The sequence below is a fragment of the Mercenaria mercenaria genome, chromosome 7 (assembly GCF_021730395.1).
Source record: "Mercenaria mercenaria strain notata chromosome 7, MADL_Memer_1, whole genome shotgun sequence".
NCBI lineage: Eukaryota > Metazoa > Mollusca > Bivalvia > Venerida > Veneridae > Mercenaria > Mercenaria mercenaria.
This window is the reverse complement of record NC_069367.1, coordinates 52,636,456-52,758,351: the sequence shown is the minus strand read 5'-3', so window position 1 is coordinate 52,758,351 and position 121,896 is coordinate 52,636,456. Positions and strand designations below refer to the sequence as shown.

The following is a 121,896-nucleotide window of genomic DNA, read 5'->3' as shown; positions in this document are numbered from 1 at the left end:
TATTAATCAATTAATTAATAAACAAAATGTTGCCACATCGCTGTCGTAATTGAATCAAGTCAGATTATTAATAATCTCCAGCTATAGAGTAAATTTAGAGTTTTCTTGTCCGTTTTCATCCTTCTACTTAGTTTAGGCTCGTGAAGTTGGACAAAAGTTAGCCGTACATCGGAATAACTCGTAAGGTAGACACGGTCGTTGAAATCTTGTTTTAAGTTAAATCATTGTAAAACAAATGTATCAAAATATTTCTTACATAGCAGTTTGTTGCAGGATCGTTTAATCTACGTGCAAGATAAAAGATTTAACAGGGAAGGAACGGGATGAAAGCCGAAGTTTCAAGACATGATATCGTGTCTCGTCTGATATATGAATTTGCTTCACAGCGTATATCCTGTATCATGTCACCAACAAGCAGTGTAACTAATATTGCCAGGCAGGTAAACAAATAACCCAGTTTTTTATCCAGTGATGTCCGCAGCAGTCGATTCTCTTCTCTCAAGCTGTACGATTAAACTACATTTTCAACAGTGTTTCCTAGTACATGCTAAAAGCACACTACGCTTGCCATGAATAAAAATAAATCCAGTGTTTGTTACCGTAATGTCAAAACATGTCTTTCCTTACTACGCCACTCGTAAGCTCACTCGACGTAACTAGAGATTAACTTACCTCGACGTGGACTGCGGACAGCGGACTGCGATCTTACAGTAAGTGTTTTCTCAAAATATTTATAGGTTCGCAAGAAGGAAAACATACTTATGGTGTATATGTTTCTTTTACCTATATGTGTTAAGTTACTTTTGCCTTCACTATAGAGATTAGTGTATTGTGATATAATTATCTGCTAATACAAAACATACATTTGTAAATATATAGATAGTGAACAGGCTACATTTAACACACGGAATCGCAATTTTCAGTTGCCATATTCTATAAGTTTTTAGTTCATGACATAGTTTAACGATTCGGCTCGAAAAATGTCTGCATGTAGGATGCCTCTAGATTCAGCTAAATACTCTGTCGCATTTTACTTGCCTTTAGCAGGTTCTTCGAATACCCATATGCTTTAACATTTTGTTTTGATGGCGTTACTAAATCTCCACGCGACTCGAACGACATGTGAAGCTTCGAACCCACTGTGCTACGATAATACTTTTAAATTACCTTAATATGTTCATGCATTTAAAAAATACAACTTGAAAGATGGATGTTAAGATAAGGCGATGCCTGGTTTTAATTTGTGTCCATAAAATAGAAGTTTTCATGAAATGTCTTGAATGATTTAGTTCAACAATTTTTAAAACATACAGGAAGTTCTCATACATGTATCTTTCATCCCCGTCGAAACGAGATCCGACACATTACCATAATTTAGCGAAAACATCCTGAATTATTTATGTATCAGCATGTTTGAAAATATAAAAGGAAATAGAAACTTCGAATTATCATAATATGATAGCAGAATTGCATGTTTGAATTTAGGTTTTAAATTCATGACTATTTTCAAGTGATTATTAAGTATGGATTATCAGTCGTAACTGGAATTGAATCTTTAAGTACCATTAAAACTAGCCCGAAAATTGTTTTGTGAACATGAGGCCTGGGAAGCGCCCAAGGTCGAGATTCTGATCATATCCCAAAAATGTTTTATGGCCGGTACATGCATAGAATTGCCAACGAAATTATATTTTTGACTTAGCCAACTCCATTGACACCATTTAAGCAATTATGTGTGGTCATTTGATACAACCAGCTTAGTAGTCGAGACTAGACATTTATCATTATTGACAAAGCCTTTTTAGTTGAGTACTTTTCGAACACATGCATATATGGTGTGTGTTTATTATAGGCTTCATTGAACTTGGACAAAGATTTAAACTCATGAAAACTCAAGGTCTATATTAGTTTAAAAATACATAATGTAGCCATCATGTATGTCATGATAAGTTGACCAGGAAAACTGAAGGAATTCAATACCGTGTAAAACTGAAAATGGTTTAGAATATATATGTATAATACCACGTGTGACATTTTTACCGCGGTGCATTAAAATGTCACGCATTGTATCGTGCAAACTGTATATCTTACAATAGTATTTCAGCGTCGCGAGTGCAATAGTACAAAACTACATGTTTCCAAAATCACTATATACATTCTTGGATACCAAATATTCAATTAAGTAATAACTTGTAACATATGTTGTTGTGATTCCTTATGCATAGGTGTCGCCTGATCTAAAATAGGTGAGTGAACCTTTTGCGGCGCAGGGGAAGAGTGTCTGTCTCCTCGCCTGGCTTATAGGGTATGTTGATAGTTGAATCAACAGTCGTTTTTACTGCTAGCGAATTCTGGCTACAACCTAAAGAAATTAACAGCAAGCATATAAAAAGTTGCGATACAAATATTCTCGCTTCCTGTTCAAAGATATTCTCCGGATAACCTATTAATAATGCAACAAGCCGTTCAATAAAGGCTGCAAATAAATCCTACAAACAGACAAATTAAATGTGAACTTGGTTGAAAAAACGCGGGGAACAGACGTAATGTTTTAAATGCGCTTTAACTTCCCAGTTTTTATATCATCATTGCGTGAAAATGAACTCGGTAGTCAAGAAATTTTATAATCTTATTTTGTTCAAAAACATTCAGGAACATTTTCAGAAAATTAAAAAAAAGTCTCTAAAACACGCTTAAAATGAAATTTATGTTGTTATAAACACTTTTGTGATTAACTTTTTCCCCCTAAAATACAAAGAGTTCTTTGTGAAATTTTGATCCACAAATTCTGCGCTTGAAAATGGGGGTCGGGGAAAGTTTAAGACAATTCAGTGAAAACGAAGTCGCTCATTTTATGTAAAATAAATGTATATGGTAACTTTAGTGTGTTTTTTTTAATCTATGGGACAGGTTTTACACACTACTTAGTCATTCCGCTCGAAAACAGTAATTTCGTAGAACGATTTTGGCATGATTTTTGCATAAAGTAAGTTTTCCCTCGGCGAACAGACGGATAACATATTTGAAAATTACATCAACGTATAAGTTTCAATGAGCTTGTTATAAAAGTAATTTTCAAATTATCCAAAGCTAACTTAATCCCCGCAAAAACGGCAAAATCGAAACTATTTAGGGCAAGGCTTAAACGCGACTTTTCGACGCCTTTTTCGTAAAAAGTGTGTATTTTACCTTTTCAATAATGATAAATCGGGTGAAGATCAGCTTTTGCTATTACTAAAACATGATTAAACATGAAGGATGCAACTTGCTTTTTAAATTTCCGCTCACTACTTTATGTAAAATTTAAGCTTTCTGAATGTTTAAATGAACGAGAAATCGGTCATAAATGAGCGTCGATGGTATACTATGCCCCCAACGATAACTCGATGTTTACAAACATGACAATAAATAGATTAAAATGGAACAAACATTTTCTTACAGGTTAAAATCTTAATATTTCTAGTTTTAGTACCAATTACAAATAAGCTCACAGGTAAAGCATACTGTCCATAAGAAACAGATCTTTGAAACCCTGTGACAACACGACAGAGAAATATCTAAAGCCGGTATGTCAGACGAGAAATGTTTAGCATTATATTAAAGATGATATTAGTTAGATACATTCACTTAAGCGGATAATGGACAAATATTATTTTATACAAAGACATATAATGAAAAAAAACAACGAAGAAAGGAACGAAAATATGGGAACAAAAATGAAAACGAATAGGAAAAACAAAATAAATCCGTAAAAACATCCTCACGATTTGCTTATCCACTGAGCTTTGTTGCAGTAAACTAACTGGATAGTTACTTTTAAGATGAAACAGATACTAATATTTACTGTCAAGTAATGTGCAAGCATTATGAATTGTTATTTATCAGTTATCTTAAAATGGACTCGTCCTCGCGTTTCGACGGGAATCACGTTATCATTGGGAATTAATACTGTGTATTGAATTTTCAAAACAATATTTGAGCTGTGTATTGCATGTTTATGTACTGAGTAATGATATTGAATATCACGCATATTTTCAGTATTTGATGGTCATTAAAGAACGTGAAATAAAACGCTACAATTTGAACAATGAAATTACAACTTACAATTACAGCGGTATGCCAATAGTCACTCCGAGAAACTAAAGACAGATATATGCCAAGTACAGGCACAGCCACAAGTAAACCCCTGAAATTAAATAATCATATAACAAAAGATGTTATGACGATAGGTGTGGGAAAGGTTTCCTCTTATAAGAAGCATATATTGGAAATATTGAAATATACATGAAATATGTAGTCCCGTGCCTTTAAACTTCGTAGAAATATAAGCCTTGGTCAATAGATTAACCCTATAGATTATGGTTTCAGTAGTTCCAAGGTCAAGGTCGCACTGGCTTAGAACTTTTAAAATGGTTTCTCCTCATTAACCTTAGACACATTCAAACTTCATAGACCGTCTAGTTCTCAAAACCTGAATTCAATATCTTGTGCAATATATTAGAAAGGTATATTTATTTGCAAAAAGAAAAATAAGTAAAAGTTATTTTTATTGCTATTTTTATTTGAAATAGCAATACCCGGTGTACGCAGCATCACCGTGATGACATTACCTCAAACAGCAAGTTTGCATTCATTCAGTTATCCTATTGTTCTTAGTCATAATTAATAATGAAATTAAACTTTTTTGATTTAACATTTTCAAAACATATAAACTGATGTGATAGTGTGTGTATGAAAGACAACTGAAATATATGATGGATGGGTTTTCAAAGTAAGGCCCAATTGAAAAAGAGAAAATAGTCTAGTCTCTTAGCCAATATATGGCTTTGTACTTGGTGACTAGTTATTTTATCATTAAGGTGTTTTGATGAAAGGTATTTCTGTGCAAGGTCGTTTAGCAAAATGAATAGGCACAAAGTGGATCTGTCACTCCGGCATCAAATAGGTTAGAGGAATATTAAGATGAACTGTGTTCTTTGTTTGTTAGTTTAATTGTAAATTTAGCTAGATTATGTTATCTGACTTTAATAATACTTTACAAGAATAAAAACATAGTTCGTTGACAGGTGCTTATTAATGGTAGCTGTATTAATACATGTAAGATACCTATAATCAGAATTTCGGACAAGGAACTTACATGAATATTTGCCACGATTGTAGAACATATCTATTCACTGACATGTTTGTCAGTATCCTACTCCAAAATATTTTTAAAACTGTAGACAATAAGTTATAGGTGATGACAAGCTATATGAATATACGCTATCACCTCAGCACTTTCACATTGTTAGAAATACGGATTGTGAAAGCATTACAGATATTTCCGGATTAAAGGCTTGCATAAATATTTTAGGATAGGAACGGCCAATACGGATACGAAACACCGGTCATAACATTATGACAATAGTGACTATTCTAAACCATTTGAAGCTTTGCATTCCCACAGAATGCTTATGTTTAATTCTATACGTTAATAAAATATCATTTTTCATGCCGCAGAATTTATTATTTTATTGTCATTTAATTTTTTATTTTAATTATCGATATTCATCTGCTCTAAGCAACTTGACATAACAACTAGAAAATTGTTGCCTCCAATTCATTGAAGAGCTGTGATCTGAATAAATGCTTATATCAAACGAATCCTAGTTTAAGTTTATCAGAAATAACAAATTTAAAAAAAAATGATAAAAATGAGGAACAAGTTTTACCCTTTACTGCTTTTTGAGATGTCATATGCACTGATATATGTGAGTATTGAAAATTTTGATATAAGTTACTCAGTTACTTTTGAAAATACGTGCCATTCAGAGGATGATAGATTTCAATTTATGCTGGGAACCTCTGTCACACAATGTGTGAAAGAATGTGGTGCTCGTCCACATTGTCAAGCTTTGAATTTTAGGAGCAGAATCAACATGTGTGAGCTGTTTTCAACCACAAAAGAGGATCATCTAAATGGAGGAGATTGTCTCTATATAGAAACAAAGGACATCGCCGTATATAAGGTATGTTTCTAAAAAGTATATTTTCAGTTACAGTTTCTTTTTATTGCAGGCCTGCTGTGCGATGCATGACTCTACGGCTGTGTTTTTGGTGTTCTGTGCTTCCGAGAAATCTACTCGTACCTTTTATTGTTTCTATTATAAATATTCTAACATTTCGGCCTTGGACTATTGTGTGGCATGTTTCCATTTTATAGAATACTACGTAGTTATTTTTTTCGTGAAAACATGTCATATTTTGTATGCCAGAGGTATGTCTGAGAGGAAAATAGAAAGGTTTGAAATACACAGATAATAGACATATGTGGAAGCAGAACAATCAGTTCATCTGTAAACATGGAATTTCGATAAAAAAGAGCCTATCTGATCCACTTAATCCGTTACAGGGATTTATTTTTTTGGGATTGCGCTCTTCTTCTTGTGGATTCAGTTCCTTTATTACACTTCTGGTGTCAAATATGATTTAACAATGAAAAACTCCCATAAAAATGGTTATGACGATAAATGCAAAACTGATCAAGATATTTTGAAAATTGAAGGAGTTCCTATTACCACTTTTAGAGCGCCTTAGAATGTTATATAACATCGAAAGTTTTGTCTTACATATATTCATATAATTTAAAAGAGAAATCAGAGATAATAAATGTGTTAAGAAATATGTGGTTGGAACTGTATATACAAGTTACATCTGCGCATTTTATAAGTGTTTCTTGCACATCGGACTGGCGTTTCCGGTTATTGTGTCCATGCGGCAAAACTCATATGGCACCTCCATGCAAGATGACTCTCGCGTTGTTAATGAAAACTAGCGATTCATTCATTGATTTATATTGTTTATGCAAAATACGAAAAATCGGGTACCTTGATAGTTTCTCTCCGTTCATTATAGACAAAGTATATTTCTCGATTCAACAACGTTATTTTACGGTAAGAACATTACGTTACACTTCACACGATAAAACTAAAGTCGAACTTTGTTATTGTGTGTCACTGCAACGTCATGACGTCACTTCTGCTTAAGGACGTTAATTTTTCGCGCTTTGTGTACATATTCTACTATCAGAAAGAGTGCTACAAAGAATGCATTTCTTGTTGCTTTATCTATTCTATCATTTTTAAAATATGGTATGCAAGACAATCTGTCACAATAAAAGCTTATATGTATACGATATGCAAGAAAAATATCAGTCATGTGTTTACGAATCGGATAGAAATATCCGTCCTGAGGGTACCTGCGCATTGGGCGGTAAGGAGGCTTGCGCATGTGCCCTCGGGGCGGATATTTCTATCCGATTCGTAAACATATGACAGATATTTAATAAATTTATTAGTATCCTGTGCCTTGCATGATCCAACGTCACTGTGTTATAACGTGAACGAGTTTATTAGAAATTTTCATTGTAGAGTCCTTGCCGGCCCGACTGCAAGTACGGCGAAGTGTGCGAAAACACCGATCAAAGAAGAGGAAAATGCAACATCAAAGGTAGAGGCATTGTCCCGATAGTTACGATTCAAATTTTGATTCTGTATAGATGTATTGACCGTAAAACATAGGGTAAATAGTGATAAAAATAAGAAAAAAATGATACTATTTGTTATAAGTAACAATGCCTGAAATCGAATCTGGACACTCATTTATCGTGAAATGTGTTTTTAAAACAAGGTAACACAATCTGGTAATTTGTAACTTGATTATATTCTGGTCACGCATTTCTTTTTGAAATTAAGACTCTTGTATATATAAGTCGTACCTTTTAAAGTGTATGGCATTTACGTGCATTTAACCTTTAGCCTACTGGTCAGCCTGCACGGATCATGGTCTGCACTGTTTGCTATTTAGTCAGTAAATTTTCACCCCTTCAAATAATAAATGGTATTGCCCAAATTGAATGATGGTCCATTTTAGAAATTAAGCAGGCTGAGAGTTAACTAATACAATCAATAAGAAGAGAAATGATTTAGTTAAAACTATATATACAATAACATTTTCGATCGCAAATAGAAATGAATATAGTGTTGCAATTTCAAAGAGTGCATAATTCAATGCTGTCATTTAAATTCAAATAACGTATTCTGCTTTATAATTGTGTATGAATTATAAATACTGTCTAGTTTGCAATTATATTATTGATTTTCATTTTCTAGAGTCTATTTAGTTCAACATTTTAGATAGGAAGTAATAAAAAAGTGATAACTTAAAATCCAATATATTAATTGAAGATCAATTCTTTCCTTAGTGACGGTTTAATTACTAAAAATGACATGCAATCAAATATCACCTCTTAAATTACGTATCAATAAAATATGATTTCATTAAATTAAATCGTTCACACTTGTGTTTTACAGTGGTTTGTTTAAGACATGCATGTATATCTTTTTAGAAAAAATATCTCGTGCGCACGACATCTTTTCTCGTGCACACAACATCTTATCTCGATCGCTCGATATCTTATCTCGTGCGAACGACATCTGATCTCGTGCGCACGACATCGTATCTCGAGCGCTCGACATCATTCCTCTTGCACACGACATATGATCTCGAGCGATCGACATCTTATCTCGATCGCTCGATATCTTATATTGCGCGCATGACATCTTATCTCGATAGCACGACATCTTATCTCGTGTGCACGACGTCTTATCTCGAGTGCTCAACATCTTTCCTCAGGCGCTCGACATCTTATCTCATGCGCTTCACATCTTATCTCGAGCGCACGACATCTTATTTTGTGTGCACGACATCTTAATTCGTTCGCGAGACATATTTCCTCGTGCATACGGCATCTTATCTCAATCGCTCGATATCTTATCTCGTGCACACGACATCTTATCTCGAGCGCTGGACATCTTATTTCGAGCACACGACATCTTATCTCGAACGCTCGACATCTTATCTTGTGCTCTCGACGTCTTACCTCGAGCGGTCGACATCTTACCTCGAGCGCTCGACATTTTATCTCGTGCGCTTGACATCCCATCTCGAGTTCACGGCATCCTATCTCGTGCGCATGACATCTTTATATCTTGAGCGCACGACATCTTATCTATATATTTTTAGGCACATTGTGTGTATTCAGATTATCAGTAAAACATACTACTGCCACCGTTTTAGCTTTTGTTTCGTTTATGCTTATAACCTTTTCACAGGTTATTAATTTAAAACACAAACTGAAAACAAAAGGCAGCAAAAATTTAGTGACAACGCTAAGGAATAAATTTAAGTCCCTGACAAAAAATAGATTTAATATATAGGCTTCAGCCATACATTAAAGAATATCCCCGTTTCCCTTTAATGCATGCATCATGTAATTCCATAACTTTTCTGACAATGTGCGAGTTGATACTATCAGTCGAACTGTAATTTGTTGCTATTCTAACATGAAATCATTAATAATGTTTGTTTAATTTTGAAGACAGGATTTCCTGTTATGTTCACTGCTTTTCCAAATGATGTCATAAACTTGTACTTGTGGGAAGTTTGAATAATATCTGATTTGGCGGGACCGTAATTATCTACGTGTCCGTATGTTTTTTTATCAATGACCTAAATACACACAAAGGGCCATAATATACATAGATAAGATATCGCGCTGACGAGATAAGATGTCGAGCGCACGAAATAAGATGTCGAGCGCTCGATATAAGATGTCGTGCGCTCGAGATCAGATGTCGTGCACATAAGATTGTCGTGCGCTCGAGATAAGATTTCATGCCCTCGAAATAAGATTTCATGCGCTCGAGATAATATGTCGTGCTCTCGAGATAAGATGTCATGCGCTCGAGATAATTTAATCTTAAAATAAATAAATGCATGTCCTTAACACACTACCGTATCTTTTGATGATGTAGTTATCTTATATGTTAATTTAAAATTGCATTTTAATAGTGATGTGTGATATAAGTACTATATGCCATTTTGATCAAATCATATTTTCTGGTATATAATAACAAACATGAAGGATTTTAATGCCACCAATCCTTTTGCAGCTGCGTTTCAAAATGTTCCTTTCTGGTAGCCATGAAAATCTAACACTGAGTTAGTAGTTTTGAAATAAAATGATAGAAATACGAAAAAAAAAAACACTTAAATGACAAAATGAATACTTTCTTTACTTTCATTCTCCTAAATCGTGTTTATAATATTTTATATAAATTTCGTTGTTTCGCTCCGAGTAACTTAGAAAATGAGTGCTCATATATCCATATTTCGTTCAAAAAAAAAGAAAGCTACAGACGTATTCAAATATTACTCTTATCTGAATTTTCGATCTCGGTTGTCTCGATGCGACATTGAAATACGAGTATACTTCAATGTATGAAGGTTCCAATTAAACCAATCAAAATACTAAGTTTATAAATATTGGATTTTTTGACGACATTTTGTTCAATTGGCCTTTTGTAAGCTTTAAATGAGCTAACCATTGTTCATAGACACTTAATTTACTCAAATTTATGTTAAAAATACTTTTTTCTGCCTTTTAGAAAACCGTGTTGTTATATAATATATGTTTCTTTTTCTTTTTTTAAAAAAAGTCAATATGTAAGCTGTGTTTCGTGACATCGTGAAATTTCAGAAGTGTACTTCAAGTACTAACCTTTTAGGTATTGACAAAAATGTTTCAATTCGTTTAGTAAGAGAAACACCCTTTGATTCTGTACTTTTTGTACTTTACGAGCATAATTGTTGACATTAACTGTTACATTACTAAGCATCTGGAAAATACAAAATAGCTTATGGTAGCATTATAGGTTACTCGTAAAGCAATAGAATCAAAGGTCCTATCTGTGCTACAAACGAGATATATACACTTTGACCAGATTCCTGACAGTTATTAACAAGAGTAATAAACGTCGTCTGATGCAATTATTCGTTTTGCATATCTGTATGATATTATTTGAGTATTTTCATATCTAAAGAATGTGTAAATGTCACTGTTCCTGAACACGGCTCAATACTTGGAAACCAGAGAAAGGTTGGTAACAAGATAAGATACAGATGTGATCAAGGCTACGTTGAAAAAAATACTATGAGTGCAACAGTTGCTGAATGTCTTCAAACTGGAGTGTGGAGTGCCACAGCTAAATGTGTGAAGCGTAAGCATTACTTTTTATTGCTATGCTTTTTTTACAACCCTATCCACCACCCACTAGCAGTATTAATATTAGTTTTTAATCACATTGAATCATTCAAATCCTGCACAATACAACGCCTGAAAAATATCCAAAACATTTGGCTGAGCTCCCTATCAACACATTTTATGTGAGTATATTCTGTTCAGAAATTCCGAATACTAATGTCATTATTGATGCATTAATCTAGAAAGAATTTTCAGCTTTCTATAATAAGTATTCTCCTGTGTTATTTTATATTTACCTTTTTTACCTCTTAAAATCGTTAGGTAAAATCCAAAGGTTTACTTTATTGAAATACAGAAAAACTACCATGTATAATTGATTTTAAAGGTGGTCAATCACATTTAAACAACATTTAATGACATTTTTTACTTTTTGTGTATTCTGGTAGAGAATTATTTAAGGAACAAAAAGACCGATTACATAGAGTTAGATTCCTATTTGAAATGTATATTTTATTATTTTTATAAAATTTTGTAATTACTCCCCTTTAATATGAAAGTATATAAAAAGCTGGGTATTCCTTTTTATTTCGATACAATGTCTAGTTTTACATTTGCATTTGATAGACATATCAACTATTGAACAATCTGAACCAAAATGCAAGTTTTAAAGCTGTGTGTAGCTTCTGAATTCATTTATTTCAAATCTATCTTGGTTGCGCAACCAAGATAGGCAAAGGGAGGTAATAATAATTTTTCAAATTTGCGTTTCTAATGAATTCCATCTAAATACATAATTTTTAATGCAAATATTTTACAAATATATTACAATATGTCTAATATTTATACATTTCCTTAGGCAAAGTATGTTTATCAAATTTATACTTATGATAAAATAACTCTATTCCAGGATAGGAAAATGAAATTTTAAAAATACCTCCAGTGAAAATCTAATTTGTATTAAGTGTTAAGTGAACATAAATGAGTGTAAATGATCAGATGCTAAAGTTTCGAACAAATCCGTTACATGGCCAAAATCTGATTATCCACCTTTAATATTTGCATCCGTACATTGTGGCTAGTTTTAAACCATGTAAAGCCCTCTGAAAATACACAGTTGATGCATACATACTCGACAGATAATATCAGTAGAAGTCAATGTTCATAATTTACAACATATTCGAACTTTGGATCAAAAAAAATATAATGTTATGAATATAAACTGTTCGTGAATGGTCAAGATATATTGGGGGTTAACTTACACAATAGTATGTATCTCATCATGGAATGTTATTCCATCCTAAACACAAGGTGATTAAATGTAAAAAATCCACAATAAATGAAGCCAAATAATTATGATTCAGATAATAGTTTTTATTCATGTTCCTTTTATGTAAAATGATAATAAAGTTTTAAGATTTGTATGAATACTTACTCATTACCTAGTATAAGTAGTTGTCATTCTATTTATAGCCACTATTGGGAAAGCCTGCCAAAGCCATGGTGACTGTGTAGAGACTGCAGGTACATGCACCGAAGGAAAATGTTTCTGCAATCGGCTTTATCGTTATAATTCGAGCATGAAGGACTGTGTAAAAGGTGAGGAATTTGAAAAATGTAATTGAAATAAAAACAATTTTGAACTTTAGAATAAATCTCAATGACTTATACGTCATGCCAGTAAATAGACAAACATTAATTCGTATTGCATTGCACTTCAGTACATCACTTAACTCCATTCCACTAAAATACCTTGCTTGACTTTCTCTTAGACTGTTTCAGGAGTGTAATTATGCAGACATAGGTCATGTAGGTATGGAAGATTTCTGTTTTATCTAGTCTGATATTGTGTTGTTGTAGCCACAACATTTAAACCTAGTTTAATCAAAATATTGAGATACGAACAAAAATGTTTCTATTTTAAGCTTGGTTAATGGATTCGTCCCATTGAGTTGATGGAAAACAATATAGTAACAATTTTATCACAAACTGTTTGATGTAATTTCAATACATTAGAACGTGTAGAGTTCATGCAATGCTATATCCAACTTCGATGCAGAATACTCGTTAACCCTGAATAACACAGTCAGTATTTGTAAGTTGCAATAAAAGTGGTATATTTTTTTTTAAATAAGAAACTTACTATAACAACAAATGCATGCAGATGCATAGTTCTCTTCCTTGAAGACATTATCCATGTTGTCAAAGGAGTTTAATACAGGTATGCTTAACAGACAGCGTTCACTTACTACCTGAATGCTTTTGTTACAGTTTGTCAGTCTATGTCACCTGAGTTTGAAGTGTCTGTTGGCTTTGCCATAAAAGAGTATGGTAATAAATCGATGGGACATCACAGTATAGATGACTGTAAACAGGAATGTATTGGTGACTATGACTGCCTATCAATCGATTGCAAGGTAATTGAGAATGAACAGGTAAATTGCTGGAGAGGATTGGTGACCAAAGAGATGATATTGGATGCTGACCCTCAGAAGTTAGAACAGCGCAAAAACTGGATGCTTTTTACCAGAAAATGTCATTAGGCGTACTTTTAATGAACACCGTTCTTGCGATATTCATATGGACATGATTGTTTAACACTTTTAACATATGACTTTGGTGAGTTATCGAAGTTACTAGTACCGTTTGTAGAAAAATGATTGAAATCAATATATTATTGTCAAACCAATATCGAAATTGATGAAGTGTAATCTGGCATGTGCGAGTCTGAAGAGAAAACGCAGCATGCAACGCAACAATATCTACAGAGTTTCGGACAAACTAGAAATAGTCTCACACAACTGTGTATCATTACATTTTCCAAATTTTTAATAAAGAAAAATGGTACATAAATGTACATATTTGAACTATCCTTAACAGATAATCGTGGAAACTTGGATTGCAGTATCTATGGAAAGGTAATTCAGTAAGCAATTCACTAATGAAAAATGTTGTAAAATTGATTAAAGATCATTTTAACTGTACACAAGGTTTTACTGACTGGCTGTGTTTTTAGTACGTGGCTTTCCTTGTTGATTTATCCTTGTTTTTTACTCATTTCCGAAAACTTGAAATTTACAGAGAATTTAACACAGACGTTTACATTGAAAATTATTTGAATTGTGATACAGGTTTTAATAAAAAAAATGCATTGTTATGCTCATAGACTGGCTATTTCAGAATATCGATTCTGAAATATAGATATAAAGAATAGGCTCTGTACAAATTGTATCTTGTAAATTGTTGAATCAGAATACCATTATTTGGTTTGTCAGTATAAGTCTTGGCTGAGATCTTTACAATACCACTAGAGACTATTACATATCGCCGAATCTGAATAAGTTTAGATTATAATGAAATCGTCAAAAAGGTCTTATGATTAAATAAGCCAGATTTAGTTACATTGCAACAGTTAAGAAAGTATTTACAATCTAAGGTTTTGATAGTTATATCGCTTGTAAACTTTGTAACGCTTGCTGTATTATTGCTTGTTTGTTCTCATACACTACTTATGTCACACTTTCTATGTGTATATGTGTATTTATGATAGTCGTAAACCGCAAAACATGTGACTTGGCAATGGATATGTTTATGTTTAGACCAATATTTTTTTTTTACTTTGAATCGAATGACAAAAACAGTCTTTACATTTTAACAACTGTAACTACGGAAAATTCAGCGATACGTAACAAAACCCATAAACCCGAAAGTAGAAATCTATTGATAAGAGCTTTACTCATATTTAACTGTTGATTTATCTCATGATAAACGCATATTATGCAAGCGCCAAGAAACATTCTGATTTTAATTCAACGTTACTTTTTTTCAATGCTGATCCATTCTACGGAAGCGGTCAATGACGGTAGTAATGTAGGGCCCAAAGAAAAGAACGATTCTAAATTGCTTTTCAAAACAAAAAGTTAACCTTAATTCATTAGATAGGTAGTGAGTGAGGTTCATGCTTGGATCAATCTAGTATCTGTGCGCGCTTCCGTTTAAAACTTTAAATAAAATGCGTCGTTCCGGCATAAAAAGCCACACAGTTCGATATACAAAACAACAACAGCAAAACCCCGTTTGAACTAGGCAATTTTGTATATTCAAAACATAGTTCCAGTGATCGTATTAAAAGGAATGCTAAGCAGATGCTCGGTTGTAAAAGATATTTCACATAAAAGATATCTAAGGAACAAAATAGTTTGATTGAAAAGTTTATAAATATGTTTCACGCATGCACATTTCATTTTGACTGACTATTTGATTATTTTCCCGTTGTTATAGATGTTATAGACAGGAACATACAGTAATGATCTGTTACCATTTTACATAGCAAGTTTACTTTTGAATTGATATATAAAGCTATTTGTTTGTAATATTCTTTGTTTGCTTGCTTATGTTATTATGTCTGACAAGATAGAGCACTTTAGTGACAAATATTCACTGAACCCCATAAAAATGCAACAGTTACAAAAATGGGAAAAACTCCTATTATAAGCTTATATGTTTGGATAGATCAAAACATTACGGAGAACCTATTTGCACAACTGTATGTGGAAAGAGGACAACCTCTGGTGCCTACATATATGCGCTCACTTATGCGACAAATACCTTGAAATATGCAATAATCAAAGAAAATAATTTGAGAACTCTTATATACATGTCCCTGATATCCTGTATTACAGGTAACACAAATTTTAGTTTTAAGCTTTATAGTGCTACCTCACTGGAATATCACGCGGTAGACACGTGGCATGATACCCCACCAAGTCACAATATACTGACACCGGGCTGACCAGTCCTAACACCATCCTCTTAATGCTGAGCGCCAAGCGAGGAAGCTTCTAGTACCATTTTTTACGTCTTTGGTATGACGCGGCCGGGGATCGAACCCACGACCTCCCGCACTCGAAGCGGACACTCTACCACTAGGCTACCGAGGCGGTGTAACATAAATTAGCAAAGACAGAACATAAACGTGAACAAAGCCTCAATTTCGAAAACAATCAAACTACACTGATTTCATAGGTAGATAAAATTATTTATGCCACTGCTTTAAATTTGGACAAATCTGTGACAGTCCATTTCTGAATAATATAAATGTATGTAATGTAGTGATGGCCAAACAGAGACTCAAGACACGTCGCAACAAAGATATATTTTTCACATATCTGGGCTAAGAAACTGGAAAAGGGCAATATCTCTTTATCAGAAAAACACCTTAACAAATATATATTTTCACATGTCTAGGCAAATATACAACTAAGGACTAAGGTAGTGGTAACCTGGGATGCCGCACAGATACAAATCTGTCAGATGCAAAGCGCTGAACCTTTATACCGATATTACCTAGGTCTACATCTTTTAACATGACAATGAGTTTTTTCATCATTATAAGCTTCATATATCACACAAATTTTGCCTTAGACCGGAATTCGTAATATTAACCCAAAATTAATTGCTCCGTTTTCACGCATGAATGATTTCAAAATTAAAATCTGAAATTCTATGTAACAGAGTTATGTTTATTTTGTTACCAAAATAATACTTCATCTTTAGGCTGAACGTCAAAATGTAGTGCGTTTGAAGGCAGTCAAGTGTATATGCGTAGCATCAAACATTATGTTATCTACATTGGGATAATATCATTTACATTATGCCAAATTATGCTTTGACTCGTTTGATCTTTATTTTATTTGTGACGGAAAAAGCTATAATAAACATCAAGCAACCCGGATATGGTAAATAATAAGAGGGGTAGCGACGTCATTGTATACATTATAATCAGCTTCTGCTTGATATTGTCAGATAATCTTCATGTTTAAAAGTTTTTATTTAGTTTGTTAATGTGCACGGCTATATTGAGTGAATAGCTTGCGCTTTCCTGAATTTTGTCACACCAGAGTCTTTTTGAAATAAAGAATTAATTTCCACATGTTTGGCTATTTCAATCTACAAGTACAAAATCAGAACTTCTTCGCTTACAATAAATATTTTAGAAGCCCACAAATGGAATGAACTCCTACGACCTCCTAAGTCAGGCGGCTACCTAAGTCAGATCGAATATTGGATCAAATTTGCAGACTATGACTTAACACAGTTGACAACTATTGTAGATTTTCAAAATAATTTATGAGGTAAACTATATATTTTTTTTTTTCGTTTTGGTTTTAACGCCGTTTTTCAACAGTATTTCAGTCAGTCATGTAACGGCAGGCAGTTAACCTAACCAGTGTTCCTGGATTCTGTACCAGTACAAACCTGTTCTCCGCAAGTAACTGCCAATTTCCCCACATGAATTATCAGAGGTGGAGGACTAATGATTTCAGACACAATGTCGTTTATCAAATAGTCACGGAGAACATACGCCCCGCCCGGGGATCGAACTCGCGACCCCGCGATCCGTAGACCAACGCTCTTACCTACTGAGCTAAGCGGGCGGGCTAAACTATATATATGATAAGATAATACTTTGCACGACGCTAGTAAAGATATTCTAAATTATCCATATCAGCATACAAAACAACACAAAAGAGCTCTACGGGAAATAGTAGTGACTTTATTGTGTTGATAGTATGACATATATCACGTTGAAATGTGCGTAATTCCACAGGGAGCAGACATTATTTGGTCACTGTGCACTGGACGTTTGACGTACTGACATCAAATCAATAATTATGGGTCATTTACCAGTCATAGGTGACCTCTGTATCAAATGTGATCTTAGACCAAAGAATTCTCTAGTTATTTGGCAAAAAATGTTTAAAAATTCTGGGTCAATGTGACCTTGACTTTGACCTACTGACCTCTGACCTCTGATAATTCACGTGGGGAAGTTGGCAGTTACTTACGGAGAACAGGTTTGTACTGGTACAGAATCCAGGAACACTGGTTAGGTTAACTGCCCGCCGTTACATGACTGAAATACTGTCGAAAAACGGCGTTAAACCAAAAACAAATTGCCCTACTGTTCTCAAAATCAATAGGAGTCATTTGCTGGTCATATCCAACCTCACTATTAACTTTCATGATCCTAGGTCCAAGCCTTTTTAAGTTATCATCCAGAAACAGTTTAACTGTTCCTGGTCATTGTGACCTACTGACCTCAAAATTAATAGTGGTCATTTGCTGGTCATGACCAACTCCCATATCAACTGTTATGAGCCTAGGCCCAAGCGTTCTTAAATTATCATCCGGAAACCGATTGGTCTACGGACCGACCGACCAACCAACATCTGCAAAACAATATACCCCTCCTTCGAAGGAGGAGGGTGGGGTGCATAAAAATCAGAACTGATAACGAAGGTGAAACTAGCAAAATACAGATATCTTTTACTTTATACCTCACGGAAAATTGAAACGAATCGCTTATCACCATCCCACGAAACATTTAAACTGAATATCAATTATCTTAGATACAAGAAGCAATTATCACAATAACATCTACAGCAATAATATATTAATAAAAATCAGCATGTTGTTTTAATCTAACGGACAGGGATAAAATCGAGAAATTGATGTTGACACAAAATTATACTATTATATCCAAGAAAAAGCAGAAGGTGGTTGTTTATTTAAAGGAAGCAATGAGGTCTCTTATAACCATGTCAATATTATTACATTATTATTATTATTATTATATCAGATTTATATAGCGCCCTTTTCATGATAAACACGTTCAAAGGCGCTTTACATATAGCAAACGCAGCCACACAGGGCGCGAAATTCATCCTCTACTAGTACAGACACAGAGCGATCTGACCAGAGGGACAGATTGAGATAAAGCCCCCAGAACATACAGAGAGAACAGAGAGAGATACAGCCCTGTCCGGCTCACTTAGCCTAGCTCTTTGCAAATAGACAGTCTGGTTCGTTAACGTGCCCGGTGTATAGCACCGATACACGCGAAGCCGTCTTTCCTGGAAAGAACCAATACATGCTTCTTAGTCAGGTGGGAGACACTTAAGAGCATCTCAGAAATTTCCAGTTCCTGGACCGGGATTCGAACCCCTGACCTCTGGATTGGCATTAGACCACTGGCCCATGCATAGCAATGATTATTGTTGTTTTCGGTTTTACAAGTTTATTAACTAAAGTTATGCTATGCTAAGAACTGTTGACCCCTTCACGCTCTACTAGCACCGGCTATTGCGGAAATCTATTACACATGTATTGAATGGACTCCATCATCCCAAAGAACCAGAAAATATAACAACACCGAATCCAAGTATGCTGAGACCTTTTACAGCCGCCACACGGCTTTTAAAGATTGGTGTTATGTTACTTAAGGAGGTAGGTTACCATGTTACCAGGGTAAATTCAAATTAGTTGAACCGCAGCAAATTTTTGTATTTCGTGTTATATGATGTTTTAACTGCTACAATCTCAATTTAGTTTATTTCTATCCCTTCAAGTTCAGTTTTTATCCAGGTTGGAAGAACATGACCCTCCAAAGGTATTTTATATTGAAAGAAAACGAAAATACGGATATTTAACACTTTTCAGTGTATTTTAGTTTCACTGATATCCGTAGAAGTCTGCTTTATTCATAATTATACTTGTATGCGTGTTAGCTTTCTATTAGAAGCTTAAAATGTATATGTCGCGGAGCTCGTGTTTCCATGGTAACGCATTTTCTCTCATTTTTAAACAATTATGTATAAAAAAACGGGGTTTTCGGCGGCTTCAGTGCAATTCTGTTAATGACCAACATGGAATATTCGGGTAATATTATTAGCAAAATACCAAGAAGTTTATATGGTACCCTATTTTTCTTAAAATTTAAAGTAAACATGGCAACAGAGATGTTTAAAATAGCTTATATCTTGCTCTTTGTCGTCATTTCTTATAAAAGAAATATTGGATAAAATTATTTGTCTTGTTAATGTAGCTTTAAAACTTATTATTTCTAACATAAGTTATATTTTCGTGTTTTTTGCATTTACTAAAACTAAATTGCACAGCTTAAAATACTTACAGCAGTACCCTTTGTCTGGCATTTTTCATGGAAAAATCGTTCAGCATGCTACTATCATTCGCACAGATATTGTTGAAATGAAAATAAAAAGCCGAAGCTGTGTTCCTTAAATAGACCAGTGTCAACGGTTTTGAATTTTACATTTAGATATATAGGTCACGGGCTTCGTTTCCATGGTAACATCAATTCAATTCAAGAAACAACACTTTTCTACTGAAATTTGAATAATTTTAGAGGTTAGTTTTAGTATATATGTAACAAACAATCAAGGAAACTGACAAATAGATATTTCAAATCAAACTGAAAGTTTTTTATTTGAAAATGGCCGTAACAAATAACCTTTCACCCAGCTATATTCCAAATTACATTGGTTACCATCACCCATTTTCTTACATTCCACATAACATTTCAATATAACTACATAAAAGAAGCAAAATATTGATTATAATTCAGAGCAAAAGACTCATAAAAAATATTTCAGCAAATAATGGCTGTTTGTAAATAGTTCAAATCAAGAAAATGCACAGAGTTACGTACTTCCAAAATAAAAGCTATTGATTTTGCGCGGTAACTGACACGTGACGTCAATGACGTCATTTTAAGGCAACATTGTTTTGAGGCGTTTCTGCGGCAATTTATTCATTATTCCTGCATTATTAAGCCATAAAGCATCAGATCGGAGACAGGTTCATGAATTGTTTTCAGTAAAATGGATATACAAACACATTTAGTTTGTCGTAAACGTCGTCGTAAAACGTTAGCTTCCGGTTAGACATGCGCACATACAAATATGAAGGTAACCTACCTTCTTAATTAAATCTGTAGGAAAATCAGTTGGAAACACAGAATCCTACAAAGCAAATAAAAGCAGGCTCGGTTTGATTGAGTCTGTTCATGAGAGGTCAGGAAAAGTTCAATACCCCTCACATCCACTAGCACAGACTTTAGCGATGTATTGAATCCTACTTAAATCACAATTTAAAGAAAGACTCTCCGTTGAGAATTAGAACTTCAGTCTTGAAACATATATAGGTATATCTAAAATTTCTACCACCAGAAAAAAATATAAGAAAGAAAAACATGAATAATAACGTATTATTTTATGTTTGAACCGCGGGAGTTAGTATTAAAATATATGAACTTGTCAATAATACAGCTGTTTATCGATATGATGGGGCATTATGTCGAAACGACTGTCACACAACATGCTTGACATGATTTTGATAAGGGATCTATCTTCTTTTGTCACTAAATTATTCAATTCAATTAACCAAATTAATGCTTCTCACAAATAATTTAACAGAAAATATTTTCTAAATGACATTATGTTGTATCGCCTCGCCTTTTCACTATTTTTTTATGTTTCGACGAACACTTGTACGCATAAAATAATGAAAGAAAATGATTGAGTTACAAACAAGACAGATACAAAACTGATATACGACCGTCACTAGATATGTTAGGACTGACGGAGTTTCGTCAACTTATTTCGAAATGACTATAAACATCTCACTAAATCATTAAACTAAATAGGTTATATTCAAAGTCATAATAAGACGGAACAAGAAGGATTTCCTGAAGGATATTGTTTCATCTTTAGTTTATCCGTATATAATTGAAACAGCAGTTCTGTAGCAAACATAAATTATTGTGTTGTTGTTTGCAATATATACTTAGACACACATATTCCTCAGATATTCTAGCGCATTGTCATGTTGTTCTATAGCACGGTCTGACTCTCGCCATTCCATCATCTCAGCTATATATTGACTTTTAATGTTGTTTGGATGTTGTTTGATGCATTTCTCGATTTCCTTTTTGTCCAAACCAAGATCTTTGCCTAAAGTGTGTACGTCCTTTGTTATTCCTTGTGCCAACTCGATGAGTACAGCGTCCGACAGATTTTCTGTTTATACATGTACAACAGTTGATTCATGTCACATAATAGATACAATCAAACGAAGGATAGATATCACGTGATTGACGAAAACACTATAAAAATTTAAGTTTAAGTATAATAATTTCTAAACACCCAGAATAATCAACGCCTTTTTTATGCTTTTCAAACCTACTATCGGTATACGTATACAAGTATTTGTTTTGTGTTTGTTTAGGGTTTAACGCAGTATTTCAGTTACTAATAGGTAACGGCGGAAAAATAACCTTCCAGTGTTTCTGGATCTTGTACCAGCACAAACCTGTTCTCCGCATGCATCTGCCAACTTCCCTACATGAATCAAAGGACGAATGATTTCAGACACAAATTATTTCATCAAATTGTCATGGAGAACAAACGCCCCGCGCGGGGATCGAACTCAAGACCCCGCGATCCATAGATCTGCGCTATCCCTATTGAGCTAAACGGGCGGGCTGGTGTACATTTAAAGGAGAAAGCGGGCTATAATGACATAAGGTTGCACACTTGATATTTACAGCTTTCTTCATCAGTTTGGATAGACGATACCAAGACACAATATCAAGAACTAAAATTTTTAGGAGGGAGCGAAGTGAGGGCAGGGCATGATGACTTGTTACAAAGAGATAAAATCAAGAAACACAATAATCTAAACGATGTATTTTGAAGGGCCGTGGGGAATATAAAGAAACACAAAACACTCAAATTAATAGAATCTGTTAAAGAAAGATTTTATGAAAATGAGCTCGTGGAGGACTTTGGAATAGTATTGTTAAAACCTGTAAGGAATCTAGTAGAAGATCAACCAAGGAATATGTGCGTGAAATTATTTTAAGCTTGGATTGGAAGAGCTATTTCAGATTTCCGTGTAGCCATATAGAGAAATACAGCCCTGTCCATAGGCAGCCATTATTTTCTAACGAAAGGAATTTAGAAAATGATACCCAAAAACAAGGCTGTAATTTTATTTTAATGTCGGGAAGAACGCGGTTTCAAAGAAAACATATTTAAAGTTTTCTATTAAGCAATATAGAGAGATCTGGCGCCACATTATGGCAGCTATGAATGATCTGATGGAACCAAATGAACGATCCAAAAACTTCCTGCTTAGCTATACCATTAAATTTAAATGTTTTTCTAAAACCTATTCACGTACGATAAACGAGTTTTCGTCTGAATGTAAACCGCATTTCTTAGTTCGGGATATCGTGTCCCGTTCAATTTAATTGAAACGAACGAAATATACATTGTTTCTATAATTATGTTCATATCAAATGAATGAGTTAGCGATTTGATTTACTGCAATACTTTCATCATTGTTGTGAAATTTAACACTTTACCTTTCTGAAATCGCACGAAGTCTATACATGTCTCTGCTATGCCTTCATACCCGTTGTATTTCAAGGCAACTGTGATAGGACCCAGCTACAGAAATATTTATGAAACGGTTACGGTTGATTACTATTTCGTACATATATCAAATGACAAATTTATTCAGCTTAGAATGCTTCAATATTTCAATAAATCTAAAAATGAATGGCATGTCTATTTCATCGTGAATAATGTCACAGGTTGTATATTGTGGCCGCAAAAACTTACGGCATTGACTTTCCCGTAAAACACTAAATGATTTTAATACAAGGTAGCAGATTTAAAAATAATATTAAGTGTACGGTCTAACTACCTTGTCTACATGCATGGCTTGTGCTTTCATCCAATCGAGTAACATTGTCCTGCAAACAGACTCTTCGTCACTTTCCGCTGTCTTCCTCTTAGCGTTTCTACATGCGGAACTGAATTCTGAACTACCAAGAAGGGATTTTAAAACTGTCTCCCAAATGCTCTTGTCATCCTTGCACAAAGTGTGAGACAGGTAGGATGCCAACGTGATCACTGCAACACAAATATTGATTTTCTTTTCTAGTGCAAGGCTGGTGGACTTAACGACAGGTTCAGTCCGCAAAGTTTCAGTTAAATCTCCCAATTGTAATTCAAATTCTATTACGACAAAAGTATATCCTCATTTTGAATGAAACTTTAAAATCAAATTATTTTTCATTACGGCACAACTCTTAGTATTGCACGCCATTTGCAAAACAAAATGATAATTATTTTTACAGGAAAATAGTTCAAAGTATTAAACAAAATTACTTTATGGGATATACTTACGATAAAAAGGAACTCTGACTCTTGCTACATTGATTGTTCCGCGTTGTCTCATTTGCTGAAGTATTTAAATTGGCAAGCAATTACACATCTAAATCAACGCAAATAATACCCATGCAGTGAATGCGAAGTTTCAAATTGCATAATTGTTTCGATTTCAGATATACATACGCATACACTGATCAATTGGAGATAGATATTGATAAATATTTACTCCTCAGTAGAAAAACTATTGACGTAAACAGTGGCTGAGAAACGCAGCGAGTGTTAAAAGCATAAGCTACGCCATTATTTGATGGTTGGTGGCATAACGCGGGTGAGTGACTTCCACTAGGTTGTGGAATTGTACGATTTATTTCATATAGGGAGGTTACTTTGTGCAACTGCATGTTGTTCAAACCGAAGTGCAATTTGAGTTTACCTTTGGAAGGGATATTTTTAGTTCAGCTGCATGCATACATAGCGTCTCGGAATGCACACTTCTGTTCAAAATCCTGCATCTAATTGTTCCCACATATGCTGGAAGATCTTTCTGTTTCCACGAGTCCTTAACATGTAATGTCATGTCAGTCTCCACGCCGCCCATATAAGACAGATATGTATATTTCTGAAAAATTATTTAAGGGCATCCTATACAAGTTATGCATTTCTTAAATAGTTGAAAAAATGAATCGAGCAAATTCTGTAGTTACTGTAGTTGTTTTGCATATCAGGAGAAACACTTAATGAGTACTGCAGGATATCACATGATTGAATTCATAACAAATTATATTATATCAAATAGATTAATTGTATAGCAAACCCAAACATATTTATGATATAACAATGTAAAAAGTGTTACATTTAGATCTTTTTCAGCTCGATTTTCAATGTTTCCTGTACAATAAAATTCTAGCTGCTGACCTTCATGTAAACTGAATTGAGGGCTTGAGTCAGGACCTTGAATGCAAAATTAAAATCACTAAGACATGTAAATAAAAATTGTCACTTAAGATGACATATAGATATATATCAACAAATTTTAAAATAAATTTTGTAACAGCTCTTTTCAAGGCTAAATACTTAACAATATACACATCTCACCCCCAAATATAAAAAAAGTTCTAAATACTTTCATGATATTGAAAAACTTGTCGGATTCAAATTTTTAAAGCCAAAGCATGCACTAAATATGATTTGAAATGGGAAACCGGCTACTGCATAATACCTTCGCTATATCCATTTTCTGCAAGAAAGTCCAAAGTATCCAAACAAATCTCCCTCCTCACAACTCTAACTACACAGCTGTTATAATCATCTGCATGCTGTTTTACAATCATCACAACGACTGTTTTATTTATACAAGTTTGCAAGGCCTCTGCGACGCTCGGCACACTTTCTCTCGGAAAACTTGACGGCATATCTAACTCCATTATGCTATCAATTAATTAAGATTACATAACAAAGTGTGTTATAGAAACCTTTTAAATATAGTCTAAGAGTAGGTTCTAGATATAACTTGACACGCAATCAAACTAAGTTATCGAGTTTTACCTTTAGACTTTCCCGTGAATCGATACATTACATTTCTCCACGCCATACATACCCACTGGTTTCTGGCTTTAGTTAAAGATGTATTTTCATCCTGATACCTATACCAGGTACTTATCTTATTTTTATGCAGTTTCCTTTATGTGAATATCATGCAAAAGTGCAAATACAAAATTAAGTAAATAAGTGCAATTGACTGAATCCTGTCAGCGACACCGAAAGGTAGAGTTCTAATTAAGGAACTCATACAAATCAGATATGCTTCTAAAACTAAGATACTTTTTTGCTACTGCCTGAAGTAAAAATAAATTTTATATCTCCACACACTACTATTTATTTATCTTCGTGCGTCCAAATCTCATTGCTTTTCTACTGTTCTTAATAATCATATGTCATAAGTGAAAGCTTGATATTTTTAAATTTAAATGTTGTTTTAGGTTAAGAATTATATACACTTAGGGCCTGTCAAAACGACGCTTATGTCATAAAAGCAATATAAAACCACTATTTTCTTAAAACAAATACAGTATTTATCATTCGTTTTCAAAAATTAACGTTTTAGCGCAAACCTGTCCTTGGACACGGGATCATTTGCACAATACAATTTCGATAAAAGTTAGACGAACTTTAGAATGGGCTGTTCCATACTTCAAATGATTTCCAAAATTATAACAGTACTAGTACACTGTTTGTACAAAATAAAAAACAAAGCAAGGTAGGCCCCGCGTAGCGGAAAAATATGTAGTGGATGAATGTCCAACACGGCAAGACACCACTACGTGTTGAAAATTCACAATGTTGTTTATATTTCTGAATTAAATATTTCGATAATTTTAATATGAATTATACATTTTCGTGTGCAGAAGAAGACATACGTTTATTTTTCTCGACCTGCTGGAAGTACAACTGTAATATCATCCTGATGTCCTTTACACTCGACGTCAGCAAACTTCCATACCTTGTCCTTACTTGTATATAATTGGTATGTCTTTCCACGTTGAATCTTCCCGCTATCTGTTTAAGAAAAGCAAATATTTATTATCTATTATATTTTATGTTTTTTTATTATCTATATAAAGAAAAAAAAATAGAAAAGATACTTAGAAATAGACACAAATCTATATGAAATATTTATACCATTGTAGATAAACTTTACTCACTTTGTCTCTGTGAAGAGGTCAGGTCGACTTGAATGGCTTTTGCCGGCTCTTTTCCACAGATAAGTGTAACAATTGAACTAACAGCAAGTATATTGTTTAGATCATTGTTGTCGTTTACAAACGAGGCGAGTGCTTGTTCAGAGACAGATTGCACCTGGAAACAAATAAAACTAAAACGTAACAGCTGCCAATACATATTGACTTTTGTCTTACCAATAAAGAGATGAAAAGACTTAAAACACCAATTTTTAAACCGTTTAAAAAAGCATGATAATGTTATCATATCGCGTAGATAATGGCTTAAAATAAACAGGTTGGACTGGAAAAATGGAATAACTCACCTGTCCGGGGTCTCATACAACATGTGCAAGGGTTCCACTTTATTAAAGCCATTCGTGTTGGTGAGTACACTTATAGTACAAATTCTGTCTTTTTAGCCATCGAAATATATACGCATCGGGGATGTAAAAGTTTACAAAAAATCTAGTAAGTAGTTTGTGAAAATAAGTTACAAGTGACCTTCTTTTTTCAATAAAGACTGTTTATAAAGAACTGAAACAGACAATCACATACATATATTATCATATCAAATATAAGTGCTGCAGCTATGTTGTATCATTTAATCAGAGTTGTACAATATGACATAAAACGTACCATTAACTTCAGTTCTGTTCTGGAACCAAATGCATTTCTCGGAACAAAGAGATTCACTTTCTTGTCCATTGTGGAACGAATAGATATACCGGGTATATCAACTATGATAGTCTGACATCTCGGTCGTGTTACTACGATTGCCCTAAGACTGCTAAAGTCATTAACTTCTAAGCAAGCCATTCCTTGAACCACTTTCTGCAAAATGAAGCTTAACATCTAATGACAGCAGAACAAATACCATTTCCTTGACTGTAATCGATATGTCACGAATAAATGCAATTCGGACGTCAAACACATCAATCCGTCTAGATATTTTAATGCTAAAGCGCTGATTTCTCTCAAAGTCTTTCTTCGTGACTCGGCTTGAAGACATGAAGACGCGGCTTCATTTCCTGTAAAACAACAGTTTGTCAAACAATTAGCGTTTCGCCCATAAAGTTTGGTTATTTCGTCTCGACACGCATAAGCAGGAAGACACGACATATTACTGTCATCGTGTCTTCGTGTAGCAGAAATCAGTCACCATTTGAATACCAGAACAAACAACGGACATTTGGACGTCTGCATTATGCTTGTTATGATTGTAACATTTATGATAGCTATAAAATAGCTTTGAAACTACTTGCAAAAGTAAGCATTAATTTTGTTATTTTTTGATGCTAGAATACATCTTCGTTCATAAGAAATTAGAAATAGTCTCTATGCTGTACATACTTCGTGTTCCTCCATGTTTGGCGTTGAAGGTACTGGTGAAACTGTCACCCAGCTTCTATGATTCAAGGAAATTTTAACCACAGTTTCGTCGTTCGAGCTAAACGCTGAGTAATGTGGAATGTAAATTCTGCTTGCAACCTGAAGTAGAAAGATGGTTGAGAGATGATTATTATGCACGAACATACAAAATAGCCGATATCAAAATGTCTTGCAAGTTAGGATAAACAATGATAAGTTTATAAATGATGTTTATTGGACTATCCTATGCATTTATTTGTTTATCACTTATTCATTCAACACATTTTGACGATATACCTCTGAATGAAGGTTCCCTTTTCTTGAATGTATGTCAAGAATCGAACTGACAGGCTTTTCGTCGATTTCAAGTGTTTCTATTACTGAGTCAACTTCATCACTTGCACTACATTCTACGTCGTCCTTTTCAATGCTTCCGGGAGGTGAAGCCATGACGCATGTGATACCACCATGGTATGCGCGCTTTCCATCAACTTCGTCGCAATCTCTGCTGTATCTATAGTATCAAGAAACAAGTACATGTACATCCAACCTGTGCTAAAGAGTATCTGCAAATAAATGCCCATCCTATGAAACATGCCTGCCTGTAAAAAATAGTAAAGGATACTGTTTTTCTGCCCGTTTTACTCTCAATAGTGTTAATATACCAATGTTAAGAGACCATATTTGAAGATAACCTTTTCATTTCCAAAGGATGGATTTTATAGACGACATGTATTACTGTATTATAGAAAAAGCAATTTAGGAAAGTCTTTATACACACTCTTTAAGAACGTAAATTTCATTACTAACAACATTTATTATTATTGAAACTGTAACGGGAAAAAATAGTAGCAGACGGCTTGCTTCAGAAAAACCAACAACAAGTACATTTTAATTCGATGTAAAATACAAAACATGGATAAAGAGTAGAGCAGACAAATGGGATGTTGGAGAAAGTAAAACAAGGGCTAAGATAAATATTCAACTGGGAAAGCCACTTTCCAAAAATGTAGTCTACACACACACAGGCGCGCTTGCGCGCGAATGAAAATAAACAACATAACACAATGGGGTATCGCTCAGGGACGGCCGGAAGGTAAAAGTAAGGAGCGTAAATGTAAGGCTGCGATGAAGGGAAACGAATGATAAACACTGACAAGTGTAACAAACAAGGCAATGTATGTAACATAAAATATGAAATGGACAAGAAATTGGAAAGAAACAAGTTGAAAATAGGGACACTGCCTTAGAACGTTCAAATATGAAGGCAATTATTATAATTTTTAATAGGTAGGTTTGTTTCGAAACAATAGGGCTATTGTTTGTTCTGATGAGTATGACAATACTCAAACTTGTTTGTTTGAATTATTTTAGAGGGTCAAAACTGATAAATGTCCGAAACGTAAGTATATATGCAGTGAATAGACTGACACTAGGAACATTTGTTTATTCAGTAAGATAAATCGATGTTCAAACGGATATCTTACTGAGCAATATTAATCAATTGACTAAGATATTATTAAGCTGAATGATTAAACCAGACATTACGTCACATTATTCCAGTTGTTAGGGTTTTGTCTCCAAGCTCTTTCTTCGGCCTCTTTCTGAACCCGTTCTTTTTCTCTTTCCTCTGCCTCCAAACGTTGTCTTTCTTCCTCTTGCTTTCTAGCGGCTTCTTCTCGCTTTCTAGCGGCTTCTTCTTCACGACGTTTCCTTTCTTCTTCTAATCGGTTCATCTCCTCCTCCTCTTCCCGCTTTAAAACAAAAAAATCTCTTATTAATAAAGAGACAGATTGTAAAATATTTAATTTTGCCAATGTTAGGTGGCTTTTGATATGTTAAACGTTAATTAAGATATAATTAAGTCGAAACTGCTATTATTGTACCTGTCTTGCTGCACTGAATATTCTTTAAAAATTCATTTTCTTTGCCTATAACACGCGTGTTTTAAGATCTAACTTTTATTGGTGCTATTTAATAAATATAGAGCTTTCGTCATGGTAAAATGAAACTACACTTATACATATTCTGGCATATATGCAGTATTGATATTATAGCATTATGCCTTATTTCAAAATGTAATATATTTTGGTTCAAAATGTAACGGATATCCAGACGACTGACGGAAGAGGGGGAGGACTCTATGATGAGCAGTTTTTAAATCCTACCAGGACTGAACTGTTTTGATATTTGTCTTCTGGCCTGTTTCGTCGGGCCCTTAAGGGTGTTTCTCTTGTTGCTCTGTCTTCTGAAAAGGCATTGAGTACATACGTTTTTGGTTCTTAAGGTTTGCTTTTTATATATTTATACACGAGCATTTTTGTGTTTTACATGCCATGCCTTTTTGTTTCCATTACGTGTGTTAGAGATTCACCTGGAGGGGATTACTTTTATTTACACTGTCCCATGTCTTTGGAACATGGTGGGGGTAAGAGTGAGGTTGGGTGCGCACCATAAACCGGTTTAAGCTCCCCAGTGGTGTTTTTGCCACTGACCGTTCCAAGGCGGTGCCCCACTGTGTTCCTTTGTTTGTTCGTTTTGTCCTTGTATGTTGACTTTGTGTGTGTATGCTTATTATTCGTCTTGTCCTTATGTGTTGGCTTTGAGTGTGTGTGTGTGTGTTGTTCGTTTTGTCCTGATATGTAAGCTTTGAGTGTGTGTGTGTGTGTGTGTGTGTGTGTGGTGCACGCGTTTGCGTGCTGGGGGGTTCGTTTTGAGGAGGCTGCGCTTTTGGTGCGTGGCATTCCCTGTTTGATATTTTTCTTTGTTTTTTTGATGATTTGTGAAGATATATTTAAATTTTCATAATTATACATCGCATCAGTTGCAGTCAGACGTACGACAGAATTTAGTTGGTGCTTTTTGACAACTTGAGGTCGGCCTAAAATGCTTTCCACGTTTTAAGACTAAAAACCAAATAAAATAAATGAATGAAAACCTGAAAATGTCACCAACTGGACTTGAAAATGCAGGTTCAGAGAACGTATAGTTTTGGTAAATGTAGTGTCATAAAATCTGCTTAAAGCTTACACTGTAAATAGTATATTAACTTCACTAATTTCTGAAGAAAAATAATTACAAATCGGAATGTTTTACCACAACAATAATTATTTCAGTTGACTTTACTACTCCCGGCCCCATTCCACAATAATTGTACAAAACACCAGATACAAATGTCTGTTCTGTGCCCTTGCAACGGAACTTTTTTATGCCGGCAACGCAAATGTAAATTAAAATATGAAAATACTGGTGGCGATCCGGCTGAAGTTAATTTACTGAAGAAATTGAAATGTTTCAGGCTCACTCAATTAAAACGGTATGGTTGATACAAAAGCCAAAACTCTTCTTAGCAAATCACCGGCAAACATAATGATTCTAGCTTTAAAAGAACTGTTGGTTTTTTCGATCAAGATGTACATAGATTTTAAAAGTATCTGTTGCCTATTGTTTTCTAGTTTTAAAATCCCTTCGTCATAGCAGAGTATTGGACGGACAAGAAACAGATCATGTTAACATTTAACCTCTAAGCGTGAGTGTGGCATTGACCTTGAAGCTAGGGGTCTGGATCGTGCACGTGACACGTCGTCTCTTTACATGGAACATTTATGCCAAGTAATTTCAAAATTCCTTGATAAAAGTAACAGTTATGAACCGGACACGAAACTCTATTAACATTTAACTTCTAAGTATGACATTAACCTTATAGCTAGGGAGCTGGGTCTTGACACGTCGTCTTATTATGGTGAACATTTATGCCAAGGTATTTCAAAATCCTTTTATGGATGGCAGAGTTACAGCCTGGACAAGAATTTATACAGACTCACGCACGCACGCACGCACGGACAGACGGACAGTGCGATTTTAATATGCCCACCTTCGGGGGCATACAAATACTGCCAAGGAAACGTCTTGCTATATGCACTGTAAGAATACATTAACTGATAAACATGTTCGACCTGTTGGCAACCAATTTGCACTCAATTACTGCTGACATGAATGAAATGTCCGTCTCATGCATCACAAAGAAGTGTCCAAATAACCCATTTTCTACTCCAAACTCTGACGTCATATATCTGTCACGTTGTAATCATAAATCCGTGATCGTCATAAATCCAAACGAAGTCACTTATTTGAGGCAAAATAACACAACACTTTCGAACATAAGTTGCATATTGAAAAAAGAAAACAGGATTAATGTCGAACTATTTTCGTTGTCGATGACGGCAAATAATACAGAAAATGTTCTGAAATACTCTAAACTTTGTTCACAAATCCGTTTCAGAAGCTTGTCAGAGATAGAGATGGATGGATGGATGGGTGGATGAATGGATGAAGAGAGAGAGAGGGAGAATTTATCTTATGTATTTAGAGTTTACCTTGATTCGTTCTTCTTCCTCTTGTCTCTGAAGTAACTCCTCTTCCATACGAATTATTTCGGCTTCTTCTCTTTGTTTTCTTTCCTCCTCGGCCTTGCGTTCTGCACCTTCTTTCTTTCTATGTATGCATAAGTTTGCTTTAATATTTTCCTCTTTTATAAAGATCCATATTAAACACACTTTCTTTGGCTCCTAATTGTCACTGTCAATTTTTAACAGTGAAAACGAAGTACATAGTAGATACTTTCTGTGGTTACTTTTTAGAAGAAAAAATGTTAAACAGCTTTTCTGTCTAAATCTCAATTACCTTACTATCTTTGTGATATACTGACACAATTATTACAGTGAGAAACTGAAACATTATTTAGTAGTAATTTTATTATGTTAAAACTGAAGAATAATAAACAACAGTAACTGTCGCAATTACAATAAAATATCACTAAAATCAAAATTCAAATCGTAATTGCACCAGTACCTAGAGCCCTTAAGACCTTTTGCCAAAAAAAGATACAGAACATAAATTTGTTTAATATTGCAGAAAATAATAATTACCACACATCTGTAAGCACATGAAAGCACTCACTTTGTGACATTCATTTATATGGTTAAATCATTGTAACTATTAATTATTTGGTTAAATCATTGTAACTATCACTTGAATTTACTTCTCAAGTAAAAAATTAAATGGTCAATAAAAGGCGTGTTTAATTTTCAGTGAAATATGTGCACATATTTATCATAAACACAGTTATGTGTGCAAGTGTGCAGCTAGAAAAGCGCTTAAAAGTCTGATTGTAAAACTAAACTTTATTGCTACATTCTTCCGTCTACCTATATTTAGTCGTGTCTTATTGAGGTCTTGTTCTTACTAGACTACAATATCTTGCTATTTACTTTATTGTGAAGTTTTCAAAAGATTTAAACGTACGTGTGCAAATACCTACAATACCGCTCGTAAATTAGTGTAAGAGCTCGCTGCGAGTGCGAAGTTGTGGTCTCGTTATCTGACCCCATCATACCAAATTACGTGACAAACGGTACCAGTCACTTCCTAGCTCGGCACCCGGCTTTTAAAATGAAACATATCCTCAGGACAATATAGTTCATCAAAAATGAGGCCCCGAGAGTGATTATATGAATGTGTTTGATTAAAGTGATTAAAGTAGTTAAGCATAACATTTCGGTTACGTATTTCGGTGCTTCTTCCATTCTCTTCTGGCTTTCTCTTTCCTTCTTTGCATTTTCTTCTTCCATTCTCTTCTGGCTTTCTCTTTCCTTCTTTGTATTTTCTTCTTTTTCTTTTTTCATTTTCATAGCGCGTCGTTCCTCCTCAAAGCTCTTCTTTTTTGCATTTCTCCAGTTGTGGAGACACCCATTCAGTTCATCTATATCGTTGTCACAGATGTCCATGCCGTCTTTTAATTTTGCGCAAACAGTTTCAGTTTCCATTATCAATTCACCAAGTCGGTCATTAAATATTTCATTTGCACTTTCCTGTAGCTTATGAGCCAGTTGAAGCTTTTCAAGAGCTGGGTTGTCGGCATGCGAAGAGACGTATTTTTTATCGCTTACTACGGCGGTTGCACTGACGTATCTGTTACCGTTTGCTCTGTCGACTCCTTTACCGTATTTTGTTCCGGTTCCTTTCACTGCACTTACTAACTCAGGCTGTGCTGCAAATTAAACATGGAGTAAACAATTATTAAAACAAATATAAGACATACGTTTTATATTTCAAAACGTATGTGTGATACCAACAGTCTTTAATATTTCTTTATATTTTTTGCATACAGTATAGGCAAGAAGAAGTTAAATTAAGGTCACTTTAAACTTATAAAACGTTCTTAGCTTGAAGTTTAGTGAAATCAATTTTACACTAATCTTATAATTTAACAGCACACTCAAAAATAAATCTTCAAATATGTAAACTTCCTTGTCACAGATATTTGATTTAAGATTTGTGACTCTTATAAATTTGCATTATCGCTACGACCATGTCCTGTTAGTGTCTTTATATTAGCTTTACGCTTCTACAGCTTTCTTTTCGTATAACATAGTCAATAGGACTTAAGCATCCATTCCTTTGAAGTCCATAACTTCAAACTAAGAAGAACAGTCAAATTTGAAATAACCAAGACTTTAAAAAGTCCATGGCACAATTCCTTATATATACTCCATTGTGTTGTCGATACGTGCCGTTACGTATCTGCCAAACTTAGAAAAACTGTTTACAGTCCTTCCTTGACTGGCGAATACATTCATTCCGTCAGCTGATCGTATCCTTAACAGCCTGTATGACATTTTCTGAAATTAACTTGCTTTCCGCCCCCTCTCCCCACCCCCCCCCCCCCCCCAACCCCCACAAAAAAATTAAAAACAAAAAACGCTGTTACAAGGCTAAGGTTTTGTCACGTATTTTTGTTACAATTTCAAAATATAGTTATCTGTCAATAAAATAGTGTAATGAACAAAAAAGTGCAGTTCACACATATTGAAAATCTTGCACCGCACGCCGCCTCTCAGAGATTTGAAATTGTAAGCTGTTTAGTAATACGTAGAACACCTCTCGCAGATAAGTAATATGAATTTTAGCTTGTACCATGAGATTTTAGACTTTCAAATATTTCTTGGATGACATCCTGGTACTTCTTTATCAAGATCTGTTGTGCGTTTTTCAACTCTTCAACCTTCTTCTCCACTTCCTCAATGTAAGATTTTACTTCTAAAACTGCAGCCTGGGCGCCATTTGAAACCTAAACATTAAGAAAGTTGAAACTAAAGAAGAAACAAGAATTTGCAACTAATCGGCGTAAAATAAATGTAAAAACAGCTTTTATCAGAAACTTAAAGGTGATAAGATTTTTATCACGATGCGGGACACCTTCTGAATATTTATGTGTGCGTATATATACGTGTCTTGTGTAAATAATGAAAATACCTATACACATATTGAAACCCTGCATTGTTTGGTGTTACAGTATGACCTAAAATCTAACTTTATGTATGCTAGTTCATTTGTTTCATCGCATTTTTGATGCATATTTATGTTCAGTCACACATGCAGTTTTGCTTTTTAATTATAATTGTTTGTGTATGAATGTGTATAGACTGGATGCATTGAACACAGTTTATGTCTTAAAATTTAAATTGAGGTACATTACATACTATTAAGAATTTATACTTGATGAATGCATATTACACGAACCTATGTGTAACATGAGCTTGCCGTTAAATGGTGCACGCACAATCACAATTGATCGTAACTAACTTTAAATGGCAGGCACCTGAGTGTAGAAAAACAATGCTGCTTTTTTTCATTACCCTACTACATGAATACAATGTATCAACAATTGTTCCGTTTATTCATTTTTCAAAATCTTATCATTTGGCATTGCTTCATTTTAGAATGAACACTGTACAGCTGGACAGACACGCATGACTGAGCAGACCAAAAGGCGAAGGATCATAGTACAAACCAAATGCACTATATTGGACGTTCTAATGTATTCGGTTAATAAAACGCGAGATTATGGCGCCTTTTCTCTTTGCGAAAATTGTTTACCTCTGGAAAGTCAAATTTGACAGATTCCGCTGTTTGTTTCCGATCCGTATACACTTATTCTATTATTTTACCCTTCAAACCGCCCATTTGAAGGAATTAGTTTTCCCCAAATACCAGCGTCCAATGTCACAACGTTTACTATTTAAGGTACATAGTTTATCTAGTTCCACCCTTTAAAGGTCACTCGTCAAAATCCTCAAGTAGACATTTACCAACGACGGTAATGGCAATGCGTCTTCTTTAGTCTGTTTGACATGTTCATTTTGAAATGAAAAATGTTTTTTCTAAGGTTTTAACACATTTTGTCGTAAAGACAACGGGCACTAGAATGAATTTTATATTTTAAAACTTGATTTTGAAGGTTTATTGAGATGAAATAGACAAAGCAGGTATGTTCTTTTGGGACATGAAACATTCAATAAAATTGATAACAGTGTTTAAATCCAACATAGGATAATTTTGGTCTGTAGGGCTCTCCCTTTTTTAAATAAAGTTCAAGGTTTGAAAACTGTCATTAAGGTAATAGATTAAGGGCAAACGGATTTGAGTCAAGAAACAAAATCTGAAAACTTTGACTGTCCAGATGTAAAATGTTTTTGCGATGAAAATGGTTGTCATGCATCACGGACGAACTTTAAATAACTACTCTTATTTCTCATATATAAATCATATATAAAACTGTCATATGTAGACTGCGATTCTTGACGTGGAAAGATGGGTCGTCATGACATTTGTGACATTTAGGAGACAAAATGGCACTTGGTATTCTCTGCTGCGTATATAATGAGTTTTATGATAGGGCCTTTGTTACAAATGTAGTCAAAATAATACAATGTTGAATATTGTAAAGAAATATAAATTTTGTGAATGCCGACCTACTTTTGTATCCGATAAATGACAAAGAAATCGTCATGAAACCAGTGATATTGTACTCAGAAAGCCGTTACAAAGCCCGCCCGAAACCATTTCTTCGTGTGACAGATATTCCTAAGCTTGGCATTGGCAAGTTAGAAGGCAAGCTCATTGATTTACCTTAATGAATAAGTTGTCGGTAGAAAAGTAAATGAATAAATAGTTTCAGTAGCACTGAAACGTTTTTCATTCATAAAAAAACAAAACCAGTGCGTATATTCAATGTAGATTAACAACTGTCTGAAACAAGAAATTGTAATAGAGTTACCAACGTCCCCGCCTAGTGACATTTTTCACAAAACATACGGCATGCCAATCTTCTAGGTATTAGGGCAACATACTAACAATGTATATAAGTCAAAACTATATGTCATATAATTCATGAAAACATTCTGAAGTTTGCAAATGTCTGGAAATCTATGCGAATGCTTTTAAATGATAATATTGATATCTCAATGATTTAATGTGATATTTCTTTTTTTAAACTGGTAAGGAATAATAAATGAATATTTATAGTAACAACAGAGGGAAGTTGATCCTAAGCAAAATGGATGTAACATGCAAGTTGTGCCACAGAAAAGTGGTCCCGATTTTTCCCTACGGCCAGTAATAAAAAAGTTACGATATAAGCTATTTATAGCAACAACAAAGGGAAGTAGTTCTAAAAACAAGGGTGCCTCATGGTGGTGAGCATTTGTGTCAAGTTTACATAAACATCAATCCATGCACAAAGAAGAAATGCTCCGGACAAAGTCATTCATGAATTTGACGTTTGACCTCTAAGTGTGACCTTGCCCTTAGACCCAAGGACATGGTTCTTACGCATGACACGGCGACTCATTATGGAAAATATTTGTGCCAAGTAATTTTAAAATCCCTTGATGAATGGCAGAGTTATGGACCGGACACGAAACAGACCCTGTTAACTTTAACCTTAAGTGCGACCTTGACCTTGGAGCTAGGGGTCTGAGTCTTGCGCATGACACGTCATCTCACCATGGGAAACATTTATGCCTAGGAATTTGAAAAGCCCTTCATGACTGACAGAGTAAGGCTAGGACCGGCCACGAAACATACCATTTTAACCTTTGACCTCTAAGTATGACCTTGACCTTGGTATCGGAGCTAGCGGGTCTGAGTCTTGTGCATGACACGTCGGCTTATTATGGGCATCTTTTGTGCCGGCAAGTTATTTCAAAATCCCTTCATGAATGGCAAAGTTATGGACCGGAAAAGAAGAGTGACGAAAGGACGGATAGACGGACGGAAAACGCAGCCTATTTCTTTATCCCCTTTTTTTTTCTTCGGAAAAGGCGGGGGACAATAACACTCGCGGCAGCGAATAACGATAACGAGAAAAGTAATAATTTCACATGGTTTTCGACCGTGCTTTACGGATGATATAGAGATACGAGGTCCGATGTTTGTGATTTTTCCTGAGAATATTTACATAAATCACAGAACAAGAAGAAGGAAGACTTTCGGTTGTTCATGTAAGGGTAAGTTCATCGTAAAGAAGAAGCGTCTGAATTCATCAAATCCACTATAAAAAGATCAAACAAACGTCTATTTAATTTTGCCAAGTCCTAAAAAGTTTTCTTAAAATGGCCGCTAATATGCAGCGCCTTAATTGCGAGAATCTGAAGGTTTGAAAGTTTTCTACAACGTTTTCCGATTAAGTTTGCTAGTTGTATATGTGTGAAAATTGTAAGTATTTTTGTCCTTAAATGCGGTCAATCACATTTAAGCAACTTTTGAAGATATTATTCGTTTTAAAATATTCTGTTAGAGATTTAATTAATGAACAAAAAACAATTACATAGAGTTTTATCCCTATAAGAAATGTATGTTCTACAATGAAACACCGCTCACTCGAGCATCGATGACTCGAGCACCCTGGCTCGCTCGAGCAATTCATGTGGTCCCGGCCGATTTCCTTCTATTTTCTATGTGACATTACCGTGGCTGGGTCACTCAATCGCTCGAGCACGACACCTGGTCCCTGTGTATTAATTTACTCTTTGTAGCTTCTGGCTAACTCGAGCAGAGGTGTCAAAATTTGTCGCACCTTCGATGATCAGAATGTATCGGTTAATTAAAAAATTTCGCACGCCGTGAGAATTGCGTGGTCTATTCCCCGACTATCTTAAATGTTTGTTTGTCGGTATATTTGATCTGATAATGAGATTAATTATTGATAAAAGGTTGAAGAAAAGTTTTATTGATCAAATATTGATCAATTACTGTTTACTTTAGATTAAAGCAAGTATGTTATTACTTATTACATCATAGATAACGTTGTTTTTTTTTAATTTCACGCGTTTGTTATTATTACGCATCACCGGCTCCTCTGCAAATGGTCTCGATGACAATTGGTAAAATAAAACTTCAATTTTCTTCGTGTGTTTGTCAATGTTTAGGTCGCTCGAAACCATTGATAACTCGAGCATTTTGCTCATCCCCTTGCGACCTCGAGCGAGCGGTGTTTCATTGTATATTATTTTAGAAACAATTAAACCCATTTAATATGAAAGTATTCAAAAATGGACTACTCTTTGTCATTCCGAAATTATTTAATTTTGATATTAATTTGATAAATATTGGGATATTTCAACAATCTGAGCTAAAAGACAAGTTTTAAAACCGTGTTTAGAATCAAGATTCATTTCCAATCTAGTAACAAAGTTTTGCAACCAAGATTGGTAATTATTAATACTTTTACCAAATTTGCATTTCTAGTGAATTTCGACTAAATATATACTTATCGATGTAATTTTTTGTGAAAATATAATTCAAAATGTCTTATACTTATATCATTTTTATGCAACTTCAAGGTATGTTAATTAAATTATTGCTAGTACTTAAATAACTCTAACATAGTTATGCAACCAGGATATGAAAATCAAATTCAAAATACCTTCATAAAAATCTTACTTAGTGTAATAACAGTTTGTTAAACTATCGAAAAAACCCATTACTTTATTAAAATCAGATTAACCATCTTTAATGGGGTGGAAGTAAAGATCTCGGGATACTGCATTACGATCTCGGGATAATATCTCATGCGATTGGAATAATGTAACATACGCTCGAAGAAAGATGTTGCGCTTACGGGATGAGATGTCGTACCCTCAAAATGAGTTGTGTGCAAAATAAGACAAAATCGAACATCTTGCTTGACAACAATGTTTCTTCTACAACAAGAAAAACGAAACTAAAGTGTGTATCCTAGACATACAACCGGATTAGCCCATAGTTTCAAACAATTGTTGATTACCAGCTCTGTAGAAGACTGACCTTTGATATTTTAACAAACAAACAAAATTTACACTCTGCTAGGATATTATATATTTATTGGTGGTTTATTTTTACGCTCGATTTATTATACGTTATATTACTTTTACAATAACACAGTGAACCTGTAGCACCATATGTTGTCTTAGTATCTTAAGAGAAATTCACATATCGTAAAAAATGTTTTTATATTATTTTGTGTACTTAGTTTTTAACATTCTATGATTTAATGCCAAAGTGCCATAATTATGGCCAAATATGAAAAATAATATCAAATGCGCAGAAAACCCAAATAATGATTTTCCGCATAACATACTAAATCACAGGAGAATAAATACAACTAATGTGTTTAGAATTACATATTTTCATAATAAACTAAATTAGACATTTATGCGAGGTATGACAAATTAGAACAGCACAAGTTAAAAAGTTGTTACCTTTTTAACATTTTTAGTGTAGGATTCCACGTCATCGAGGTTTCTTGGAGGATTCTGAACTTCCTTGAAGGATTTAATTTGCTTCGACAAAATCAAAAGTGCCTTTACATCGGCCATTTTGCTTGACTAATATCCATTGACAAAGGAAGCATGATCTATTGTAACGTTGGTCTTTTGAGGTATGGCAACTTAAGTGTTTTAATAAAATAAATTAATCTTAGAGCAAACAAATGAATGTAAATCATTGACTGTCGTCGATAAGCACTGATAACAGAAACGGAAGAAAATAAGACCACACTTTTTCTTTATAAAAATAAATTTTTATGCCCAAAGATACAGTTTTAGACAGTACAGACTAGCGATACTTCCGTCATAGAAATAACTTGGCTTACATTGCGTGTGCGTGCGTGCGTTTATTGTATTCATTAACAATTTTCCGTCATATAAACAACGGTGTTTACGTGCTGCAGTAAACACTATGTCCAAACATTTAGTGCAGCATCACTGTAATATCACGCAGTAAACATGGGACATGATAGCCCAGCCAGTAATATTATACTGACACCGGACTAACCAGTCCTATTGCTATCCTCCCAATGCTGCGTTACGAGCAAGAAGGCAACTTGTACCTCATATTACGTTTTTTGTATGATGCATGCAATGAGCGCTCTCACAACTTCCTGCAATCGAAGCGAATTATTACCAATATAGTCAACATAAAAGACTGTAAACGTTTGTTTTATTCTTGACGATTTCTAGTCCACCGAAATGCACCGTCCTACAAGTGACATGAGGTCTGAGACAGTAACACTGCAAAATTCACTGATAACTTGGTAATCGCCTATGTATTTATGCCAGTCTATGTAAGATATTCATTATTTATTTTAATCAGCTCCGTTGTAAGTATTCGAATAATAAGTGTTTTATTATGATGAAAAAAAAAGAATTCGTTTGGATTGAAGGATAGAGGTTCAAAATCCGTTATAAATTTTGTGACTGACTACTTGTGATATGAAAACTATATCATGCAGTGTATTAAATGTCGATGCCTTTATGATAAGTGCGAACATTTTATTTTAAATGTTATTTGGAATACAATTCATATGATAAGAGCGTCAGGGAAACTTTTTATCTGATGAGATATATAGATCTTACCAGCTAATTTGATTTGAAATCGATGTCATTTAATGATTTATATCTGGACGTCTCTTTTAAGTCTAGGATAAGACTAGGTTCACAAGTTAGCATTGACGTGAGCAACTATACTTCTTGCCTCCCTAGCGGGGAAAGTATACATTTATCCGAGCACGCGCCGGGCATAGATATTCCTCTCATTCCCTAGGGAAAAACATTGTCTAAAATAGCGTGCACTAAGGTGACGTCACTTAGTACTGGTACCATTGTGACGTCATAAACTTTATAAATAATGTCAGGAAATACCAAAAACCTATTTGTCTCCACGATCTATTTTGAACATGACGCTCGGTTTTCCATTCCACACTGTCCCTCGGGTAGGGAAAATCCCGTCTTACACAGGCAGGCATGTAAGATCCTTATAATCTCACCAGGTAGTACAAAATTCAAATCAGCCGTACCCGGGCTTAACGATATCTAAGTCAACATGTTTAACATGCCTGCGACCAAGTGGCGTGAACTTAATCAACCATATATTCACTGCAGATGTGAATTAATTTTTTCACGATAATAATGTGTATTATATACAGGACAGACAATTGAGTCTGCAACGTGTCTATAACTTTATTATTCGAACAAGCAAGAACTAGTATGGCACAAATTTTATTCATAGTGAAAACAAAAACACATTTCGTATGTTATTTTGGATAGTCAGATTAATCTTTAATAAACATTGTTGAAAAATGAAAGGAATTATTACCCACTTTGAAAACTTTGGAAGCCTAATCATTACGAGACACGTTAGCATGTGTATGACATTTCTGACGTGTGATTTACATGTGTGATGGATTTTCATTTTACAGAGAAATGTACGAAACACATAAAGAAGTTAAGCCCGGTATCTTCTGCTCAGCCATTACATCATGTTAATGCATTCGAAGAACGTCTCCACTAAGTAACTGAACCAAACATGTCAATTAAAATGCAGTCGATCAGATAAACCGATATCATAAAAGTGAACAGTCTAAGGAATCTTGACAAGAAACTGCTCAGCTCTGAGCAGTAACACCTCAGCAGGAATACAGTTATAATTACTCTACAGACCCTTTGATCTAAAATACCATGACAGCTAGCTGGTGGTCAGCAATCTGAGGGATAGAGTGGGGCTGATAAGAATTACAAACACAAAGCAGAAGCTAAACAATATTAAAGAAGACCTATGGGCATACTTTATACATCAGTTTAGCTACAACATTATGTCATGGTTTCTTTATTTGAAGACTGCTTTTGTATATACAGTTATTGCTAATAAATGATTTTGCTGCTTAAAAATAGGGTGTCAAAATTAAAGTATATAAGTTTAAATTACCATTCTAAATTCTGTTATATTTTAATTTCAGGTTTGTTTTCTCTCAAAGTCAAATATAGGTAAAACATTGCTAACAATCAAAGGCCCTAAATAGTTACAGTGTTTAAATATAATATGTAGAGTCTCTGTAACAAAATATATATTGATAACAATAAGTAACATTTTATGAAAAGGAAACAAAATATGAGCTGCGCCATGAGAAAACCAAGATAGTGGCTTTGCGACCAGCATGTATCCAGACCAGCCTGACATTTGAATAGGCATAATAAGAAGGATGTAATGTCTTATTACATGTATAACGTCAGACGGGAAAGAAATGGATTTAAGAAATAATTTATAGCAAAACAGTGCTTTATCACTATTTATGCACGATGAGCGGTTATACGTCGGGCGTAATAATTTCACGAGGGCTGTGCCCTCGTGAAATTACTCCAGACGACATATAACCGCCCGAGTGTATAAATAGTGATAAAACACTGTTTTGCTATAAATTATTTCGATTCTAATATGTTTTTATTGTAAAATTTATATCAAATATGATGGAACTGTTTCTTCGCGCAAGCATGGCGCCAATAGTAGGTATTTGTTAAAACACGCCAGGACCGGAACGGTAATACGTCTTGCGGCAGAATTCAGTTCGAGCGAAAATTATTGCGAACAATTCAGCAAAGCGAATAACTAATTCAGTATGTATATAAATTGATCAAAACATTTGTGCAATGTGACATTTCGTTTAAAACATGTTATTAAATAAAATATTTCATGAAATTTGAAAGCGCTATTTCTTGATGCGTACATGGCGCTAAATATCACGTTGACGTGACGTCAACGTAACATTGTTATGATGATTAAAGCATTGTTAGCCATATTAGAATTGATGTTCTTGAGTCTCCTGGTCGACATAAATTTAAACATCCTGACCTCAAACATTTTTATGCTTTTACAATAAAAAAAAAAACGGCTTTTCATGTTTTTAGAACAAAAAAGGTAAAAATAACTAACAATGATAATTAAAAGTATGTTTTAAATTTAGCCAACACAAAATACATTTTTTCTATATTCAGCTGTAGAATATTAATGATCATGATTTCTTAAAATTTTCATTCGAACCTTTTGAAGCTTTAACTCTTACTTATAATGTACCTTGTTAAGTTTCTACAATATAAACGTGTCCATCTTTTAATTATGACAGTACCATTCATAGTTTATAGGGATATTAATTGAAAACTTTCTGACTGAATTGCAAACAGTCTAGATCATGATCTTGATCTGCAATGGTCGCAGAGGCAAATACAATTGCCACTGCAATTGCCGCTAGCATAATATTTATAGTTAAAATTATTTAAAGTACATAATTTTGCACTTTTGACCTTGCTTGAACAATAATTTAGTTACAAGCTTTATTCATAATCGAGCTAAAATACATTAATAAAACCTAACAATTACATGTATACAATTTGTACATGTATAAACATGTAATATGTTAATTACATACATACATACCCACATAGAAGCCATTTCAACAAGGAGGGCAGGGGTCCTATTATCATGGGGACCATGGAGGACACAAATATGAGTCTGGAAGTATGGGTTCAAACTTATAATAAAATTAAATATATCCACAGATGAAATTAGTATAAGCAGTTTAGATCCTGAGCTTACATCATATCAACACTAAACTTGTTGGAGGCGGGGGCAAACTACACACTCCCTAAAACCCTGGTCCGATGCCCTACTCCCTTTCCTCTGTCTAGTATGTCCAGTAAATGATACATTTACTATATTTGCACATAACTGTAGTGTCAGTGTAACGTGCACTTCCATAATCAATGTACATAATATTTGATAGACTTAGGGGTTAATTCAGAGGTTGCTTCAGTCTGAGTCCTTTTGTGTGTGGTGCTCTCATGAATGCTGTGTTTTTTTGTGCTTTTTAGACATGCTTGGAAGCTTACTGATATTGTAAAATGTGCATCTGGACTGAAGTCGTACACATCGCCATTTTAATTTTTCTTCAAACAAAGGGTTTCAAGTTTTGATCCAGAAAAACATAGAAAGTTAATGTGTTACAGATTTTTAAATTACAATTTACCAAGATGTTCAACATTATATCAGCCTCCAGTGTTGGGTCATAATTCACTGTGGTCAGTTAGCTTGTCAGTGATAATGAGACAACATGCTGGGCAGCAAACCACAGATATTTTCTGTATCTGACCAAGATTCCTTAGACTGTGAATACAATTAACACTGTCCTGTGTATTATTCGTAAGTATTGACCTGGCACGCATGAATATTCCGTATGTTTTCGTAAATTAATTTTCGGTGTCCGAACCTAAACAACGATATAACTATAATTGAAAATCCAAGTATATACCGTCATGTATCATGTGCAGATATAGCTGTGCGAACAAAGCGTTTTGCCACTAACCTCAGAGTTAGTGTTCGAGTCCTCTGTCTGGCAAAATTGTTTTTGTTTTCTTAGACTATTATATCTGCAAAATTAACAGGCGGAAAACGTGTTACACACATCAAGAATTATCAACGAAATACTCTTTTATCCGTCAGCATTCTTCTACGCACATAAAACCGTCCTACGAAATGTTTTTTTAAAATCATCAGGACCGGACAAGTATTTGTTTATTTAACGGACAATTCAAAGAACTGTTGTTAACGACATAAAATGAAATGTTTCATAAAATGATATAATAAAGAATATACAAATACAAACAAATAAACCCCCATTTATATTGTTGTTTATCAGTAAAAAAATCAGGGTCAATGATTATTAAGAAACTAAGAAATTCGTGAGCACGTAGCTAGAGTTACAACCAAGGAAGAATTTCCAACAGGAAAAGCAACGTTCCAAAAACCAAGCCTCCCCAAAGGCACACACGACCAACACACGCACATCTGGAGATTTCGTTAGAAATTTTTGCCAACACTCACCGTTCTCAAGTTAATTGATTCATTATGTTTGGTTAAGAAACTACCTAGCAAAATGTTTTCAAACTTCACACATGGTTTTGGCATCATGAGATAACCTCACAGGATGTGTTACTTAGCAGTAGCTTTTATTTTATCAAAACTGTGCCCCTTTTAAGCTATTGTGTGTAAGCTAATATTATGTTGAAAGGCTTCAAATAGTCGAGCGCACTGTGATTAGACAGCTTTGGTCATGTTCCATGTTATGCCAAAATAATCCCTGACAGTAAAATAAAAATTTCAGAATCTTGAATGTTGAAAGTCAAATGATATCTGTTGACACCTCTAATTATTTGGACTATTACTCGGCTCATTCTAATTCATTTGCCTAATTCTAAATGACAAATATTTAAAGCCAAGAACAAGTGTATGATTTTCTTAATACAACCTCGCTAGAGTTGAAAACATAGGTCAACTGTGTTCAAAAACGAGGTCGAATCATAGAAAATCCTAGTTAAACTCAAGTTATCCTAAGCGAGGCATTGCCAATTTAGAAAGCAAGGCCATTGCATTAAGGACTAAATTGTCGGTAGAAAAGTAACATAGTTTCAGTAGCACAAAACGTGTTTCAGTCATAAAGAAACAATACCAGTGCGAATATTTAGTGTAGGTTAACAAATATCTGATGCTTGCTCTATTAAACAACACTCATGGCGAATGTACCTTTTGGGAAACGAAATAATTAATGTTTTCAAATGGTTATCTCGACCCTGTTTTTACAGATGATATGGAAATATGAGGTCCGATGTTTCGCGGTTTTCCTGAGAATATTTACACAAATCATAGAACAAGAGAAGGAAGAATTTCGGTTGTTCATGTAAGGGTTAGTTCAACGTAAAAAAGCAGCGTCAGCATTTATCAAGTATAGATAGATCCAAGAAACCTCTAGTTAATATTGGTAAGTCTTAATTAATATTTCTTAAAATGGTCGCTGGTATGCAACGCCTTTATATTGGCGAATCTGAAGGTGTGAAAGTTTTTCTACAAAATTTTCCGATTAAGTTGGTTAGTTTTGCAACCAAGATTGGTAAAGTGATCTATTACTAATAATTTTACCAAACTTGCGTTTCTAGTGAATTTCTGCTAATTATATAGTTGTCGATGTAAATCTTTATGAAAATATAATTCAAAACTTCTTATATTTATATAATTTTATGCAAGGTATGTTAATTAAATCCTCGCCAGTGCTTAAATATGCTCGATTTAACCTTTATCATAATGGACATGATCGATTCAAACTTTGCGCGCAGTACAGATCACGATCAGCCTGCACATCCGTGCAGTCCAGTCATGACCTGCACTCTTTGCCATTCAGTCAGTATCTTTAGATAAGCACCCCTTTTAACAGATAACGGTACTGCCCAAATTGAAAGACTTACAAGTTTATTATAGAAATTTAGCAGGGTAAGTGTTAACAAGAGGGTCATGATGACCCTGAATCGCTCACCTGAGTAATATGAGCCACATGTTTAAAATGGCACTAAAATATTAGAAGGTAGGTCACATTCATGGTCACTGAAAGTCAGTTTTAAGATCGATGTGCCAAACTGTACATGTCATCTAAATTTCAAGGCTGTATCTTAAAAAAGGAGAAAGTAGGTTAGTAGGTCAAGGTCACAGTCAAGTGACTCCTAATCGCTTGTGGTCATCAGGTAATTATAATTAAACAGTCTAGGAAATATAATCTGATAATTTTTTAAGTATTTATTCCACTATAACTCATATAACAAGTGACTCCCAGGGTGGGGCCTCTTTTCACCCCAGGGACATAATTCGAACAATTTTATTAAAAGTCCACTAGGCGATGCTACATATCAAATATCAAAGGTCTAGGCCTTGAACTTTCAGACAAGAAGATATTTTTCTCCCTATATAAGTCTATGTCTGGGCCTCTTTTCCACCTGGGGCATAATTTGAACAATTTTGACCACAAGGCAATGCAACATACCAAATATCAAAAGCCTAGGCCTTGCAGTTTAAGGCTAGAAGATTTTTAAAGTTTTTTTCGTTTATAAAAGATAATAGGTAAGGGTAGATTTCTCGGAAGCACGGAGCACTAAAAACACAGCCCCAGAGCCACGCATTTACATAGTAGGCCCACAAGAAAAAGAAGCTGTAATGGAAAAATATTTCAGACGGTTGCTTCAAACATCCAACAAGTACATATTAATATAAGCTAAATATTGATAAAGGGGAAGGAAATGGCAAGGGGCGAAACGGGGTCGGGGGTGGGGGAGGAACCCGAAGGGGAAAGCCGAACAAGGAAGAACACACAAGAGGACGTCATGCTCCTCACAAACAGCCGCACCACAACAGCGCAGAAAGTCATGCACCAAAGACAAACACACAACGACGACCAACCGAACAACACAGAAAAAGTCTAGGTAAAACTTGAAAACCCCCGGGGCAAGGCCTCTTTTCACCCCAGGGTTACAATTTTGATAGATGACCACAAGGCAATGCTACTTACCAAATATTAAAGGCCTAGGTCTTGTGATTTTAGACAAGAAGATTTTTAAAGTTTTTTCCTATATAAGACCATGTAAAAATTGTGCCCCCCGGGGAGGGGCCTCTTTTCACCCCAGGGGCACAATATAAACAATCGTCATAGAGGACTATAAGATGATATCACATGCCAAATATCAAAGCTCTAAGCCTTGCGGCTTTGGACAAAAAGATTTTTAAAATTTTTCCTTTCGGTTGCCATGGCAACCAGAGTTCTGCATGGAATTCAATTTTTTGAACAATTTTGAAAGGGGGTCACCCAAGGATCATTCCTGTGAAGTTTGGTGTAATTCTGCCCAGTGGTTTTTAAGAAGATTTTTTTAGAAATTGTTGACGGACGCACGACGCACGACACAAGCCGGACTAAGGACGACGGACATTGAGCGGTCACAAAAGCTCACCATGGGCTTTTGGCTCAGGTGAGCGAAAAAGCGTGAACGGTTTCTGTAAAAACAATCCATAAATAAACGTTTGCCAATACATGTAGTGTAAATAACCCACGGACAAGGCGAGGATGCTTTATAACATTTCAATATCATTTACAGGTTAAGCAGCGAGGCACATAAAGAATTGCTGTGTGTAATAATTCTAAAATCGAAAAAAAAAAAAACAGTAACGGTTTCTAACAAAGCAGAATGTAAGCAGAATATTTTTCTACCGAAAATGTTTATTGTAAAGCTGTCTTTACAACGAATAGACTTACTTCTTTCCATATGTATAAAGTGAAGGCAAGCTATCAATCGCAGACGTTTACTGGAAAAAAATAATGATACTTCCATTTTGATATTGTATACTGCGCTATCACCTTTAAACATGATTTATTTTCTCTATATTTCTTGGCGAAACAATATGTCAGTTCACATATTTTGATTTATATAAAAGACATGGCCGCATATGGGCGGGAGTCCCTTATATATCTACTTAAAGCTGTGGAAATCGGGAACTCGGATCATCGATCTAGAAGCATCACAACCCTCTTGTTCAATGATAAAATTATATATCTTGCAGATTGTTCTCGAGATGCTTTAATCTTAAGTGTGTATCCTAGACATACAACCGGATTAGCCCACAGTTTCGAACAAACTAGATTGTTGATTACCAGCTCTGTAGAAGACTGACCTTTGATATTTTATCAAAAATATTTTATTGTCTGCTAGCCTAAGGATATATTTATTGGTGGTTTATTTTTACGCTCGATTTATTATACATTATATTACTTTTTCCATAACACAGTGAACCTGTAGTACTATATTTTTTTCTTAGTATCTTGGGAGAAATTCACATATCGTCAAAAAAATGCTTGTATTATTTTGCGTAGTTCAGTGTCCGGTCAGAACCAAAACCGACAGCAGCCACATTCAAAAATGGCGACGGCTTTCTTATTTCAAAACGAATTTTCTTAGTTACATTATTTCCTATCCGATAACTTAGCCTCGATTCAAACTTTGATAAAAAAAATGTTGACGGAATTTTGACACACGAGAATATTTACATATATTATTCATAAAAAACCTAATTTATGTGAGTTATGACGAATGAATATAGCACAAGTTAGAATTAGGGTTACATTTTTAACACTGGTAGTGTAGAATTCCACGTCATCGAGGTTTCTCGGAGGATTCTGAACTTTCTTGAAGGATTTAATTTGATCCAACAAAATCGAAAGTGCCTTTATATCGGCCATTTTGCTTAACTAATATCATTTGACTAATGAAGCATGATCAATTGTCACGTTGGTCTTGCGATTTATGGCAACTTAAGTGTTTAATAAGAAAAAATAATGTTAAAGCAATAAGTGAAGGTAAATTATTGACTGTCATTGACAAGCACTGATAACAGAAACGGAAGAAAATAAGACCACGTTTTTATCTTTGTAAGGTTAAATAGATTTATGACAAAGATACAGTTTAAGATAGTCCAGACTAGGGATATTTTCGTCACAGAAATAACTTGGCTTACATTGTGCGCGCGTGCGTTCATTGTATTTTTTAACAATTTTTCTGACATATTAAAACGGTGTCTACGTGCAGTGAGCGCAATGCCCAACCTTTTAGCGCTGCCTCACTGTAATACCATGCCGTAAACACGTGACATGATGGAAATTTTATTATGATGGAAAAGAAATCGCCTAAATAGAGGTTCAAGATACGTTATAAATTTTGTGGCTGACTACTTCAGATATAAAAACTACATAATACAGTGTGTTAATTAAATGTCGATGCATTTATGATAAGTGCGAACGTTTTATTTTGAATGTTACTTGAGGAATCCCCACCCCTTTCTTGGATATTGTTGCTATGTCTCAAAAGCTTTCTCCAAAATGATACACATGATGCCGCTATGACTGGCTCTCTAAATCTCATAAATATTATTGTAAAAAAAAAACAGATCAAACGCTAAATGAATCATTAAATGATTATACTTAAGGTAACATTAATTCTGTGAAGAAAAGTGGTGAAATATAGCTGTTAAATGTCGGTGCTAATAAGGTCTTCATAGATCAAAAGTCGTAGGATGTGATAAATTTGTTTATTTTGAGACCGCACAAAATGTACGCAGAGTATTGGTAAAAAGTATAATACATATAACAAAACAAGTAATCACGATACAGTTGTGTCATTGCAAAGAGGGATATATCTAAATAAATTAAAGTTGAAATACATTTTCTGTTTTCTTAAATTCATTGCATAACACCTGCGATTTACATTCTGTATGTTTTTCCATGATGTGTTTGGTTTTACGCAAAAACTTCATGAATTTCTTTATTAAATAAATTTTGTGAATAAGTACAAATATATTTTTAATGAGATTTAAAATCATTGTTTTTTTTATTTAAATATGTTGTATTCTTCTATAGACTCCACTGATACTGTCAGCTACAACATCGTTATGTGTGATAATTCAGCAATGTTTGTGTTTGAAAAAGTTAAACGTATGTCAGTGGGTACCGCTGCGAACGACATAAGGAAGCGGATCGATTGTCACATCGGTTGGGTATCTGTTAAATCGTAATTCATAAGACATGTTTTTATTGAAAAGAAGTAGTAATAAATCAACAGGTGTTAACGTTTTTCAATATGCGACACATTTCTTGATATCATTAATCAAATTATCTTATCATTTGATCAGTCAGTGCTACAAATTGACGTAATTCTTACAAGCTGTACAAAATGATATTTATGGACATATTGGTGTGGCTATTTAATAAAGACGCCATATGAAAATTTAATGCATGTTAATTTTATAAACAGGCCGCTGGATTTGTATTTTGAAAACAGGAATGCTAAGAAATAGTTGTCTATATGTCGTTACAGAATTTGTCTGCTTATTTCAATATTAAAACATACGCACGCACGCACATACAAATATATACATTTCAAGTTGGAAAAATATGCAGAAACACCTTAATATGCTGATTCCCATAAACTAATAAATATCTACATGACTGTATAAAAATAGATAATTCATGTATCAGGACAAGAACATCAACTTAACATGTTAGTTACGTGTTAAAGACCCATTGTTCTTGTTCTATGGCTCCTCTTGTTAGCTACAACTTTTATTTTTTTCTAATTGTTGTAACGCAACCAACATCATTTTCATAATAATCTGTCTTCATCGCAGCTGGTTCACGCACCAGCTGCACCGTTGTATAAGACAAGAAAAATGTATAACGCATTCAACATTACTTCTGATATTCTTAAGGAGAAAAACAAAAAATCAGTTTACAGATATTAGCATTAAAATTCTTATACACACTATGTTGAGTGTGGCCGAAATTATTAATAATAATGCATTCGACATTACATCTGACATTATTAAGAGAAAAACGCATTATCTTATTGGCCAATAACATTGGTTTGATTGACAGGTCGGATCTATGCATTCATATGCTAAGAGCGTGAGGGAACTGTTTTACCTGATGGGATATATAGATCTTACCAGCTAATTTGATTTGAAATTAATCATTCACCATTGACTTGAGCAAATATCTCACCAGGTAATACAAATTTCAAATTCATTGCGCTCGGGCTTAGAGACAGCGTTGTCAATATGTTTAACTTGTCTGGGACCAAGCGGGTGGACTTAATCAAGCCTCATATTCAATGCAGACTTCAATTACTGTTTGTTTCACAATATTTATGTGACTGTATAATATACAGGACAGACAATTGAATATGTATAGTTTCTATAACTTAAACATAACTTAAGCACATAAAGGGGTTAGGCCCGGTATCTTCTACTTACCCAGTGCATCATGATAATGTATTAGAAGAATGTCTCTATTAAGTAACCATATTAACAAGCCAAAGAACTAGACATGTCAATTAAAATGCAGTCAATCAAATAAACCGAATACCATTAAAATTGCCCTGTGTAAAAGCTAAACGTCTAACGTGATTGTGTATGCACTCTATTCTGGTAAATTTCTGTCATAAAAAGTATAATAATTATAGGTATCTTGTCACATTTTCGAAAGGATCAAACGCATTGCAGCGCGATATCTTAAACCAATTAGGCGTCCAATTGAGACATACATTTTCATTAAAATGTTTTATGTAAATTGGTTTCCCTAAATAATATTGCATTGCAATGCAATTTTTAAACAAGTAATGATTAGAAATAAGAATAATAAACGCCAATATCAAATAGATTAGAGCAATGTGTTAGTGTTAACATTTCTGTATAGAAAATATTTGGACTTCGCCAAACAGAAAAAAAAGAGTATTCATTTTAAAATATGAAGGCAAAGGGAAGTATGACAGGAGAATAAGCTGAAAATGCCTTGCAAAGGTATTTATCGAGTATTCACTAGATTTTCATTTATATCATTATAATATTCGTTATAGTAAGTTTCTGATATCTACCGTAAAAGACATTTGAAAAACGTTAAAACAGTTCGGGTAAGAATGTCGTTTGCTTGGACATACGCGTATGATCTACAGATTATACTTGACTTAATTATGAAACAACTAACATTTGAAAAAGCGGTTACTTGTACAAGAGTATTTATTGTATGATACCAGTTGTGACTCTAAAAGAAAGGGCTTAACTAAAAAGGGCTTAAGTGTTTAAAGTATTAATATATGGTAAACTTTAAGTTCACACTAATGAAGGAGAAAGTAGTTAGCAAAAGACTTATAGAGGGCTCATGAGATCTATTTCTACATCAATCTCCGGTTCGGCTAATGCTTAGACAGAACAATTCGAAGGCTCAATAAGTTTTGACCTAAGTCAAAAAGAAAAGATTGTCAACTTTTGTAACTTCACAATTTAGTGTCTGGATACCTGAGTGACTGTGCAGGATTGTAAAACATACGGTTTTGCATGGGCCGGTGGTTTTAGAACAAATACAATTTGTCATTGTCATTGTCATTGAAACAATATTCTTAGGCAGGAATTTGTGATTAGATAGCTAGAGTTGAATCTCATCGGGAGAGAATTTATTAGAGCCTTTCCAACACTTACCTTTCTCTAGTTAATTGATTCATAAAACTACTTGGCAAAATGTTTTCAAACTTCACACATGTATTTGGCATCAAAAGATGACCTCACAGGGTAAGTGACGTTACTCTAGCTTTTATTCCATTAAAAGTGTGCCATTTTTAAGCTTTTTATATGTAAGCTGGTATTATATGAAAGGGCTTCAAACAGTCGAGCGCATTGTGATTACACAGCTCTTGTCATGTTCCATGTTATGTCAAAAAATTATTTACAGTAAAAAATAAGACATTTCAGAATCTTGAATGTTGAATGTCAAATGGCAACTTTTTTCACTTCTAATTATATTTGGACTATGACTCGGCTCATTCACCAGGCCAGGTTCTGTCGTAGAAAACAAATCCTGCAGAAGGCTAGTGCACCATTCTAATTGTCAAATATTTATTGCCAAATACTCAATGCTAATTCGGAATGTTACATACCAAAAATACTTGATGTACATACTCATATAATATAATACAGACCAATATTACTAGCTACTGCCTTGTATTTGCATCATAAGGTAAGTATGACACCATCAAACAACAACAATTTCCTTTTATGTGCATACAAAACAACGGCAAAAAAAATAATCTCCATGTTGGTGAATACTGTTACAATGTAATACGAAATATATCTAATTCTTAAAGTTCCCTTTAGGATTTTTAACGTACTGAATTACACATTTCGCGGGAGATAGACTGTGATAAAGCCATTTCACTATTTTGACATAGCGAGATTACTCTCATTTGGCCATAATTATCCACCTTTTCTGCGACAAATTTAAAGTCTCCACCACAGCGGCACTGGTACTTCAGCATGGTTGGGAAAGCTATAGCCATGTACGACAGTCGATCCAAAATTAATGTCACTGCGTCCATAGTGCGCTTATTCATTTGAGTATAACAATAAAAATTTACAAAAATGCACAAACGTTCAATTCTTATACTGTGGCAAAATATCTATTTCCGGCGTTTTTTCGTTTAAAATGCACATGAACTTAAAAAAATAACACTTATACTATGTCGCCGCACGCTACAGCATTATTGGTTCATTAATACAACTGGCAAATGCAGCCACTGATCTTTATCAGATAATGCACTCAATCATATAAAATGTTTACAACGTGACATTACGTATCCCTGCCATTTGCTATTGAAATTTTATTGACGTCATCGATCGTTGAAAATATCTAGGCAGTGTTAGCTCTTGTTCATGCTGAGAGCAAATATGTCGATTTCTGACAATGCATCGCAGCGAGCTGTTATGCGTTTTTGCTTTAAATTAGGCAAATCACCGTTAGAGGCCATGTAGACGATAAATAACACATATAGACCTAAAACAGTGAACAGGAGACTACTATAAAGGTGGTATGATGTTTCAGGGACGTCGATGATCATTTGAAAACTTTTGTAAAAATTTATTTTCATCTCTTTCGAAGGATTGGTATGTTGCTGCTTTTCGTAAATGTTTAAATAGACATGAGCGCTGTATAGAAAATCAAGCACGATACTTTGAAAAGGAATAAATATTGATAGCAGTCAGTAAGAAACGTCGTCTCGGATGTCAGTAACGTCAGTGACGTGCGGCGATCGCTGCAAGTATGACTTCTGTATATGTCAATATCGTTAAAACTATGCAACATATCTGATCGATACTTATAGACAATATTGCAAATAGATAAAGGTACATCGGTATGAATTTTTGTTTATTTCCTTTCATTATACACGATTTACAGCTACAGTAACATTACTTTTGGATCAATCCTCGTAAATAGCTGAACATACTGAGTGTTCATTATGTACTTTAAACCAGAGGTTCAGGGTGATCTTTTAGAATAAGTGTATAATTTTCTTAATACAATCTTGCTAAAGCTGAAAACTAAGGTCAACCGTGTTCAAAAACATAGTCGGATCATACAATTAAATTCCTAGTTAAGATTAAGATATCATATGTTGTACATCATCTTTATGAAACTTGGTCAGAATGTTTGTCTTCGAGAAATCTAAATCATGTTCAGGCACTAGGTCATAAGGTCAAATCAAAGTTTGAAATTGGATCACGTATGGCCCATTCATAGAAAAACTCAACACTTAAGAACCCATGGTTTCAACTTTATCTTCATGAATCATGGTCAGAATGTATGTTTTAATGACATCTTTGCTATGTTTGAAATCCAAAATTTAGGTCAGTAGGTTAACATCATAGAAAAACCTTCATATGCCACATTTGTTACTGGATCTTAATATAAAGAAAGATGTCAGAATATTTTTTCTTAAAAACACTTGGTTCAAGTTTAACTGAGTCATTTTGAGTGTAAAACTAAGTCACTATGTTCAATCTTAAAGAAAACTTGTTAAACCTTTAGAGGCCACATTAATTTTTCTAACTGATTACAATGTAACCTAGTAGGTTTCTCTATGAAATAAACATCAAGCTTGTAACTGGGTCATCTAGATTGAAATAGCTGGTCTCTCAGAAATAGTTCAACACTCTAGAGGTCATATCTTTTACACGAGACTTCACGAAACGTTCAGTTTGAAATATGTTACTCGTGGGTCAAAAGTAGACTATGTCATGTTAGCGATACAGTGCCGTCATGGCCCCCTTGTTTAAAGAACAGATATGCTTTCATTCATGCAGTCATCTTGTCTGTCAAATGAAACACCGGGTCAACTATTTTTAATAAGTATTGCCATGAAATTTGTCTTGTTTCACTAGAAAGACACTGTCATTGTAACGATTTGAAATAACATTGCAGTGTTAAAATTCATTCTTTCATTTTTTTAGTATAAATTACTTATTACAAAAATTTCAGTGCAAAAGTAACAGCATTAAATTTTTTGTTTAAATCTCTAAATACAGGATACGAAAATCATAACAGGGCATAAAAACAAACAATATAGCTATAGTATGTACATTGTGTATATATATTTTCCAACTCTAAACCAACAGAATTGTGTTAAAGTTTCGGGTAAGCATCTCTAAGGCTCTCGGTGATTGCTACAGTTAATTCAGTCCATAAACATGTCCAACTAGAGGGAGATTACTGCAGGTATATCACAGTGAATAAGTTCAGCTATGATCATCAAAATTGCTTACTCTTGATGCCGAAGTCTAATTCTCCCTTGCAGTATCATAAGTCTAAAGAGATGGTTGATTTTTCTTGTATTTTAGGTGATATTGTAACTGCAGCTTCGTAGCTCCCAGTGTGCTCTTTATTTAATATGCAGGCAGCTTTGTGAATAGTTTATGGAATTTTTCCTTCACCATTTTCCTAAGAGCGGTGCAGAGAAATACCGTGGCTGATTTGTACCATTTCGTTTTATCACCCCGAGATTCTACCAAGCGAAAAAGCAATTTAATAAGTTTTAATGACTGGATTGTGAGCGAGAACTCGCTAAACAGCAGGTGTGCGGGACAAAAAAAAAAAACACGCGAATTAGCGGGTGCACGGGCGAAAAGTCGAGATTTTAGAAGTCAAACGGAGGGGTCGCGCAGCAAAAAGTCGACTCAAACGGAACGCTTATAAGCGTCTGTTAGCTCAGCAACCCCCTGGTGTTCCTCTTAAGTCTTGTCTTTTCGCCCCTATCCCGATAATTAGCGTGTTTTCGTCACGCGTCCCAGGTTTTTAGCAAGTTTCCGCCCGGTGCATCGGCCTTTTTTCAACTTTTGCCTCACGCCCTTGTCATTCAAACATCTAAACTCACTTATTTTTGGCCCGCGACCCCTCAAAGCGAAAACAATAACTGTATAGGCAAAACGGTAGGGTTGCGCTGCAAAAACACGGTCATAATAACAATCACATTTTCACTGTTTGGGGTGTATTTTGTTCAAAAGTGCACATTCAGAGCCTACAAATTACTCATTTATAGCTATCAGAGTAGAGAGTTTGTAGATATAACAGTGCTTTTGTGCTATCTGCTTGCATATTTGGTTCAAATAGAACAATAGGGCAACAGCAAGCTCCAACTAGGAGAAATGGTGAAAAGTTTGTCGCGACAACTATTTTTGAGGACAATTGCCCCAGTAACATGCGTTACTGAAAATGCCATAAAACATTGAAAATGATTTAATCAATCTGAAACTTGGTAGTTTTCATGTAACTAAGCTACTGGTACTATATATTAAATGAAAGTTACTCTATTATAGAAAGCCACTTTTTCTTAAAGGAACTATAGTACTAAACAGGTAATCAAGCAGCATTTCTGGTTTAGTTGGATAATGGCAGAAGGAAAAAATCCTCAATTTGTCCTAGTTAAAGTAGCATTTTCATGTTTTTGAATTTGATTAAAAAACTTTAGTAGCACCATATTTTGTCTTAGTATCTTGGGAGAAATTCACATCAGCAGGGAAGATCAACATTTTTGTAGCAAACAATGTGTTTTTTAAATATATAACCAAATTGAAAATTGCCCAAATTGTGTAGACCATATAAGTATTAAGGAAACCATGCAGGTCATTTGAACGAGTTGTTTAAGACTTGAAGCTCCTAGACACGTAGTGCTTCAAGTGACATCTAAGTTACTCAGTCAACACTATGTTAAAAATATGGCCATCATTCCGATTTGTTATATACTATTCCATGCAGAGCTCGGGTTGCCATTGAAAAGGAAGGTAATTTCTTTTAAAACAAGCTCCTGATCAAAAACCATTTGCCAGATTTCAAAATCAAACTTTTCACAGCATAAGTTTACCCGAAACTAAGACTGTTTAATTTACTAGAATTCTACAAAGTATACTCACTAGAGCAAATGGTCATTTTTCTCATAAGTAAATAAATAGAGTGATAGTCTTAAAAGTCAGAAAAGGTTTACCTAATTTTAAAATACAGTCAAGCTTGTCTATTAAGATCACCTTTGGGAGAGACAAAAATGGTCTTAATTGACATGTGGTCTTTCTAAGGTTAAAGTACAATAAAAAATAACTACTGATTTTTATGGCCAGGTGGTCTCTGTTTAGAGGTGGTCTTTAACACAGGTTTAATTGTAAAAACATGCATTTCTTCCTTAACCATTTCCAAATAGAATCTGTCAAAAGATCATTTAGAAGCATAGAACGCATCCAAGCAACATAATAGCACACTCCGTTTGATTAAGTCTGTCTATGATAGGCAACACCCTTCTCGCCCCCTAGCACCGGCTTTTGGTGCATTCTATCATAGAAAAATGAAGGTATTACATGACCTCAAAACACCAGAAAATAAAACAAAACTGAGTCCCAGTTCATGGCCACATTTTGACATATAATGGAATATTCAACAACCAACAACTTCAAACCGCCACCGCTACCCATCCCCCGTCTGGCACTTCCAAGTATTCTGTTAATGACTTATTTAAGGAACAAAAAGACCCATTACTTAAAGATAAATCACTATTGGAAAATTAGATTTTATTACTTTTTATGATTTTTTTAAATTACATATACCTCCCTTTCATATGAAAGTATTTAAAAATAGTCTATTTATTTTGATTTCAAGAACATTTCTAGCGTAACATTTACATTTGATAAATATTGGGAAGTTTCAACAATCTGACACAAATGGCAAGATTTAAAACATTGTGTAACTTTAAACAAATATATTTTCAATTATCTTGGTTGCGCAACAAAGAAGGTCAAAGGGAGGTAATAATGATTTATAAACTTGTTTGCTAATTAATTTTGGAAACAAATGTAGTTACCAATGCAAATCTTTTACAACTTTTATACCGTAATGCTTACATTCATACTAATCCTTAGGCAAAACCTGTTTTTCTTTTATTAATACTTAGGCTAAAATAACACTATCTTGGCTTGGCAACTAGGATAGGAAAATCAAATCTTAAAAATAGTTCCCGTAAAACTCGGGCGTGTATTAAGACCTCGATGAACACAAATAAGTGTAAATGATCGCCTGATTTAGGTTCGAACACATCCATTCCATTTGTTGATCAAAATCTGATTTACCACCTTTAAAATGCACATCTGTGCTATGAAAAGTTAGACTTTAATATCCAACCGTTGTTTATGTTGTAACTTGATTTTCATGCCAGAAAATTGATAAGATATACAATGTCAGGTTAATGTTTTGGCTTAGTATACATAAACTGGCTACAAATGTCATGCTTCTTATTTTACACTGAATAATCAATAGTAGATAGCATTAAAGTCCTCGGTAACTGAAAACATCTCATTCATACGTAGCAATCTATTTTTGATATTATTAATTCAAAGTCTATATTTACCTAGATACCGGAACAGACTAGTGTAATTTTCCAGTCATTGAAAGCTCTTGTAAATGAACTTTTATAAATAAGTTATTAGCAAACATGAACATAGCTAGCAATACTCCGTATTTAATGTTATTTTTACAATGTGCGAGTCTATGACAATTGACTTCGAAGTGAGCGAATACACGGCTACTGGTGGTTACAATCACATAGATTATAATAAAAATATGACATTATATATTATTGTAAAGAGGCCAGTAGTGCTAAAAAGGACTGCCTTTTGTTCGATGTTTAGTGGAATGATAGACAGGTAGATGTGTGTAATACGGGTTCGGTGTCACGTGAGATGAATCTGACTGCTGACCCTCAGAAATTATCTTTTATATTCCAGAAAAAGTAATTAAAAAAAAACTTTCAAAAGAAAATTACTCTTGACAATGTGATATTCAGATAGGAAGAATTTTAATAGAAATCTAGCATGCGGGATCTCTTCACAGTAAATGAATATTTTATATCAAAGTTCAATTTTTAATATAAATAAATGATATACTGTTAAGTACCAAGTTATGCATCGACTAATTTCATCCAATTATGATATACAATTACGGAATACCATTTTCCTTTGATAGAGAAACATTTGAAAAATTAACAAACATTTAACGGTCCCCTAATGATCTATTTCAGGCATACACATGCATGTAAATGTACATGCGTTTTTGCGCGGGTCTATGTGTGTGTACGCACGCGCAAGCGTGCGTGTGTGCGGCAAGTTTTGTTCATACATTAAAATGGCTGTTAGATTAACTATAATTATTAACTAGCTTTTACACGATATGTCATCATTTTAGTTTACTTTTCAGCTTTCAACTTACTATGAGTTACGTTTATATTTACTCATCAAGATTGTTACAGATGCTGTAAATGTGATTTAAATCTCGGGAGTTTTAATTTTACGTTTTTCAAAGGATTTTATAATTCAGCGAATTAGAAAACCGCGAAATAGTTTTGTACCATACGTATAAAAATCGTAATTTCCATATTCGTTTTGTTATTTATGTCTAGAGATGTAACTCTAATATACGAAAAGGAAACTTGCTGTTTTTGTTTTCTTGTTTCTATAGCGTTCACTAAAATTTAAGTTTGAAATTTTGTAATTACTTCCTTTTCAGTGACTAAAGTTTAACACAAGCACAGTGTTCTGTGGAAATTGTCAACTGTTCAGTGTTGATTGTACCCATTTGTTGAGAAATGTACGTTGAAATGAGCAAATAATTTTCCCCATTCTAACCATGGTTACAATGGGAGTTTCTTTTTTTTTTGCCTGGTGTCAATGGTCTAGAAGACAGTTAGACAGTTAAAATGAATCGAATTGTCTCTTTCTCGAAGTATGAGCATCATTAGGCCAGATTCATTGCAATATGGCATCTTAGACAAGGATGATGATCGCTGATGCTGTCCTAGACAAACTTCTATACCGCACTAGCTAACGCTTTTGAATATTGAACGAAAGGAGGATAATAGTATAATATCACATCTTGTAAGGTTATTTGATTATATCGGCACGTTTCTAAATTAACGCCGATAAGCGGCCCTTGTAACGTTTATAAACATGTGCATATTTGCAGTCAGCAAAAAGAGGTTGTCCACTCAACAGGGTGAGCCGAAGTGAAAAAAAGATGTTTTTTGACAATTTTGATACACACATATATTCATTTTTTGTAATAAAGCCAATATCATTTGAATTAACCTAACAGAAATGATATTGTATAATACCGACATGTTTTGCACATACTGGTGTTATGATGTCATAACAGGATTGGCCTTAGTAGGGGTTGTTGCAAACTGTAACAAAAACGTAAAAGCCGCAATTTTACATTTCAAATCTGTCAGTGTTTATGGGCTCAAAAAGGAAACATTTTCATTTATGTTTGTGTAATATGCAACTGTGGTTACTTCCATTAAAGAATTACAGAATATCATTTCCTAGTTGGTGAAATCAGTAGATCGTAGTTTTTCTTTGTAAAATTGTTTACAACTCGTATTTGATTATCTGTAAAGTGATAATAAATGTACCTTATAATTAATCATCAGGATATCACCGGTATACCAGGGACGCATATTGAAGTATATTTCATCGCATCCTTTTACCCTGGTCAGTCACCTGGGGCACTAAGTTAAACTTTGCTTTGCGTTGTGTACTCTATTCAATTTTTATTCTCCAGAGACCTTTCAATATAATACCGGAAAAAACGTATCGAATACTAGACGCGATAACAGATCTAGCTGCATTCTAACGACCGTTGGGATTTGTATTAAATGTAAAATTTCAATATGAAGTTAATTACAAATTTACTTTACGTACTGTATGTTTCTGTTTACAGTTAATAAACATTGCGCCAAAACCGGAATACGTCAGTTCTCAAATATTTTGATAAATGAAATAGACAAATAGCTTGTATTTTTATATTTTGCTTTATGTATAGAAAATAGGTCGCACAATCACAGGATGATATTACGATGATCAAAAATATTTTATTATCATTTATTATTACAAATTTTTAACATAAAAGCAATATTGCCTATCATTTTGATTAATGTAAAAATGAAGTGGAATTTTAGGAGCCGATATAAGTTCTGATCAACTGGTGTGCACTTAAATTGGTTGATAAACAGACACAGAAATGCTTTGTAGTACAAAATAATAATTATAATAATGATAATAATAATAACAATTGGCAAGCCGTGTTAAACGATCATTTAGTCAATGACATAAATATATATTCGTAGGTGAGAATAGTTACAATGTAGCCAGACGGTATGCGTTTCCGGATGTTAGAGACGATTTTATTTCCCATATCATTTTTACTTCAGTAACAGAGTTGTTTTTTTACTAGTTGACCGACATCCACCCTAAAAGGTTTCCGGAAGGATCGTATAACATCATTATTTAGCTCAACCTTTGCCAAATTTCTGGATTACGACTTTCACTATTTGTTTGCCTTGGACCACAGACCAAGTTTGCTTGATTAAGACTTAACAATTTTGAGAAATTAGATTTTGGAAAAGCAAAATAAGAAAATTATACACACACGCACGCACGCACAACGACTATTTTAAAATGAATTAGCCAACATAATTATTTTATATATGTATAGATGTAATCTGACTTCCGACTAGATAATCTTTTTTATTTCTTTTTTCATTCGTTATTCTAATAAATACTCAAACCGATCTTTCTTGGCCTTGATTATGTTTTGAGAAGAAAAGGGACATAATTATACAAAATTTAAATAGTCTCATGAGTTATCTCCTGTGAACGAAACATGGGGTCTTAAGCTATGGTAACTTTTTAATATATCCCTATAATATTTTGAAATAACACGCAAACCACAACCATTTTCTAGGTGTGATAACTTCTCAACGAGAGTGACTAAATATCATAAAAAAGATCATTTTCTTTAAAAAAAAGGAAACGAACATAATAGAAATATTAATCACATTTTGTGCTAATATACTAAATTTTAAAACAGCATTATGGATGTTTTTTAAAGCTAATTTAACAACAACTACGAATATTCAACTGACGCCTTGCATGGATGAGTCGCATTGTAAATATGTATGTCAGTATCAAAACAACTGTTCAAACAATCTGTCTAACTTCAAGAGTTTATTTGAAATAATAAAGTCACCGTATGGCCTATAATTGTGTCGATGCGACGTTAAACCTAACAAAACAAAAAAACAAACTTATTGAAGGATCAAATTGTTTCAAACGTCCAAAGTGATATTATATGGATTAACATTACTCGGACTTATTTGTTTCGTATTAGCTTAGACACAGTTTCACATTATGAGGTTTTGTCAAATAATCAATCTACTGATCCCGTTAACCAACGTTAGTACGATTGACGTGCCTCTCACAGACTGGCTGTAGATAGATTCTGCACGCCGCTGTGTTAAGCAATTTGAACGCAACAGCCTCTCATAACGTTACTCAGTATCTGTGAAGCCTATGTCAGGCAATTTAATCAGTGTATACGTCAATCGAAGAATGTTACAGAAGTACAAAAACGTAGGTTTATATACACGAGTTGTAAAATCAGTCAATATTATGTGACTGTACTAATGAAATACCAAATATAATTTAATACCATTGCTGTTTCATTCGTTTTCATAATACATACTTCTTGAATATTCGTTCTGATATAATAAAAGGTCATCAAAAACAAATTATTTTGATTTGACTCAATGGCATGTTAATAAGCATTGTACGTCTGCACATTTTCAAAATTAAGAACTGGAAAAGTTCTTCTATGAGCCAGCTAGAAAACTTCTTCATGGGATTGTTTTTCTTTTTTGTTGTCTTTATCTTTACGCCTGCAGGATTATCGGTTGTGAGGCGACTTTACAGCTTTTTATTATTATTATTATACCAGATTTGTTGAGCGCCCTTTTCATACGGAATATACGTTCAAAGGCGCTGAAAAGCTTTTGATGGTTAAAAAAGAGTCCAGATGCCCCGATGGGCATTATTTTTATCATGATTGGGCACCTTGTTAGAAACCCCCGACCTTCCGTGAGCCAGCTTGATGGCTTCCTACCATAAAGAGAACCTGACATGAAAACCCAACAGTTCTTTCAATTTCTGAATGGTTTGGGTATGAAGTATATTTTAGAAAAACCTTAGAATATCCGCATGTATTTAAGACATTATCTACCAAAAGGGTAATGCCTTGATATCTTTCAAAATGAAGTCAATTTGTAATGTTTTAGACTCCGTCTGTTTGAAATATATGCCACTGTATGAGTGTGATAGCAAATCATTTCTAACAGACTTTGTCAAATACATTGTTTTGCTACTGGATTGTTGTACATGTAATTGTTTAGATGCTTTTTCAAATGATTTGTTATTGTTCACATACATTTTCTTCGCTTTGAAGTGTTTCATAATGGCCTAAATACATTTTTTCTTCGTTCTCTTAATATTAATCGGCTTCGAAACATTAAACTTCAAAATGTTTAAACAAGAACAAATATGTTTATACACTATCAAGTACGTTTATACAGAATCATTTTATGTAGTGAATAGTGAATATGCGTACAATATCTCTATAGGAGATTGTATTCTCTATAATCGATATTTGCTGAGATGATCTCTTTTTTCATATTCTGCTAACTATGACTATCTGTGCTATGATTACGTAATATATAAAGACGCATATTGTGTTCATATTCTGAGAAAGCTTAATGGATTACTGGCTACTTGAAAATGAATTTCTCCGATGTTAACAGAAATAAACCATTGATTTCCCTGTGGTATACGATGTTTATTCTCCCCAGAATGAGCTTACTTTTCTGAGAAATATAATTGGTGTTTATTACTTGCATGGATACTTAAGAAATTATACTTATGTTGACACTAGTCTGTGTTATTTATACTTACGGAAATGTTCTAACCTTTACAACAATAAACTGCCATTGTCATGGGTCTGTTGTAAAGATTGGTCTAGGTCTAGTTTTATTTCACAGTCGTTTTGGGATAATGGGTATTCAGTGTATTAGTTTAATAAACTAAAATAAAGTGTTATGGTAGAATTCCCGGAAGACAAGAGTACCCTAAACACAGCCAGCAAGCCATGCATTGCTAAGTAGGCCCGTAAGGAAAAGAAGCTGTAGTTTAAAAGGTATAGCTGACGGTTTGCTTTAAAAATCAAATATTTTACAAAATGGGTAAGTATAAATATTTAAAGGTAAGATATCAGGTATGGGGGGAAGTGGAAAAATGCAAGGATAAATATTCAACAAGGAAAGATATGCTCCAAAATCGCAGTCTCCCTGCACCGCCAATCAGAGTAGCGCAAACACGGAAATACACCACATATACACACACATACAAACACGCACACACGCGCGTGCACACGCACACACTCCCACGCACGCAATCACACGCGCACACGCACAGGCTCACACACACGCACGCACGCACGCACACACGCACGCACGCACACACACACACACACACACACACACAATACGATAAAGACAAAAAGGGTATCGCCCATTAACCCATATAAAGGAAACTGTGGGTTTTAACGCATTTAAAGCATGCCGACCTTGCACTCACAACCTAGCAACTACCATATTTTCAATACGTTAGACAAGACAGTGTAAATAAAATGACTCCGGTATTTAAGGGTTGGACTGTTGTTATATTACCTCTCAGTCACAGACACAATAAACGCATCTATTTTTCTAGGATGCACGCTTTGTGTTACCAAAGAATCTTCTTACACAATCGTTTTATAATTATTTACAAAATAATCTTACATCAAACGTAAAACTTAAAATGTCATTTCAAGATATATATAACGGTGTGATATATGTCTATAAGTGCAGTTCTCAGTTTTTGACCTTCTGTGAATAAGACCTCTGTCAATTATTTTAATATTTGCGGGTTGCAAATCTGTCAAAGGCAGCTGAAATTTTGAATGTCGTCCATTGCGCGACATACGACATACGACATTCGGAAATTTTGAATGTCGTCCATTGCCCAACATACGACATTCGAAAAAAGTTGAATACCGTGCAACAAACGACACTGGACATACGATATTCGAACTTTGACAAAAAAATTGAATGTCATTCAGTGCGCGACAAATGACATACGACGTTCGAAAAAAGTTGAATGTCGTGCAAAAAACGACATTGGACATACGACATTCGAACTTTCACAAAAAATTGAATGTCGATCAGTGCGCGAAACACGACATACGACATTTGAAAATTTTGAATGTCGTCTATTGCGCGACATACGACATTCGAAATTTGACCAAAATTTTGAATGTCGTTCAGTGCACGACATACGATATTCAAAAAAAGTTGAATGTCGTGCAGGAAATCACATTGGACATACGACATTCGAACTTTGACAAAAAAAATGAATGTCGTTCGGTGCGCGACATACGATATACGACATTCGAAAAAAGTTGAATGTCGTGCAAAAAACGACATGAACATAGGACATTCGAACTTTGACAAAAAAAATTGAGTGTCGTTCAGTGCGCGACATACGACATTCGAAAAAAGTTGAATGTGGTGCAAAAGACGACATTGGACATACAACATTCGAGCTTTGACAAAAAAAAAATTGAATGTAGTTCAGCGCGCGACATACGACATACGACATTCGAAAATTTTGAATGTCGTCCATTGCGCGACGAACGACATTCGAACTTTGACCAAATAATCTTAATGTCGTTCAGAGCACGACATACGACAAACGACATTCGAAAAAAGTTGAATGTGGTGCAAAAGGTTTGATTAGGGTACAGATGTGCAGAACGTTTTATAAACAAATGTATCAAACGAAAGGAGACTTGAAAATAAAAATAAAATAGAAAAATAGATACAGCTTTTGGTTGCAATTTATGTCATACGAAACAAATTTTGAGTTGTAATTAATTCATTTACTTATTATCACATTATATGCAAAGTAGCTAACGACTGTAGCAAAAAAGTTCTGCGTAAAGTAGTACGTGTCTGTCCAGTAATGTTAAAGTACTATCAATGCCTCAAGTTTGTTATTGCACTGGCTATAAAGTTGTAAGACCATCCTCCATCGGCATACCCGGAATATTATAAATTGATACTTTTACTGGGATCAAAGTACACTTTTGTTTGTTTAGCAGGCATTTTCAAAGGTATTATTGCCTTTCTGATTGAAATACTATTTCACAAATACCAATTGTATCTGCCGGGGAAAAAGAAACATGGCACAAAACAATAACAAATTATCAACTAATAGTAATTGTAGTAGTAGTTCTACTACCCTTTGTTCTATCAGCAAAAAGTGTGCGTGGTTAAACTGATAATAATATTTCAGGAGGAGTATACCCATTGCATAAATTACGATAAAACAAGTTTGTACTTTATTACCATGTGAGCCATAGTGCGACTGGAGAGTTTTCAGTTTGTGTCTAGGAAATGGGTTCAACGTTTAATGTCGTGCCCTTCACACATTTTAATGATATAAAGAAAGTAAATTTCGTTGGCGTTAAGTACAATTTGTCAGTAATCTAACGTTCATTTTGTAACAAGTGATGTAGATAAGAATAAATTCAAAATTGTCGTTCGCATTTTAGAAAGAAATAAGTAGTAAAAATCTGTCAAATCCGTATCACTATTTTTTGGGGGTTTGGGTCTCTTTTTACACCATTGCTGATCCGTAACCTTAGAAGCAATATTAATAAATTGAACTTCATTCGACCTTTTTTGTCAAGAAACTTTATTTATTGAAACAACATGTACATGTTACTCCCAGATAATTGACTTCATTAATAATAATTATGTAATAAGTCAATATTTTATTCCAGTGTCTGATGAAAATGCCTCTCAGCAGTTTCTATAATTGCCACATTTGTCTTATTGTTATTCAGTATTGACAATTTATTATATTTCATTTTGTGTTTAATATTAGTGAAAACTTTAAATGTTACTGGGTCGATATAATATTGTGGCCTCTAAATATGAGAAATTGGTACCGCTAATTCCACAAGAAAAGCTAAGCAGTAGATACATAATTGTATTTTCACAGAAAACAGTATTTGTAACATGTGTAAATCTCATAGAGAAACATTAATGCATTTATTCTGGGAGTGCGAAGTCAAACCGATCTAGAGATATATTATAACAAAATTAAACGCACCATTTAAAATACTGCATATAAACAAACTATTTTCGTTTAAAGACATTGTTTTTGTGATTATCTAAAAAATATAATTTAGCCAACACGTTTATAGCACATTTGGAAATTCCGGGATTTATATAGATTTAGATCTGATTTTGAAATCGCTTTACTTTAGAATTTAAGAAGATCACTTACTAACACAGTAAGACAGCAAATACAGTATCAAAACACGATTAACGAAAATCAACAAATGGTTTGTAATACAGAAAATACAAAATTTTCTATTGAAAGTTAAAATATCAATATTTAAATATATACACCACTAACAACAAAAACAACAAGTAGTATTGCCTCCTATAGCTTGTTCATTTTCTAACATTTCGATTTCCAACAAGTTAATACTATATTTTCTCGTCACTTGCCATCTTGCCTTTCTCAACCGTGTCTTTTTTCGCTACCTCACTATGACTATTGTATGTTAATAATCTGCTTGTAGATATGTGTACTATTGTTAATGTTTTATTTTATTTATTACAAAATAATACTTTTTTTTGATAAACATTGTAAGGCTAGTAGGTGGATACTCCCCGACACCCATTATGAAAATGGCGGGGCACATAAATGATGTTTCCTATGTGGGACCTTAAAAAAGCTTTGACTCGAAATTTGACCGGTTAGTATACCGACTATGCTTAATATTTATTGTATTTTGTATAACTAATTTATAAAATAGAGAAAAGTGGAAACTTTACAGGTCGCTCAACACGACAAAAACGAAAATGTTGCAGGCTCGGTTTGATTGAGCCTGTTCAAGGACGGTAGTGGAAGTGCTACCGTCCACGCCCTCTAGCCCCAGATTGAGCAGAACTCAACACTTACACATGCTAAAAGAACAAAAAGCAATTTAGAGACATCCGCAGATGTATTCAAACGGCGGTGAACATGGAACCTTCAATGATACACGTGTTGAGGCGTGTAATTCCATGAAGAGCGGCGTTTGGTTCCCAGATAAAGTAAAGGGTTTGCCCCAAACGAGAACAATGGGCAGAACTAAACAAACTCGAATTTCGAAAGGGGATCTGATGTTATGGAGCCTGCGTATCACAGGAACTGTCAAAAGACAAAATTAAAAAGCAGGCACCATATCCAATGGGTGATTATACAATACCCAAGGCTATGAAAGCGGGAGTATTGGAACCACCCAGGCCAAAATGGTCATGTTGAGAAACTAAACAGTACCAATAACGCGACATAAAAGTCGTGCTGAACGATCTGAGAAGATCGAAATATAACAGCCCTGATTTTTTTAAAAAAACTTCTATAAAAAAATTAGTTCAGACTTGGTCCTTTTGGATCATGAGTCCATTCAATATATTATGTGTAATAGAGTTCCGCTTAAGCAGGGGCTAGTGGGGCGTGAGAGGTATTGCACATTTTATTACCTCTCGTGAACAGACTCATTCAAACCGGGTCTGCTATTATTCTGCTTAGTTGCATTCTATGCTTCCAGAGGATCTTTATTGATTTATTACTTAAATATGTATTGAAGTTAGGTGTTGCATGTTCCGTTGCGATAGGTGCTCATATTGGTGAACTTTATTCCAACGCAATTAGAATTACAATTAATTTAATATATAGTATGTTAACCAGAAGCGTAGAGTTATGCGCATTTAATATTTACACATAAAAGAAAATTTTGTGATCTAGGAAATGTAACTCTTCTTGAACATGGAGAGCAGAAACATCAAAGGGACATAATATATTGAATACTGTCTTTTTGAGTGCATTTTATTTTACATTCAGCTGTGATCTGGGTTACTAAATAATGTTCCATGATAATGTTCGCTAAAAAAATAGAACATCTGGAACAGTCTGATAACAGCAAAAACATGCTGTAGCAGAATGCAAATATTTAAAAGCTCTGACTGAGATTCGACCCCAGGACCTCTCACACCTAAGGCAGACACTCCACCACTTCCCTAAAACAGCAGTAGCTATTGCTAGGCAGCCCCTATTCTCTTTACGTGAACTGGAACAATTTTGTTACTGTAACAATAACATGTGCGATGTACTCTGCATTATCGGCGTATTTGCCTTGTTACCTAACTAAACGGCAATTTTCGTGTAAAGAACAAATATAATCTACTTTTGCCAACAATTTAATCGGTCAAAACTGCCCAAATTTCTCTGATGTGTTTCTTAGAATATGAACTTAATAACTGGTAGTACCAGTGAAATATAACTTACACTTAATCTTTTTTATTTGTCCTTTTAGCAGCTGGCGAACGGCAAAGACGGTGAGCCTTCTTCAAATTTAAGCAATCAATTTACCAGTTTCGGGAGGATTTCAATTGATGGGAAATTACGGTTACAAACTAAATGCGTTTCTGCAACACTAGAAGTCATTAGCATTCACTGTCAATCAATTATGACTAAGATCGACTGTAATGCATTTATTCAAATGATTCATAGACAGAGTCCTTTGTTTACACTTATAATCGTAACCGGTGCACTGGTAAAAACCACTATATTCTGAAAAATCGAAGTATGCAAAAAGCTCTGGTACGGGCTCTACTGTATATAAACAGAAGTTTTATACGAGCATTTTTATTAATTTGTGTCTGTAATGTTGCTTTATTCTAACATGATTATGAAATATAGTATGTGTGTTTTTCCGGTGTTTGTTTTTGTTCTTAGATCACTCGATCAAGGAATATTGGATTTTTAATGGAATCATAGAACAGCGAATTGCTTAATTAAAATTAATAAGGTCGTATATTATTCATTTACATTGTGGAGTACGGTAAATGAATATCAGAAATATCGATATTTTCTGGTGCAGTGGCACAACGGGACTTAACAAATCCAATACTTTCGAATTAAGTTTAGATGAAATGGAATTATTTGAATTAACCTACACTGTTCTTTAATATTGACGTAAAAATGCTTTTTACAATGGGATTAGTAATGCTGATCGCAACGTGTAGAATTTTAGCTGTCAGCGACAGCTTAATAACAATAGGTCAGTAAACTTTAACATTATTATTTTTTTATATTATATTGAACCAACCCTAGGTAAAACAAAGTTGTTCATCGTTTGGACATACATCAATTAAACCATGAAACTATTCTAGACTTTTTGATCATATTTGCTTGATTCGCCATCGGTAGGAAGCAATGAAATTCATGTAAATCATTATTTTGGGGCAAACTATCTGGGCTGATGCCAAGCGTTGCACCATATCGATGCAGACCTGAGTCTAAACCACCTTAACAGGATACGATACGAATAGAAATGAAAAGAATGGAATCATTTATAAAGTAGACAATACGAAATAATATTTATGAAGTTTAAACGCTTTTTCAGTTTATTAACTAGGAACACACGCGAAGTGATTTATCTGTACGGCATACCAAAAGTATTGTAAGCATCTGTCTATTTAGCAGACCAAATCATGATATCTATATAGTATTAGAGATAATATGATACTGGAAATAGTAAGTATTTAAAAAGTTAGTTGTTATTGAAACAGAAAAAAATATATATATTAACATATTAGCAAATAAAAATTGTTAAAAGACCCCTTGGAAACATCGAATGAATTAAAATGTTTGAAACAGAATATTGTCAGTGAACGACAAATGTCATTAAGCATGTCTTATCCTCTTTTACATTTTATTTAACAGCATTTTTTATTTATTTTTTTTATGTATATTTGTTCTTCATAGGAATTATAGCCAATGGAACAGAGAACGTCGAGACAGTAAATATTTTGAGCCATTCACATGCGTTTAAGATCGTCAAACATATTATTAATACGACGGAAGTGTACAATATATTCAGTTCAGGTAGGAATGAATGAGTCAGGAGAAAACAAGTGTGGTGGACGGTTTTTTAAAATTTGATGTTATGAAAACCTATAGATCGATCTAATGATATACAATTTTCGTCGAATTAGATTTTTATTATAACATCTGTGTTTACTATTAGTATATCTTCTTCTTGTAAATGGTAACAAAGGTGTGTTTTAAAGTTGACGGACAAATGTCAGTTTTACATATTTTTATGTATTTGCCTTTGATTTTTGTCTTCAACACTGTCATGCACACTATTAAAACATTGGAGGCAAAACACATTTTATCTTCAGTTCAAAGGTTGGATGCCAGTGCAAGTGTGGATGTTATCACATTGCTGAACTATGATATTTCCATTGTAAAGATGCCACAAATACTGAGGACACACAATAAGAAGTTGATAAAAATGGGAGCGAGACCTAGATTCCATCAAAACGTATATCTTGTACATTCTTATATTCCTTTGTTCACAACTAAAAGCTCCATTTTATTTGCCTTTCACTTAGATGTTCTGTTATAAGCTTTAATAATTGAAACTTCTCATCAAGTATATCAAATTTATTAACATATGAACCAGAGCTCCGATAACAATTAAATGCAACATGTGTTTAACTAAATCCAATTTAGTCGCATAACTTATTTATACTGTACTTATTTTCAACCGCCTCGATACCCTAGTGATAGAGCGTCCGCTTTGAGTGCGGAAGGTCGTGGGTTCGATCCCCGGCCGCGTGATACCAAAGACGTGAAAAATCTTATGAGTAGCTCCTTTGCATTTTTACAACGGAAACCATCGCAGAAACAGAAAATGACTCATCCATAGGGTTTGTCCAAGATTTTAGCTTTCTGCACGTAAATCAAGGATTATTGCATCTGGAATGGAATGTTATTGAATGAAATAATCGAGGAAAAGGTTACCTAGTTTTTTTCTGTCAATCGGCATTGTGACTTGAGGCTGTATCAATTGAATTACGTCTAACGTTTGCTAGGTGAGAATGGGTATCCGACTTGCAACTGAACTTCGGATAAAACTTCACTTGGTAGCAAAACTAAAATGAGTCATGTATGCTCAGCAGTACAAAGAGGTCGGATACAAAACACAAGGCTAGCCTTTGTTTTCCGCTTTTATTTGGAGTTTAAAGATCTATTTCAGTGCAGTATGTGTGTAGTTTGGAGGGCGTATTATTTTTTAAATATAAGGCATAACATACTTAGTTTGTTGTGAATTTTGATTAAAAATAATTTTAAAGCAGAAGGTAGGATAAATAGAAAAATTGGTTACTGTTTTTTATTTCTGTCATTGATTTCAACTCATTTAGATTTGAAGATTGAATACTGCTAAAGCCAGTGCTATGGGTCGTGGGCAGTGTTGCATTTTCCATTACTGCTCATGAACAGACTCAATCAAACCGAGTCTGCAATTTTCATTGTTTGCCTTGTTCTCGGTGCTTCCGAGGGATCTACGTTTCAGATTTTATTTACTTCACAACAGCGGGTGTTAAGTGCTGTGTGGCGGCCGTAAAACGTCGCCCCGGCTTCATCTCAGTGTTGTTATATTTTCTGGTCCTTCGGGATCATTGATTTCAACTCATTTAGATTTGAAGATTGAATGCTGCTTAAGCCGGTGCTAGGGGGCGTGGGCAGTGTTGCATTTTCCATTACTGCTCATGAACAGACTCAATCAAACCGAGTCTGCAATTTTCTCTGTTTGCCTTGTTCTCGGTGCTTCCGAGGGATCTACGTTTCAGATTTTATTTACTTCACAACAGCGGGTGTTAAGTGCTGTGTGGCGGCCGTAAAACGTCGCCCCGACTTCATCTCCGTGTTGTTATATTTTCTGGTCCTTCGGGATCATTGATTTCAACTCATTTAGATTCGAAGATTGAATACTGCTTAAGCCGGTGCTAGGGGGCATGGGCAGTGTTGCATTTTCCATTACTGCTCATGAACAGACTCAAACAAACCGAGTCTGCAATTTTCACTGTTTGCCTTGTCCTCGGTGCTTCCGAGGGATCTACGTTTCAGATTCAATTTATTTTCTAAAAAAATAAAAGTATCGGCTAAAGCCTTGACTATAATATTTTCTTCACCTCATCTAATAAATTTTAATAATAGTAACCTAATATTCTCTATCTATAGACGGTTATAGTCGCTTGTTATTTCACTGCGCGTCTGCAGTTTGCAGCATAACCAGTTTAAACTTAATGTTTTAAATGTATATGAAGCCGATGATAGTTCAACACTGCTTTCTTATATTTTAATATTTGAACAGTAGCTTATTACAAAGTATAAGTGTTTTAAACTTGGTTCTTCCTGCATCACTTTTTCCCTTTTGATCACAAGAAATAAAATAGACAATATAGAAGTTTCATCAAGAAAAAACATAACAAAGCCGCCATTCAAAGGAAATAATTGATGGCAAACATAAACCAGTTTAAGATGTTCGCCATTAAAACTTAAACTGGTGTTTGAAATACGAAAGGTTTTAACATTTTGTTGGTACACTGTTTAATAGTATAATAGTTATAATATTTTGATCATACCCCTTAAAGTTAATTTTAAACTGATTAATATAAACCAGGAGACCCCTCATTCATAGGCAGACTTTCTCTCACCTGACAATTAGATGCTTTATTAGTAATGAAAACGTTCTACTCGTTTGTTTTAGATAGATGGAACTAAGACAGAAATATCTAAAAATACCGTTTCCTGCACAATGGACCTTGATGACTTCCGTAATGATGTTTATTGTGTGCCAACTACAAACGGGACAACTGTTGATAGGTAACTCGTGTTTTTCTGTTATATGTTACACGTAGTGGATAAACCTCTGAGAGGTTTAGAGTTTTTCATTGATTGATTTGCTATTTATGAAAGATATAAAGTCTTGAAATGTACATATCTTATAACTAAACCCCGTTTTCAGTTTGATGCAATACTTAAAGAGACATGTCGGCTCGGTTACTTCAGTGGAACAATGGGAATGTTTTAATTCGAATGAGACTTACACAAACTAAAGGGCTGGCTGTCAGTGAATAACCCTTTTCGATAAAAGCTTTGTTTACAATTGACTGGTATCACCTTTTAGCTCGTCTGATTTTTTTAATCTACGAGGTATTATTGTCACTTGAATGTCGGCGTCGACGTTTGTTAAAATTTGTGTTTAGGTCAACCTTTTCTAAAAATATATAAGAGCTACAGCTTTGAAACTTTGCACACTTGTTTGTCATTATTAGGTAATCTGAAATGCATTTTATTAGAATTAATATGGCCCTTTTTGTTTATAGAAAATTTAAGTTCTTGGTTAATTTTTTTGTTTAGGTCCACCTTTTCTCAAAGACTATAACAGCTGCAGCTTTGAAACTTTGCACACTTATTTATCATCATTTGGTGACTGTGTAGGTGAAGAATCATAACTCCGATATTCATTTTGTGAGAATTATGACCCTTTTCGTACTTAGAAAATTTGAGTTTCCTGGTTAAATTTCTTACATATTGTCCAGCACTTGTAGACGGGCGATGACACCTGCAGGCGGTGCTCTTGTTTTATATCCAACAGAAAAATGGGCGGATGCATTCATATTGGTTATATATTTACATGTTTGAGCAAAGCATGCCATGTTTTCAGGGATGATTTACTGCTGAAGAAGCCAGTTATTCAAGCAGTCTGTTCAATAGTTAAATCTCTAAAGTGGAAATATGTTGTCGTTTTCTACGAAACTTTGACAGGTATGCATTAAAATAGATAAGCCTTTGGATACTTATGGCAATATCAAACTAATTGTCAAGAAGGTGTTCAACATTAGTTTTAGCTAGTAAATCAAAGCCGATATTCTCATGAAAGTATTCTTTATCTTGGAAAACTGTCGTTTATTTAAAGGCATTACGTTTAGAAAAGACAAGACTATTTATTACAGTAAACGACAATCTTATCCGAACTTAATACATCTATAATTCTGTTGTGTGTGTATCGTGATGAGAATATATGTTTAGATTACTTTATTCTAAATGTTTCACCGAAAGTCTTTGTTTTCCGCTCGACAGGCGTTTTTAAAGAAATCAAGGTCTTGATAAAAATTTACCTCAGATATGTTGCTACAAAGTAACTGTAGATCTGAAATTTTTATCCTTGCGCTTTCATCATCATCAGCAGCAGCCTTCTTATTATCAATAAAATTATTATCATTCTCAATAATATTATCATTATTTTATTGTAATTATCATCATTATAAAAATTTCTTATGATAAAAAAAAACTGCAGAACGTCAAAACTTGTAGCGATTTCCAAATCAGATGGTTTATGTATATTACATGATTTAGCTAGTGTAGTGTGTTAAATCAATGGATACTCAATCCGAAAGGATTAATCATTCTTCAGAACCAGATACATAACTGGATACTTTAATATAATGATAATGAATAAATTAAGCTGCTACTTTTGACAATAGTAAATAATTTTTGGACCGTTTCTTTTAACAATATAATTATGTCATATAACAGTAGAGGGACTATAGTCATTAAGGAACCAGTTTTCTATAAAAAAGATATCTCTGCAATATATCATAAAATGTATTTGTATAATGCATTCTTGATATACATTAAACATTTATATGATTAGAATAAGCAGTGATAGTCCGGCAAAATTGTGTAATTTATACTTTCTTTCTTGGTATAGAAGAGGAAACTACGACACTTGTTGATGGTCTGTCTTTGGGTGGTGTTCTGTTTGCCCTTTTCAATATTGACCATGTTGAAGACCTAAAGAGTGTTTTACTGGATATATATCTTACCAGCATCGCAGACAACAAAGGGATAAATATAATCATTGTGTGTCCCTTTCAGTGCACTGGAAATATTTTGAATATGGTAAGGACAGACGCGCTGCGGTCGCCGCCATAATCAAGTTCGGAAATGAATATGAAATGATAAAAAATGATTACTGAGTATTAACATAATGAAATAAACGAGATTTTACACATTTGGACACAATATTTTTGGCTATATGGCCTTCTATAGTCTTTAGCTTGGCTGTTGGTCTGAAAGCCTCAAATTCCTTATTGATAGGCAAATAAAGGTATGTTTTCATAACGGGAAAGGTTTTGTAGGTGTTGTCTGAACTTTGAAGATGTTTCTAATAAAATAAAACGTTAAAAAGTATATTCTGTCGTTAGTAAAAATATATTCTGTCGTTGTAAAATAATTTGTCTTTATATACTTTATGACTTTGTGAATAATTTGAATACACTTTATAACTGAACATTACAATTCAGAATTAAATATATCTGTTTACCAACAGCTGAGATATTTAAACTTTTGTATAAAATATATAGTTGCATCAAGTATAAATTGAAAAAAAGAGGCGAAAACAGATATTATAGACAAAAAGGTTATTCGACTGTACGATATTTTTGTAACGCGTTTTACCGTTTTGTTTTTACCATTTTATACGCCCTAAGGGACGTATTATGTTATGGCGCCGGCGCCCGTCCGTTAGCAATTTCGTGTCCCCTCTGTAAAACTCTTGAAAACTTTGAAGGGTTTCAAAGAAACTTGTCACAAATATTCACCACTCCTTCACAACGTGTAGAGCGCATGTTCTGGATGACTAGATTCAAGAACAAGAACACATTTAGGGATCAAAGGTCATGTGACTATGTTTTGTAACTCTTGAACTTCTTGAAGGATTTTAAAGAAACTTGGCACAAATGTTCACCACATCAAGACAACGTGTAGAGCACATGTTTCGGATTGCTCGCTTCAAGGTCAATGTCACACTTAGGGGTCAAAGGTCATACACTCGGGCGTAAATTGCTTCGCACTGTGGTGCTCTTGCGAAGTATGTTGGATTTCGCAAATCATTAAATCACAACTCTAGTAATTATGTAGGTAAATTATTTGGTTTATATATAAGTTTGTACTATCAAAGGATGTATTCCGAAACAAATATGCTTGCTTATGGCATAATAACATGTTATTTTATAGGCAAATGAATTTGATTCAATAAATAAGAACAAAACGTTGATGAAAAAGTTTTCAAAATGGTTAATTGTTCTATATGGACATAATCGAGAGGCATCAAGAGTACTACAGAAATGTGCAAACAACATTGATAACATTGCAATGGTTGCTGTGCCGGAGTTTAGAGGCAGTGACATTGAGGTATCACTTTATCTCATATTGAAACAGGTATACCGTTCATTATATACATGTATAGGACAATTGCAGGGCGCTCAGGTAACAAGGTTTTATATATGCTGTCGATAACCATTAATTGCTAAATACTTGCAGCTATAATATTTCATTACAGATATTTGTGCCGCACTTACTGTTTCTTACGTTTATTTACTCGTACATAAATATATAAATGTGTGTTCATCATTCAGAATGTTAATTGTACGTACGTCTCATTGTATTGTTTGTAGGCATACGTAGGTAAGAAAATAATTGCTAATTTGCTATAAAAAGCCTTAAAACTGACGACTTGCGAAATTTCTACAGGATTTAAGGATATTCAGAACACTTCTGTCTTTGTAGTCAACTCCTCCGTTGTTTTTCCAAAATAAACCCGTCTAGTACAAACTATATATGAAAATAGAAAATTCAAACAATATGTAAAACGTGTTGATCCAAGCGGCCATGTGCATGATACCTTTATTGAAACTGAATAAATGTCATTACCGAATAGTTGTTACTTAATTACTTATTTGTGCCGCATTTATTCCACTTCCCTAGTCCCAACTGTATCTTTTCGTTTTTCAAGGATCTCTTTGACATAATCGAGACAACTGTATTGGACATACGAAAGGAATATCTTACTATCGATAGTCATGAAGCATTCAAAAGGGATTTTGTCAACATGTTTCAGAGGGTAAGTAAATTGTTTCTTTCAAAATGTCAAATCATAGTCACCGAAAGATATTTACTTGAAATCCACATTTGTTGTTTGCTGCGGATATTATTTTATAGATTTGATTAATTATTATGAAATAAATTTTGAATAACTGGTGTATATGAACACTGGCCATCAAAACTTTTTTTCTCAATTAGATAAAAACTTAATTGATAAAAGTTTCAACTCGAATGTTTTGTTAGTAGTTCTTATTTTAGGATATGTATTTAATATGTCATACATTTTATATGTTATACACTCAAAGAATGTCCAATCATGGGATCCTACCAGCAAGTGTAACGCCTATCTTATTGACACCCTGTTATGGACAAAGAATGGCAGACAGTTTTCTTCCGTCGGTTTTGCTGATATCAACGGCGATATAGTCGTCAATTCAGACATTTTTCCAAATGCTAAATACGGATACAACCAGAGAAGGTTTCTAATATCAACCCTCGAAGTAAGCACATATATTAAGCTATGTGAACAAATAAGAATAACACTAAATACAAACAGGTGCACACTTTGTTTTAGTTATTATTTATTTTAGAATAATATCAAACACATTCGTGTTTGAAAATGTACCTATTGTCCCTAAGACATTGCTTGATTTGACCTTAGAACACTATAATAGGTGATGTTCAAATACACGCTTTTTCTATACCTATAGGTAACAAAAGCGTGGATTATAGAAGATAAAAAATTATGACACCTAAAGCTCCATTTTTCCAAAATGATCTGCTAGAATAATTTTTCTCCTTTTTCAGAAAATAAAAGTTGATTTAATTACGTATAGATTTATAGTTAGTTCTGTTTTATTGAAGTTATGTACGCTTTACCTCTCATGAACAGACTCATTTAAATATGTTGCTTTGTTGCGTTCTATGATTCCAAACGATCTTACTCGGATTTTATTAACTATTAAAACAGCAATATTTTAAGCGCCGTGCGGCGGCTGAAAAATGTCTCCCCGTACTTGAACTAGGTCTGATGATATTGGGTCATTAAGTATATTCGTTTTTACTAACTGCAAAAGCATTCGGCTAAACCAAATGCTATGAGACGTGAGGGTAGTTTTACATTTCATTTTCTCTTACAAATAAATTCAATTAAACCGAGTCTGCTGTTATGTAGTTTTGTTGGCGTTCTATCTTTCCAAACGACCTCTTCCCATTTTTTTCTTTGGTAACTGACAAACGACATACTGGTCCAAACAAAATATTTTGATTTGTTTCATCAATGCATGGGAAGAAATTATTTTATACGGAGACAGGAGCGGTAAAAATTCAATGTTTGAATATTGAAAAGTATACCAAGTTTATAGATTTTAGACTATATTACCTATTTTGGCTAGAATATTGCAAAATAGCCCTACCTGAGGGTATTTTATGGTTACTTTTTGTTGGAATGGCAGGGGTACGTTTAAAAGCTATACATGACTACAATTTGCAATTTATGGATAGCTGAGTGCAATTGAATATCCTGTTATTTGTTCGGGGTTTTTTTTTTGTTGTATTTTTTTTGTTTGATTTTTTTTTGTAATTTCATTTTCTATATCTAACGTGTTCAAATTGAGATCAAAGTCACACGTTCTCTTTTGGATTATATTAACTTATTTTAGCTCTAAAGATCGAAGCTTATTTAAATCATTATTGAGTTCACTTCCTAGAAATCAGTAATGGTGTCATATGCGAAGGTGTTGAATTATACCAATGTGCAGTTCTAAATCCTTTGAAATTCAAAATGAATGTCCGTTCGGGATCAGGTAACAACACCCAATCATAGATATAATGTTTTACAGTACGCGCCATTCGTCTTCAAGAAGAATGTAAATAACAGCTATACTTACGAAGGATTCTGTATAGATCTGTTGGAAGAGTTAGCCCACAAACTCAATTTTACGTAAGTTTTTTAAACTATATAGAAAATTTCTATATGTGGTTTAAACTGTAAACACTATAATATGGAATATAGAACGTTAATTAAGATATTTGTTATATTTCTTCTACACAAATTTCTAATAATTAGTGTTATAATTATGGAAGATGAAACAGTTAGATTTAATTGTCTTTGCTAGCAGCAAATTATCATAAGGTTTCTATCAAAGATGCTAGTGAAAGTCAAAATAATAATCAGAGCTTCAAAACAAAAAATAATATTTTGTTAACAGTTATACTCTAACGGAGCCAGAAGATGGGAACTGGGGAACCATAACGAATGAAGAGGAGCTGACATTTAATGGTCTCGTTGGACAACTGCAAAGAGAGGTCTCTGAAAACTGACTTACTTAGAATGTTAATAGCTTTCAAATTTTCAGCGTTGAATAACAATCTTTTTATTGTAAATGGCGTTAATATATATGCCAGTGCATAAAAGGATATTTAAATTAGGAAGCTGATAAACACCATAAAATGCAAAAAAAAACTTTGGGTATTTGGAGTTACCCAAAGCTTTGTTCAAATATTAAAGTTGGGTGCAACATTCATTTCCTTAATGACCTGTATAAATTTTTAAGACTATCATAGGTTGTGATTTGCCGTAAGAAGTTTTAAATACCATTCCAAAAAGTGTATGTTTATTTACATTATAGATATAATTAAAATACACAAAATAACCTTGAATAAAATCATAGAATAAAATTTTTGAACACCTTATATCCCACCTGAAAATATCTATAGAAAACCACCTCCGAGTCGATGAAGAATAATAAGTTTGAAAGAAGGTAATATCTGTGAATTAGTCACAACATGTCGTACTGATTGATGATAGCTTTAGCTATGGACAAACATACCTCAGTCCATCTCCTTGAAATTTCATTTTCGTTCGCCAGAAACCTTCTTTTTCTTTTCCGTTTTACCTTAGCAAATCCGACGAGTCTGCTATTATTTTGCTTGGTTGCATTTATGCTTCCAAAGGATCTTCTTACAGATTTTATTATTAATGAATGAACTATTTTCTTGCACATATGCTTAAAGATATTACCAAAATCAAACACTGTAAGAACTGTCAGCGGAGCTTAAAAACAATTATCATCCTTTTCCTACAGGAAGTGGATATAGTTGCTGCACCAATAGCAAGCCAAGCGGAGAGAAGCCCTGTCATGGATTTTAGTTATTCATATTACTATGAGTATACAACAGTTCTGGTAAGAAAGCCCGACATCAATGCGACAAAATGGAGGACACTGTTAGATCCATTTAAAGTGGAAGTCTTAGTTACAATAGGTATACTATAATCCATTTGATATATTTTTAGAAAAGGTAAACATGACTACCGTACGTTAAATAAAGAGTATTTTATCTGTATGCAGGACATTTTAACCGAGTTGTCAGTTCAAATATAATAAATTGAATGCAGATGATGCAGTAACTCAGAAGTTACCTGAGCAAATGTTCTATTCTTGTAAAAGGCTAATGCTTGAACGGATCAAAATAAAGATAACACAATGACTCAGTAAAATTATGTATTATTCCTGGCTGAGGCAGACTTATTCTTTAACTTCTAACAAAGATAAATTACCACTTGTTCAATATACATAGTACCCATTTACCGAAATGCGCGATTTAAGTAAGACATGTGCAGTTGAAAAGGGGTTAGTACATTTTTCCTTCATTGTAAATGGTTCCTATATTATAGAAGGGTATAAAATGGTGCCAGGGATCCAGTGTAACGCAATTTATTAGCTGTATGTCGAGTTGGACTTTATTTATAGTTAAAATAGAAAACAAATGTTCGTTTATCGTCCATTTCTATATAATTTTTATTTTCACGAAATTTTATTTTTATTAAAATAATATACTTATAATACTAAATGTAACATCTTGCAAACTTTTTAAATGTATACACTTCTTAAACTCCTTAATCATATGTGTGTAAATTAAGACAAAACAGAGTAAATTATAAAGTAAAGTATTATATTTTAATATTTTTTATACTTGTAGGAATATCCTTACTGGCAACTACTGTTTTAGTATTTCTGTTAGAGAAATATAATCCATTCTATGACACCCCTCAACATACAGAGGACAGAATGATCCAAGGAGGCTTGCATGAATTGCATAGTTCATTCTGGTATGTGTTTGGAGCCTTATTGTGTCAAGGTAGGTTTCAGTAAGGTAGTGGTTTTCCACTTCTCCTGTAACAGCTAGTACATTGGAAAATTGAAATCAAGAAACAAATGCTAATAATAGATAAATGCTTTTGCTTTTCTGATGAAATCTATAAAAAATATTCCGCGCCTATTTCATCCTGCATACGGTAAAGTTAATCAATTAATATACATTTTAAGCGATGTCGCGGAAATTAGCAGTTTGACGTCACGGAGACGGCTGCTGATCAGAAGCTGACACTATCGAAATCTCGAAACTTTTCTTTCACAATGTAGTTAAGTTTGAGAGCTGTAATTTTTATATTTTTCCTATGATTTAGTTATCATTTTTGCCATGAAACTTGTTGCACAAAAATGTTTATTATTGAATTTTGATCAGCACGGGATTTGTTCAATAATAAGCACGTCGTGTGGATTTCTTGGAAAACATTTGTGCAAAGTAATAAATGTTTCTTAGAAGGCTTTTTATACATTTGGCAAAGCTAAATGAAAAGAATAACCTCTCAACGTTATTAATCTGGCCCTATGTTCACAAAACATTTTCAGTGAGTTTGATAATGAAACATTATTTGTAATTTATATTTAAATAGCATGTTTAAAGCTACATTTTAAGGTAATAATTATTTTCAAGTGGCTATTCAGTACTGATAGTCAGTCTCAGCTGGAATTTAATCTTGAAGTTTTAGTAAAATTTCAAACTCAAACTCATCTGAGACCGAAAAATGTTTTGTGAACACGGGGCCTGATGTCGTTTTGAGAAGGATGTGAATATGACCGCATAGGTCCTAACTAGTACTGAAACTGTTATATACTGTATGAACTCTGTTGCAAAATTTCAATTTTTTTTTTGAAACTTTTGTTATCATTTACTTTATTTTCCCATTGTTTAAAACATTTCAATCTATGTGAACTATGTTTGATGACCAAAGTGTTCGTTAATGTACCAACAATCGGCTAAATATTTAAGAGTAATTGAAAGGATTAGGACAATAAAACTAATAAGACTAAATAAATGTTATAAAGAATACAGATACCAAAAGACATTGCACCGATATTTTGCGTGCAAACCAACAAATATGTACTTTACAAAAGCTAATTAACACATACTTAAATGTGAAATTAAAAAATCTCCAACATTTTAAAAACCTACATTTATAGTCATCAACAATGGTGTATAAACAATCGTATGATTCATACTTGCTTCAAGGCGTGTTGACCTACATATGCGATGTCGTAAGGTCTTGACGTCACAAAAATGTTAAACAAGGAAAACGATATCAACCGCTACAAACAGATGAGCAACCGTCGAATTGTTGGAATTAATAATAAAACAATTATAGTCTTTAAGATTCAATTCAAATGTGGAGTACTAAATTGGGAAAAGTGATATAAATATAAATATCTCTTTTCAACGATCAATAAATCATAATATTGACCTCCTCGCTAAACGACAATAGCAATAAGGTATTACAGTTTGAAAAACGGATACGATAAAGTTAAATGTTAAGTTTTGACAGTGATGAGCTGCAGCAGCCATTTCAGTGATGTCTTCACACCAACAAAGTCCTTCTACAGCGCTTAGGATCAATATTAATTGAAACATTTCCTTAACGCTTTAGTATAATGGTTAAAAAAAAAAATAATCCAGAAGGCCTGTAGAGTTAAAAGCTTTTTCAGTATTAAATTGATATCAATTTTGATCATGTATAGAAATCTATGCAAAAATAAATAGCCTGTTCATTCTCACATATAGTTTTCTCTTTACTAAGGAATAATTTAATAAATTAAGTGTTATCTCAAGTGCGGAACTAACTCAAATGATATTTGATGAGCACTTCGGTATGTCAATAAATAATTAAAAGTATATTGTTGTGGTCTTTCTTCCCGCGCTGCCAATACTGCATGAAATGTGAAATTGTAGTTTCATTAAGATTATTGTATACGTGTTCAATTTCATATAGCTCTCTCCTATGTCTGGAAGCCAAAGTTTGAAAATGTTTTCAATACAGTTCTAAAATATAATCAACTGCTAATAAGAGTTAAACATAAAGGATGTTCAAAGACATATTCTGATAAGCTAAACATTTATCTTATAGGCGGAGTACATTTGCCACAGTCAACAGCGGGGAGAACTCTGATTAGTTGCTGGTGGTTAACCTGTATTATTATCGTCGGAACATACTGTGGAAATCTCATCGCTTTTCTGACAGTGACCAAGGAAAAGCCACCGTTCAACACACTTGCTGAAATGCTTCAACAAAAGAACACCTACAAGTGGGGTACTGTTGGAGGCACTTCTTGGGAAATGGCATTTCCGGTAGTTTCCCCAAACAATCTATTTCCGACCTATGATAGAAATCTTTGTAAGCTAAAATTATCAGTTGCGATTGTTTCGTTGTTTATAGCGGAGACAGAACAAGTAAAAACCTATTCTCACTTGGAAATTTATATAAATTCCTTTTATGTAGCAATACCATGGTTTTAGGAGTTTTTATTAGTGCCAAACCAAACCCTGCATATTTCCTTAACTACTATTTATTCTTACTTAATTATTCCATTATTTATATATATTTTGCATTAAATATATATTTTCCTTCCAAAATTGTGAACCATGCTATTAAAATTATTTTGACAATGAAATTCTTATGCTTGACCTTGCAACAGTTTTCTTCATTTTCTGAGCATTTTGAAATATTCGGAGTGTCAAAAGCTTAGTAGTAATGTAATACGTTGTCATCTGTAACAGCTATCAATGTATCAGATGTGACACCTAGTTTTTCTCGAGTTACTGTGCACATGATATAGTTCTTTAGATAATGCATTAACTATTGCCTGCAAGTTACTTCACACTACCCCCTTCTTATCTAGCTGCCTATCACGGATGTGCACCTACAGCATATTGATCTGCCATAATGGTTTGGATGTTTTAACCAGACTTGATTTGTGAGTGTTCTGTTTGCCATGGTGAAATGTAACTGCAGTTACACTGTAAAAGTTTAGTATTGCTTATTTTGTTTGAGCGAAAATACCACACAGTGGGATTTAGGTTGTAAATTTCCTACATATCTTCCCACTGACGACTTTCAAAATGATAGATCATGCCAGAAAGAAAATTGAAACATAAACGGTACGCTTTATAGCATTTATGGTGATAGAAAGTATAATGCAATAAACCAAAGAGTTGGAATTGCATGCGAACAAAACACAGCAAACTTGTTTAGCGGTTGGAAACTGGTTGTATCGGTATATATATATTTACTTTGACTATATTTTGCAATATGTTTCGTTGTACCTGTTAACATTAAAGATTACGCATCTTACACATTTTACTAAATGTGCACGTTTGAACCTTAAATGTGATGGATTTAAAACTGTTGCTATCGACATATATCTTTTCTATGTATTCATTTGGCATCAATAGCTGTTTACTTTTAATAATATTGTATTATTGTTACAACAGCAATACCTATGAGCAATCAACAAAATCTAAATTAAAGTTCTGAAATATTTTATACAACATATTAAGCGTTTATAACTCGGTTAATATTGAGAGTGTGTTCCGGAAAGAACGTAGTGGAGAGGATGTATCTCATCACGTGAGTGTACCTTAGTCTGTAAGTGGACATTTCTTTTGCCTTTGTATATGTCTGTTATGCGCACACACACACACGCACACGCACACACACGCACACACACGTACATTTGCACTTGTACTTGATATGTTATACCTCGGTGGGTAAAGTATTCAAGTGTATTTGTGTGTGTGTTTCATGTCTGGCTGGGACATTTGATCTTACAACAATATCTATTATGTCACCAACTAAGGTACTGAAGAAATATGTTTCGAGTTTTATTTATTTATTGTTCACTTGCGTTTGTAGAGCTCAAGCAACCCTACATTTAGAGCCACAGGAAAAGCATTTCAGGAGTTCAGCAAGGCTGATCCTACGATTTTGCATCAAAGCCCAGCTTACCATATAAATCGAGTAACAAAGGATGAAAACTATGCGTGGATAGGTATGTTCAGTAAGATTTCAGCGGAAGTGCACATACGTTTCAAAAGTTTATTTATGAGCGTTTTTCTAATATTTTTTCATACCCAGTCACACCTTAAAAACATACTTAATATTGGCTGTGTAGCTGTATATCTTATGAGTGATTAACATTGTTATTGTCAACAGTGAGTCTCCTACATAAAAATTTCCGTTGACGTAATTAGGATTTCTACCCGCAGTTCTTAAAAATCCTTAGAAGATGAAAAAATGGAAATATTGATTTAATTTGAACAGTAAAAAAGAAGTTTGGAATGAATTACTTGATAATTTATATCTTTAAATAATCTTTTAGACCACAAACATGTATTGATAATTGCGTCCATGTAATATTTACATAGCCTTAAGAAGTAGTTTCAAATACTGAAGGTTTACCTTGAGTAAATATTTATTCATTGTAAGCTAATCGACGAAATACTGCGTTTTTATAATCCATTTCACTCACTGTATATCACGCGCATATTAATTTCAAATCCTTGGAGCAAAAACCAAATGAAATTCAGTTTGTTCCCCAAATTAAGTATTCTCGAGAATTTGCAAATGTTAAAATGAAATGGAGTTTTATGTTCCGTGTCTATTTATAACGTCGCACGACATCTGCTTCGTTTTCGTTTAAAAGCGTCTGTTTCCCTCGCTTAGATCGAAACGTGTTCCAAATATTATGGGGGGTTGCATTTATTTTTAGTAAACACGGAATATATCTCACAACAGTATCATGAAAACACAAACTGTCTTATTCAGGATGACATATATAAGCTTTATTTATTTCTTTTGTGTGCATGAACAGGTGATAAGACAAGCATAGAGATAGCGATGGCAAAGGAATGCAGTCTTGTGTCAATCAAGGAAGAATTTATGCCACTGATATATGTTTTTGGCTTCACAAACAACTCGCCTCACACTGCAGTCTTTTCTGAACAGTAAGGCATTTGATTTATTAAGAATGAAAAAAAAAGTTCTATTAAAATCATATTTTAGACTAAGTTATTATTTTAATGTACTCCTCTTCTCAGAATTGACAGAATTTCAGCGCGGATCTGCATTCAAATTATTTATACAATATACTGGTTCCTCTTTTGTAAAATATTTAGCTCCGACATCCCTTATATAAATCAATGCATGTTCCTTTGAAGTAATTATTATTAGTTTATTCTTTTTAACCTTTACTCTGCTAAGTTTCTAAAATGGATTGGTCCATCATTCATTTTGGGCAGTACCATTTATCATTATTCGAAGGGATGTTCACTGCATTTTACTGACTGAATAGCGAACAGTGCAGACCGTGATGTGCAGATCTTGGTCTGCACTGGTCGCAAGCGCTAAACCAATTGCCGCCAGCTGCCTAAAGGTTAACAAACAAGTTTCCATATTAAACAACATTATACACAAATTGGTTCTTGAAAATAGATGTTTTACTTATATATTTTTATACTTCTAGAATGATAAAAATACATGAAGGAGGATTGTTACAAATATGGAAGCGGAAGTGGTGGCCTAAATCCAATTTCTGCGCGGGGAATTCAATACCAGAGGCTAAACCAATATCACTCATGGACGTTCAGAGTGCATTTTATGTGTGTTTAATTGGTATTTTCCTTGGGTCGGTTGCTTTTCTTGTTGAACATTGTTGGTATAAATACAGTTCGTACAGGCAAACAAGGAGAAATAATTCAAGTAGTGCCGTGATGGACAAGCAAGGCGACAAACCGACTGATTCAAGGAAAACAATGACTTCAGTTCAAGGTTATAGGCAAACACATTTATGATACAATGTAATTATGTGCAACAAGAATGGTCAAGATACAAACGATGACTGAAATTATTTAAATGATTACTTTCTTCGTAAGCACTGCACTTTATTCAATCTTTGAGTTGCCGTTTTTTTTTTCAGACTGTTTTTTTTACGTGTATTATTGTACCAAGAGTCGTCTTAAATTTGCTTTGTTGTTGACAGTACATTTCAACAGTTTATCAATTTTTCTGTAATGCATTGCGAACCGTATATTTTCTTTAAACATTTAACCTAATAATAACATTGATGGCGTTTAATAAACTGTTAGTATTTATAGATTTTCAAAGTTCCAACTTCTTAATTACGTTATAAAAACATTTTAGAAAGCTTTGGAACAAAAATCACATTTGGCGTATATGAAACTTAAAATATTGTACGATGAGACAAGTGGCATTATACCGAATAAGCTTTCCTAAGAAAGCTACTTTTGTTATATCTCACATAACTGTCCAAAGCAAGTTTCCCATTAGTTTAACTTGAATAATATATCATATTCCCAAGTGATTTTATATCTCATGCGTAAAATAGTTATTTTCAATTTCTGCGAACGTGATATGATCTATAATTCCATATCACATGCGCAACAGCGCTACTTCTGTTTTTCTGCGCATGATTTTTTCATATCACCCGTTGAGAGATTTATACTTTCGTACTAATTAAAAGACTGAGAGGATACATTTTCAGACGGGACGCTTATATATACTTTAGAATTGAATTACTTTAAACGATTTTTCTTTTTAATGATTTTTTCTACGTGCCAAAGATGTCGAAAACAACTTTGCATTAAATATTGAATCGAAACTATCGCCATCAGATTGAAAATAATCTAAGTAAAAAAAATATTAATGCTTACACTTAGATGTTTCGTTTAGAAATCAGAAAGTTATCGCTGTTTATGAAGTTGAAATGTCCCTCCCGGTTATTCGTAGTTTTTCAAATTTCCAGCATTGACGCAACGTTGAATTAAGCGCATAAATATAGAGTTCAGCGAAATGTAAACGTCCCAACTAAATATATCAATCAAGTCTAATTACAAAGCAAAGACGCCACAATTTCTGAGTGCTAACAAGTAAAGACTCCTTATTTCTGTCTTCACTATTTGGTTGGTAATTGCTTTTTAATATCAAATAAATCATTTAAATCATTATGTTGATTTTCCAGTAAATCTTTGGACTTTTGTATATTTTCGGTATAATAATATATATATTGTATTCCTGAGAGGGTGATATGAAAAATGTTCACCCTTTAAAATATGAATATAGACCTTGGCTGGCGCCTCAGTCAATATTCATATATCTTGTGGTGAAAATTTTTCACATCTCCCTCTCAGGAAAACAATATTTATTTAATGTACATGCCTGATATGAATTATCCGCATACATGACAAAAATGTTAACAATATCTCAGTTGCGTGTGGTTCTCGTGCAATTCTGGATACTTTTAAGTTACTGCGTTATAATCAACGACAGCATTAATATCACTGATTCTACAATTTTGTCGTAAACAATGCATTTTTAACAGGTCTCGTTTGCCAAAAATGGTGTATCAATTTCCTCATAAACATATTATTGTTGCTTTTCATCATTTTGTTCTTCAGATGTAACCTACACTTGCAAACATAACAACAACTTCTGAAAGAATTATTTCAGGTAATTTAGCAATGTAAACATATCTTGTTTCGCACTAGCTTGGGCGTAATCTTATCTGATCAATTTGATATGAGTTAAATTTTTCAGATATTTTGTTCCGGTTGTACAAAGAAATGTTAATCGGTAACTGATGAAGACAGATTTACTGTTCTTGTGTCCTTCTACGTGCATCCTGTTAATATGTTATGGTTCATTAAACCAATATAAGAAGAAGTTAAAGGGTAATTATACAGACAGAAGTAAGAAAACAAATGAAGATCAAGGTCAAATAGGAAGTGAGAGCATGGTTTTTAGGCTCTTCAAATTCATGTAAAATGTGTTTCAAGCGGATTAATTTGGACAAAAATGGACTAAATTATTTCTTTATATACTTTACAAATGTCGGACAATAAGAAAACACCCAATCTTTAGTTAATGAAAACAGTATTATTAAAAATATCAGCTTCTGAATACATTTAATTAAGATATACTGGTAAATACTAGCCTATATATTACACAAAAACATTTAAAATATAGAGAAAAAAATCACAACTACCATCAGTTAAGCAATGTAAATTGTGTCTGTATTTCACTGATGTTTTAAAATGTAACGCAACAAGTTTGCAATGTTCCTTGTGATATCTGAGTTTCAGCTACGTAAATTCTTTTAAACAGAAATACTGAAAGGCAGGAGATATGTGCCATGTTTTGTTCTACATCCATACTCGTCTAAGTGTTTGGCATAATATGTAAATTTAGGAAAAGTTCTAATGTATAAGATAAATGCTATATAATACATATATAATACATATATTATCTATAGAAAATAGATTGAATGTATTCCTTTGCTGACGCTGATCTACAGAACATGTTACATCTGTACTTTCTGTTTCTTTTAGACACATGTAATCCTAAGATATTCTAGTGCATTGTCGCCGTGTTTGATCACTTGGTCAGACTCTCTCCACTCCATCATCACAGCTATATACTGACGTTTGATGTTGTCCGAATGTTGTTCGATACAATTTGAAATACGTTTGCTGTCTAATCCAAGATCTTGACCTAATTGCTGAATGTCTTTTGTTATACCTTGAGCCAGCTCGATTAGCACAGAATCCGACAGATTTTCTGTGTAAGAAATTTTACATTAATGAAATTAACATGGAAATGGTTGGTAATTGTTTAAATATAACATCAAACATAGAATATCATCGGCTTTAAAAAATCAAGCAGTAATGCAATGCTCTGTTCAATATTAAATAAAATAATTATTTCATTGTAATCCAATAAATGCGTCCAATTTCGGATGATTGTATCCAGATAAATTGGAATTATATTTAACAAGGTCTTTGTGGCGTAATGGTTCAAGTCACTGACTGCAAATCACTCGTCCATCACTATAATGTTAAAGGTATAGAGCCCGACTTCTTACGCAGGGGATATGTGACCTTACCAAGATGCTAAATCGTTCATATATTATTGCAAGGAGTAGCGCTAGGTATCTCCATTAACCATTAACAACATTTGACTTGTCATACGAATATTGACTTCCACTGGATGTAAATGCGTAAATGTATTCATTTCGTGAAATTTGAATTTCACAAATCTGAAAAGATGTCCCTAAAATATTGATTTGCTGTCATTTTTTATAAAAGCGTCAATTTTGACGACAATTACGCAAAGATTTACAACACTGATTTTCTGTGTACCTTTCTGGAAACGTACAAAGTTCAAACACGACTCTGCTATATCTTTATGTCCGTTATATCTTAAAGCATTTGTTACTGGTCCCAACTACAAAAGAAAAGCTTTGATTATGCCATTGTTTATTTATATTGTCATATAACTAGTTTATTCCATCAAATGGTAGTAATACGAACAGGAACAACATGTTAATCGAATAAAGCCAGTAGCAAAATATTTACATCATACGTAAAGAAAAAAACCCAAAGATGTACTGGCTATCAGCTTATGTGGTTTCATTGTCAGTCCATGTACGACGCAATTTGTCAATGATAAATGCACACTAAACACGTACGTCATCATTCTTCACTTTTTTATGTCAGACTTACATGTGTTGACTTGCACTTTGGTAAAACGGTGGTCATCAGTTCGAATTTAGTTGACGCCACACTGCAAGACAATATTTATACTGACGGAATACTAAACGTAATTTAATAAGCTGTAAGATATAATGGTTTTACCACCTTGTCATCATGCACGGCTTTGGCCTTCATCCAGTCCAGTAACATTGCTCTACAGACTGTTTCTTCGTTGTTTTCTAATGACTTTCTTTTAGCTATTCTGTATCCTGAGCTAAACTCGGAATGACCGAGTAAGGATCTCAGGACTGCCTGTCAAATACCTGTGTCATTCTTGCACAATATGTCAGACAGATAAAATGCCAGTGAGGTAACTGCAACACAAAATGCTTATCTTGACCTAGTATGTGCTGACGAACAAGGGTACTTAGCATTAGACAGTTTCTCCTTCAGAATATAACTCGTAGAAGAATTATAAGCCACAGCTATGTTTTGTTCTATTTCACGGAAAGTTGCATAACTGATCTTCTATACAACGATACGATATAATTTTATTTTAACATTTTGCCATTTTATAAGTAATAGATTCTGTACCGTATAAACGGGTGTGTGTTGACAGAAACAGAAAGTAATAGGTAAGGATGGATTTCTCGGAAGCACAGAGCACCAGTAATACAGCCTCAGAGCCATGCATTTGCAAAGTAGGCCCATAACAAAAAGAAGCTGTAACGGAAAAATATTCCAGACGGTTTGCTTTAAAATCCAACAGGTACATTTTACTTTTTATGCCAAATATAGATGTAGGGGGAGTAGGGGTAAGGGGTAGAAAAGTGGGTGGGGAGGTGGTTGAGGGGGAAAGTAGACCAAGGATAAATATACAAAGGGAATGCTACGTTCCTGAATCAGAGTTACACTACAGCGTTAACCACAGTAGCGCATATATTCATGTATCAAAGACAAACACACACACACACACACAAATAACTAACATAGATGAACAGACAAGTAAGATAAAACAACACTGTAGGGCACCGCCCAAGGCACACAGTCGCACAAGCACACAAACGCACACATACAAGCAGGAAAAAAACAAAAACCGGGCACCGCCTTAGGAAACATAATATCAACAAATAGATACAATAACAAAATTTGAAAAGTTGATTCTATAAAACTTACGATAATAGGGGAATCTGACGCGTGTAACACTGACGGCAATCCGTGGTCTTACCGACTGAAAGATTTTAAATGTCACAAGTAAACTAGCAATGTCAATGTTAAAGAAAAGAACGTTGGATACAGCAACTACAATTAGTAAAATCTGTAAAAGATCCTTTGGAAAAGCAAAAAATGCAACTAGAAAAAATAACAGCAGACTCGGTTTGACTTGGAGCATATTTAAAACAACATTGACCTTACCAGCAGATAAATGTAACTAAATTGTGATAGCGAACCGTTCACCGCAAATGTCATATTTGTTGTCTACATTTATCCTAAGTATTGCGCTATTAAATTAGCAAGTGTGGTGTTAATGTTGTATGTTTACAGTTCGTGCCCGATGTATGGAACTTTTAAGAGACTAAATTATGCAACAATACATGTGGTACCTTTGGTAGAGATACTGTTATTTCAACTGAACGTGAACATGATGTTTCTAAAGTTACATGTCTCCTCAGCACAGTACATCTGGTTGTTCCGACATATGCTGGAAGATCTTTCTGTTTCCAGGAATCCTTTACACGTAGTGTCAGGTCAGTTGCAACACCTCCCATGTAAGTCAAATACGTCACATACATCTTACAAAAGATATATTATTTCATTTGAAAAAACATTCTCTCAGACACATAAATTGCTTATCAAGGTTCTAAAGGAAACCTGGCAGTTGTGTCATTTCCAAATTTTACTTTTGTTTTCGTTAGCATTAACATCATCCCGGCATAATTAGAGGTTATATGATGTCTTTCTAGCTAGTTGTTATAGAAGAAGAAATCAAGTGCTCTTTTGGCACGAAGTACCTAAATATTACCATCGACCTCCCGTTAGCCACATGGGTTCTACACTCAAAACGAGATTTTGAACCCAAAGCGATGATGGGCAAGTAACCTTAACTACAAGACCGCGGAGCTCTTTCGTTTGCAAAGACAATGAAGCTGCTAAATATTCAAAGGTTTGAATAACAGTCATGAAACTAAAAATGAAACAGGGCAACTGTTAGAAGCATATAAACATATTTTTCATATGAAATACTATAATCATGCAAACAAAACAAAACAAAACTTACATTTTGCATAATTAATATCGATATAATTATATGAAAACTTTACCTGTTCAATTTGTTCTGTTGTATTTTCAATATTCCCCGTGCAGATGACCTCTAACTTTTGACCTTCCTGTAAACTTAATTCAGCGCTTAAATCTGGACCTTGAAAATTTAATGACAGAGTACATTATATACAGATTTTATAGTGTTTAAAATGCCAAAATCAGTTTAAGTAGAAACCAAAAAATTAAACGTATATATGTTTAGACCCTTTTTAAATTGTAAATATGCTACACATAAAATATGTCAGTCCTTAACATGTTACAAGAATAACATCCGAGGTTCATATCCTATTCTGAAATGAAGCGACTGGTATTGTATGATACCTTCTGTGTATCCATTCTCCTTCAGAAATTCTAATGTGTCCTTGATAATTTCCCGTCTTACAATTCTTAACACACATTTTTTTAGATCATCCTCATGCTGTTTAACAATCATCACAACGACTGTGTTGTTGATACAAGTATGCAAGGCCTCTGCAATGCTGGGTACATTTTCCTTCGGATAACTTGGTGGCATATCTAGCTCCATAATGCTATAAAACATGTCATACTACAATAACAGATAATAGTAATACATTTGGTGTAACGTTCAAATCAAAACGTTGTATATTGAATGAAAAGTTGATATGCAACGGATATAAATTGTCCAATTTTTCAAATTGTCTTACCGTGAGGATATTATGATTCCTGAAAATTGACAATATCTATTAACCCATCTCCACAACCCCCCTCCCCGCAAAAAATATGAAAGAATTTTATCGATGATGTTGCATTCCTATGATAGGATTTTAATGTCTAACTGAAGAAAACTAAACATTATTCTTGGCAAATATACCATCAAATACATTACGTAAGGAAGTATTATACGTACGAGTACTTTTCTCGACCTGCAGGAAGCATTACTGTTAGATCGTCCCGATGTCCTTTATATTCAACATCAGCAAACTTCCATACTTTGTCTTTTGTTGTATACATCTGGTATGTCTTTCCACGTTGAAACTTTTCATCATCTTAATTTCAGCAAGTTTAAATTAACTGACATCAAGAAGTATTTCTCTGATAAAATTATACACTAATGTAGCAAGCAAAATTGACAAAGCTCCAAATCCAAAAAGGTACGTTCCAAAGAATATGCACCTATCTCATAAAAAAGTAGTACTGTTTGTGTTATTTTGTGTTTATATAATACTGTATTCCTGAGAGGGAGATAGAAAAATCTTCACCTCGAGAAAATCTTATAGCTAAACGAGACCGTCAGTTAGAAAGCTGTAGTCATGTATATTCTAAACTACATTGAAATTGGTGCAAATGCAAAAAAAATAATCTCAATTTTAACTGTAGCTTTCCTCAAAATATACTGCCTCAGACAAAGCCTTTTGTTAAATACTTTGAGCTTTCATGGTTAATTTTGTTTGTCTACATGCCATGTTCAAGGTCCATGTTTTTTCCATTGCAAACTTGTATATAGAGAACACATTTTTATTAAAGTTTATCACCCAAGACTGTATGTAAAAAAATAAAATAGTAGTAAACAATCTGAGGCCATTTCTTAACAACTGCACAATTTTTATAGTGTTGCTTCGAATGTTTATTTGCCCCACCCACTTTTTCGCAGTTTGAACACCTGCATATCTCAACTAATAAAATATGTTTTAGCTTTTTGGTGAAGTTCGTCCATTGAAAAACAGTAAACTTATTCAGACCACTTTGTGGCTTTGCGATGAAACACTATTTAGTACAATTTAAAATGCAGCATGTTGTGTGAATGTCTTTTGCATAGTTATTTTATTATGAAAGTTTCAGATAAAAAGTTAGAACAATTTTTAAAAAATTAACGGAAATTGTGTTCCTGGCTGGTCACATGTCAGATTACCCCCCACACTTTAAATGTGAATATCTGTTAAAGTAAGTCAAAATTGGTAACAGTAACTCTTGTCAATGAAACTTAATACATGTACATTCAAACCTGTGAACAAAGACCACTGATCGGAACATGTCAAGCAAAAGCGGTCTTTGTTAAATGGGGGTCTTTATTCGGGGAAGGGTCACTTCTCAGATAGCCATTATCATACAGCTTCTACAGCACTTGCTTTCTTTATGTTCTATGTATTAATTCCTTTTGTAAATCAAAGCCACCATCACTATCATCATCAACATCATCATCATCGTTATCATCATCATCATCATAAAGGTACTCAGAAATGGGACTACACTCATTTGTAATGAACTACAAAAATACCTTTAAACTGTAGGTATATTGCTCTAAAATATAAATAAAATCAAAAAAAATTTTACGCAGACACCTAACTTGGACCGCCCTTTGTTATCACATTTCGTGCGCATAAAACCAGAAAAATACCTCCTCTTCTGTGAAATAAGATATCAAAATATTAAGTATTATTGTATAGTATAAACGTTAAACTATAGGAAAGTTTGCACTGAACATTTACATGAGGTAAAATGATTAGGTATATCAAAATCTGATTGTAAAAGAAATTCATTTTTATGCCCATCATTTTTCCAAAGACAGCACAGTGTACAAAAAAGCATGTAGTCCTACATTTTTATTACGTTGTGACTGCAAATTAAGGTCTGGAGGAAAAGAACATTATTCAAAACAAAAGCCGCTCAGTCAAAATTGGTTTTTATACGCCCGAATGGACGTATCATGTTATGACGCCGGTGTCCGTCCGTCGGTCCGTCCGTCCGTTAGCAATTTCCAGTTCGCTCTGTATTTCTTGAATCCCTTGAAGCTGTCAAAGAAACTTGACACAAATTTTCACCACATTGTGACACGTGCAGAGCGCATGTTTTAGATGGCTCACGTCAAGGTCAAGGTCACAAATAGGGGTGCACAAATGTTCACCACATCGATAGTACGGGCAGAGCACATGTTTCAGATGGGTCGTTTTAAGTTAAAGGTCATATTTAGGAGGTCAAAGGTCATACCTTCGGGCGTATATTGCTCTGCATTGCGATGCTCTTGTTGAAAATATCTATTGAGTCCTTAACCTATCGCGTCAGGCATAATCAAAGAGAAAATGATTTTCTAGGAAACAAGCAAGATATCTACAATATATAGAAAATAAACATAAAGCGTTATTTTGTTCTTCAGAAATATTTTCAATATTTTACTTACTTTGTTTCTTTGATGATTTCATCAAGTCAATTTCAATGGCCTTTTCTGGGTGTTTTCCGCAAATAAGAGTAACAATGGAACTTACAGCCAATATATTGTCCAAATTTTTATTGTCCTTAACAAACGAGACAAGTGTCTGTTCGGTTACAGATTGAAGCTGGATTCAAAGGTAAACAATTTTCAGACAAAGTATGTCGAAGTTTATCTACATCGTCACATAAGCTCAGTCAGTGGGTAATACTGATTATTGATTGACAAAACGTTTTACATGTAAAGTCAATTGCACCCCTTCTGACATTGTTCTTAACAGATGAGTGCATAACCTTAAAACACAGTTATGACGAGAATACCTCTGCCAAATTAATTATATAAAATAACGACAATAACGTTATACAAGAAGAGTTTTATATACTGAACAGCAAAAGAAACTATCCAGATTTATAACTTGGATATTTTTATTTAAAAACTTTTCATATCACATTACACTTGAAGAACTTCATGTGTAAAAATTTAAAAGATCAATCAACCGTGAAGTCAGTAGTCCCTCAATGCGCCTGTATTTAACAATTTTCTTTGTGAAATTTGATTGTCATTGGAAATATTGATAATTGGCTAACTGGAAAAACAGCATAAAGCTTAAAAATATTGTTGGTTGCACCGCACGACTGAATCAAATTTAGCGCGAGCGCCCAATTGGGGTGTTACAATGCAACTGACGCGCAGAAGATATAGCCTTTCAAACGGCTATTGTGGGACTACTGACTTAACCGTTGATTTAGTTTAAAAAATCTATCACTTGAATCTCTTCAAGTGTAATTTTGGTATGAAGAAACAATTCAAATATGAAAAATTATTTTTTTTATTTCAAAATATACCAGTTATACATCTGGATAGTTTCTTTTGCTGTTCAGTATATTTTCATGTAATGCCAATATAGGCTTTCGACGATAGGAATAGTAATTTAGATGTAACAAAGAAAGCGTGTCGATATCAATTGTAAAATGGTTCCAAAATACTCCATCAACAACGACGTCTGTTAAATCTAGGAACCTTGCCAAGGCTACATACACAACAAAACTGTACAAAGGAACGTTTCCTTAAGTTTAAAAATGGCCGCAAATGTGTGATCTATACCATAGTTACAGAAAATCATAAAAAAACTAAAACAATGAAGACGTTTTATGTATCTAAGAACCTACTGCACTTTCGTGATCTTTGATTTAAAGGCAAAAGAATAGATATTTTCACCTTATTGTAATAGACTCAGATAAGATAAAAGTGGGACAATGGTAACAGAGAAACTAAAACACAAACATTTATTTTTATTTAAGTGCAGTAATTACATGATATTCATGATGTTAGTTTTATTTTTTGAAAAAAAGTGAAGTAACTATATCAAACACCTGATACCGACCATTAATTTCAGTTCCGTTCTTGAGCCAAATGCATTTCTTGGAACAAAGAGCTTAACGTTCTTGTCCATTGTAGAATGAACTGATATACCGGGTTTATCAACTATGATAGTTTGACATCTTGGCCTTGTTACTACAATGGCTTTTAGTGAGCTGAAGTCATTAACTTCTACACCAGCCAGTTTCTTTACCAGTTTCTGCAAAAGTAAACCTTGATATTTATAGTGGCAGTAGAGAAATGAAATGTCTCTTTAATCGATATAATATGATAAGGTATTTAATAGAAGAAACAATCAATTATTCTTGGCACTGAAAGATCAGTGTTACTGAATATTTTGACATTGTAAAACATTACACTGGACAAAAAGTACATTTTCGTCTTATAATGAATTAAACTAAAATATAAATATTTATTATACGCATATGTGCTTTTGAATAGTAGAATTAATTATATAAAAAGATAAATATGTATGAATAATCTCTGTTTACATATCCTGTCGTGTTAAATGAATTGATCATAATCATTACAAACTGGAAGATTTTATTCAAATTGTCTTTGATTTGCGCATACCTCTTGTTCCTCAATATTTGACGTCGTAGGTACTGGCGAAACTGTAATCCAGTCTTTCTGATTCAATGAGATTTTGACCACAGTTTCATCGCTTGAACTAAATCCGGAGTAATGTGGGATATATATCCTCGTAGGCACCTATGTAACAAGTATAGTACAGTGCTTGTAATACGAAAATAAATATCTTACAAAACGGTACCGGAAAGTAAAAGATCAGTATATAACATCCCTTTAACTACGCAACAAAGGCCAACACCATTGGTGAATCCAAATACATCAAAACAATAGTGTGTCAAAAAGGAGACGCACTACACTTCTTACAAATGTAAGAGGCAAAACACAATAAAAAACCTCTGCAGAAGAAATCAATACATGGTACGCTAGGTAGGTAATAAGTAGTGACTGTACTAATAAACATATTTTTACATTTGTAATTTATTCTTTACTCATTCAACATAAGTGGAAAATGAATAATTCAGTAAGTCACCTCTGAACGAAGGGTGCCCTTTAAAGACTGGATGTCAATAATTGAACTGACAGGCTTTTCGTCAGTTTCAAGTGTCTCTATTATTGAGTCAACTTCATCACTTGCATAGCATTCTAGGTCGTCGTTTTCAATGCTACCAGGAGGTGAGGCTACGACGCATTTGATACCACCATGGTACGCCCGCTTTCCATCAACCTCATTACAATCTTTGTGGTAGCTGTTAATGATATCCGCAAAGAAAAATTTAAGATCGTCATATTTAAATTTCTTCTTAATGTTTGGAAAATAATATCTATTTTTGCAAATTAACCTACTTAAACCTAAGATATAAATAAGTAAATTCAAAGTCCGCGTGATCTGGATTTAATTCTGTATTCGGATTGTTTATATAACAATATTACACAAAAAGGTATCTACCTTTCTAATTACTCAAAACTCAATAAAATACATTTTGGAATTCGTTCAGGTTAAATGAACGAAACTTACGTCACAGGATTCCAGTTGTTAGGGTCATGTCTCCAAGCTCTTTCTTCGGTCTCTTTTTGTAACCGTTCTCTTTCCCTTCTTTCTGCCTCGAAACGTTGTATTTCTTCTTCTCTCTTTCTAGCGGCTTCTTCTTCACGGCGTTTTCTTTCTTCTTCTAATCGTTTTCTCTTCTCTTCCTCTTCCCGCTTTTAATCATGTGTTATTTAAGCAATAAAGAAAACAACAAGCATATTTTATTCTGACCTCTTCACTATACTTACACTTATTACAAATGAAAAATGTTTTAATCTGTAGTATTTGTAATGAGCAAGATAATTAATTTCAGACAACTCTTCAGGATACAATTTGATTCCATTTCATTTACTCATCAAAAAATAAAAGGTAAGGGTAAATTACCTGCAAGTATAGAGCACATAAAACACAGCTACAGCCACACATCATAAAGTAGGACCACCACAAAAAGAAACTGCAGTGGGAATATACAACAGGCGGCAGATCCATCAATAAGTATTTTTTTTTTGTAAGAAAGATGTATCCTTGATGAGTGGCTGATGTAGCTCAAAACTGGTTCAAGTTCGGTCATGTTTTTCATTTTTCCTCCATTTTAATGGTATTGTATGAACATTAAAAATGGGAATGAGGACAAGAAATAGGAATGTTGCGTTAAGAGGAAAACAAGGACTGAGGAATATTGAAATGGGAAAGCCACGTACCAAATGACTCGGCATACCTAACCAAAGCATTGACCCACTGAGATGCACACATCACACGCACGCACGCATACACGCACGCACAGAGCTCAAATTTGTGTGTGGTGCGCACCTTTCCCCACTCATAATAAAACGATATAGGACCGTAACAAATGTATAGGGATAAGGGAACTAACGCTACCAACATACAACATATAATAAGAAAAGGACATAAAGAAAGCTGAAAATAATGACCCTACTTGGAACGGTCAGTAACCTATATCAAACTAGGAATTTAAACGGATTTTGGGTACGCCGACATCTTCAACAAGATGGACAAGACAGTGCGAAAAAGATAATTCCTACATTCGTGACGAAATGTGACTAGGGTCAATACGAAGTATCAATACCCAAGGTTCTAAGCAACATGTCTTAAGTCAAGCATCAAGAGCCTCATTTGCAAGGGAACGAATAAGTAAGTTGGGTGAAACTTTACAGACAATATTTTCATGTCAAGCTTACATTGTGGCAGAAATACCATGCACACAAACATAAATTTGTATTTGCGATACTGCACATAAACCAAGATAATAGGCGAAATATTTTCAAATGAATATTTATTCATTTAGAAGAATTCATGATAAGATATCCACGATAAATAATTGCACAGTTAAATTCATATTCCGACAGATGTATGTTCTACAACATTATTCTTGGTAGAATTATTTAGTCGTTAAAATCATGAAGGCTTTGTTATATTCGTACCTTTCGACGTAGTTCTTCCTCCGTTCTTAGTCTTTCTCCTTCTTCTTTTCGTCTTCGTTCCTCCTCTGCTTTACGTTCGGCTTCTTCTTTCTCACTATAAACATATAAATATATATCATTGTTTTAATTTATATTTATACAAATTAAGATTTTTGTCGTATTTTGCGGCTTCCTAAGTTATATGTATAAGTGTCTCATATTATGTTTTAACTTGTTGTAATTTAATAATATTTCTTACATTGAAAGTGAACAAGTGAATGAAGTATTGCCATGCAATACAAAGTCCCCTACTGGAAGGCACCTAATTTTTTCTACTGCAGTATAACATAATGAACTGATATCTGTCAATGATGTATAAACAATATTGTACTACATATACAATATGTTATAACATTATAACAACACACTTGGATTAAAATGTGCATATATAAAAACCCACAGTTGTTTTCATATTGAATTTTTTTGGCTGATTATAAAAATGTTATCATGTAAGTTATTTATAGTAACAACAAAGGGAAATTAATCTTTAAAAAAAAAAAAAAAAAAAAAATTAATAATATAAGTCCACAAGAAACTCTTTACCAGGTAGAGATAGGTCAAAATACACCTAAAAATTGGATGTAACATGCATGCTGTACCACAGAAAAGTGGTCTCGATTTTTCTCTACTGCCAGTAATAAAAAAGTTACAATAAAATCTATTTATAGTAACAACAAAGGGATGTAATTCTAAAAACAAGGGTGCCTCATGGTGGTGAACAGTTGGTCCAAGTTACATCAAAATCCCTCCATGCATGAAGAAGAAATGTTCCATACAAAGTCATTCTTGAATTTGACCTTTGACTTCTAAATATGACCTTGACCTTAGACCTAGAGACCTGGTTCTTGCGCATGACATGTTGTCTCATCCAGGGGAATATTTGTGCCAACTGATATCTAAATCCTGCTTTGCATGACAAAGTTATAGACCGGACAGGAAAAAAATCCTCTTGACCTTTGACCTCAAAGTGTGACCTTGACCTTTAAGCTAGGGTACTGGGTGTTGCGCATGACATGTCGTCTCATCATGGGAAACATTTGTGCCAAGTAATATTAAAATCCCTTCATGGATGGCAGAGTTATGGACGGGACAGGAAAAAAACTCTGTTGACCTTTGACCCCCAATTGTGACCTTGACCTTTGAGCTAGGGGTCCGGGATTTGCGCATGACACGTCGTCTCATCATGGGGAACACTTGTGCTAAGTAATATTAAAATCCCTTAATGAATGTCAGAGTTATGGACCGGACACGAAACAGACCCTGTTCATGCTATGTTAACATTTGACTGCTAAGTGTGACCTTGACCTTTGAGCTAGGGGTCTGAAAGTTGTGCATGACATATCGTCTTATTATGAGGTCATTTGTGCCAAGTAATATTAAAATCCCTTCATAGATGGGAGAGTTATGGACCGGACAGGAAAAAACCTTGTTGACCTTTGACCTCCAATTGTGACCTTGACCTTTAAGCTAGGGGTCCAGGTTTTGCGCATGACACGTCGTCTCCTCATGGGGAACATTTGTGCCAAGTAATATTAAAATCTCTTCATGGATGGGAGAGTTATGGACCGGACAGGAAAAAAGCCCTGTTGACCTTTGACCTCCAATTGTGACCTTGACCTTTGAGCTAGGGGTCCGGGATTTGCGCACGACACATCATCTCATCATGGGGAACATTTGTGCCAAGTAATACTAAAATCCCTTCAAGGATGGGAGAGTTGTGGACCGGACAGGAAAAAAGCCCTGTTGACCTTTGACCTCCTATTGTGGCCTTGACCTTTGAGCTAGGGGTCTGGGTTTTGCGCATGACACGTCGTCTCATCATGGGGAACATTTGTGCCAAGTAATATTAAAATCCCTTCATGGATGACAGAGTTATGGACCGGACACGAAATTGCGGACGGACGGAATGACGGAATGACAGAATGACGGAATGACTGAATGACGGAAAGACGGAATGACGGAAAAGAGCATTCCTATAGTCCCCAAAACTGGTTTTCAACCAGTAGGGGACTAATAATGTGAACTGCTACATGTACCTTCTTTTCCGTTCTTCATCTTCCTTCCGTTTCTTCTCCTCTCTTTCTCTCCTTTCCCTTTCTTCTCTTTCTCGCCTCTCTCTATTCTCTTCTTCTCTCCTTTTCTGATCTTCTAACATTTTTCGTTTCTCCTCTTTAAAGCTCTGTGATTTTGCATCTTTCCAGCTTTGCAGGCATCCTTTGAGTTCCTCTATGTCATCGTACCAGACGTCTGCACCGTCTTTCAGTTTTGCGCAGACAACTTCAGTTTCTTGCATCAATTCATTAAGACGGTCGTTCATTAATTCCTTTGATATATTCTGGATTTGATGTGCCAGCATTAGCTGTTCAAGAGCCCATTCCCTTGCATCAATTGTCCCTCCTTCCTCAGGAACAAACGTTTCTGCAAAATACATATACCACAACAAAATCTTCAGACGAAAAATCTATATATTATATATTGAACAGCAAAGGAAACTATCCAGATGTATAACTGGGGTATTTTAATAAAAAAACTTCAATTCATAAACTTGACTTATTTCATCATACCACATTACACTTAAAGAACTTCAAAACGGCTACTGTGGGTCTACTGACTTCACGGTTGCTCGATTGTTTTAAAATTAACACGTGAAGTATATATAAAGTTGATTATATGTTTTTTTTATCATACCTCATAATGGTTAACTGCAACAATGTGGTTCAAAACTATATTGAGATTCAAATGTTGTTGGTCAATAGTTTGATTGCCGCATGAATTCTCTCAAATTATCAAACGGCTAGCAAAACATTCAATATCAAACGATAAATTTAATTTTCTTATCGCATGTTACGTCGACATTTATGATATCGAAGTATCTTCAATGTAGATCCAGGTATGAATCATGATTTATTTATACTATTTTACTCAATGTATTGTATTAAATCGTTTCATTTTACCAAAGATTTTTTGAATGGCTTCTTGATTTTTCTCAATTATGGCCATCTGGGCATTTCTCAACTCCTCAATCTTCTTCTCTATTTTTTCAACGTATGATTTAACTTTTGAAACTTCGGTTTTGGCTTCTTTTAAAACCTGTGTAATTAAAAAAAAAATTGTTGCGAAATTAAGTATGTCACAATGCACGTTAGTTACAGTTGCTTTCTATTAATTCATATATTATTAGTATATTATGATTTTCTTTAATTTTACACTAAAATAATTATAATTGATCAATTTATAAGATTACCATAAATCTGACAAGTAAATATAGAAAATGAACTGAACTAATCCATCATATTGATTTTGAATGAATTCTTTGATCACATCGCAAATCATGCAATGTTTGATCGCAAATTTCGCCGACATTATTCATTTTGAGAAATGCTTGTTATTGTATATTCAGTGGCTATCCAGCTAAATATATACATAATGATTTATTTATACGAAGGTCAAATAAGATAAGAAATTGTTTATTATAGTGGCATGTGCATTCATACGAAATAACAATAAACATCAATGCAAAAAATGGCATCCTACCAAATGAGCCTATAAATCACCTTACTTCAACAATTAAGTATAATATACTTTAATAAAATAGATATAAATAGTGATGGTAGACATGTTATGTATGTCTTTCAAAAGACAAATCAGTAAGTGTGCCAGTTACTGGTTTATCACAATCAAATAATAGAACAGAATGGAAGAGACGTATCTTGCAACTGAACTGTCAAAATTAATGAGCATGATAACTCTGAAATGCATAACAATATTCAGGTCATCTCGGATGGTTACGTCATGATGTCCCATCTAAATGGTCCGAAGAACACGTGTGACACATCTCACAGAAAAATTACTATATTTGTATGTAATAAATCAGCATACAAGACATAACATGACAATAAGCCTTAAATTAAAGTAGCAGGTGTCTTTAAGTGCTTGTGATTTACAGTTACAAATAATCTGATGGGAATCATGACACAGTTGTACATTATATTTCACTAACAGTAATTATTGAACCAATATCGACATTTTCAACAACTCTTGTAAACATAAAGACGATCACAGTTGTACAGCAATAAAAAGTGGTTTAAAACACCCCGAGATCATCATTGCTAGTTAAATGTAATCTACTATAAGAAACAAACTTGATATGTCAGAAAAACATTATGCACAAAACCATCATACAATCAATTACAATAATTGATATGTATAAATAATTGATATGTATACAGTTTTTACAGTCACATAAAAAATGAAAGGTTTTTTTATCAGCGACTCACAGTGCATAGGTACATTTAAAAAATCGCAAGAAAAAAAGATCAATTGACAGGTTCGACTACATATCTGCCAATATCTACTCTTGGCAGTAAGATACTGTACCTAAATTGACAAAATAACAACAGTTCGTATTTTCTTAAATTCAGTGTCAAATAATTTTCTCAATTGATATCTGTTTTGAATTTCATTTAAGTTGCTATCATTAGACCACAATCTAACATAATATTATCATACATCTTATTAACGCATTAGCGTTAGACAGATTCATAACTGTTCTTGAAAAAGAGGATTATTTCAGACCTACGTCCTCAAGTATTTGGTTCAATCACTCCACCAATTAATTTTGCATAATTTGTTATCATTTTTAAAATTACGCTTCGTCAGTCTATCATCATCAATGCTATGTAGTCTTTTTCAGTATTGTATCAAGTATAACCATCTTCAATACAATCTTGGTACTATTTTTCTCAATAAATGTACTGAGAAAGGGTCTTTACATTTTATTTTTATTTTGTTCGGTTACACAATTATAGGTCATATGACGACTTTCCAGCTTTAATGGTGGAGGAAGACCATATGTGCCCCTCTATGCATTGCAAGCGGGAGGTTGTGCAGAACCACCAAACTTCCTTAAACCAGCTGGATGGTTTCCTCACAAAGAATTAAACGCACGCCCTGAGTGCGGCGGCTCGAACCCATATCGATGAGGGACAAGTGATTTGAAGTCAGCGACCATCATCACTCTGTCAAGGAGGTCCCCAAAGTGGCTTTAAATATCACCTTGCGTAGATATTCGTTGTATTTTTATATGTTAAGTCGCGAAAACAATCAATTATCTAACATTAAATTGTACATGTCTTATCTTACATTGTCCGTGGAAAATGACTGACATTTAAGGGAATAGTGGAATATGATATTTCGTATAGCAATATTCAGGTACTATCCTGAGCTGGTATACGTTAATCAAGTTAACTTAAACTGATAATGAGACTTGATTTTATAATCTATCTTTTTTAACAAATAATGTAAATAAAATACGGAAATATCGTCTCTCATACCCTCGTGGCGATGGATTCTATCAGGAATGAGGTGTCGAGAGTGATTAATTTAAGTTGTAGAACTTCCTTCACAATCGACCTAAAATAAATTCTGTATAAACTAAATATCGTCTCTATCATAGTAACAAGGATTTGCAATTCTCCTGATTATCCCTTGAACATGTGCCCTTCGTTTGTTAGGTGGGTCTTCATATTAAGATGGAATGCGCCTAATCTGAAGTTGTTTTGTTCCGTTTCGAAATTCTGTTTAATATGAAATTCAGCATATTCCTCATAGAATGCGTATTATATATTTTTTGATATTTCTGTAATTATTTTTCTCTGCAAACCTTCACTTTAATGTAAATATCGACTTCAACGTTAAAATAATCTCCACAAATTATACACCATTTCAAAGACATTTTTAAATGAAAATATGATGAGAAACAAGCAATCGATACTTGTTGACTGAACGGAACGATTTACGAAGACAGTCTGACCAACGTGAAAGTATGGATCATCAAAAATGGACGTCAATGGTCGTGTTTGTAGAGAAAATAGTTACAGAAATATCAAAAAAGTAAAATACGCGTATATGAGGAATATGCTGAATTTTACATTAAACAAAATTTTGAAACAGAACCCAAGAACATCAAATTTGGCGCATTCCACCTTAAACTTGGGTTAGCATAACAAAACACACGAACGTACAAAAGCGGTAATTGTTTAATTTAAAAAAAGGGAGAATATTAAAAAACAAGAATATTTGAAATAATCTTACATAGAGATAAACAGTTATAAATATAGGTATGTATGTATTTATATGTTCTTTTATTGTAAGGAAAATATTTGCTTGCAATAAATATCAGTCTTATCTATAAACTTTTATCGAGTCTTTACCATGCATGATCGTTTTCATACTCCCCCTAGTCATAATTTTCCTTCTTTTCACTATAACCGATAATAGAACAGAAACAGCACGCTGTGTTTCATTCGTCGACTAGACGAAGCCTCTCAACATTTATCTATTTCAAGAAAGTATCATTGAAATTCAGCGACCTTAACCAGTCGAACATTAGGGCTTCATTGCATTTAAAAATAGTCTTATGCTCTATATTTTACTGTTGAATTTACATTGCATAAACGACTATTGGAAAGACCGTTTAACATGTTTCAAGTATTGAGCTCAAATCTATTTATACCATCGCCAGAAGTTGTGGTTTGCTTTGTTTTGTTTGCTTTGATACTAATTGTTTTGGAATATAGATATATTTTACTTTTTTGTATATTTTATGTCTTTCCAATCTGACGAATACTTAAGAACCAGAATAAATTATCAATAACTGAAGACAATTTACTCTTTCAAATGCGGTACAAACGTTTATAACTTTCAGGTTTTTCTTTGCTTATTTTGTAAACAATTTGGTTATTTTAAAGTTTTATTATGATACATACTACACCTTCTTTATCCATATATTATTATAGTTATATAGCTGTACGACGGCATTAAGTTTATTCTGTAATAGGATACAACTTTAGGTAAAATTACCGAAAAGACCTACCTAAAGAAAATGAACTATCTTTATTGTTTATATGAGGTCGACATTTTACCTTCCAGTATGCATTTTCATTCGTGGCTAAGCAACCGTGTATTTGATGTTCATTCGGTAAGTGGTAGGTCTATATATTAACAAAAAAAAAAAACAACAAGCTAACCAAAATATTACCGTAAAGTGTGGTCGCAAGGCTACAATATGGAAAATTTTCAAAGAAAAAACATACAGAACATTAAAAATTGAGAATATACTTTTAAATAGATACGCAACGTTTTCTCAGCTAAGACACTTAGAATCGAAACTAGACAGCATATAGTAAGACTGTGTGATAGGAGCTTGGTCGAAGGCGAGACGCACTTTAATTTAAATGTTCTTTATATCAAGATATTTGTCATCTGTAGTGAAACAACTGTGTCCTGAATGCAGCGATATTATGCCATATGTTTAACAGGCACATTTAACCTTCATAATAAAGTTTTTATCTCGTATAATTATGTAAAGTACGATAACATAAGCATATAAAATTTAAGTTTTCACAAGGATTTTCATTCAGATAAGCTATAATTAGCTTTCATAAACTCGCCGTTTTATGTACATTATGTGGACGAAAGTATAAAAATCTTTACTCAGGTATAATAGGAAATTTTAACAATTATTTCCATAAGTAACCGTTATTTACTAAAAAAATTCAAAACGAGCTCAACTATAAACGACAACAATCCAAGTGTAAAATACTAATGAGTAAGAGTGAGTGAGTTGGGTTGGGTTTTACGGCGAATCGACACAAAATGGTCATATATCGCCGAGAAGAAGTCATACTGCAAACGCCAACTGTAAAGCTTAAACATTGATGTAAAAATGTAAAGCATACCTAAAACATCCATGTAAAAATGTAAAGAACACTATGAATAATGTAAAACATATCTAAAAAACATCCATGAATACCAACATGACTGGGAATCCAACAAAATATGATAGACTTTTTTAAAGATAGTTCATGAAACCTGAGAAGAATATTTTGAATGAATGGATTTTCCATATTTCGGTTATGAATCGACTGTAAAACAGAAAGCGAGTCGAAAAAGATCATAATTTTTCTTCACTATTTTTTTTTATATAAAATTTAGAGCTAAATCAATAGCTTTGGCCTCGGCTGAAAATATTGTTGCATTATTTGGCAAACGTAATTTTGATTGATGAAGGAGGCTGACAGCAGCACAGCCAACCTTAGATTTATCTTTTGAACCGTCTGTGTAAATTGCAAAATAGTCCTTGTAAGTTGATTTGACTTCATGATATTTGGATTTGAATATTTCAGGGTTTGTTTCAGACTTTCTAAAGGCAGTTTTCAAATCGAAAAGAACTGTAGAGGTATGAAGGGTCCATGGTGGTGTATCTGGAATTGAATTTTCTTTTATACCATCGAATTCAAAGTCAGTTTCATTCATAGAAGATTTTATGCGAAATCCAAACGGTTTGATTTGTTTTGGTTTTTCCTCATATGAATCGGAGTACTTTGGTTTAAAATGATTTCATGAGCAGGATTGGATTTGTTGGCAGCCACTCTTATTGCAATGAAAGTTTTTCTCGGCATGTGTAAAGAGAGGGTTCGTTTGCTTCAGCATATAAACTTTCAACTGGCGATGTTCGGAATGCACCAAGAGCAATACAAAGACTTTGATTATGGATGGTATCTAACATTTGTAAATAAGATTTTCTTGCTGAACCATAAACAATACAATTGTAATCTAGCTTAGATCTAATTAAAGCCCTATAAAGTCTTAATAAAACCGTGCGATCGGCTCCCCAATCAGTATTTGAATTACCTTTAAAAGATTCAATGACTTCAGACATTTGGCTTTCAAGTATTTTATATGCGGCACAAAGGAAAGCTTTTTATCAAAGATAACAGCAAAATATTTTGCTTCGTCAACAACGGGTATTTTTGCACCATTTAGAAAAAGTTCAGGGTCACAATGATGTTTCCGTAATTGACAAAAGTGGACACACTGAGTTTTCAATTGGGAAAATTTAAACCCATTTTCCATGGGCCAAGTTTGAACTGTTGTAATTGGCGTTCAATCGTACGCATATTTTTGAACGATAACATATGAAAAAATCGTCAACATATAATGAACAGTCTGTCCCTGGTAACACACATTTCACAATATTATTAATTTTGAGTATCATTATTATTATTATCATTATCCTTCCCTTCCTAGTAAGCCATGAATTTAATAAAAGCTTCCATTGTGGCATAAAGTTTACTATTACAAACCTATTGCAGTTTCGATCATTTCATTTTCTTATTAATACTTCTCTTTCTACCACTTGCAGAACATTTAAAGCAATTCAAACTAAATCCGAGGTATTTTTTAAATTATCTCTAGTTTTAAATAGCTCCTTATTGTATCATTTAGTCATTTTGATTGCTGTACCTCTATCCAGCCAATATACAAGTTCTAAAGAGGTCCGTTAATCGGATCCCTTTACCCATGAACATATGTTTTTCGTATTTCGGGTTAACTCGGTAAAAAAAAATAAGGCGACGTTACACTGAAATTAACAATTATATTATCCTCTATTCAGTTCTTTTTATTATAATCTACTTGTCCGGACACATACCCGAGACCATAAGGCGTAACCTTTCATTAGATTACCCGGAGAAAATTTAGTCACAAATACTTCCTTTAATGCGAAAAATCGAATAAAAAATTAACAAAATATGACATGAATCAGTCACAAGTACATATGCTAATATCAGCTGAATCTCGTTTTATTGACAAGATATGTCATTATAACAATGATTTCTATGATTGTTTAAGAAATATTTTACCTGTTTAACACTGCTTTTGTAGGATTCCACGGCTTCGAGGTTTCCCGGAGGATCCTGAATTGTCTTGAAGGATTTGATTTGCTCAGATAAAATAAAAAGCGCCTTTACATCAGCCATTTTGATACAAATACTTTTCACTGCGACCTTTCCTTTCTTATAAACTGATACAAGGTAAACCATAAACAATATAACTTGTTAGGTGTATTCGTGTATAACGTAAAATGTATTGACTTTCATTGGTAAAACAGATTATAGACGGAAGTTTTAATATTTGCATTAATCCCAGAACCGCAAAAAGAGAGAATTTCTGGTAAGTTCATCGTGAATGTGCATGTATTTACGTTACATATATGAAATTGTAGAAGATTAGAAGCGGCCCGCCTCTTTTGCAATTATACCGGAATTGATATCATTTCAAGGCTCGAGATAAGATAACACACACACAATAAGATGCCGTGCTTTCGAGATAATGTATAACGCGTTCGAGTTAAGGTCTCCAGAGAATGGGATAATATAATATACGCTCGAGGAAAGTTACTGTGCTCTCATTATAACATGTCGTGCCCTCAAGTTAAGCGCTTACAATATTTTTCTTTAATCAAAAGGTTATTGGTTATTGGTTATTGAGTTTCACACCTCTTACAAATATATATACACCTGTTGATGCACGGGCACTAGCTATGATACATATTCTCGATTTAACCCTTATCATGCATGGCACGATTGATTCTGTCATTGTGATCACAGTAAGAGTTAAATAGCATGAACGGTCTCGATAGGAAAAAAAATCCACGAATAAACGTTTGAAATGCATTGTTTTGCCAGCACATGTACAGAAATAATCCATGGTCAACGCAGGGATGCTTTTTTAACATAAACAGGTTTTGTAGAGGGGCACGCACATAGAAACCATTCTTTAAAAAAGCAGTTTCTAATAAAGCAGAATGTAAACAGGATGACCATCTACAAAAAATGTGTATTGCACAGCTGTCTTTACAATGAATGGATTAACTTCTGTCTATTTGTATAAAGTGAAGGCAAGTTAGCAACTACAGTAAAGCTGCAAAATGGCTGTATTTGTGATTTACATGATTTCTAAAGTTCAAATAAGTTCATTCATTGATATTTTAACCAAAAAAACTTTACACACATCTATGATATTATATCGCTCGATATAATAAACGAATTACCTAGCGAACCTGTATCACCATATTTTGTCTTAGTGAAAACATTCAGATACCGAAACATTTCATTACATATTATTTGCGTACTTTATCGTTGCGTCAGTGCCGAACCCGGCAGCATTCACATTCGAAATATGGCAACGATTTTCTTCTTTCGGAACGAATTTTCTTAGTTACGTTATTTCCTGTTTGATTCAAACTTTGATAAAGATTTTTTTTAAAACCGTTATATGTAGAAAAAGAAATATCATGCATGGACACTACAACAACGCTTTAATCGTACAATATAAGCACTTCGTCAGCTTTGATCTTGGTCTATAACTTATTGCTTAATTGTCATAATTATGGCCAAAAAAGAGATATGATAATGGTATTAAATGCGCTGAAAACCAAAAACAAATGATTTCGTGCATAGCATATTTAATCAAAGGGGTATATTACATATTTTTCATGTCAAATCAAATTTAGATTTATGTGAGGTATGACAAATAGATAATTATATTACATGTTAGAAATCTGTTACCTTTTTAACACTGGTATTGTAAGATTCCACGGCATCGAGTGTTCTCGGAGGATTCTGAATTTCCTTGAAGGATTGTATTTGCTTCGACAAAATAAAAAGTGCCTTTACATCGGCCATCTTGCTTAACTAATATCCTTTGACTAAGGAAGTATGATCATTGTCACGTTAGACTTTCTATTTTTGGCAGCTTAAGTATCTAATAAATTTTCAAATTTACATTAAGTTTTATAGGAATAAAACGCAAGCAAGTGAATGTAAAACGAATTTATTGACTATCATCAATAAAAACTGATAACAAAACGGAATAAATAATTTCCACATTTTTATCTTCGGCAGGTGAGATAAATTAATTGCCGAAGATAAAGTTTGGATTGTTCATCGAAAGTTATTTCAGTCATTTAATAGCCTTAAGCTTAACGTTTTTGCATTTTAAGAATACGTTAACAAAACTAATTATTATCAAACTAGAGCTGCTTTTGAGAAAAGCGAATGTCTCCCACAACTACCTTATCATCTAAAAAGCAAGTCAGTCTTGATATACTGTTTACTCACTACAATTCAAGGGCCAGAACTCCAAAATGCCTAGACCGATTTAGCTCATTATCGAACTTGTCCGAGGTCTTATGGTAAAACATATTTTATTCAAATTTGGTGAAGATCGGATGAGAAATGTTCGACTTAGAGTGCGGACAAGAGTAAAATGGCCGATTTTTCGGTAATTAAAGGGCCGTCACTCCAAAATGCCTGAACTGGTTTGGTTAGTTATCAAACTTGGCCAAGGTCTTATGGTCAAACACATTTTGTTTAACTTTGGTGAGGATCGGATGGGAAATGTTCGACTTAGAGTGCGGACAAGAGTAAAAAGGCCAATTTTTCGGTAATTCAAGGGCCGTAACTCCAATATGTCTGGACCGATTTGGCTAGTTATCGAACTTGGCCGAAGTCTTATGGTCAAACACATTTTGTTTAAGTTTGGTGAAGATTGGATGAGAAATGTTTGACTTAGAGTGCGGACAAGCTTTGTGACAGACAGACAGACAGACACACATACAGACTGGAATAAATCAATATGTCTCCCACACCACTGTATGGTGGGAGACATATATAAACACATAAGCCATGTAGTAGGGTAAAGTGCCTTTTTCAATGATATTTCAGTTATATAAACGACGGTGTGCAGTTGTATCAGTGATTACAATGTCCAGCTTTATGGAGCTGCCTCAGCAGAGCATCTCGCTATATAAATGTGGCATATAGCCAACCTAGTCACATCATGTTTAAATTATTTATATGTCAAGTCCATCGAGAAGTCTGGCCTGACAACCGACACGATCTCTAAGATAGTAACACTGCAACGTCCACTGGTAACTCAGTTATCTTGTATATATTTATGTCGGTCTGTAGAAAATGTATTTTACGCATTTATATTAATTCGGTTGCACCTATATCGAATGTATTTATTCCAGCTGTAAATTGTTGAAGTACAATAACAAAGGGAATTTTCTTAGATTAAGGGATAGGAGACTAACACTTGTGGCGGGGGATTAATTAACGATGATATATGTTCAATTTCAATTTTAAAGCCCCCAGTTTAGCTTAGGGGCTAACCATTTTAAACACGGGCTGTGTATATAATGGAGATTGAGGTGTCTCCCGAATCACTGAAAACAAAATTATTGGCTCTAGATCAGATTTATTGAAACAATATCTCCAAGACTGCCATACTCTTTGATTTTAAACTGCATTTAAATTCTGTATTTTTAGATATATAATAGGGTTGATACATACATAATAACATAACAGGCTTTGCTAACTATTAAATTTCCATTTCCGTCGACGTTCAAATTGTATCAAAACTGCTAAAATCAGTGAAGGATTAACTGAAAAACTTAAAGAAGCTGCATTTTGTAACTGTGCATGTATTGCGTTATATACAGAATATCAATAGTTTGCAGTATACATATGAGACTATAACCATGTAAAATATAGATAAACCTGTATTTAAGCATTACATCAGCACCTCAACATATTCACTCTTGACTGAAACGCACTTTTCCATCCGAGCTATCCATTACCCGAAAGTCGCAGAGTAGTTTGCAAAGACACTGAAGCACTCTCCTCTACCGAACAGGCTTCTGGATTTGTAGCGACGCCCAGCCAGCATTTTTTAATCAAAGGCAAGAGAAAAATTTCAAGGACTTAGGTATGGCGAATATGGAATGTAGAGCAATTGCGTGAACTTATAGTCTTGTAAATACTATTGGTCAATATTGCTCTTTTGGCAGATGCATTGTCACGAATGAAGACCAGTTAACCAGTTTGTGGGCGAAGTTTAACGTATTTTTTTTTCTAATTGATTAAGAACCGTATACCTGTAGAGCTGTCAAGAAGTTGATCTGTTGGGTGTACTGTGTACTGTACATGTTCGCACAAACTGAACTTTAAAATTGAAGAAAATTGTGTACCGAGTCCGTTTTCAAATTTGCGATACTTGGTTGGTCTTGACCTTTCTTAAATCAGTGTTGTTTATCTGCCTTTGAGATTTGATAAGCTCATTAAACGAGCTTCATTGGCATTCTTTTGCTCTTTGTTCAAAGGATAAGGTACCCATTTGCATATACCTTTGATAATTTCAAGACTTTAGAATGTTATGAGCACTTCCTTATAAAATGGCCACCGATGCAGCTGTTTATGAAACTGTATATCTCTATACTTCTTCTACAATGGCTGCTCCAGCATCAATGTATCAGAGCAAAAATACGCATGCCTGGAGATGTCTTTTTGACTCTAAATGCTCCCTAATTAGACATATTTCATATGATTATTTTATATGTATTGAAAGAAACGCATTATGGCAAAAGGTACTTGACTCTATTTGTTGTTGCTTGCAATATGGGTTAAATCATAAGGTTGGCATTTGCAAATATACATGTTATCTCTCCTGTTTCTCAGTTATATTGGTACTAGTGATTTGAATCTATTGATATGCCTTAAAGGGAAATTAATATTATATGAATCTATATTAGAGTTTCATTAATTTCTGTAATGCAATCAACTATCATGTTGTTGATCAAATATTCATAATTATATCAGCAAAAGAAGTCTTAATATCAATAGAATGGATATATATATATAGCAGGAAAGTAAAAAGAAAATGTTTGTAATGTAAGACTATATAAGCATAGCTGACACTAGCAATATGGATAGAAGCAGGAATAAAAGCTCTAAAGAATCAATGGAAAAATATGAGCTATTCAGAATTAGTTACATAAACGTGTTATTATTACGGCATGAACATTCTGTGCGATCACTAATACAGGTTAAAAATGACAAAAATATTCATCCACGCAAAGGAGTAACAGAACATGTTTGAATGATTTGAAGAAACACATGCTCTCAGTAACAGACTGATACAGCACCAATAATTGACCGATCGGAGGTAATACCTCTAAATCCAAATAAGGAACGGAGTTGTACAGTCGCAACACGGTACTTGAAGACTGCTGTTACAAAGATGAATTGAATATACAATAAGGTTCATTGAATGCAAATATCACAACGAAATAAGATAATAACAAGTAGAATTCGGATGCCTTGCATCAAATTTGTATAAAACAAGTTGATTTATAACGAAAGAATTCTCTCTTTTCGTTATCATCCGCTAAAACATATTTCAACATGAAGAAGATTCGGGAGTTTTTTGCTAGAATAAAAGGGTTTGATAAGGTAGCTGTATAAAAATAAGGGTCAAATGGTAGGGTGAGAACTGCAATGTATACTACGATTACATATATAAAGCTTACAAATATTATATATATATATATATATATATATATATATATATATTATGATACAGCGAAAATAAAGCAGATATTGCGGTTATAAGAAGAAAGGTGGTGTAAATTCTTTTCAACTGTCAGTGAAAAAGCAGAGCAAATTTTCATTCATAACATACTTGTAGTTCCGATAATATCTCAATATTTTTAACCATTTCGTAAGTAGACATGTTATACTGACTGGTAAAATATGTTCTTACCATTGAAAAGCTCTAGAAGTATTGAAAACGAGGTCTGTACATGTAATCGCTTGCAAACATAAAATAAAGAAGAAAATGAATTAGTATCATGCGACCTACTACTAACAGTCTAGTTCTGAAACCACTACTTTTTCATTTACCAAGTCTATAAAAGGATTTCCGTGAGTAATTCGGCCATAGTTTGCACTGACACATAAGTTATCCAGGTTACTGAAGTTTGATTATAGCATTTAATTCTCTTTAATTAAAAGATGAATTAAACTGTAGTTCAAACATTGAAACTAAAGCTTTGTATTGCTATGGTATTTAGCTAAATGACTTATTATATATATTTCTTTATATACTAAAGTTTATTATTATTCGTATTGAAAATATTCATATGATATAATGTTGGAAAGTGTTTGCTTGCAAAAAGTTTTACTTCATTGTTTACAGAATATTCTACCAAGCAAATTAATAGTGCTGATCAAATATAGTCACCAGCTCCTGTTTCGATGGTAGAGGAAAGACCAAATTGCCCCCTCAAGGCATTGCTACAGACATAAGCAGACATCTGGGTTGAACCATCGATATTCCTTCAGCAAGCTGATTAGCTTACTCACATGAAAAATTCACATCACTGGCGCGGTTGCTGATGGCTATACCCAGTTTCTATTTAGCCATCTAAAAGACTAAAAGTGATCTAGCAGAATACAGGCACAATAAGCACAAAAACAAACAAAACCGCAGTAACAGTACCAGTACATGGACTAAAATGTAATGCCAATGAACTTTCGCGAGAAAAATATGCCAGCTACAGAAACATCGACGTTCCATGAAATTTCAGTCATGCTATATAATATTTTTCCACAAGACCTATGTTTATTATTTCTCTTGAAAGAACCACTACAAGTGAAAGGTTTGTCTAGCTCCATTCTCAACTCTTAGTTCTATTGATTCTCTTTATCCATAAACAATGCATTACAGAAAACTAGTTTATATATCAGAAAATGTCTTGTCAACAACAACTCAAATTACGACGACCCTTTGCACATAAATACATGGAATAAACAGTCTGAAAAACGGCCACGCAAAGGTTCAGTGCTTACATAGGAAGTAATCAGTCAAATAATTTTAGTCATTGTTTGCATGTTGACCATTCTTGTTGCACATATTACATTGTATCATAAATGTGTTTGCCGACATCCTTGATGTGAAGTCATTGTTTTCATTGAATCTGTCGGTCTGTCGCCTTGCTTGTCCATCACGGCACTATTTGATTTATTTCTTCTTTTTTGCCTATATGAACTGTACTAACACCAACAATATTCAACAAGAAAAGCAAAAGACCCAAGGAAAATACCAATTAAACACAAATAAAATGCATTCTGAACGTCCATGAGAGACATTGGTTAAGCCTCTGGTATTGAATTTCCCGCGCAGAAATCGGATTTCGGCCACCACTTCCGCTACCATAATTGTAACAATCCTCCTTCATGTATTTTTATCAGTCTAGAAATATAGCGTTAGAAATTACATTCAAAAATCAATTTATATATATTGTACAATGTATAATATGGAGGTATAATGAGAAAACTTGTTTTTTAAAAACAATAATAAATAATAATTACTTCAAAGTAACGGGCATCGGTTTTTATAAAGAATGTCGGAGCTATCATTTTAAACAAAAGAGAAACCAGTATATTGTAACATAAGTTTAAATATACAATTTACTCTGAGTCTCCTTTTGCTGCTAAAACAAGGACTGAAGTCAAACAGCAAAACAACATTCAACGCTCGTTGCCACTTGTACAGTGCTCAAAATGAGGGTAAAATGAGGCCTAAGACTAAAATACGATTTTTAATAGATTTTTTTTTCTTTCTAAATAAATCAAATGCCTTGTTGTTCAGAAAAGACTGCAGTGTGAGGCAAGTTGTTGGTGAAGCCATATACATATAACATTGGCATAAATTCTTCCTTGATTGACATAAGGTTACATTCTTTTGCCATCCCTGTCTCTATCACATACTCATGCACACAAAACGAATACATAAAGCACTTGTATTTTGTTTTGAGAGAATATGGAATATATCTGTGTGTGAAGTGCGACAATGTATATGATTTTACGAGCGCGTCGGGAGATATATGCCATGCTCACTTAAAACAAACAAATATGCTTTAACAATGAAATACGCATTTGCAACTTATTTCGATCTTAGCAAGGAAAAAAGACGCGTTTAAACGTAAACAAGCCAGATGTGTTGTAACGTTATAAGGACGCGTTTAAAATAAAAGCCTTTTTCACTTTAACATTTGCAGCATAACGTTATGAAATTCTCGGAAATACTTCAATGGGGAACATGCTGTAAAGTTCATTCGTTGTTGCGCGAATGACAGAAAGTAATTCACGAGTGATTTACAATTATTATGGATTATATCACACACAAAAAATCGCAGTATTTCGTCAATTAGCATAAATTTTGATAAAATTAATGTAATTATTTATTCAAGGCAAATCTTTAGTATCAATGAAATTGCAGTTCCCATCGGTAACTACTTCTTAAAAATCTGTATATATTACATGATCTGAAGTATCAACACTTGTGGTTTTATAAGATTATTTACAGAATAAACGTATCAAATGATACTTCGCACCATTCGAATTAAATCAATATTTCCATTTTTGTTCATGTTCTAAGGATTTGTTAAGAACTGCTGGTAGAAAACCTAATTCAGTCAACGACAAATGTTATGTTTGAGACGCACTGTTTGATAATAACAGGTGAATCACTCATAAGAAATAGAGCTGCACGGCCAATATAAATTGTGTATGATAACAAAGCGTAACTTGGGTATGCAAAGATATAAGACAAATCACTATATTTAGTAAAAATTAAAAAATTATCAGTCTGCTCTTCCGCTAAAATCTTACTGAACATACCTATCCACGCATACTTTTCATCTATATGGTAAGCTGGGATTTGATGCAAAATCGTAGGATCAGCCTTGCTGAACTCCTGAAATGCTTTTCCTGCGGC

The 121,896-nt window shown here is 33.9% G+C and overlaps 4 protein-coding genes across 5 annotated transcripts; 1 reads left to right on the top strand and 3 right to left on the bottom strand.

Annotated features, from left to right (window-relative positions):
• Window positions 1–21,274: 21,274 nt before the first annotated feature.
• On the bottom strand, window positions 21,275–25,547 carry LOC123554155 (uncharacterized). 2 transcript variants are annotated; one of them, XR_008371750.1, is made up of 6 exons: window positions 25,343–25,547; window positions 24,977–25,074; window positions 24,557–24,742; window positions 24,139–24,193; window positions 23,310–23,862; window positions 21,275–21,960 (listed from the first exon to the last, which is right to left on the bottom strand). XR_008371750.1 is itself a non-coding variant. In XM_053548390.1 (6 exons), exons 1-6 carry the CDS (start codon window positions 25,545–25,547, stop codon window positions 21,916–21,918), a joined length of 798 nt encoding a protein of 265 aa, XP_053404365.1. In that variant the 3' UTR covers window positions 21,275–21,915. The 2 variants fall into 2 exon arrangements, 1 of the variants encoding a protein (XP_053404365.1); XM_053548390.1 differs by having other exon boundaries at window positions 23,654–23,862.
• Window positions 25,422–105,862, bottom strand: LOC123554157 (uncharacterized). Its single transcript, XM_053547181.1, has 9 exons — window positions 105,468–105,862; window positions 103,393–103,486; window positions 29,760–29,893; window positions 28,509–28,725; window positions 28,194–28,331; window positions 27,480–27,674; window positions 26,826–26,979; window positions 26,541–26,679; window positions 25,422–25,551 (listed from the first exon to the last, which is right to left on the bottom strand). Exons 1-8 carry the CDS (start codon window positions 105,860–105,862, stop codon window positions 26,543–26,545), a joined length of 1,464 nt encoding a protein of 487 aa, XP_053403156.1. The 3' UTR covers window positions 25,422–25,551; window positions 26,541–26,542.
• On the top strand, window positions 71,755–75,829 carry LOC123555826 (uncharacterized). Its single transcript, XM_053548391.1, has 4 exons — window positions 71,755–72,180; window positions 72,888–73,007; window positions 73,307–73,449; window positions 75,682–75,829. The coding sequence occupies exons 1-4, from the start codon at window positions 72,102–72,104 to the stop codon at window positions 75,799–75,801; spliced, it is 462 nt and encodes a 153-aa protein (XP_053404366.1). The 5' UTR covers window positions 71,755–72,101; the 3' UTR covers window positions 75,802–75,829.
• Window positions 91,942–94,739, bottom strand: LOC123555827 (uncharacterized). The gene is made up of 3 exons (XM_053548393.1): window positions 93,690–94,739; window positions 93,192–93,276; window positions 91,942–92,610 (listed from the first exon to the last, which is right to left on the bottom strand). The coding sequence occupies exons 1-3, from the start codon at window positions 93,732–93,734 to the stop codon at window positions 92,378–92,380; spliced, it is 363 nt and encodes a 120-aa protein (XP_053404368.1). The 5' UTR covers window positions 93,735–94,739; the 3' UTR covers window positions 91,942–92,377.
• Window positions 105,863–121,896: the final 16,034 nt, after the last annotated feature.

Bases quoted from the DNA above. Each gene is read 5' to 3' on its own strand.
- LOC123554157 (XM_053547181.1), bottom strand. From the start codon at position 105,862: ATGTATTTTGCAGAAACGTTTGTTCCTGAGGAAGGAGGGACAATTGAT. The intron at 29,894-103,392 runs GTACGAATATAA...GCCGCTAGAAAG, and splicing joins AGGAAGAACTACGTCGAAAG to CGAGAAGAAGCCGCTAGAAA. The intron at 26,980-27,479 runs GTACGTTTTATG...ATTTGTTTCCAG, and splicing joins GAACAGAACTGAAGTTAATG to GTGCAATCTGTCTCTGAACA.
- LOC123555826 (XM_053548391.1), top strand. From the start codon at position 72,102: ATGCTTTTTACAATGGGATTAGTAATGCTGATCGCAACGTGTAGAATT. The intron at 72,181-72,887 runs GTCAGTAAACTT...TGTTCTTCATAG, and splicing joins CGACAGCTTAATAACAATAG to GAATTATAGCCAATGGAACA. The intron at 73,450-75,681 runs GTATATCTTGTA...CGTTTGTTTTAG, and splicing joins GACCTAGATTCCATCAAAAC to ATAGATGGAACTAAGACAGA.
- LOC123554155 (XM_053548390.1), bottom strand. From the start codon at position 25,547: ATGGAGTTAGATATGCCGTCAAGTTTTCCGAGAGAAAGTGTGCCGAGC. The intron at 23,863-24,138 runs GTAAGTATATCC...TTTGTGTTGCAG, and splicing joins AGTCAGAGTTCCTTTTTATC to TGATCACGTTGGCATCCTAC. The intron at 21,961-23,653 runs GTAGTTAGACCG...ATGTATAAACAG, and splicing joins AAGCCATGCATGTAGACAAG to AAAATCTGTCGGACGCTGTA.
- LOC123555827 (XM_053548393.1), bottom strand. From the start codon at position 93,734: ATGTTACTGGACTGGATGAAGGCCAAAGCCGTGCATGATGACAAG. The intron at 93,277-93,689 runs GTGGTAAAACCA...TTTCTTTTGTAG, and splicing joins AAGCCGTGCATGATGACAAG to TTGGGACCAGTAACAAATGC. The intron at 92,611-93,191 runs GTACACAGAAAA...TTTCTTACACAG, and splicing joins CTTTGTACGTTTCCAGAAAG to AAAATCTGTCGGATTCTGTG.